The sequence below is a fragment of the Rhinolophus ferrumequinum genome, unplaced genomic scaffold (assembly GCF_004115265.2).
Source record: "Rhinolophus ferrumequinum isolate MPI-CBG mRhiFer1 unplaced genomic scaffold, mRhiFer1_v1.p scaffold_87_arrow_ctg1_1, whole genome shotgun sequence".
Taxonomy (NCBI): Eukaryota; Metazoa; Chordata; class Mammalia; order Chiroptera; family Rhinolophidae; genus Rhinolophus; species Rhinolophus ferrumequinum.
The window spans coordinates 1,060,699-1,204,877 of NW_022680445.1; the positions used below are offsets into that span (position 1 = coordinate 1,060,699).

Here is a 144,179-nt window from a genome sequence, read left to right on the forward strand (position 1 = left end):
AGGACATAGGAGTCAATTTAAAACAGCTCCTAGTGGACAAAACTAGAACAATTTGAGCTAAAAAAATGACATTGTATCATCCAATGAAAAAATAAATATCCATATAACATACATTACTTAATAAATGGAAGAGAAGAGATAGCTCTTCATTACAGAATAAATCCAATTAATACATACGGCAGGAATGAGGGGGATAGAAAATTACCATTAGAACATCACAGCATTAATTGCTGTGGGCAAGAACCACTGATGGATGTTAAAACTAGTGGGCAAAAGTTTAAAGAAGAACAGATATTTGCATAGCTTTAGAGTTTCTTATTTACAAAGGGAAATATATCTTATTCAGAATATGTTAACCATTAAAGAAGAACCTTGTCTGTTAAGCATATTGTAACCATTAATATTTATAAAATAAATATTAACAAACACATGATACAATTTTGATTTTCTTAAAGTCTCATGACTTTGCTTCTGGAATCTTAAGTAAATGAACTCAAGTCAGGCATGAAAGTGTAAAATATTGAATCTGCGTAGATCTAACAAAAAAATTTCTAGGCCCCTAGTTACAAAGATTTTCATATGCTTACTTGTTCCTAATTTGAGTATTTTCAAGTAATTCCCTCGTCTCCTACTAATAAGTGGAAGCCGGCCACTAAGTTCTGGTTAGTTCCTTGCTTCCGGACCTTGGCTCCTCGCCTTCCAACTCCTGCTGAGCCACCTGGATCTTTTGGAGACATCATCACATGTGATCACATGTGATGTGATCCTGCTACTTCAGGTTCCTCAGGCTGCAAGGGGCTCAGGTTCTCGAAGAAGACTCACAGTCGCGGGGCAGCACACACAACCAAGTCTTAAAAAGTTTTGCACTAGGTAGCCTTCCTATGGTTGCAAAATCCTCACTCATTTTACATGAAGGACGGGCTAAGACAAGGACAAGATGGAAAGCAAGCGTCTGGACCATGGGACCTGGGGACTCAAACGCCATCGCAAGTTCTTCCTCTCTGCTTTTCTCTATTTCACTCTACAGGTTGGCCTTCAAGTCCAGAAACATGAACTCCTGCATATTTATGTAATATGCTTTAATGATATATATTATTAATACATAATAAATGGCTTATTGATATTACAACATGCAACATAATAATGGTATCTATGTTTCTAGACTTTCAAACCATCCTGTGTATGCAGACTGGATAAATATGACTTACCTGTGTCACATGATAAAGGCACAAGATTAATTAAGAGGAGATAGGGACATAATTTAATAGTTGCCAATATTATCTATTACAGACCAGGCACTCCGGACAAAATGTTCTCAGGGCCATTTCCATGATTCCTAGGGGGAAATGCCAATTGACTAGCATGGCTCAGATGTTCACTACTGCTAGGACAGGTCAATTGTGGCCAGGCAGTCACTGCAGCTTCTGTAGCTGTCACCTGTGCAGGGTGGAGAGGTTGATTTGACATTCTAATAGCTATCTACTACAGCTTATAATTGGAACTATCTCTCAAATAGGACTAACTATGAGGCAGGAAATTTACATAATCTATGTCATTTGGAGTCAGGATTAGGTCCCCAAGCAGTCAGTTTACTCTCTTAGCCACTAGCTATGCGGCCCATTATTTAAAGACTTGTTTTTCTTTTTCTGATTCTAAAGTTATAGTTGTTTATTGTGGAGAAGTAGGAAAATACAGAACACTTTAGGAATAAGATATCACAATGCTAGATAAATACTATTAATACACTGGTGTATTTCCTTCTATTTTCTATTTGTGTGTTGTTTTCCCAGTTGAGTTCATGTTATTTACTCACCTCATACCTTGCTTTTTTATTTGTTTTTGTTTTTTGATTTCTATCATGAGAACTTCTTCATGTTATTAAGCAATCTTTGGAAATCTGATTTTTCAAATCCTACTGTATACTGTTTCATTTTTACAGGGTTACACTTATTTATTATTGAGTAGTTATTTTATTTCCTACATTTAATATAAATAATCCCATCGTAAATATGTTTACATAACTATTTGCCTACATCTCCAATTATTTTATAAATTTATTTTATAAATAAATAAATTTCTATGAAATTTTAATTTTATAAAATTTATTTCATGGATTTCTGTATCAAAAAAAGGTCTGAGATTTTAAAGGACTTGAAATTTGTTGCTCAATTACTTTCCCAAAAAATGTATCAATTTATGCTCACATTACACAGATATTTTGCTGAGGAAACTACCATCCTCTTGTGGGAAATCAAACTTTATAAACAGAGAAAAAATGTTCAGTCTCAGAAGACTTTGAATCTTAGAGAAAGGTGAGATTTTAGAAGTATGATATGAGAATATGTATTTGCCTTAGCTTCTTAAGTGGAAGACATGGCAGATTGGATGAACAACAGAAAAGATGGAATTTACTAATATCTCTGCAAGAGTAAAAAGTAGAGCAGTTAGGTAAATACCCTCAGGAAGAATAGATATGGGTAGCAGAGAAGGTGTTTGGACTTAGAAGATGGATCATTTCTTCCTTGAAGTTAATCAGATAAAAATATAATTTTAGAAGAAAAAATAAACTGTTTATATTAGTCTCTCTCTCTCTCTCTCTTTCTCTCTCTCTCTCAACACAAGCAAACAAACAAATACCAAAGTGATTATTTTTAATAAAGCAAAAGAGAGACAAGATCAATTATCCAGTGTCATTATATGAAAAGTGGAACATAAGGTGAGGGATATGCTTTCCTTAGATAACATGAAAAGAAAAGGATCAATTGACTTCAAGAAGACAGAAGAAGTTTGGAAAGGGAGACCTAGAAAGAGTAAATTGCTCTTTAAAAAGAAGGCAAAGGTGATGCTGAGCCCCTTCATAAGAGCAGAGCAGTTCTGTCTTCTTCCAGAATGCACATTGGTAGAGGGGACATATAAGAACAAAGCTCCGGAGAAGGTTGTTCAGAGCAGGGGCAATGCAAGGCATTTAGGGGATAACGTCTGTGCACAGAACTTACAGGTTTCCAGCAAAACATCGGCAGAAAAAATAAGGGAGAAAGAACATTAACAAGCATCAGACATTAAAGGGCAAATGATAATAGTAAGCATGAAAAGAAGTAAGGTGGTAAATGAAGAAATAACAGAAAATCAGAGCATTAGTTTCCTATGGCCGCTGTAGCAAATGACCTCACACTTGTTGGCTTAAAATCCCACAGATCTATCTTATACTTCTGGAGTCAAAAGTCTGAAATGGGTCTTACTGGGCCAAAGTCAAGGTGCCAACAGGGCTATGTTCCTTCTGAAGGCTCTGGGAGAAAATCCTTTTCTTTTCTTTTCCAGCTTCTGGAGGCTGCAGTCCTTAGCTCATGTCTGCATCAATTCAACCTCTGCTTCTGTCTCCATATATCCCCCAACTCTGACCCTCCTGCCTTCCTCTTCTAAGAACGCTTGTGATTCATTGGGCTCACTCAGATATTCCAGAATCATCTCCCCATCTCATAATCCTTAACTGAATCATGTAAAGTGACATAGTCACAGGTTTCAAGGATTAGGACATGGACATCTTCAGGGAACTACTGGTCTGCCTACCAACAACACCAGACACATCTGAGGTTGATGGACAGCAATAGTTGGGAATGATATTACAGACCATCCTGGACAAGCTTCCATCTGAACTTGGAGCCCCTCTCTTTGTCTATCGGCAAAATAAGTGATGACAGATCCAGAAATGAAGGTAAAGCACAGGAGTCTTAGTTTTAAAAAATCAAAAATAGATACATCAAAACAACAAGAAGTATTGAAATTTAGAGAGAATTAAGCTAAGATGAACAGAAAGCAAAAAAAGTTAAGGATCTTCCCCCCGCACCCCAATATGTAGTAGGTGCTATTTAAAACCTTTTTAAAAAAAGAAAACAGTTCCTGATGGAGAAATTGTAAAACAAAGCAATGAGAGAGAAAACTGCCCCTGACTTTAATGTGCATTCTCTGACCGGGTGAAATAACGTGTGAGAGAATTACCGATGCCGTTCTGGAGAAAGAGAATTCATTAAAGGTCTTTTACCCATTTTAACAACTCTTTATTATCTTGGGCTAACGGAGAAGATTGCATGTGTGGATATTAAAGAGGGAACCACAAACTCTTTGGCACAATTCTGGCATGGGGTGAGGGTTGGGGGAATCCTGTTGGGAATGTGGAATTAAGGGAGCCACAGGCCCTAGGGTTTGCCGAGATGGCCACCAAAGAACCCAAGGACACACAAGGAGCAGGGCCTGCATAGGATAGGCTTCCATTTGCAACAACTGTCACAGGACTGGGGATAAGGCATTATGGGACAGACACAAATGTGGATTTTAAGGTGACATAAACGTGATCACATGATTGTTAAATAGGACTGATAATAGACTAAGATTAGGAGGAAACCAAGTAAAAGGAAGAACTTAAGAAAATAGGAAAAAGTTGAGGAAAAGTAAATTTACTTCCTGATGTTTTTCCATATGTGTTATTGAAAAAATGAGTATAAATGAACTGATCTTCATAGAAAAAAAGATAATTAAATTAATATCATGCATATAAGATGTCTCTATAGTATGTTTAATATATTCAAAAATCAAATCTATAAATCAGGGAAACATATAGTCCTCACACAACAAACAAACAAACAAACAAAAACAGATGAGATAAATAATGGGAAACTTTTTGAATAACTCAAAGAATTTTATAATTAGAAATAAAATGCCTTTATTTCGGAATTATTCTATTCTCATTATCTGTGCAAAATAATACTTATTCTTTTTTGGAAATAAAAATTACATTCTTGAAATTGTCCCTACCTCTACTGGTAAAATTCAAAAAAGTAATTCTCCACAAAAGATACATTCTTACTAAATCTTTAGTGTCAAAGTGGCACGTACACCTTTTAGCTGAACCAAGGACATCAGTAAGTGCTGAACTTAGCATTCCCTGCTAACTGAGGAGAAAGAAAGTGCTGGAGGACTGCCATTTTAATTGAAGAAAAGGAAAACTTTTTCTAAGGTCTAAAAGGCCTTAGGTCTGGCACCAGGATTGTCAGAACCAAGGTCAGTCTCCTGGTGTATGAAATCTCAGTGTAGGGCAAGAAAAGAACAGATTTTATTTATGAAAAACTCTGAGCTCTTGCGTTTTTGTTAAGTAAAACCTTAGGGTATGGGGAAAATCACTGTTGTAAAAGAAAGTTTGCAACTTTTCAACTCAGTTCCAAATTGAGTCCCTGTTGGATTGGAAATGGAACATTTTGTCATCCATTCTTCTCTGAAGCATCTTGCCAAGGACTTGGTCAGAACGCTTCAGTGGATTTGGTGTGTTGTATGATCCTTGATTTCCTCGTGCCCTTTCACTCTCGTTTGTACATGAAGTTGAGGTGGTGGTAGCTGAGGAGAGAGAACATGGCAGTCTGTCTGTGTGAGAGTTCAGAAGGGACGGAGGCCAGAGTATCTATGTGTATGCATACATACTTATCTAATAACGGGCAAAGAGTATGAATGGACAAATGGTCACCTTGTTGGCATGTTCTTCTGGAAAAGTCCAAGAATTTGACATATGGCCTTCTGTAGTCACCTGTCTTAGATGTAATTCTTCAATTCCTCCTAACTTACATAAAGGAAAAATAACAATATTGCAGTCATCACATCATTCTCTCTGCACAAAGAAAGAAGCTTTTCAGTAAGTGGGTTATCATTTATCTAGAAATAGATTCCCTTTTCGGAGCTCAGGTGATTTTTAAAATTTGTTAGGGTTACTAAACTCCCACAGTTCATTCTTGGGGCCCTTTTCCCAACCCAGATGGCATTCTGGGAGAAGGGCGGGCTCTGGTGTCAGAGAAGGATAGAGTCACTCCTCAGACCTGCCACTGGCCAGCCACACAACCTTGTCTAAGTTACTTAACGATTCTGGGCTTGCTTCCTTCTCTGGAAACTGAGCAGATCACAGCTGACCCTTGGCATTAATGTGAGAATCCAGTGAGCATATAGTAGACAACAAGGAACCAAGAAGTGCAACTTCCCTTTCTAAGCAAAGGCTCGCACCACATGTCCCTTTGGGGGAGGCAGGTGGAGCTCATGCTAAGATTCCTGCGGTGCTGTGAAGGTACCAATGGTCTTGGACAAGGGATCAAAACTTGATCCCTTGTCAAGTTTTCTTGACAAGGGATTTCTTTACTCCATCCTAGCCTTCAGTGCTTGCACTTTTTAAAAACTCTCTTTGCCACCTCCTGTCAGCCTCACTGTCCAACTTTTTGAAAAGAAATCTAAAGCCATAGCGGCATATGTAACTACCCATGAAACAGCTTGATGTGAAGTCCCACAGGAATTTAAATACATTTGTTCATAACAACTTCAAACCCGAACACCAGCCTGTATATTTCATTATCTTCTTTTGTTTAAGTTTATTGCAAACTAGTGAAGCTCTGTCAGAAACTGGCTATGATGTAACACCTTCCCCAACCTCGTTCTACTCTCCTGCTCTTTGTTCTGGTTTTCATTTTTAAAAACTATCTTGCACCTTTCTTAGAAAAGCTTTTTCTGAATATAATATTAACATAATAAATTGAGCATCTCTCATATTCTATCAAAGTCATGTTCCTTGAAAAGGCGTTGCTGTCTAAAACGCCCCTTTGTTACGTGAGTTACCTACCACTTTTCTGCTGTGGATTTGAAGTTCTTGATCAGTGGAAACATGATGACCCTTCAGAGCCGGAAAAGAAATTAAATGGTAATACACAATGTGATTTTTTTCAATCCAATTTTCTGAAAATCATTTTCTGTTTGTTTGTTTCCACATGCAATTAATTTCAATGTTAAAGTTCACAAACTGGTATTTCACACATTTCCCATTCTCTCAGCATCTCACAGTTTCAAGAATGTTTATCAGCGTCAACCCTGACATTATAAAGCTGCTAACATAATTTGAGTGACCCAGTAGGCCTTATAATCGTAAGATGGTCAACATGTATTACCCTGACTGAACCTCAGAATTCTTTGAGGGAAACCTTCTAAGATGTCAGTGGCAGACGTTGTCTGAGCTGCTAATTATATATCCAGGAACGTGGGTTAAAATTTTGATTGTGAAGAATTCTAAAGCAGTGTGTTCATGAACATTAACTCTACCCCGACTTAAGTCGCTGAACACAATTATAAATGAATCAGACACGACAGCTTCCATCCTCTGTAAACGCCACAGTCATAAAAGACCACATACAATAAATTCACAACAGAACAGAAACAGGTTGACTTTGATTTTAAAATAAAATTTTGCTGTTTGTTTTGCTTGGCTACTGCCAAACTTGAAGAAGTATATTCCTTCCTGAGGTCATAGATGGCTTTTTTGTAGAGAAAGCTGAAAAATCCTCTATTCCAATGCCTAGAAGAACTTTAATAACCAAGAAGTGGCATAAAAATCTCCCTTTACAACTTTTCAATCTGATACAGACTGATGGGCAAATCTGCCCTGACATACGACATATCCCTTTATTGATGAATAATCTTCAAATACAGGTGTAAAAAATATGCAGCATGGCCGATTGGGTTGCATCTTCCTTAACTGAGTTTGGTTCATTTGCCTCAGGGTTTTAAAATGTATTTATCTGTATGTCAGTGACAGGCTTTTGATTTTGGAGTTTAAGGTCAAGAACACTTAGTAGTTAAATTTTCTCAATGTATTCCCTCAAATCAATGGAACGTACAATTCATTTTCTTTTTTTTCCTTCCTATATAGAGCTTACCTAGGGTAGTAAGAGTTAACCCTTACTGAATGTTTTCTAAGCACCAGGTACCATACCTCCTGTTTACTCTTTTTTTTTTTTTAATTTAAATTTATTGGGGTGACAATTGTTATTAAAATTACATAGATTTCAGGTGTGCAATTCTATATCACATCATCTATAAATTACATTGTGTGTTCACCACCTAGAGTCAGTTCTCCTTCCATCACCGTATATTTGATCCCCCTTATCCTCATCTCCCACCCCCAACCCCTTTACCCTCTGGTTACCACTAAATTACTCTTTTACTCTCAAGCACCCTATGAGTTAGGTACACCAAAATATGAAAGGAAGTGGGCACTTTAAAAATCTATCCCTCAGAAACCAGCTCACATATGAAAATCGTCAAAAACCACTGTGTATGTCCCTCGCATGGTATATCACTTCCCTGCCCCGTTTTGGGATGATGAGGAACCAAACTGTGGCTGCTATGTCAACCATTAACTACCACCTGCCACAGAAGGTGCAGGGAATCAGAGCAGAGCATCTCAAACTTTAATATCCACCCACTCACCTATGACGTTGTTAAAATGCAGATGATTCAGTGGGTCTGAGGTGGGGCCTGAGGGTTTGCAAGTGAAGCTGCCATTGCGCCTCCCAGGACACGGGGACCAGCAGGGAACCAGGGAACAGGCTTAACATGAGCTCTGTGACACGAGAGTCATCCACTGAAATGGAAAGAGGCCTCAGTCCCAGGTCCACAGACATTTGCATGGCACTCGGAGTGAGCGCCTCCTGCAACTGTGTGCTGGTCGCCTCGCTTACTTCCCACTAGTCCCTACTCTGATTCACTTGTCAAATCAGCTTCACCCAAATCAGAGATCTTACCCTGTCCCAAGCTTTACTAGTAATTTCTGGGCTACAGCCAATCCAGAGTCTCAGACAAGGCTGAAAGAAGTCTGGCGCATCCTGTGTACCCCCCAGGGGATTTGTTCCTGCATTAGACCCGCACTCTCTGCACAGAAAAATAGATGGGCTCCAAGTGAAGTTCTGTGGGGATCCCCAAAGCAGGGAGGACTTAAATGAAAAAAAATACCGCAATGTTATATATACCCAGGAGAGTTGTTCGGCTTATGTGACATTCTCTCCTAAAAGTCTTGCTTCATAGACTATGGGATTATTTACTAAACATTATTTATTAGGCAGGCCATCCTGTTGATGGTATTCCATAAATAAAGTCTTTTCCTCCTAGCAGATGCCATTAGTCTTTTCATCCATTAGTTCAGTTGACAAGAAGCTTAAATCAAGGGCATCTGCTGGCAACTTCACCTCCTTCCTCTTACCTAGTTGCTGAGGAACAATTTTTGAAAATGCTCAGTTATTTTTGGCTCCCTCTATAGTATTATTATTGGCGATTTACAGAAAGTTTGCCGAACTCACACTCTTACAAGTGGAGGAGCCAGGATTACTCCTAAGCAATCCAACTCCAAGATTTGTGTCTAACCACACAAGGGACCCGTCTTTGTAGTAGGTGCTGACTCTGGAAGCCACCTCCCTGCCCGGCCTCTTTTGCCCCAGGAGGCTGGCCGGTATGCATGGCGTCTGGGTGTCGTTGTCTTCTGCCTCCTGTTGACTTGGACCAGTGGGGATCAGTAGTAGGAGACGGGAGAGGTGAAGGAGGTGGGGGCATTTTTCTCCCTGTTCCTCTCTCCGAGGTCCCCTCTGGCTGGACTATGGCCCTGGACCAGGGCACAATTTCTCTCCTGCAGTCCCCTCTATTAGCTTCTTTGTTCTTTCGGTTCCAGAGTAACCCAGGTACTGTGCTGTTCTCAACTCCATGCCCACATACTTACAAATGATTATTTTATTAAACTTCTTCAATGATACAATTTGAGTGTGACATTCATTTTCTCCTAGCATCTGATTGACACAAAGTCCACACACCTGTGGACCCCAAGCTCTTGTTCATATGTGTTTTCCATGAACTTCATCCAGACCAAATCTCATGGCTGAGTGTGATGTTCAGGGAACGCCATATTGCTCTAAAATCCTCTACATGCTATGCTAGCCTTCCAGACTTTAAAAGTTCTCCTTTCCACCCCCTTTTTAAAAAAAAATTATTCATGCCCTATATATCACATGGACCTCACTGCCTGGGGTGTCATAGACAGTGACTTTCAGGATATTTTGAGCTTTTCCTCCTCTCAGCTCTCCGGGGACATAGATTAAAACTGTCATTTTCAATTAACAGAGAAGCCAGAGACTGCAGAAAGAGCAACTTTCTCAAGGTCATTACAAGTTGTTGATAAGGGCAATAGTCACGCTCTGACTTCCTGCATTTCCCATGTATTTCTTAGGCTTCTGCAGAAACCATGTAGTTTATCCATTTTCTGTCTGGTTTGATTACACTCTGGGATGAGCTCTATGGAAAAGAAAAACAAGTACAATTCAATTTCCATCACTCTTGATTGAGGAATTGAAAACAGATTGAAGGAGACCTAACTCTGAGCTTACTATATGTGCAAATGTTGAAAATCAGTGGGAGCACTGAACAGCCTGCTGAGACATTTCAGGCAGCTCCTCCTCGGAGCCTCTATTCTCACCATAATTTAAAATTTTTCATAGTCCTGAAATGGCAGCATGGGATGCTGCAGTGTATCATCTCATAAGTGCCAAATTTACTACTTGTAAATTGCTCTAGATGCTAATTGGATCCTAACCGTGTCCTTTCGATTTTGCTAAAAGTGTGTTTATTCCTACTCCTTGGGATTTGTTTCTATTTTTTCACATTTGATATAGAGCAGAAACCCACTCTACTCTAATCCTTAAGAGGTTCCTGCTCCTTCCATACCCCTCATACACCTGGTGGGTGGTACAGTAGCATTTCCATCACTTATTTGCACACTCCCTCAAGACTTCCCATATGCAGCCTTCTTCCTGTCCTGGACTATTGTCAGATGTTGTTGGAGGTTCGAGAGTGAGCTGTGTCTTATTGAAGAGTTTTCACTTGGCCTAAGAAGTAAATTGACATGAGACAGATTAACTGGAGAAAATAACCAAATTTAATCACACATGTACATATGGGGGTTCCATAAGACTATGGGACCCCAGAACAAGTGAGGCCCTTGAGGCTTATATGTGATCTTGAGCTAAGAAGAAAGTAGAAGGTTGGGTTTGAACTTCAAAAGGAACGAAGGCAATATACATGGAGATGGAAAAGCTAATGTTTTGTAAACAAATGTTTTCTGGGTCCTCTTTAACAATGGGACACAGAAAGGACTTTGATGGAAGGAAACTTGCTAGGTTCCTCCCTGTTTATTACACCTAGTTCATATTAAAATATAGTTATCTGTGAGAATAGCTCCCTTCCTGGAACGAGTCCTCTATCTAAATTCTTTTAGGCAGTTGTAGGAGAGGTCAGTGGTTCTTCCTGAGTCTTTTTTCCCCCCTAAAATACTAAGCTTAAAATGATGAAAGGAGAACTGACTCTGGGTGATGAATATACAATGCAATATATAGATGATGTGTTATAGAAATGTACACTTTAAACCTATATAATTTTACTAACCAATGTCCCCCCAATTTAATAAAACAAGTAATCAACATCCCCAAGAAAACATATTTTGGGGTGGCAAACTCTGCTTTCCCTCAGTCTCTAATGCGAATGTGAATAAATATGGATGAATAGTAACATATGTATATATTGAAATATTCCTTCTTAGAAATCTATTACGATTTTTTTTCATTCTAGAAGTTTCATCAAAAATTAGAATACAGTAGATTTTAAGGATTTGCATTTTTACAAGAAGTATCAAAGACTTTATTAAATGTCAGCCCTTTACTTGAAGAAATAATGTTGTCAGAAAAAAATCTTGTGAGTTGTCTCCTGGGAAGTTTGTAAATGATTTGTTTCTTTTTCTTTTGTGTCCTTATATAAAGTAGCCAAGCTTTATTCCTATAGCTATAAATTCTAACAGAAAGCAAATCACACATCTTTATTAACTTTCCTGAATTCTCAATATCACTTGTTAATCCCGTAAAAACTGTTCCTTGTTGCTATGAAGGTAATGGCAGCAATACAAACACACATTGTAACTTCATTAGGATTGTACATTCATCTCAAGTCTCTCCTGAAATTTCTCCGCAGAATTAGGTGATAATGATAACACTCAAAAACATATAGCATGGAGGCAGGGGACAAAAGACTGCCAGGCAATAAGCAGCAGCAGATTTCTATTGGGATTTAAAATTAAATGGTGGGATCGAAGGGCCAGCAAACAGACAGGGGATGCTCCCTGTCAGCCCGCAGTTTGCAGCAGCAGCAGATGTAAAAATTCAGAGTGTGGAGGTCGAAGCTGGGGGTCTATGCCAGTGCAGGGGTTACAGGCTGAGGCAGCAGTATGCAGCAGCCTTCATATCCTGTGAAGTGGGTGTTGGCCACTGCACGGCACCACCTTCTTTTGAGGAAGTGAACCCACTCATCATTTAAGGAAGGAATATGGTTAGTAAACGCAGTAGTTGGGCTCTGCAGAATTTAAGTGAAAAGCATGGTGTGATTTGTTATTGTTGAGCATCCTATATCAAAGGTCAGGAAAGAAAACTTCTAGGATGTAGCACAAGTATACCAAAGCCACATGAAATACATGTTGGCTGCTCAATTATGAGACATTTCCAACATTCTTTATTCAATAAGCAGACGTGGATTGACTGTTCATCCTGTGCCAGGTTTAGAACAATTTTATTGTTCAAGTTGTTAAACAGAAGGGAAGCAAGAGAGAAAGCAGGAAGATCAGTTAGAAATCTCCTGAAATAGTCCACAGGAGAGAGGCGGGGGGCTTAGACTAGTGATGATGATCAGGATCTAACAAGGCTAGAAGACCACCCACACTGCTAATGGATTGGATATGGGCTGTGAGAGAAAGAAAAGAGTCCGGGACGTCTTTGTGGTTCTTATGCTGGGCAAATAGGAAAAAAAGTAGACTGCATTTATTGAGATGGTGGTCTGTGGGAGGCTTCTGGGGAAAAGATCGAGAGCTCAGTTTGGACATATTAACTTTGAGAACTCGATTAGACATCCAAATAGAGGTGTCAAGAAAGCATTTGAACGCACAAATCTAGGTCCAAGTGCTGAAGAATCCGTTTGGGAATTGTTGGTATTTAGATTCTATTTCAAGCTATGAGACTGGATATGATTCCCTAAAAAGTTTTTCGACTTAGTGTTTGAAATATCTGTTAAGTAGATCCAAGAAAAATGAAAGGACATATTAACCTAAAAAAATGTCATTACCCAAGGAATAATAAAGATAGAAGTTCTAAGTGGGCTTCTGAGAGAGGTGAACAGATTTGTAAAAGACTGGAGCTGGGAAACACCTAACCCCAAAGAAACACAGTCAAATTTATGCCTGTAGCCCCAAAGTGTGCAGAGTGCTTAAAATATAGTTGATGTCGTTCAATATCTGACAAGTGAATGCATGAATGCATGGATGAATGAATGAAAGCTTGGTGGAAAGGCAGGCAGGTTTCCCAGAGACAGTGTTGAATTGCTTGGGCGCGCTATCATTGTAGCAATTGGGTCTTCCTCACACTTCTTTGCTGGCTGTTTTCTTGACTATTTATGACCAGTTCGTAGGATATAGGCTCCTGGCTTTTCTTGTTCATGGTATGAAAATTAACCCTCTTGTTTTCTTTTTTCTCTTACGATAAGAATCCATGGATGATGGTCAGGAATCACTAGACTGAGAAAGAGAAGGGTGAATAAACCAGATAACCCCTAGGAAAGCTCAAGGGAAGGCAGTATGATAATCACACTTCTGTAGTCACCTCCTTTTATTTTGCAGCTGAATTTCTCAGTACGGGGTACCAATGAGCTGTGGAACACTGCTAATTTGCCAGATCAACATAACCTCTACAGAGAAAAGCAAATAAGCATTCCAATTAACTTCAGCATTGGGTAATTTGAATCTTTCTTCTAAGATGTCTCTTCTCTTTTTTGGTTAATTACTGTGGCAAACCTATTTTCTATTTCAATTAAGTCCTGAGATGCCTTTCATTCAACTGGGCTGCTACTGCAGAGTGGTTTTCATGGGAAGACATTAGGAGTCTTTCATTTCAGAAGAAATAGACCATCCTGGGGGCTGTAGCTTTGTCACCAATCTCAGAGAAGATAGCCTAATGATGGCCAGCCTGCACCTGTGGAGGAACAACCCCCTCCCCCACCCCTGACAGCCCAATAAAAAGGGGAGGATACCTTCCATGTACAGTCACAGTCTGTCACTCTTCCTCTTGAAAACCACCATCTTTCCTCAACAATATGAAGTGAGCACTCACTGTTCAGGAAACTTTTTTCTTAGAGTGTCGAGTGGAGCAGATTTCTCTGCGGGCTCTGGTCAACCGAGAAATGTGCAGAATGGCTCACTTGTTGGGCATGCGCTGTGTGCTGGTCACTGTCCCCACGTTCATTCGTAACACAACAGCCCAAAAGCTCAGTACTATTAGTACAGCCTGACTTTACAGAAAAAGAAACCAAGGGAGCTTAAGCAGTTGTCCAGCTGACACGCTGCTAGTGTTGGAGTGGGAGTAGACTAGGCTGCCAGGATCCAGACAATAAACTCAGAATCACTGCAGTTTGGCCCTTATGTGGTCTCTAATTGGACATTTTCTTTGTTTTGTTATTCAATTGGACTGTAAGCTTCTAAAGGTCAGGCATCCTGTCAGGGCACTCATCCTAGGGCTGAGGGAAGCCACCTCTGATGAAGCGAAGTCAGACAGCTGGCTGCTGAACAATCATGGCTCAGCTTTCCACCTTGTGCCCATTTGCATTGTGACGCGCATGGACGGCTTTCCTATGGATTTAAAAACCTACGGTGCTGCAACTCCCCTCTCCTCCAGAGAGGGAGCTCCCTAAGAGCAGGGACCAGAGCTTTCTATCTACCAGCTTGCCTCTTCACTTAATCGACCTGTGGTTTGTTAGCAGAGCGTGTCACTCTTCAGAGTGCTGTTATGTACTGTGTCCTCTCACTTTTCCTGGATCCACAGTATTTGTTTACACATATTTATATATCTCCCGTAAGATTCCCCCCAAAGTAGAGACTTTGTGTTTCTCTGAATGCCCCAGCTAGAATAGTGCCTGGTATATAGTACATCTGAATGCTGAATACCATTTTTTTTTTTTGGTATGAATATTTCACACAATAAACCACTTAATTTTTTTTTGGTTTATTCAATGCTAAAATTATTTCTCTTTTCTTTTCTGATATGTTCCCTCTCCATTTTGAGTGATGAAAACCCGTATTTTACTCAAAATTTTTAAGAGTATAGGAAGAGAAAAATGATCAAAAATGAAGTTAAGGTCAATAGTCTTAATTGGGACATACCTCGTTAACAACAGTAAATAATGCCTTCTACAATTTTAACAGTTTATCACCTATTATCATAAATTGTGGCATTTTTTAATAGACACACATATATGCAGTTAGTGCTTTTATGAATGCAAAGCTTGGCCTTATAATTACATATTACTGAGTCGTAGTGATTAAAGAAACGCATGGAAAAAACACCAAGAACAATGCTATTTCATTACAGAGAATAAAGCTGCTGAACTATTCTGGTAGAACTTCTGATAAATGATGTGAATAGAATTTTACCAATAAATTAAGCCAAGATTCTAGTTTGAGTCTTATTTTAAAACTCAACACACTACAATAAGCATTCATTGTGGAACCTTTTGTGTGCTGGGTGCTGAAGACACAAAGTCAATAAAACACACACACACACACACACACACGTGAATAAGACCCTCAGGCTGCTAAGACCTTAGATTTCCCAAGATTATTTACAGATTGAGGCTACATTAAAGAAAAGAGATAACTGTTTGAACATAGATCATTTGGAAACAAAATCAGGGCAGAAGAATTTATATGCAAACAAAGGATTCAGTTTTAATTTCTTTCTGACATACAGTTTTGTAGGAGCTGGGAGATAATTCTCCAGGTGCAAGCATTTTTTAAGTGGCTTTTAGAAGCATGGAGAAAGAAAATCGACACTTATTGAGCATCTCCTATTGGACAGACAAATAGCTAACAAATGGTAGTCATAAGGATCACATGGAGATTTTAAATAATACTGATTCCTGAGCTCGACCTCCAGAGATTGTGATTCAGGAGGTCTAGAAAGGTGGCCTAGGAAACTGCATCATGATATGGGTGGCCTGAGAGCTACGTTATGAAAAACTTGAACTGTCCCCCACACACCCATTAATTGAATCTACTTTGGTCTTGTCCCAAGAGATTAGCTCCTGATTCTCTAGGTTCTTTCAGCTTAGTTTTTACTTTTCTAACTGGCTTTCCCTGTCTTACTCCTTTAAGATTCTGTCTATTTCAAAACCTTGATTCCTTAGCTCCAGGTAATTGCTTTATGTGAAGATAAGCTGTCAGGAGTGACCACTGCCTCACACCCGGTCTGGTCTGCAATGTCCTGACACAGTGCTTTTCACTTGTGGTGTTCCCAGGACCCCTTCCTTGGGAGTTGCAGGCTCCTGGAGGCCTACTCCTTTACCCAAACCTCTCCCTTCCCAATCTATCGGCTATATTGTCACTCCATTCAGGCATAGAGGATTACACCTCTTTTTACCCCTTGAAGATATTTACCTCCTCCCAATTCAGACTAAGGGGATTTTCACATGAACATATGACTCTTTAATATAAAAATAGCAACAATAATATGAACATTTACTGAATACCTACATGGTGTCAGGCACTGTGATAAAGTTGGGCTCGATGTTATCTCACTCATTGCTCACAGGCTGTCTATGTGAGGTAGTTTGGTGACTATCCCCACATTACAACTGAGGGCTTTGAGACCCAGAGATGTTAACTGCTTTGTCCAACATCAAAGAGAGAGTAATGTGAAGAAAATGTCTCCAACAGAAGAATTTTAGGCACTAGAACACAAGCGAGCTATTTGGAGGCAGAGGGAGGCCTTCCAAGAATCAGTAAAATTGTAATTGACCGCATACTCAAGTTTAACTTTGATTAGTGGCCCAGGGAAACATAAAGAGTCAATCAATATGTTATTCAGAATAATGCTACTTGGTATAAAAAACAATCGCTCCCCACTGCACACACTAAATCCATAATGTCTCAAAACAACCTACGTGTATTTCTTCATCATGCTTCTTGCTCATGTTCCGGTTCTGAGTAGTTCAGGTCACTGGGGAGCTTGGTTTCATGTAGCCATTGAGGGACCCAGGCTGAGTGAGGCTCTGCCATCAACTTTCAAACTTGACATTGTCATCTCTATCCAGTCGGGGAAGAGGAAAGAGTCTGGAACGTCACACGTGAGAAGCGTTTATGGGCCAGGTCAGGCAGTGGTACCCATCACTTCTGGTCACATTCCATGGCTGGGACTCAGTCATGTTGCCCCACCTAATTTAGGAAACTGGACTTTCTAGCTGAATATCCAAAAGCCAAGATAGAACAAATTTGGTGTGAAGCTAGCAGTCTCTGTCCAGTCCACTCCCCCAATATCCATTCATACCATTATTCCTCAATAAAACACATCTGCTACGTTCCTCCCCAATAAAGACAATTGAAGTCCTATCCAGCTACCGCATTAAGCTTAAAGTCCAAGTTCTCTATGTTATATGCAGCCTACTTCACCAGGAATGAATGTAGATCCATATGGTTTGACAAATTAAGAGGCAGTTATCTTCTTCCTACTGCTCCTAACTCCCCCTGCCCCACCCACCACACCCTCACTCCTAATGCTGACGTAGTGACAAGACAAATACAGCAAAAATATCCCATGTGAAAAAGGAAAGAATTTGACACATGCAGCAGTCACTGCAATGATGATGTCCTTTCAGGCAGGCATTGCAAGGCTCCTCTGCCCTGGCATGGCACAGTTCCTTGATTGGATCCCTTTAGTCTAGAAAGAACTGCCCTGTCCGTTGATTTCTGTGATTCTGTCCTCTGGGAGTATTTTTCTTGTTCATTTTTTCATGTGTTTACAATGGAAAGGAACTTTAGAATATTAGACAGAGAGGGAAGGGGAAAAATACCCTATTTTCTCTATTCTCTTACTTTCAGTGAATGAGGCCCTACAAATGAAACTGGCAAAAAAGGGGTTAACAGGAGAAAAGGTTTATTATGTACGCATACAGAAGAATTCATAGGGAAGAAGTAAAGGCTCAAGATCTACAGGCTTATATAACATTTTAACAAAGAGTGACAAATTCTGGAAAAGTGACAAGCCAAAGGAAAGAGATTTGGGTTTTTAGGGGTGGCAAATTATGGGAAGGTGAATATATGGGGAAAACTAAGGGAAGATGAGGATTAATTAGTAAAGTTGGTTGTGCAACCCTAACTTGGTGCTGACTTTCTGTCTCCATCTGTGATGGTTATTCTCCTCCTGGTACAGGAAAGGGGAGGGGAAACACCTTCACAAATAGAAATTTAATATCGGCTTTTAGACAAATAGGGAAAAGATAGAGAACTTTTTCTGTATTTGGTGATTCTTAATTGCCTTCAGCTCAGATAATACTTATGCCAAAGTGGCATATATTGAGGTGGAATGTTCTGACCCCCTGTCAACAGGACTGTCAACTTTCATGGCCAATTTTCTGTTTGTGCAAGTTGGGAGGCCAAGATTGCAGTAAGGTTCACTGGATTTTGTGGCGTGTGTGAGTGTGTGTGTGTGTGTGTGTGTGTGTGTGTGTGGCCTCTTTGGCAGGGTAATTCTCTCACACCTTAGTAGCATCCCCTCCAATCAATGTAAGTTGACTCTATTCCATGTGTCAGAAGCCCAGGAACATTTTCTAGATGCAATTTTTGAGCCTGCATGTTTTTCTTCCTGGCCACCACACCTCCTTCAATGGAATGGCAGCTATTCTCAAGCTGTTTGAAACAATTGCTTGGAGCAAAGACCACGTTCTTGATGTGATACTTGCCACAGGGATGTCACTTTATGTAACTGAGAAGACTTAGTGAATCAATATTGCTCAAAGCCTATTATAGTCTTTTATTCCCCTACACATTTGGAGTCCAGATGTTGTCAGCTGTTTTTAACCCTATGAGGACCTAAATTTACGCATATTTTCTGCTCTCTTTGATTTTGCAAAACTGGCCAAACTTGCCTAAATTTGTCTCTTTCTTGCAACACATTACTATATACAGTGAGGAGCAAACAGCCCACACCAGTGTTCTAGCTCCTTCCCACCATTTTCCACAGGGTCACAAGATTTACTTTCCAACTCGTGGTAGGCAACAATTTTACGAGATATTTTGTCTTGACCTAACACTATCATTGTGGAGCTCAGGCTGCCGAAAGCTCTGCTGTTTTCAACATGTGGCTTCTGGAGATCACAGGCCTTCTCCATTCAGATGTAGAAGCGGGAGGAAGATAGAGCAGTGCTTGTGGAGGTTTGTGATGGCGAGGCTGGGATGCTGTGGGCTGTGCTTGCTTACATCCCATTGGCTAGACTCAGTCCTGTGACCGCATGCAATTGCAAGGGAGACTGGGAAATGAAGTCCAGCCGTGTTCTCTGGGTCAAGGCCCCCGGAAAATTACTCCTGCACAGTACCTTCACATACACTCAACTAAAATCTGAGTATGACTGCCTTTTAGCTCCAGGAGCACGTCCTTCTACTGTCGCACATTCTCCCTGTGCTTGCCCTCCTCAATCCAGACATCTGTTCCTGTCCTAGTTGTTAGACCGAACATGTGAAACTGCATGTTGGCTCTCGCTTCCCACAAGCCTGAGAACCCATGAATTCTCCTCCATACAGCAGAGCGTGGTTCCTTCCTCTAGGGTATTTCATCTGGCAAATAAAGACCGAAACACATGTTTTAGTCTCAGAGTAATTTCCTTTTTTGGAGTGCATCTAACCAAAACATGAAGCGTGTTGTCACTACTTTGGATAGGTTTCAGAGTATCAAAGGAGGACATTTTGGTCTCCCTAGAACTATGGAGTTTCATTTTTGTTGTTTTCTTTTTGGGATAAGGACTCAGAAGAGGTTTTTTTCCCTGCTAAGCCTCCTCACATGTATTCAGGTATTCCTCTACACCCAAACTTTGTTGTACTGCCCACAAACAAAGCTGAGGGGACTTAGTAAACTGTTAGCCTGCTCCTCTGGAAAAGAAATGCTTAACTTGGCATTTGGCTTCAAGAATTAATGCTGTCAGTCGGCATGGCCACTGTCCTATTAGCTCCTCTGAGAGCTCTGGCTGCACACTGAACCGTCCATCTTCCTAGAGGTCCTCTCTGCTGCCTCGGGCCAGCAAGTTATAAATCCAAATGTCAAGGCTTGATCCTGTATGCACGTCCCATTAGCACCGCTAACATTTCTGACAAACATTTAATTGACCACAATAAATGTTTCAGCACTGAATCTTGGCAGATTATACACTTAGGGGCTCCCCTAGGGTGTCTGGGGAGGGAAGGAGCACAGACAAGGCACTGGTTGTTGTCACCACTGTTGAAGGATTTGCAGTCATTTTCCAGGGATGTGCCAGGACCTCTCCCAGGACTCTAACCTAAGGAGGGAACATCAAAGCCAAAGGCAGATTTGGGAAAATCATGTAGTCTTCTTTTAGATATAAGAATAACTTTTTAGTAACCAGTACTTAAAGTTTGGTCTGTCCTTTAAAAGCAGAATGGCTTTAATCACCAAAGAAATGAGGTTGGAAAAAATGCCTATCTTGGGCATGTGCACACCTATTCATGTTCCACTGGCCTAAGGGAATCATATGACTAAGCCTGAGGTCAATGAGATGAAAAGGGGGAGCCAGTATTTTGCTAATGGTGTATGAATGGTTCCTCATTCTACGTACTGTAGCATTGGTCAAAATGACGACATACATGGGTTGCTGGTCAGAACGTACGCCACATTGCTGTTACCTTGCTGATGCTGTAAGTATAGTGATAGAGTATGTGGCAAAACCAGTGGATTCTGTGAGTGTAAGCTCATTGGCACACTTGCTGCAGTATAAAGTGAGTTACCTGGTCAGAAGCCTGTGTAATGTTATGACAGTGGATGAGGTCTTTAAAAATTCATGGGTAGAAGCACTGGGAAAAGAATTGCAGGCAAGGAATGCAAATCCACGTTTAGTGTAAGTGAAGGTTCCAGTGAAGTATCATACATCCCTTCCCACTCCGCGATAGGGGGTCCAATTCATTTAAGCAGGTGGTTCAATGGCCACCAAGAAAGATGTTGCTAAATCAGAGAGGCAGGTGCTTCCCTCTGCTGTTAACAGGTTCAGCACTCAGCAGAGGTTGTTGTCTTGGTGTGGTGACCCTTGTTGTTGAGCCGACACATGACCACCAAACCTGCCCGTATGGTCACTGGCTCACAAGCTTATTGGGCCGGTTTTATGAAGGTGGCAGAGACAGTGACTGACATCCCAGATAGGCTATCTAATCCTGTTGTTTTCTGAGATCCACCTCCGGGGTAGTTGCTGTGTGGAGACCATTTCCAAGGGACCAATATCCTTGCGTTATGTGTTTTCAGAAAGCCCATTCAAGTGCTTTTTTCCTCAGAGCAACTTGTCACTGATTTTTCATTTTCATTCGTTTCATGACATCCTGGGGGACCGTTAGCCATGACCTCTGCATCAGTGGAGTTCCATACCTCGGCATCTCTGCTTGCAGGCATAGTGAACAAGCCTGGGAGGATCTCCTTTCCCGTTGCCCTTGTGGTCACTCCCAGGTGGGGCTGTAGTGCCACAGCTGCCCACTTTTCAGTGTGCCAGCATAACACGTGGAACCATCTGAACACATGATCCACATTTTTTGGTCCTGTTAACTGGTCCCTGGGTCCCCCTTTTGGGCTGTCAGTGTGGGTTGAGGAAATGGGTCAGTGTAGGAGAAGGTGCACCAGAGTTTGAGCTGCTTGTTCAAGCAACATACTTGTGCCTTTCGAACTTGCAGGAACCCAATTTGCCACGTACCGGTTCCACCTGATAATGGATATCAGCTGCCTGTGCCCAGCTCTGTAACTCAGTAACTTAGAGAACACCCAGCTCCTAATGTGTGTCTTGTGTCTCATAGGAGCTGCCAGGGCCCAGTAGTAAGACAGGAGCTATATTTGTTTTAAAGGAGAGGAGTTATCAGAAGAAGAGATCATGATCTCGTTCCAAAATTCAAAAGGATCATGACATGTAAGCTCCTATCAAGGCCGGCCAGAGACCCAGTGAATCCACTGGGATACATGGCCCCTGTGCCGAGCATCTAGACCTGCAGCCTGGATCTGCTGTAGAGCCTTCTCTCACTAGGGGAGCCACTCACATCTGGCAGCCTTATGGACAACTGGAGAAACAATTTGAAACAGCGTAGTCAAATACCTTGCCCTCCGAATCTATTTTCATACATGTTTCTCAGGTTTCACTCAATATAAACGAGCAAAGTTTTTTGCAATTATTTTAATACATATAGAACCTCCTTTGCACTCAGACTTTGTGTTTATCCTGCACTAAATCCATAACTGATGCAGACTGTAAATCCCCACGTGGAAGCATTGAGAGGTGGGCGGGGTTGTGTGCCTGTGGAAGGATGAGCATCTCCCCGCAAGGTAACCAACTACCTCGGGTGAGGTTATCGTATGGTCTTCAGGTAAGGGGGACTGAGCTACCCAGGCTAGGGAGGGAGGTTTGCTGGGATACGGCATTCCTCAGACTCATAGGATTCTTCCCTACTGATCCTATTCTAATCTCAGAGACTCCTTCTTTCTTGCTCTAAACCCTAACTACGTAACAGACATGGCAAGGCTGCGATTTCGATTTGTATTGTAATTCAGCCACATTCAGTATTCAACTTTTGGTTCGTTTTTCTAAGTTTTGGCTACTTGGCTGTGAGAAACGAGGGATTTCTGTAGCACTCTAATAGAAGATCTCCTTGCCTATGCATGCCTGGAGATGAGAATTTAAAGGTCTGAGCTTATCTTCTTCCCCCAAATCTCCAGTGCAGTGAGAAATACTATTAAATTCCTCAGTCCTTGAACTCATTTCCATCATAACATTCTATGAAGCAGCCACTCCAGCTCCCCCAAATTGGCCATCTTTAGCACTGGATTCCAGGAAACTATAACTGAAGACTAAAGAATTTGTCACGATTTGTCTTGGACTGTGAACAGCTGCTTTTCCACGAGTGACATATCATCACTACCATCAAAATAGTTCATATTTGAGAAACAATCTTCTGACATCAAAAGCGGTATCTGTCAGGCTTCAGTTGGGAAAACAAAAGCCACTCTGTATATTCAAGTGTTTAGTTAGAGGTTTTAAGGTAGGGAAATCATGGATTACACAAACTGTTGCAACAATTATGTGAGTGACCTTCAGGGAATCTGCCACCAGTGACCTCAGCCTGACACACCAGAGTGCGATTCTTAAGAGCTCTCCAAGTAGCCACTTTAATTCTCAGGATCTTCTGGGAAGATGCTGTCAACTAAATAGTTGTGAAGCAGTGAAGCAGGTAGATTTCAAGAGCTTACTTGGAGTTGCCATGAATCACATACCTGCTTACAGCTCGGTCCCCAGGTGCCTTTAGAAACCAATGACCTTTCATTCTCTTTCACCTTTGATATCTCCCTTGAGCTACTCTGAGTTTTACTCAGAACCATATGGGGAAACGGAGTGCATGGCATCTCTTCACTGGTGCAGAGGAAACCTTGGAATGTGGTGTCGGTGATAGCAAGTCGAAGGCGGACACTAGTGTGCAACAATACCTCTTTGGTTTTCCCATGGGAGGATAACTTTGGGTTCATTTTGGAGGGGTTTGTGGGAAAATAAAAACAGTGATTTCAGCAAAGAGTTGTAAAAATACAATGGAGGGACCATACTCAAGTATGGTAAGTTGTTTAACAGCCACAACATTTTCCCTTCCAGATACATATCCCTTTGCAAGTGTTACTTTGCCACCCCTATAATCCAGAGGTGGAGCCCATCTTTCCACCATCTTGTTTTTTTTTAAAACTTTTTTCTTAGACCAGTCTTAGATTTACACCAAAATTGAGAGGAAGGCAGAATGATTTCCCATTACCCCCTTACCCTCACATGCATAGCCTCCCCCATTATTAACACCCCCCACCACAGTGGTACTTTGTTATAATCAATGAACCTACATTGACATGTCATTATCACCAAAGTCCATAGTTTACATAAGGTTTCACTCATGGATTTCTTCATTCTATGAGTTTGGAGAAATGTATATCATGCATCCATCATTATGGTATCATACAGACTATCTTCACTGCCCTAAAACTTCTCTGTGTTCTGTCTACTCATCCCTCTCCCTGCCCCAATTACAGGCAACCACTGATCTTTTTGCTGTCCCCACACTTTGCCTTTTCCAGAATGTCAAATAGTTGGAATCATATAGTACATAACCTTCTCAGATTGTCTTCTTTCACTTAGTGATATTCATTTAAGGTAACTCCAGGGCCTTGTATGGCTCGATGGCTCATTTCTTTTTAGCACTGAACGATGTTCCATTTTCTTAATGTACCACAGTTCATTTATCCATTGACCCATTGAAGGATAGCTTGGTTGCTTCCAAATTTTGGCAATGATGAATAAAGCTTCTGTAAACATGTGTGTGCAGGTTTCTGTGTGGACTAAATTTTCATTTCCTTAGGGGTAAATACCAAGGAGTGCAATTGCTGGATCGTATGATAAGATTGTGCTTAGTTTTGTAAGAAACCACTAAACTATCCTTCAAAATGGCTGCACGATGTTGCATTCCCACCAGCAAAGAATGAGAGTTCCTGTTGCTCCACATGTTTGCCAGCATTTGGTGTTGTCAGCATTCCAGAGTCTGATCATTCTAATAGGTATGTAGTGGTAACTCATTGTTGTTTTGATTTCCATTTCCCTAATGAAATATGATGTGAAGCATCTTTTCATTTGCTTGTTTTCCATCTGTATATCTTTGTTAGTGAGGTGTCTGTTACGGTTTTTAGCCCATTTTTAAAAATTGGGTTGTTTGTTTTCTTATTGGTGATTTTTAGGAGTTCTTGGTTATATTTTTTCTAAAAGTCCTTTATTAGATGTGTTTTGCAAATATTTCCTCCTAACTTATGGTTTGCCTTTTCATTCTCTTGACACTGTCTTTCACAGAGCAGGTGCTTTCAATTTGAATGAATTCCAACTTTTCAATTATGTTTTTTCATGGATTGTGTCTTTGGTGTTATATCTAAAAAACCATTACTATACCTAAGGTCATCTAGGTTTGCTCCTATGTTATTTTTCAGGAGTTTTATAGTTTTGTATTGTACAGTTAAATCTATATTCCAATTTGAGTTATTTTTTGTCAATTTCTGTGTCTAGATTTGTTTTTATTTTTTGCACATGGATTTCCAATTGTTCCTACACCATTTGTTGAAAAGGCTATTGTATTGCCTTTGCACCTTTGTCAAAGATTAGTTGACTGTATTTATGTGTTTATGTGGATCTATTCCTGGGCTCTCTATTCTCTCTCATTGTTCTATTTGTCTATTATTTCACCAATACTACACTATCTTGATTACTGTAGATGTCTTGAAGTAATCAAGATGTAGGTCTTGAAGTTCGGTAGCGTCAGTTCTCCCACTTTGTTCTTATCCTTCAATATTGTGTTGGCTAGTCTGTGTCTTTTGCCTCTCCATATTAGCTCTAATGTCAGTTTGTTAATAGCCAATAAAAAACTTGCTGAGATTTTGATTGGGTTTGCATTGAATCAAGTTGGAAAGAGCTGACATCTTGATAATATTGAGTCTTTCTATCCATGAACATGGAATATCTGTCCATTTATAGAGTTCTTCTTTGAATTAATTCATCACAGTTTTGTAGTTTTCCTCATCTAAATCTTGTACATATGTTATTAGATTTATACCTAGGTATTTCATTTTGGGAGTATTAATATAAATAGTATTGTATTTTAGTTTCACATGCCACTTGTTCATTGCTGGTATATAGGAAAGTGATTGACTTTGGTCTATTAACCTCATATGCAGCAATCTTGCTGTAATTTCTTTCAGAAATTTGTATTTGTTTCAGAAGTTTTTTTTGTTTTTTTTTCCTTTGGTTCTTGATCATTTTGGATTTCCCACAAGGCAATCATGTCATCTGTGAACAGTTTTATTTCTTCTTTCCTAATCTGTATACGTTTTGTTTCTTTTTTAAAATTTTATTGCAATAACAAGGACTTCCAGTACAACGCTAAAAAAAAGAGTGGTGAGCAAAGACATCCTTGCCTTGTTCCTGATCTTAGTGGGAGATGTTCTACTTTCTCACCATTAACCATTATGTTAGCTGTCATTTTTTATAGATATTCTTTATCAAGTTGAAAAAGTTCCCCTCACTCCCAGTGTACCACCACCCCCTTGTTTTGACAAATAGAATGTGGCAGATATTGTGCTAGCTCTGTAGCCTAGGCCTCAAAGAACCGTCATCTCCCTCCTTCAACCTCTTAGACCTCTGCCTCAAGTTCACATCTAAGGAGCCTCTCTGTCTCACTGAAGCATGAGTAGCCCTGGGGAGGAGGAATGAGGAGACTCAGTGACAGCTAGCACCATTCGTCAGATGTGTGAATGACATCAGCTCTGGTGATTCTCCAGCTGAATGTAGCCCTCGGAATGCACCTAGGAGAAACTAACGGAGGAATTGCCCAACCAGTCCTCAGAACAATGAGGAATAGTAAGTACATGGCTCTTGTCTTGAACCACTGCAGTTTGTTATGCAGCAATGCAGCTTGTTTTGAGCCACTGCAGTTTGTTATGCAGCAATTGATAACTGATATGCCAATGGTGGAAGAACTAAAATGGAGTGAAAAGCTGTGGAGAGGAGAAAACAAACAGTAACTGTGCTATTTACAACATTCTCTCTATTTACTCACTTTATTTTGTTTTGTGAGTGTTTCTGCAGATTCTGACAAGAATCATTTAGAGATGTTTAACCCCTTCCTTGGGGCAATAAACTATAGATATCTTGATCCTCTATATGGGAAAGAAAGGACAGAAACAAGGGAAAAAGTCCAAGAACATATTTACCTGTGTTTTCTCATTTCATGAAAGAGTATTCCTTCAGAGTTTTGTTTATAGGGCCTTGAAAACAAATTATCTCCAAAGAAAATTTTATTTTACTTTTAAAATTTAAACAGATGAAACTTTTCTGAAAAAGCAAACATCTGTAATATTTACCATCCATCAATGTTCTCTTCTATTAATTATTTAGATATATTAGACTGAGGAGATGAAAATACAATAATAATAATAATAATAATAATAATAATAATAATAATATTAGGTTGGTGCAAAAGTAATTGCAGTAAAAACCGCAATTACTTTTGCACTAACTGAATAATAATACCACCAACAATTCATATTCACCAGGTGCTAGGCTCTGTGCTAAATAATTTACATGCACTGTCTAAATGAATAATTGCAATAATTTAATGAGTAGATACTGTTATTATCTCTATTTTACACATGAGGAAACTGAACTTCAGAGAGAGTAGGCTTACCCAAGGTCACAAAGCTGACTTAGGAGGCAGGGATTGAACCTTGCTTTTCTAATCAATAATGTGACCCCAGGTTCTTGCTACAGGGCTTGGTTGTTGGTGGTGAGGACATGCTGGTGGGCTGGGTGCTGTGCTAGCCTCTATTGCTGTGGCCATTTGGGAACTCGGATCCTCATCACACGTGGATCAAATAAATGAATAAATCGAAAGCAGAAGCTGGATTTTCTTCTCTGATCAACCACTCCATTAAAGTCCATACTCTTTCTACTAGATCAGAAGACCTCCCAAATATTTTGCTTTTTGTATTATATTTATAGATGTTTTTAAAATGTGTGAAATAAAGTAATAGGGTTACATAGAAACCACCCACTTCACTACCATCTGGAGATAATCACTACTGTTGTAATTATTTTGGCATTTTAAAAAGATTTTAACACACACACACACACACACACACACACACACACACACACACACACACACAAACCAGGTCCTCAAATACGTCATTTAATTCAACATTGTTTTATCATAACATTGATGAGATACCATAGGAACTTAACTCTTGTTTATATCATTAACTTATGGTGAAATTGGTTTCCTTGTAAGTCATTCTGCTTAAAAGTGCAGAACCTCTCGATGATGTTAAGTGAGAACTTTCTGTATATGGATGACTCATATGCATACACATATGTACAAACGTGTGAGTAATATACATATGTATGTATAAATATGAAAGATTATAATGTTGTTACAGTTTTCTATCCTATTTGTTTCCCTTAACATTATATCATGAACTTTCTCCCATGTCACTAATATTCTTTATAGCCATGGTTTTCATGGCTGCATGACATTCCCTTAAGGGTTTGTTTCCACCACTCTATGATGTTCACCAAGCTTAGGACATAGAAGAGTTTAGGACAATTTCCTTGGAAATACTACTAATTTATGGTGTTTTTGACATAGGGCAAGACCCAGTGTTTATTCTTGCATTCATTTTGTTCCCTAGACAGAAAGTTTGGGTGAAAAAAATCACAGGCTTTGGGTAAAGAAGACCTGAGCTCAAATCCTGCTCTGTCACGATGACCTTAGTCAAGTAAAAGCCTCTTGGAGCCTCAGTTTCCTTGTATATCAGATGGGGGTGATGATATCTACCTCCCAAGGATGTTTTGTGAGGATTAATCAGATAATGTTGGTGTAGCATCTGCTACATACTGAGTGTTCAGTGTCGGTTTCAGTGTTAACATTTTGTTAATTTCTTTATCTAGATTACTTTGCTTGGGGAAAGGGGAAGGTGGCTGATTCTTTGTCTCATAATGTTCATTATAGATGGTTACCTAGTGTGTCTGGCCACTCATATGATGTTGTAGTGGACTCCTTTTAACAGTCGATAATACAGAAATAGCACAACAGAGTAAATAAAGTGTATGAAGAGATCTGCCGGGATTAGATCCTAATTCTCCCCCTTGCCAGCTTTCTAATTTTTATCAAGTTATTTTGCCTTGGTTTTCTCATCTGTCTAATGAAAAAACAATGATACCACATTTAGGAGACTAAATAAGTAAATAGGTGTGATGTGGTTACCACAGGACATCAGAATGAAGTGCTTCATAAAATAGCTCTTCCTGTTAAACATCTTGGTCTCCACAAGGGCTGTCACTCCCCTGGGAACAGCTTCTTCAGCACTTCATTCTCTTAGCAACTCCCCCAAATGTGATGGTCCATAAAAACAGACACTGGGGCGCTTCAGGATCACTGAAGACCGGCCACATCATCAATTGTTGGATCCATATGTTTGCTGTTCAGCCTCCCAGAGGAAGAGTCCATGTTATTTATAAGAAGATAGGCGAGAAGGAGGGAGAAGAGAAGTGCAGATTGGGAGGCCTCTGACAGAAAGGAGCTGCAATGACCTACTGAGCTGTATTCTGTACAACTCAGCATCTTCTGGCTTTGTGTTCATTTAAAAAGCATATTTTTGGATTTGGATGTCATAGGAATGGCGGCAGCAGGGCGCACTTTCTGAGTTCTCCTCCGGATCTTGTTGCAAACAGGAACTATAACCCATCAAAGAAATTTTCGCTCACCACACAATATAGTGGGGAGATTCGTGGATTACTTGAAGCTAAGAAATTCTTGAAGGTACGGTAACTGGACGGAGCAAGGAAAGGAAAAAGAGGAGCGGCGTGAGAGCGCCCGGCCGGCAGCGGCAGGAGAGCCCAGCCCCCAACGGAGCCTCAGCTGGCGGGGGTGAAAACCGAGAACCGCTGTGCCGGGCAAGCACGGGATCCCAGGCGGAGCGGAGAGCGCAGAGACCGGGGGTGGGCTCTTTCCCTGCGTCCCACGGCTGATTTCTCCCGCCGGGAAGGCGGCGCGCCCTGCGGCGGACGGGGGGCGCAGTCTCCATACCTGGGCCCCCCCCCCGCCCCGCTCTTCCAATCCTACCCCGCCCTTCCAGAGACTTAAACCGGCCCCTGAACCGAGGAGTGGTATCTAACGCTCACGCTTTGGGAAGCCTGACGGGCAGCCCTGACCCAGGCAGACTGGGCAGTGTGCGTGATTTTGGCTGCGCTAGGAGAGAAGAGACGTCTCCACCCCCAGCCACCACCTTTTCTGGCCTGCGGGAAGAGGGCGACGCACGGCTGGGCTGGGAGAGTGAAGACCCCTCCATCTCCAGCCCCCACCCTTCCTGGCTTGCCTAGGGTGGGGTGGGTGCAGCTGCCGAGACACACCCGGAGATCAGCAGTGAGGCAGGCGCAGCTCTGGGCTTTCAGCAGATCAGAAATCTCCCGCCCGCACTCACACACACACACTGAAGAGGTGCCTTAAGACTCAAGAGTTTTGGTCACGTATCTGGTGGTGCCACTCTCAGTGTGCATTTGTGCAGGCAAGGGCAGAAACTGCACTGACATTGTAAAAACTATCACCCAGACCCCTCAGGCCCACGCTTTTAAGTCTGCAGTCCCAAAGTCTCTCTGGGCACCAGGTGACCGGCTCTGCCTGCGCAATAAGCAGGGGGCTCCTTGGTACAGCAGAGAACAACCTGGACATTGCTTGGTGGGCTTAGGCCGAGACTGTCGCTGCTTTTTGTATTGCTTTGTTTTGTCTTGTTTTGCTTTGTCTTTATATCTTTGATAGCTTTGCCTCTGTCGAGTGGGGTTATCAGGTGGTTTTGCATGTGAACGTATTTGATATTTTTCTTTGTTGTTGTTGTTGCTGTTGTGCTTGGTGATTTGCTTTGTTCTGAAACTGCCCTGCCGGGGCCCAGCTTGTGAGGCACGGTCAGCAGATCAGAAATCTCCCGCCAGCACCCATACACACACACTGAAGGAGTGCCCTAGGACTCTGGAGCTCTGGACAAAGGACTGGTGGTGCTCCTCTCGGTGTGCATACGTGCGGACAAGGGCAGAAGCTGCACTGACTTTGTGGAGACTATCATCCAGACCCCTCAGGCCCACGCTTTTAAGTCTGCAGTCCCAAAGTCTCTCTGAGCACCAGGTGACCGGCTCTGCCTGCGCAATAAGCAGGGGGCTCTTTGGTACAGCAGAGGACAACCTGGTCATTGCTTGGTGGGCTCAGGCTGAGACGGTCGCTGCTTTTTGTTTTGCTTTGTTTTGCTTTGCTTGGTTTTGTTTTGCTTTGTCTTGTATCTTTGATATCTTTGCCTGTGTCGAGCGGGGGTTATCGGCTGTTGTTTTTTTTTTTTTTTTTTTTTCTCTTTGCTGTTGTCGTTGCTGCTGTGCTTGGTGATTTGCCTTGTTCTGGGACTTCCCTGCCGGGGCCCAGCTTGGGTGGCACGGGACTCGGCATATCCGGGGGCCAACTCCAGACCAAATCGGAGTGCAGCCGGGTTTGACCTACAGGTCACACACCTAGAGGGGGTTCTCGGCAGGCTCTGGAGCCCATAGAGGCCAAATCACATTGGGGTGGTCAACCCTCACGCAGCAGAGTGCCCTGCGGGGGGCAGAGCCAAGTCTCACGGCAGGTCAGCCCAGGAGTTGACCCCACCTGCTCATTAGCGGGAAGCAATTAAAGATCTTCTTGAACGGGACAGTGTACACAACACAAGACTCACCTTTGGAGCACACGCAGAGGAGGACGATGTGGTGCGAGTCAAATATAAAGGACACATACTACATAAGATAACCTAGCAAGAACTAAGAACTCTAGGGGATCTACCTAATATATCAAAATAAACACAGTCAGCCAGAATGGGGAAACAAAGATACACGTCCCAAATAAAAGAACAGAAGAAGCTTCCACAACTGGAACCAAATGAAGCAGACGTAACCAACCTCTCAGAGACAGAGTTCAGAACACTGGTGATAAGAATGTTTAAGGAGCTTAGAGAAGACATAAAGAAGGATGTAGAAATCATAACAAACGAGCTTAGAGAAAACATAAAGAAGGATGTAGAAATCATAACGAAAAACCAGTTGGAACTAAAGAACACAATTACCGAAATTAAGAACTCACTTGAAGGAATTACCAGCAGGCTAGATGAAGCAGAGGATCGAATCAGCGACTTAGAAGACAAGGTAGCAGAGATCACCCAAACGGAACAACAGAAAGAAAAAAGAATAAAAAACAATGAAGATGGCCTAAGAGACCTCTGGGATAACATCAAGCGCAACAACATGCGCATCATAGGAATACCAGAAGGTGAAGAGAGCAAGCAAGGGATTGAGAACATATTTGAAGTAATAATGTCTGAAAACTTCCCCAACCTGATGAAGGAAACCAACATACAAGTCCAGGAAGTGCAGAGAGTTCCAACCAGGATTAACCCAAACAGGTCCACACCAAGACACATTATAGTTACAATGGCAAAGCTTACAGACAAAGAGAGAATCCTAAAAGCAGCAAGAGAAAGACGGAGGGTTACATACAAGGGAACTCCCATAAGACTATCAAATGATTTTTCTACAGAAACATTGAAGGCCAGGAGGGAGTGGCAGGAGATACTTAAAGTGATGGAAAACAAAGGCCTACAACCTAGATTGCTTTATCCAGCAAGGCTATCATTTAAAGTTGATGGAGAGATAAAGAGCTTTCCAGAAAAAAATAAGCTAAAGGAATTTATTACCACCAAGCCAGCATTGCAAGAAATACTAAAAGGACTTCTGTAAATAGAAGAAAGATCAAAACAAACTAACTACAAATTTAAAAATGGCAATATCTATGTACCTATCAATAATCACTTTAAATGTAAATGGATTAAATGCTCCAATCAAAAGACATAGGGTGGCTGACTGGATAAGACAGCAAGACCCTTGTATATGCTGTATACAAGAGACTCACCTCAGAACAAAAGACACACACAGGCTGAAAGTGAAGGGTTGGAGTAAGATATTTCATGCAAATGGAAACGAGAAAAAAGCTGGAGTTGCAATACTTATTTCTGACAAAATAGACTTTAAAATGAAGAACATACTAAAAGATAAAGATGGGCACTATATAATAATAAAGGGATCGATCCGACAAGAGGACATAACCCTAGTAAACATCTATGCACCCAACATAGGAGCACCTAAATATATAAAACAGCTACTGACTGACATAAAGGCAGAGATCAACAGTAACACTATTATAGTCGGGGACTTCAACACACCTCTGACCACAAGGGACAGGTCTTCCAGACAGAAAATCAATATGGAAACAACAGCCTTAAATGATACATTGGACCACTTGGATTTAATCGATATTTTCAGAACATTTCACCCCAATGCTGCAAAATACACCTTCTTCTCAAGCGCACATGGAACATTTTCCAAGATAGATCATATGTTAGGCCACAAAACAAGTCTTGATAAATTTAAGAAAATTGAAATCATACCAATTGTCTTCTCTGATCACAATGCTATGAAATTAGAAATGAACTACAGGAAAAAAAACGGGAAGACACACCAATTCATGGAGGATGAATAACTTATTACTAAATAATGAATGGGTCAAGCAGGAGATCAAGGAAGAAATCAGAAGATATATCGAGATAAATGAAAATGAAAACACGACGACCCAAAATCTATGGGATGCCGCGAAAGCAGTCCTAAGAGGGAAATTCATAGCTTTGCAGGCCTACCTAAAGAAACAAGAAACATCACTAATCAACAGTTTATCTTCACATTTAAGGGATTTGGAAAAAGAACAGCAAAATAAGCCCAAAGGGAACACAAGGAAGGAGATAATAAAGATCAGAGCAGAAATAAATGAAATAGAAACCAGAAAAACAATACAAAAGATCAATGAATCCAAGAGTTGGTTCTTAGAGAAGATAAGCACAATCGACAAACCATTAGCCAGACTCATTAAAAAAAAGAGAGAGAGGACCCAAATTAATAAAATCAGAAACGAAAGAGGAGAAGTGACAACGGACACTGCAGAAATACAAAGAGTTTTAAGAAGTTACTATGAGCAACTATATGCCAACAAATTTGACAATTTGGAAGAAATGGACAATTTTCTAGAGGCGTACAACCTTCCAAGGCTAACTCAAGAAGAAACAGAAAACCTGAATAGACTGATTACCACCACGGAAATTGAATCAGTAATCAACAGTCTCCCAACAAACAAAAGCCCTGGACCAGATGGCTTTACAGGTGAATTTTACAAAGCGTTCAAAAAAGAATTATCACCAATTCTCCTCAAGCTCTTCCAAAAAATCCAGAAGGAGGGAAGACTCCCAAACACTTTTTACGAAGCCACTATCACCCTGATCCCAAAATCAGACAAAGACACCACAAAAAAAGAAAACTACAGGCCGATATCTTTAATGAACATAGATGCAAAAATCCTCAACAAAATATTAGCAAACAGAATTCAGCAATACATTAAAAAGATCATTCACCACGATCAAGTGGGATTCATCCCTGGTATGCAGGGGTGGTTCAACATCCGCAAATCTATTAATGTGATACACCACATTAACAAAATGAAAAATAAAAATCACATGATCATATCAATAGATGCAGAAAAAGCATTTGATAAAATCCAACAGCCATTTATGATAAAAACCCTTAAGAAAGTGGGAATAGAGGGATCTTATCTCAACATAATAAAGGCCATATATGACAAACCCACAGCTAACATCATACTCAATGGGGAAAAGCTAAAACCATTCCCCCTAAGATCAGGAACAAGGCAAGGATGCCCACTATCTCCGCTTCTATTCAACATAGTGCTGGAAGTTCTTGCCACAGCAATCAGACAAGAAAAAGAAATAAAAGGCATCCAGATTGGTAAGGAGGAAGTAAAGTTATCATTGTATGCAGATGATATGATACTATATATAGAGAACCCTAAAGACTCCACCAAGAAGCTATTAGAGCTGATAGATGAATTTAGTAAAGTGGCAGGATACAAAATTAATATTCAGAAATCAGTTGCATTTGTATATACCAATAATAAAACATCAGAAGGAGAAATTAAAAAAACAATCCCATTTACAATCGCTCCAAAGACTATAAAATACCTGGGAATAAATTTAACCAAAGAAGTAAAAGATCTATACTCAGAAAATTATAAGACACTGATGAAAGGAATGAAGGAAGATATAAATAGATGGAAACACATATCATGTTCATGGATAGGAAGAATTAATATAGTTAAAATGTCCATACTGCCTAAGGCAATATACATATTCAATGCAATTCCTATCAAACTGCCAACGTCGTTTTTCACAGAAATAGAACATATAATCCTAAAATTTATATGGGACCATAAAAGACCCCGAATAGCAAAGGCAATCTTGAGAAATAAGAACAAAGTGGGAGGTATAACAATACCTGACTTCAAATTATACTACAAGGCTACAGTAATCAAAACAGCATGGTACTGGCATAAAAACAGACACATAGATCAATGGAACAGAATAGAGAGTCCAGAAATAAATCCACGCCTATATGGCCATTTAATCTACGACAATGGAAGCAAGAATGTACGATGGAGTAATGACAGTCTATTCAATAAATGGTGCTGGGAAACCTGGACAGACACATGCAAAAAAATGAAGTTGGACCACCTCCTTACACCATATACAAAAATAAATTCAAAATGGCTTAAAGACTTAAATGTAAGGTCTGAAACCATAAAATACCTAGAAGAAAATATAGGAAGAAACTTCTCAGACATTACCCGGAGTAAGATTTTTACTGATATACACCCTCGCGCGAGGGAACTAAGAGAAAAAATAAACATGTGGGATTATATCAAACTAAAAAGTTTTTTCACAGCAAAGGAAACCATCAATAAAACAAGAAGGGATCCTACTGAATGGGAAAAGATATTTGCCAATGATATATCTGATAAGGGATTAATATCACAAATCTATGGAAAACTTACTCAACCCAACTCCAAAAAAACAAACGATCCAATTAAAAAATGGGCAGAGGACTTGAAGAGACATTTTTCTGAAAAGGACATACAGATGGCAAACAGACATATGAAGAAATGCTCAACCTCACTAACCATCAGAGAAATGCAAATAAAAACCACAATGAGATACCACCTCACCCCAGTCAGAATGGCTATCATCAATAAATCAACAAACAACAAGTGCTGTTGCGGATGTGGAGAAAAGGGAACGCTTGTGCACTGTTGGTGGGATTGCAGACTGGTGCAGCCGCTATGGAAAACAGTATGGAGGTATCTCAAAATTCTGAAAATGGAACTACCTTATGATCCAGTAATTCCACTCCTAGGTATCTATCCGGAGAAATCCAGAACTTCAATTCAAAAATCTCTATGCACTCCTATGTTTATTGCAGCACTATACACAATAGCTAAGACATGGAAACAACCAAAATGCCCATCGGTAGATGACTGGATTAAGAAACTGTGGTACATTTATACAATGGAGTATTATGCAGCCATAAAGAAGAAAGAAATCTTACCATTTGCAACAACATGGATGGATCTAGAGAACATTATGTTAAGTGAAATAAGTCAGACAGAGAAAGATAAGTACCATATGATCTCACTTATTTGCGGATTCTAAAGAAAAGAATAAGTGAATGAACTAATCAGAAACAGTTTGGGAGACAATGAGGAAAAACTGAGGGTGGCTAGATGGGCGGGGGGGGTGGGGGGTGAGGGGGAGGGTGAGGGGATTGGAGGGCAGTCGGTGACCACAGGATGGCCACGGGGTTTGAAAATTAATCTGGGGAACGTAATTTGGTGGTTACCAGAGCGTAAGGGTGTTGGGGGGTGGGGGATGAGGGTGAAGGGGATCAAATGTATGGTGATGGAAGGGGAGCTGACTCTGGGTGGTGAACACACAGTGTGATTTATGGATGATGTGATACAGAATTGCACAACTGAAATCTATGTAATTCTACTAACAATTGTCACCCCAATAAATTAAAAAAAAATAAAAAAAAATAAAAAAAAAATAAAAAGCATATTTTTGGGAAAAAAAAAAAAAAAACAGACACTGGGTCAGATGGTTGACTCCCCTGGGGTCCACAGCTCCATTTACTCACTTATTAAGAAAATAAGACTTCACTTAACTAGAGGAACAGAATATATTATTTCATTGTTTTTCCTGATTTGCTGATGGTTAAGAAATATTATCATTTAGTATATCCATATGGCAATTGGGATTACCAGTTTGTATTTCCATTCTTTAAACCTTAGCTCGAGCAATAGGAGTTTATTGTTATCTCCAAAGAAAAGACCCATAAGTATTCCAAGGAATCTTTATTTTCTCTGGCTCACTATTTTACTTTGATTCAAATATGTGTGTGTGTGTGTGTGTGTGTGTGTGTGTGTGTGTGTGTGTGTGCATATTTACATACAGACCTTCTGAATTGAAACTTGAAGTAATGGCTTAGATCCCTTCGGCCACATTTTCCTGTCTCTTGTCTGCAATCTTTCTGTTCAATATTTCTCAAACTATGATTCACAGACTCATCAGCCTGCTCAGATTTAATGATATTCAGGGGGTTGTGAGTTCGTTTTATGGGTATTTTAAGTTGTATGCCTTCATTTCACTGATAGTCAAGAAGTAGGTGTGATCAATTGAAGGTGGCTGCAAATCCTTTGCTATTCCTCCCAGTGAGAGGTGGGGTCTCGTTTTCCTCCCCTTGAATCTAGGCTGCCTTTACTGACCTGCTCGACCAATAGAATATGGCAGAAGTGAGACTCTGAGACTTCTGAGAACACAGCGTCAGAAACGTTCCAACCCTGTCCTCTTGGTATACTCTCTCTGAAAAGTTGCCTTTTATGAAGGCTGACAACCCTGAGACTGCCATGCTGGGGAGCGCACATGTAGACCCTCCAGTTGACAACCCAGCTGACCCCAGCCTTCCAATCATCCTTGAAAGTGCCAGCCATGTGAATGAAGCCATCTTGGAGCCAGACCATCCATGAGCTGAGTACAGAGAGCAGCAGGATCACTCATCTAAGTGCTGCATGAATATATGAACAACAAATTTATGAGATTTCATAAAATGGTCATTATTTAACATTTGGAAAGTTTTAGGCAGCAACAGATTACTAGCCCAAACGTGTACATTTATTAACACAAACCATCTGAATCTGGATCTACAACCATCTTCTGTAAGCAGCCAGATAGTAAATATTTTAGGCTTTGAGAGACTTCTAGTCTCTGATATAATTAGCCAACTCTATTGTTGTACCCTTCAAAGCAGCCATAGATAACATATAAATGAACGAGCCTGGCCATGTACCAATAAAACTTTACTTACAAAAACAGACAGCAAGCTGAATTTAGCTGCAGACTATGGTTTGCTGACCAAGTACTGTCCTATATATGTGTGTATATATATATATATATATATATATGTACATATATATGTATATATGTATATGTATATACACATATACTAATTATATATTATAATTAATATAATTATTAATTAATATAATATAATTAATAATATAATATAATAATATAATATAATTAATGATATATATTAATTACGTATACATTACGTATATATATTAATATTCAAGTTCGCACTGTATGGTACAACTTTAAATGTGGATTATCAAGACAAGAACACAAATTTAATGCCAAATTATGTCAAAACATACTATATAAATAAATTTTATCTAGAAGAAAATGTCAGGAGAATGGTTCACGATAGGATAGACTCAAGAATTTAAAAGGATTGCTTCTATGTCTCGGCTATTGTAAATAATGCTGCAGTGAACATAGGGGTGCATGTGTCTTTTTGAGTTAGTGTTTTGGATTTCTTTGGATGAATACACAGAAATGGAATTTCTGAGTCATAAGGTAGTTCTATTTTTAACTTTTTGAAGACACTCCATACTGTTTTCCATAGTGGCTGCACCAATTTGCAATCCCTCCAAATTGTGCAGGAGGGTTCCCTTTTCTCCACATCCTCACCAACACTTGTTGTTTGTTGATTTATTGATGATGTCATTGTGACAGGTATTGCTATTGGTAGATAAATGGATAAAGAAGATGTGGTTCATTAAAACAATGAAATATTACTCAACCATAAAAACGAATTAAATTCTGCCATCTGAAACAACATGGATGGATCTAAAGAGTATTAGGCTAAGTGAAATAAGTCAGACAGAGAAAGACATACACTGTATAATTTCACTTATATGTGGGATCTAAAAAACAAAGTAGGGGCGGCTGGATGGCTCAGTTGGTTGGAGCGTGAGCTGTGAGCAGAGGGGTTGCCGGTTCGATTCCCACATGGTCCAGTGAGCTGTTCGCTCCACAACTAGATTGAAGGACAATGACTTGGAGCTGATGGGCCCTGGAGAAACACACTGTTCCCCAATATTCCCCAATAAAATAAAATAAATATAAATTAAATAAAATTCAATACCATTTTTAAAAAAAATTAAAAAAAGACCAAAGTAAATGAACAAAGAAAATAAAAAGACACTCACAGATACAGAGAACAAATAGATGGTTGTTAGGTGGGAGGGGGTTGGGGGATAGGTGAAAAACTTGAAGGGATTAAAAAGTACAAATCGGCAGTTACAAAAACAATCAAGGGGGATGTAAAGTATAGTATAGGGAACATAGTCAATAATATTATAATAACACTATATTTAGTGCCAGGTGGGTACTAGACTTATTGTGGTCATCACTTCGTAAGTTATATAAATGTCTAACCACTATACTGTACACCTGAAACTACTATAAATTGTTAGTCAACTTTTTTGAAAAATAAAAAAAATACATATTTAAAAAACACAAATTTTTAAAAGGAATTTGCCCCATGGCAGTCTGTACCCTATTCATGTGATTCAGCTTCAGCTCATGTGATTCAGACAGACAAAACAACATTGTCTGTCTCATTAATATTTTTAATAGAAATTTAATTCATTTAATAGCTTATTTCTATTGAATTAAAAGATGTTTTTGTTGCTTAGTTGTATGAAAACTATAAGCACATAGAGAGCTTTTACCTAGTTTTATATTGGAACACATTACAATATCTTTATGCGAAGGATAATCTGGGTTGGCAGTGAGAGTCCAGGAGAGTTGTGTTCTTTAGAAGTGCTCTGTGCCTTTCTCCATGCAAAAAAATAACAAGAACTCCTGCTCTTAGGACCTCATGTCCAACGTGTTAGTCAGCACCGCAATCAATCACTGATCTCTGGCTGGCACACGCTTGCTGAGTTTTCCATGCCAGTACATAGTATCTCTCCCTAAGGTATTCCCAGAGCCCTCCTTTTGATTCAGAACTTCCTATTTGGTGGTCATTTTGCCTGGCTCCTATAGAGACGACGAGTCTTTATAGTTTCTTTTCTGTCTGGTCTGCTTAGCACTTTGGGTGCAAATGGTGTTTCTCAAACAACAGTCCCTAAAATGCTGCTAGTCAGTGAACTGGTCATCCAATTTAAATAGTTGTTGAGGCAGAGACAGTACAATGCTTCTCTTTTCCTGCTGACACACAGCTAGGCTACAATTCCCAAAACGGCCCCTGTGATTAGGCCATGGTTTGTGATTTATTTCAGGGCAGGGGACTGCGGGCAGAAGTAAAACGCCCCATGTGGTCCTACAGGCTCTCTCCTCTCATCCCGTGGGCACATGTAGAGATGTGTGGAGGGCTCTGAAGCCCTCAGGGGATGGAAGGGCCTCAAGTCAGAGGAACTGGTGTCCCTTTTCCCCATGTGAAAGAATGTTGGCTAAACATCCTAGTGAGCTGTCATGTAAGCAAAATCCAAGTCTGATATTTGGGAGTTGTTTTAGCAACAAACTGCGTTAGTAATATAGCAGTCATTCCCTAATTTGCAGGGGGAAAAACTGTGTTTATTGATAGACTCCTCAACGTAAAATGTGTCATCTGTGTTTTTCTCTTAAACCTTTGGCATCAACTAGTGCTTGTCTGCTAATGATGCTAGCAAATGACAAAACCAATAAGCAAGTAGCACAGGAAGATAAATCGCAAAACTAAGAAATAAAATTTTATTCTTAGCTCAGCAATTTGTTTTACCGCTCTTCAGGTATGCCCAGGGTTATAATTTTATATTGAACACATATGAGAGACAAATTTTCCTCAGAAAGAAAATTTTTCCTAGTGCATGAGATGAATTTAGCATATCATCATTTTGAAGTTTTACAAAAACCTTCAGGCATTGAGGGATCATTAAGTTAAAGCACGGTGTGGATAGAGAACCATGAACTGTTTTGGATCTGAATCTCACCCAGAACTTGTCCATCTTACAAATTTGGTATGTGGGAATAGTATCATGAAAAAGTGATTTAAGCTTCTCCTCCCACGACCTCTAATACACATGGCGCTTTCCTCAGTTCAGGGAGTTAAGACATGTTACCATCCTTCCTTACAGAAGGAATGGAACTATAAAATACAGAGGGATAAAGAGTTAGATTTGGGGCAATTTTCATTACCCACAGTTTGGTTTTAAGGCAAAAGATTTGGAAGTCTCTGCCATCATAGTTTTTATTTATGCCCAGATTGGCTAAAGAGTCTCCAAACTGTGGGTGAAACAAAAGCTGGAGAGGAACCAAGAGAGTTAGACACTGATGGGCCCAGAACGAGGAACCGCTCCCTGTCCTCCCCAGCCCAGACTACATCCACCGTCAGTGCGGTGAAAGAACTCAAAGGTGTGTTTGAAGATCCCCAAACAGAGAGCAGGACCGGCTTGTCCTGGGGAGCTGCAGGAGGCAGCAAGATGCGCAGGCCTGCCCCACAACCAGGGTCGCCTCGAGTAGCAAATGTGACTCCCAGACACTCTTGGGCGTCTCAGTGCTCCAGCAGACACAGCTGGGAATCAGGAGTCCCAAAGAAGTGAAGACATAGTTCATGTGGGAGAGTAGCACCCTTCAGAGGCCTTGAGACTGCAGAGAGCAGGGAGGCAGCAGGCTGCGTGGAGCAGCCCGTAGCTGGACACTAGATACCAAAGAGTCCATTTCTGCACAACCAGACGATGGCTAAGACTAGAAATTTCCTCCTGCTGCCTCACACGCCCTGAGCGGCTGCTCCCACACATCACTGAAGATTTTATTATAATAAAACTTTGGTTTTATTTGTATCAATACATTTGAGTATAATATTTATAAATAAAATTGGATATATTTATTTATACTTTGCTGAGATATAATTCATATACTACACAATTCACCCTTTAAAGTGTACAATTCAGTGGTGTTCAATATATTCACAGGCTTGTGCCACCACCGCCAGAACATTTCTATCACCCCAAAGAGAAATCCCACACTTATTTGCAGTCATCCCCTGTTTGCCCTCTCCCCAGCCTCTGGGAACCACTAATCTATTTTCTGTCTCTATTTGCCCAATTCTGGATATTTCATGTAAATGAAAACATACAATATTTATCCTTTTGTGACTCACTTCTTTTACTTAACATATTGTTTTTAAGGTTCATCTGTATTGTAGCACATATCACTACTTTATTCTTTTATATGGCAAAATAAATAACTCTATTGTATGGATACGCTTTTTTTATCCATTCATCAGTGTGGATGTTAGGATTATTTCTACTTTTTGGCTATTGTGAATAAAGCTGCTATGGATATTCACACACACATTTTCATGTGGATATATTTATAATTATTTTCAATATTAGTTTTAAAATAATTATAAAATTATAAATTTTAATTCTAAATTATAAATTATAAAATAATTGTGAAATTATAAAAATAATTTATAATTATTTTTAACATTAGTTTTCTGTGGCTACTATAACACATGACTACAAACAATGACTTAAAAAACATTTATTATCTTACAGTGCAGTAGTTTAGAAGTCTGAAATGGGTCTCCCTGGACCAAAGTCAAGGTGTCAGCACAGCTCCATTCCTTGCTGGTGGCTCTCCTGTCCTGTCCTTGCTTTTTCCAGCTTCTAGAGGCCACCCAGTCTTTGGCTCACGGCTTTCTGCTTTCATCATCCAAGACTGACACTTTGGACAGAGGTCTTTGCACGTGGCCATCTCACTGGTTTTCCTTATTCGTATCCCCGTCTAGTTCTTGTAATACCTTCATGACAGCATTGGCCCAGCCCCATCATGTAGGACCATCTCCCTATTTTAAGGTCAGCTGGTTAGTGACCTTAATTTCATCTGTTTGCCATGTAACCTACATAGACACAGGTTCCAGAGATTAAGATCTTTAGGCGGGACCTATTCTCCCTACTACAGGTAGATCCATAAGATGGAATTGCTGAGTCTCTTGGGCACTGTATCTTTACTTTTTTGAGGAATTGTCAAACTGTTTTTCTAAGCAGATAGGAAATGTTGCCTACCCACCAGCAAAGTATGAGGGTTCCAATTTCTCTACATTTTACCAATACTGGTTATGTCTATTTTTTGATTACTGCCATTGTAGGATGTGTGAAATGGTATCACATTGTGGTTTTGATTTACATTTCCCTAATGATTATTGACATTGAGCATTTTTTCATAGGCTTAATGCCCATTTGTATATCTTCTTTCTAGAAATATCTATTCGAACCCTTTTTGTGACTTGTCTTTTCACTTTGAAGCACAACACTTTTTAATTTGATGAAGTCCAGTTCATATATTTTCAGAAATTCATTAATTATTTCTTCTGCCAATTAAAAATCTGCTTTTGAGAGCCTTTAGCAAATTTTTTATTTCAAGTCATATACTTTTCACTCCAAAATTTCTGTTTGGTTCTTTATATAATATCTATGCTTATTGATATTCTCTATTTTGTGAACAATTGTTCTCACACTTTATTTAGACATGGTTATCTTTAGTTCTTTGAATATATACTAGCTGACTTAAAGAATTTCTCTACTAAGTTCAAAATCTCCCATTTTAATCGATTTTTTATAGTTGCTGTTTTATGTCTCATAATTTTTTGTTGAAAACTGGACATTTAAAATAATATGGCAATTCTGGAAGTCAGAGTCTCCCCCCTTGTGGAGACAGAGTACCAGAGAGCAGCTTCCAGGTTCTCGGCCTCCCGTGGAAAAATGCTGGATCGGGTGTAGATGGCCATCAGCTATGACTAGGTGGCCATCAGCTGTAACCAGTTAGCCATTAGCCACTAATATAACTGCTGTGGCTGAGCTAGGGGGTTAGTTGGTTGGCAGAGAAGTGGATGGCAGGTTGTGGATCATGCGACTCCTGCTTCCTGTATCTCCTGCTTCCTGTATCTCCTGCTTCCAGTGTCTCCAACCCAGCTGCCAGCGAGAATATAGTGGTATGACTCCCCTATCCATGGCTCCATTGGTGTTCCTTTTTGGCCTCACCATATCCTGGGGTCTTATGTGGGGAGCGGGACCAGAGACCCTGCATGACACCCCTTTTCCATGGTTATTTATTTTTGCTCTTTGTGTGTTTAGTGACTTTCCTGGACTAATTATAATGTAAATTCTGTATTCCTTGTTGTATGCAGACATTGACGTCTTTGCTCAGTGCTCAGCTAACAATTGAACGGTGATTTCCTTAAATGCCTGAACTAGTAAGTCACTTAGCCTTCATGAGGGGTCTTTGCATGTGTTGAAGCATGTCTTCAACACTTGAACCTCAGGTGGGCCAGAGGTGAGAGATTATGGCCTTCTCAGGTCTTTTCTGGGCACGCACACATCCTGCATGTGTGCATGGCCTTCCAGATTCATAGGAATATTGCAGAGCTTTTCAAAGCCTGCTATAGACATCTTATTCTCAGTTTTTCCTTATAAGGTTTTTGGTCAGGCTCTCATTTGCTCCAGTCTGTGTTACTGTCTCAAAGAGCTCCGATGTTAAAACAGTTGTTGTTGGTTGTTTTCAACAAATATCCTAGGGATATGGCTGTTAGCCCAAAATGTGTCTGAGTGAGATAAAATAACCACAATCTCTGAGAATGGAGCTTTTCAGTGCCCTGCAGGAAAGGTCAAATAGGGACAGTTCTCTGAGGTTTTCAGGAAGCACAAGAGCTGCTCGGACCCTGCAGTGGCTGCTAGCATTCTGGTTTTCCAGCCACCATATTTGTGAAGTTATTGTTCAAGCCTCTCATGGAGCTGGGGAAAAGATGAGAACAGGCGTGTTAAACTGCTACAGAGCTCGCTGTTCTTTCTGAGATTTAGCCGTTATTCTTGACTAAACACTCCTTGGATTATGGCAAGCCCTTGATTAATTTCCTAATGTTTGAAAATTTTGATTTGAACTATTTCTGCCAATGTTGCTGTTGCTTTTATGGAGGGAATGGCTTTCTGGAAGGCCTCACTCTGCCATATCAGAAGTGCTTTTCTGCAGTTCAGAATTTAAAAACGACTCTGAGGAAACAATGGGGTTAAACCCAAGCTAGATTAGAAATGCTGTTTTTCATTAATGCTAAGATATATTTTTTTTCCCCTCACATTTTAAACTCTCTGAAATTGAAACACATGTTGCAATCACTATTTGCCAGTCAGCAGCCGTGAGGAATTTGTCGTTGTCTATCTGTGGACATCAAAATTGCAGAACGTGTCAGTAGCTTACGAGAAAATCCTGGAGACAGTAGTAAAGCCCTCTTTAAAAAGTGGTGTATCCTCATTGCTTCTGATAGTGGAGAGGGCAATTTGAGGTGGGAAAAAAACCAAACCATAGAAATTAATGCCTCATTAAAACAGTGATTCAGAAGAGAAAACCTCTGAATAAGAATGTTTTAAGAATACCTTAAATGATTTCACTTATATTTGGCTTTTATATATACCAGGGGTGCCAAAAAATGTATACATTTCAAGAGATGTTATCTACATATTACTTTTTGAAGTTCAATTGAATTACAGTCGCAATATGCAGTATGAAGTTCGCTCAAAAGATGGTGTTAATCAAATGAATGTTAGTGTCATTTATTGTATTACAATTTTAAGTTTTTCCTTTCTTAAAAGAAAACGTGTATACTTTTTTTGGCACTGTGTGTGTGAGTGTGTGTGTGTGTGTGTGTGTGTGTGTATGACATGTAGTCAAAAATTTGTGTCTAAATAAGTCTAAAAGCTTTTTCAACAAATATGAAAGTTTGAAGTTACTATTGCATTACTGGAAATATAATGTGAGCCCAGACATCATTTTGAATCTTCTAGTAAGCATGTTAAAAAATGTAAAAAGGAACAGGTGAAGTTAATTTTAATAATACATTTTAATTTAAACCAATCTGTCTAAAACATCATTTCAACTTGTCATCAATCTAAGAAAATTATGGAGCTATATTACATTCATCTTTCATACTAGGTTTTAGAAATCCAGGGTGTATTTTACACTTCATGTCTCAATTCTGAGGAGCCACATTTTAAGTGTTCAATATCCACATGTGGCTTGTGGCTACTGTCTTGGACAGTGCACACCTAAGCGAGACGTAAGACTCACGATGCGGTGTAATTACAGCATTGTTCTTTGTAATGGTACAGAAAAAGAATGGTGCATATTACACTTAATGGTATCTTCAAGTAGATGAACTATGATCATTTTTACCTTGTGCTGGGAAAGGAATTCAAGATAGAAATTAAGTTCAGTTATGGAAAAACTTGTCGCATTTCTCACACATACCTGCTATGTAGTTTAGATGAGAGTCCACCAGAACACCCCTGCTGGCCGAGTCTTCCTAAATAAGCTTTGAGTCAGCCTCTCTGACGCCCTACAGGCAGGAAGCAGCAGCCCCATTGCTACTGGCTCTTCATTTCCTGGGACCCAATGGGAGGCCAAGGCCTCCGCGTGTCTTCCTCTAGGTCGTCCAGTGCCCTTCTGGGTTCCCTCAAACAGCTTTCATAGATGAGAATAAGCAGTTCAAAGAACCCGCCTGAATCTCTTTGTGGCAGCATTGGTTTTAGAATAACCAAGGGGCATGCTGCTGTTCTAACTCCACCCTGTATCAGGAAGTTAGCGATGACAGGAGACTTTTCCAAAGTCAGTGATTTTTCTTTGACTGACTGTTGTGACCCGTTTCTCAGCTGGTGTCTCATTTTTCAGTTCAGTGCTGTTTGTTTCTCCAGCATCCGATTTAGTGAGGACAGAAACTGGGAAAAGAGCTTACGGAATGTCCAACCTCCACATCTGCTTTCTCTGTGTTGCATCAGAGGCACTGCTTTCATTGGGTTGTGACAAATAGACTGGCTTCTAATAACAAAAACTTGTACTTGACTGATGCATGCAGTTCAGATACATTTTAATGTTCTGGGAACTTAAGAGAACTTGAAAAGCCTGGGTTCTCTTTTAATTTCCATAAATTTCAAAGCACAATTTTTCAAAGTATTAAAAGTACAATTTATCTTCCAAAAATGAGCCCTTGGACTATGTTAGGATATGGGGTGTGTGAGTATTAGAGCAGTATCTCGTGGCGGGGCTGCTTCACAAAGCCTAACTTACTGGTTCCAAGCATGGGCTTTGAAGTCAGGCCAGGACTGCCAGCCAGGCTCTATCATTTCCTGGCTGTATGCTTGCAGGGTGATGAATAACCTCTCTGACTCCATCATTCCTGGGCCTAATATAAATCTACCTTAGAAGGTGGTTTTGTGAGGACTCCATGCACACCATCTACCATAAGGCTTGACTAAATGGTTCTTGGTAAATTATATTTATAATCAGGGGTCCGCACACCTTTTCTGTAACGGGCCAGATAATATTTCAGGCTCGGCGGGCTATAAGGTCTGTGTCACAACCTCTCAACTCTGCTTTTGTATGTAGCAGTCATGGACAACATGTAAACAAATGAGCGTGCCAATAAACCTTTATTTACAAAAACAGTCTCTGGGTCATGGTTTGCCAACCTCTGCTCCAGGCAACGAGGGCCCAGCAGAGATTCTGTGTCTCAGTGTTCCTTGAATGCGGCACTTCAGTGTATCGAGCTGGGTAAACCAGATGAGCCTTTAGTCTAGAGGCACTTTTGCTTCTGAATTAATGACTTTCATATGCAAATGGCCGTGAAGATGCCTGGTACTTACTTTTCTTTTTTTCCCAAGTTTACTGGGGTGACAATGCTTAGCAAAATTACATAGATTTGAAGTGTCCAGGTCTATAATATATCTAGATATCGCATTGTGTGGTACCGTTTTTCCCTAAAAATGACCTAGCCGGACAATCAGCTCTAATGTGTCTTTTGGAGCAAAAATTAATATAAGACACGGTATTATATTACATTATATTATATTTTATATCATAAGACCCGGTCTTATATTATAGTAAAATAAGACCCAGTATTATATTATATTTATTATATTATTATATTATATTATATTACATTATACTATACTATATTATATTATATAAGACCTGGTCTTACATTATAGTAAAATAAGACCGGGTCTTATATTAATTTTTGCTTCAAAAGATGCCTCAGAGCTGATTGTCCGGTTAGGTCTTATTTTGGGGGAAACACAGTACTTACTTTTCACTCCACCTCACTTTAGCCTTCCCTTCCCCTACTGTGTTCTCCACCCCCACCTCCTTCCCTTTGTCCCACTTCATCTCTTTGCGTGCTACTTAAAGCAATTCCGTTTGATTTCAGAGGCTGCCAAGTCTGTGTGTGCCCCTCCGCGTCTGGGGTGGGGGAGCCCACCCCAGGTTGCTCTCTGAGTGAGGAGTAACTGCCTTGGAGAGCTCCACCTCTGTTCCCTCCTAATCAGGCCCCACAGAGCCCGGCCTGCGTTTTAATGATCCGGAAGGAAGCAAGTAGTCATTTGCAGAGAAAGAAATTCGACTACAACGCAAAGGTGGGGCAGTCCTCTCTGATTCAGCACAACTGTCAGAGGTGATTTATGTCGCCCCAATTCCCCAGCTGCTCACATCAGTCCTCACATCAAACACCCTAACGTTCCCTTTCAAGGATTCCTTCACAGTCTAACCAGAAAGTACACATGCCCAGGAATTACTTTGTAGGAGCCTAATTAACTGATTTGCACTTCTTGTGGCAAGTATGAAAATAGCAAGGCTAGTTTGACATTGCAGTGGGTTAAGGTGATTTCACTGTCTCTAGGCTTTCCTCTAATAACTAATTTATATTTTCTGACTTCAAGTCGTGTCGAGCTAAGGAAGTTTCCCAAGGCAATAAATTAATGAGAATGCTGGGCTAATTCAATGTCAGGATGTTAGCCTACATGTGCCTTTTCTGCTTGATTTTGCCATTGCCATTCTCCTGCATGTGGCGATTAATCCCTGGACAAAGAGAAGCAACCCCACCTTTGGTTTCAGGCCCAGGCACATCCACACTCAGAGCTGGAGGCATGCTGCTGTTACGGCTTTTACGAACTTCTAATTATAATAGATTTCAACTTTGTGCCTTTTTTTCCTAGGGACGGCTCATTATTTTGCCACTCACTCATTTGTTTGTACAACTTCTACAAATTAAAACAGAGAAATGTCTAGACAAATGAAAACATGTTTTATTTACAAGAAAAAGTCTGTACACTGTGTATACATAAAAATATACAAAACCAAAATAGAAAATATCAAAATGCTAAAATGTGTACAAACACTTTTAAAATGTGATTCCTGGAAAACCTCAGGCCTTAATTAGTTTGAAGAGTACACATTTCATTTTAAAAATTATCATACAAAAAAATTCCCAAAGCTGTTAAAAAAGTTGACTGGTTTCCACCAGGAAAATTTCGTTAAGTATGTTTATCTAGGGTAAAATAGAATGTGTGGTATCAGAAATGTTACGTGTTAATGCTACCAAGGCAGTTAATCTGCTTGAAACCTACCAAGTAAGAAGACTATTTTCCATAGAACCAATAAATGTTTGTTCCCCTAATCTTGTAAAAGCCATGAGCTGTAAACTTCTCAGCGAAGTTCGGAGTGAAAGGCTTCTGACTAGGATATCATCTTCAGGCAATGGTTCTACCATAGAAGCGCCTTTGAAATATTTCTGCCATGCTTTTTAATGTAGGCAAGATGTGTAAAGTATGAGTGTGTGGGAAGACTTTTTTTTTTAACAGAAGAACATATGACATCACCTTTCTTTTCTTAAAAAACTGGTGTTTGCATAATTAAAATTTATTATAAAGGTTTCAGAAATAAAGTGTGAAGAATAAAGACAATACAAAACCAACCACGTGTGCAGATATGTATATATGCAAATTATATAACTATATCTACATGCACACTTTTTATAACAAGAGTAAGAGCTATATCAATGTCTTTAGTTCTTTACATTCCACTAGCCCAAGCTTGTAGAGGAATATGCCGGGTTAATTTTTCTTATTAAAAGGCTTCATTAATTAAATAAAACAAGAATCAGCACTTACATTTTATCCTGGAATTGACAGAGAAATACCTTTCATTTACCAATTGTGTAAATGATGCCCCGGTGACAGAAACATGCAGAATATTTTTCACAATGGAAATATCCAGAGTATAAAAAACAAAGTTGAACTCAGGCATAGTTTACCTAAGCAATTCACTTCTAAATATAGCTGCCTTTATCAGTTGTGTAACCACTGGGTAGAGTTCTGAACTATCAGAGAAAAAGTGAGTGGTCGAAACAGACAGTATAATAAAATATATGCAGAGACTATGTGGCCTATATATTCACTCATATATTTCTTGATAATTCTCCTACCTCCTTTCTGTTTCTTCCCATAGCTAAGCAGAAATGGGACCAAGTCACTTTGACCACCAGCCTCAAACATGCACCATGAGTTGCTCTCTAAGAAAGGCTGGAGAAAGAATTTTAATCATGTCATTTGTGCATACAAAATTCTTCCATCACATACCATTACTCATGTGAGACTCATCCCACTGAATGCAGCAAAACAGGACCTAATTAATCCAGTGTATGGAAGTGTTCCCGCCTTAAAGGGTCAGCCAACAGCATAAGGTATTAATCTGTTCCACCAGAGTGAACTGGTCATAAACATGTAACAGAGAGACCCCGCGGTAGCTTTAAACAGTTACTTTTACTTCCCAGTTTTGAAAATGCTAATGATTATGTCAGCATTGCTTTGTCCAGATGCTGTGGCTACAAAGACAGGTGATTACCGGAAAGTCCCGGATTGACTGGCTGAACCCAGGGCACGAGACACCTGGGAGGCTCTGGTGCTGAAGCTGGGTTCCTTGGGTTCTGTGTCCAGGTGGACAAGGAAGGACCCAGTAACTGAAAGATGTGCAAAAGCCCCTCACTTGGCACATTTTAATGAACACCGATGAGGTTGCATGAAGCTGACATACAACTTATAATTGACCACCTCCTGGCCATGCGCAAAGTTCTTGACAAAAGCAGCTCTGTAAGGACTTAGTGAGGAAAGTCGGGTACACAGGGCCAGCACTGTATTCCGTGGGGACAGTGAGAATGCTGCAACTGCTAAGCCTTACCTCGTACCTGGTGGAGGGACTGGTGAAAGGAGTTAGGAAGAATCTACATGAAGGTGAGTTGTCATTCTTGGTCAATATTTGTTTCTTTGTGATAACAAAAACAAAAAAAGGTCAAGTGAAACTATCTTGAAATATAAAGCAATATGCCCTTGTTAGCCCTGAGAGTGAAAACAGGGACACTTAATGGCTTCAGTTTGCACCAGAAAGATTTTCTTAGCGACCCTTCACAGAAAAGGATGGAGGGTTTTGGAAGGAACAAAGCCTGGAGGAAATGCAGTGGGACACCATTTACTGTTCACTCTGCCACAAAAGGCCTGCGTGTTTATTGCAGTCCAGTAAATTAGCATATAAGGACTTAATCAATGCCTGGCCAAGTATTGCCACTTAGGGCCAATTCAGCTAATACTAGAAGCAGCCATCATGTTAACTCTACCTGCCTAATATTTTGAGAGACTAATCAATTTAAACTTTTAAGTAGAAGAATGCCCAGCCCACACTGTATTAATATGTATACCACATTTTTGGGATGTTTAACAGACCCAGATTCCCAAGGCCTTAATAAATTCAAAAATTTTAATTAAGTCTCCTTTATGCTCTTCAGTCTTTCTTAAAACCTCAGTGAGACTGAAAGTACTTTTTAAAAGTGCATGCGTTACAGCATAATGCTATTTTAAAGCCTTTGAAGTGTATTCTGGGGCTTCTGAACTTGAATATTTATATTGACCCCAATAAATTTTCCTCTAACCAATTTCTCAAGTCATCAAACAGGGTTGTCCTGGTAATAAGGATGCCAGTAAGGAAATCCACTAGGACAAATATCAAAGAAACTTTAAATGCCCTGGGCATTTGAAGGCAGAGCCTGGAAGTTCCAGGGAGAAACAAAGGCTGCAGGAGGACCTCCCACCCCGCATCAGAGCTACTCAGCCAGCATCCACAGTCCTTGCTCACTAAACATGGGGACAAGACCAAGCTCTTTCAGGAAATCAGGGAGAAGAGTGGCTTAACCATGTCTGCTGAGATATAGGCTAACGTGTAGGACAAAATTATCCACCCTTCCTATAGATCTAGAAACAAAGCTCTCAGAATGGGCTTTTAGTGGACATTGCTGTGATTGAAACACTTCAATGACTCCCACTCCACTATTATAATAAATCATAGGAGATGTCTGTTATCCAACGGGATTTCTGCTGGGTAGACTAACCAAACAGCTGTTAGTTTCTGTAAATCATTCTTGCTCAAGGAAGCAGTCCTGAGAGGGCTCAGGAGAAAAACAACCCTGGAACAACAACAAAAAACTTTCCATAAACTCCTGACATTCACATACTTGTAAAGGAGAACATATTTAATTAAGCTGCTGTGGTCATTGCCAAGAAATCTTAATCATACCACTGAGATATGTTTTGGTTATATATTGAAATAATAGCATGTTTAATTAAGGTCTTCCAAAATGTTTCTGTTTCACTATGTTCATATCAAAATTTTTTTTCAAAGTATCAGTGACAAAAATTGACATTAAAAAAGCCAGAAACTGAATATAGCTAATGCACTGGGATGCCAATTTTCCCACTAGCTGCCTTTCCCTCTGAAGCATATACATATTTTCCTTGTTGTTAAAGAGCCATGCTTTCAGACAATTTTATTTAATTATATGGCTTTGTTATGTTGCTGACATAAAACCTATCTGTGAAAACAAGGATGGAATTCCTAAATGTCCATCTGTAGGAAGAACTAGTGACTGTTAAATCACTTTCGGGTTGCAGTAGCTGATATTTACTTACAAGAAACCCATAAAACCCATATAAAAGAGATAGGTCTGTGTCCCCAGAAGCACCGGGTTACTGCTCCAAAATCCTGCCTTCTGGATTGGAAGGCGCCCTGTCCCATGGAGTGTTGTAATCATCAGTGCCTGAAACTGTGAAAGGCTGTAGGGAAGACTGCAGGCGAGAAGGTGCCAGGCAGAAAAGCAGGGCCATCCTGCAGGCTCGTGATTCTGTATTCCTTGCCAGTGATACTCCTTTTGGTCGGGGTAATACTCCTAGTCAAGTAAGGAAATGCTTCAGGAAAACAAAGTGTCTCTGTGGTGCTATTCAGGGGTTGGCTTTTTCTTGAACTGCTCAACATGGGTGCTCTGTGGTTTTAGAAATGTGTCCTGATCCACAAAGGACAAAGCATTCAGGGGGCAACGAAAAACAGGAATGATGAATCAATGGTTTGGAAACATGAGCACCATGTAATATACTAGGGATTTTGCTGTTAAAATAAACGCATCTGAGTGATAATTCAGACGTTCGTCATAAATTCTAGGATCTTTAATGATGAATGCATGTACAAGTGACACACTGGATGCTACAGATACTGCACCTCAATGTCGGTGTTTCAAGGTATACGCCATTTCATAGTATCAGGTGTATCACTGAAACCAACACTGTTAAGTGGTGCCCAGGGCAGAGAGAAGCTTACCAATTTTGGCAGTATAGTACCCTTATGTTATACATTTGCTTTTATCCCCCCGCTATTCCTTTTTTGTTTCTTTGTTTGCATCTTTCTTGATTCCCCGCGCCCGCCATTTCAATTCCATTATTATATTCAAAGCAGTAATAAATACTCAATGGCTTAAAAAGAGAAGGATTCTCGTGGCCACCACTAAATTACAGTTTAAAGACTCTAGACGACATTGCCTAAAACACATCTTCAAGTATTCTTTTGTGACTCAGAGTACAAAGTACCTTATTGCACATGGATTCCCAGGAGTCCCTTTTCAAGAGCGGGGCGCAGGGCAGCGCACGGCCCGGAGCCCGGGCAGCACCACCTTCCCCTTGCGGTGCAGGTCCCCCTGGGCGCCCGTGTTCAGGCGCTGCACCAGCAGCTTCTCGTAGAGCAGCGGGTGGTAGGCCCCCAGCGTGCACGCGGCGTCGTAGTACAGCTCGTGGTAGTGGCACAGCTCCGTCTGCCGGACCGACGGGATGTACTCATACACGTGCACCTCACGGCACAGGGACATCATGAGGAGGATTCCTGACACGGAAAGAAAATGAGAACCTGATGAATAACTCCCAGTGGGAGGAGGAGGACGCTTGGAGCGGCGGGGCCGCGTGGGGTATGATGGTGGCAAGAGACTTGCTCCACAACTCGTTGTCTTTAAAGTTGCAGTGTTACAAATTCCGGTGGGTGGCGTGTAGGGTGCACAGGGTGCGGGGACAAACTGAGATATAATATGCATGCGTTTGGTTGATCACTGTGGCTCTGGAATGAGAGATGCAAAGACAGTTACTGAACCTAAGTAGACCACAGTCTAGTGAGTGACAGATTTGCATCCCCCCAGGTTAGAAAATCATATGTCACATTCTGCACACAGGTCCCATCTAATTTGCAATAGTAGGACTTCTGTGCTCGAAAGAAACAAGTTATAAAAAATGCTTATAAATTAATTGCTTGATTATAAATTGAACATAAAATAGTCATTTGAATGGAAAGAAATGGAGTTGTGGACACAGTTTCAGATTCATGTTAACAAAATGATTTTTCTCACAGGAACTGTCAGCATTAAAGTTGCTTTAATTTCTTTTCTTTCCATGTTTCACATAGACAGCTATAAAACCGAATCATCATTGAACAAGTCTAGTTCTTGATCTAGGTTAAAGGGCTTTCTTTTCCTAGCACCACCAATGCCTTGTTAACATCCTTTAAACTTAAAAAAAAAAAAAAGTGCATGTCTCTTTAACTAAAGGGATATCCACTGTTATGAAAAAACAGTCACAAAGTTAGGTCCTATTATAGGCAATATTTGTCTGCAGAGGACAATCATATTTCTAACCAATCAATTAAATCCCCACAACCAGAGAAAGTCCTGCATAAGGGACACCAGGAGAGAAGAAAGAGGGGATCTGATTGTTCCTAGGAGATCCAGAAAGCTTGACTGGGACTTGGAGTGGGGGGTGTGGGGGGTGAGGACTGAACCTAAAAGAACGGCCTGGCAGACAAGAGGTGAAGGGAAATAGCAGAAGGGGTGCTGCTCCAGAGAGGACAATGGTATCCTGTTTAGAAGACTTTAAACATGTGACTTGGGAGCCACGAGTCAGTATTGTGGCTGAGAGTAAAACACATCCCTCACAAAGAGATTATTCTGTTCAGATTCTAGGAAGTGAAGTTGTTGTTAAGAGCTATGCCCAAACTTGCAGCTAAGGGTCAGTTCTCTCCTTTTCCTCCGCTCTTCCTCGGTTGACCTACTGCCTGGTTGTGGCCCCTTCCTCAAGCTGACCAAAAGTGATGGTGGAGCCCAGAGAGAAGCAGCGAGGACCAGCGCCTTCTTCCTAAAGTCACGGAGAGGAGTGGGCACGAGCATCTGAACATGCGCCACAGGCGATAATGAAGCCCTTCCCTCTGAGAAGCAGCCCCTGCTTTGTGAACACTTTTTTCTACCCCTCACGAAATCATCTACAAAGAACTGACACGGTGAATGAGAAAGCCATGTGCCCAGGGAGAATTTAATTCTCCTTTTATTTCCAGTTTCTTTAAACCTGCAACAAACAGGATCCCCTCTAATGTATATGTTCTCTCGATGAGTGCCGCAGGATGCATGTCTGTGGAGGGAGGACGGCTTCAGGGTTTTCAAGTCAGGACTCCGGAAGTCCTCGTACACTGCCCAGCGCGGGTGCTCTCCCTCCCGTGGGTCTGGCGTGTGGCTGTACAGGCCAGCTCTCCACAAGATCAAGGGTGCCAGACACACGTCACATCCCAGACATCACCCACTCGCATATTTATTACAACAGTTTGTCTGCAGATGGCAGTGACGAGGCTCCGAGGGTGCCTTTGGCACAAAGGCATCTTACAAACTGGCGGTGGAATTGTATAGAAGCCACGGGTCTCTGTACCCGGGCATAACTGGGAGCCAAAGCACAACCTCATCCATGGGGACTCTAGTCAATTGTGTAGGAATTGTTATCTCTGCAACTGGTTCTTAAAGTACGTAGCTTTCAAAAGGTAATGTTATACTTAAGAAATATGTTAGTCATTTTGTCGTTTGTTCTTCTAAAGCAGTTCTCAAACTTCAGCTTGAAAAATGACCTTGGCAGGTTAAATTGCAGATTCCTGGAAACTGTCCCCATTCCCAGGGATCTGGGTCCCATTGGTTTATGCTGGAGTCCAGGAAACTGAATTTTTAACAAGCATTCTTAAACGACCTGTGGTGAAAGGCCATTGAAAAAAAAATCCAATCTATCACAGACCAATACTTTTGTGAAACACAACAATGAATTATTAAAGAAACAATCACATATTTGGATGCCATTCATTGTCAACTTTCTGTAAAAGTTTCTCAACACTTTCCATTTCTACAATGACCTAGTTGTAGACCAATAACAAGTGTTCTGGCCCCATGCTGGCCCACTGGCCATGCTGGGAGGACCATGCTGCTCTAACACACGTATTTGAAAACCTCTGCTGTAAGCGATCCCCAAGCTGTCCCAAGGTAGCTAGACACTGTGCACTTAGGCAGCTAGCCTGGAGCTGAGGTGCTCCCACGCCCAGGACGGAGAACCACGGATGGTGTCTATAGATGCCTTGCATCATCTCGGTCTCAACAGGCTACTAGATGCTTGAATCTGATTTTTTTCTTTTTGAAAGTTTTCCAGAGAAAATTTTCACTCTTGCTGCTAGTTAATTATTACATTTTAAATGTATTTGCTAAGAATATAATATAGATTTTTGTCGTAAGACTAGGCAAAAAGTTATGGTTTCACTATAAGCAAATAGGTACATGTTAGCATTTCCATAAATATTTTATACTTTAAAATAACTTCCAGAGCTTCAGAAAACAGGAATTTGTCAGTCAGTGTCAGTCAGACAGTCCAACCGAAAGGCCAACAGAGTTTTAAGAAAGGTGGGTTCTTACATTGAGTTAGCTGTATGGTGCCTCCTGATTTTTGCCTATCTGACACAGATTTAGCAACAATGGTTTTCCCATCTCATTTTGTACACTTATATGAATTTGTGGCTCCCTTTAACTCTGAGCCTTGGCTAAGCACCCTAAAATTTAAATAATAGCAGAATCCACTCTAAGTGTTTCAAAGGCAGCTAGCTGTAGTACTGATATTGGAACTGGTATGGCAGCACCTTCAAAGGGAAGGGGAAAATTAGTTTATAACTCATTGGGTACATGTGAAATGTGGATAAGATTTATGGCACCAAAGGTAAACAGTATTTTTTATTATTTTAAACTGTGTTATAGATAGCATGATCACTTCATTTGGCAGATGCATAGTCCGCTCTTTCATTTATTAAGGTCATCATTACACATACATCTGAGTGTAGATTCAGACTCTGTCATATAACAAATACTGAAAACCATTATTAAATGTGATTACATCTACACATCAGTTTTCGTAAGAGTTGTTAATAGTACTTAGCAACACACAAAATCCTGAAGATGAAATTCCTCCATATTTTGCAAAAAAAAAGGAACTAGGCAGACATCGGTGCTTGGAGGTGCATAATAGCTGTGGCACAATTCAGAATCCACGTGTTAGGGAACAGGAGGTACGGGGAGTAAATACTGTAGGGAGGCGTGTTAGGGCAGGACTGGGAAAGATCCGAGCCTTCAACTACTGGTGGAGGCCTCTTCAATTACAGTGAACATTTACTAAACAGGGCACAGTGCTCATCACTGGAGGTTTCCAAAAAGTTTCTTTAAGGGAAAAAATAAGTAAATTAAAGAACTAACCTTAAAATTTCAAAACAGGGGCCAAGCCCATAACCTAAAATATGGAGGATGACTTGAAGAAAGTGTCTTAAATACTGTACTGAGTAAAACGTTTGTGCACCACCACCAGCAGCTCTTCTGAAGTGCTGCCATGCTGAGCCCTGACATCCACAAGTGACGTAAACACCGACAACGCGTGTTCTCAGATGGTCTCCGAATTACCACCAATGAGGTTCCATGTCAGGAGTCCCCGACCACCCTCCGGGCTCGACGATCTGCTGAGCATACAGTCTTACTCAGCTATGATTTATTACTGCAAAGCGATACAAGGCAAAACCAGCAGAAGGAAAGGCACGTGGGGTGAAGTCCAGGGGAACCAGGGGCAGGCTTCTAGAGTCCCCTCCCAGGAGAGTCACATAGGATTTGCTAAATTCCCTCCCTCCCCCCCAGCTACACACACATGTGAAATGGTGCCAATCAGTGAAGCTTTCTACTGGGAGCTGGTCACATAGGCAATCTACCTGGCACCTACCCAGATCCCAGACTGAAGGAAAGCAGGTGTCCCGCATAAGCCCCGTACTTGCATACACTAGGCACAGTGAACTACTCTGATCAGTTATGGGGGTGGGACCCCTCCCCAAATCCAAGTTCCCAGATACCAAGGTCCTTGTAAGCAGGCCCTCCTTAGTGTCAGTGGGCAGGCCTCCCATGTCAGGTCTGTTCTGCACAGATACCATATTTGTATAAATTCCAAGTATCAGGTTACTTTGTAATCATTTCCCCATGCCAGACTGACATGGGGAATTCACATCTGGTTATGCTAAAAATGTTATTTTTTTTTTTCCATTTCCTCTCTTATGACTTTTCAGGATTACCTAAAAATCAAGAAGAATACAAATCACCCAATCCTATGCTACTCAGTAAAGAATTTCTTTAAAATGACTTGAGGAACTTTTATGGTAAGTCATTTTGTTTATGGGCTACCAAAAAGAAACTGCTTTCATCACTAATAAAATTTTACTTCTTTCATCGTGGAACTGCCCTTTTTGATAGGCAGACCAATGTTTAGACAATTTTTAATGTATTTTTGCAAGCCAATCAAATGGGCATGTGGCCAGCTTTGTAAAATCTTTAAACATAATTCAATTAATGTTAAGTTTCTTTGGCCAGATTTATGACTCAAGAGGCACTTATGTGCCAGGCTGCATGTTTTAAAATATCATATAATGCAATATAATTATCAAACCAACTAAAAAGCATTTCAACTAGTCTTAAAAAAATGTCACACCATATGACTCAGTATAAGAAGCAGTATACACACTTATTTATTTGCTCCAAAATCTGGATAAAAAGCAAACTTCAACCCATGTTCAGATTATCACGGATTCTGAATGGACGAGGTTCCCCCTATAAAACTCTAACATGCGTATGTAGGTGCATTTGATGTGTTTTCAGAGTCTAGTACAGTTTAATCACTTATAGCCTTTATCCTAATTGTGATTATATTAAAAGTACCTTGCTTTTCACATGGCAATATTTAAATACCCAAAATCATTAAGAATAATAGCATTTTCTCCTTGATGAACATATCCTCTCAACATGTGGCAAAATAAGCTACGTATAAACAGAACACAATGCGAGTGACAGGGACAACACTGGCTTACATCAATTCCAGTTCACACCTGAACATAATTTTTATGTCGGATAATTTAGGAATTTCTGAGAATGATCAATAGAATACTGCAAAACCTATTTCTGAATGACTGGGAAAGGGGAAAGGCTAAGTGTTTTGAATATTCTGGTTTAATGAAAATATAGCAGCTGTTTTGTGGTTTCCCCATAAATTAATCATAAAATGGAAAATTATGAGAACTATACTTAAGATTATTTAAGGAGTGAAAGTGACTTTTTAAGTGAGACTTCTGGAAAATATTTGTAATTAAAAGGTGGTTTGGAAATTTTAACTTCAGGTACTAAAATAAAAATTTAAGAAGCACCTACCGTATTAAATAAAATTGTATAATGCAAGAATAATACTTGACGGCCAATCTTTAGCTCATTTATATTGTATTATTTGATGGTAAGACACATTCAATGTTCATTATTTACAGGGGAATATGAGAAGTTGTTCCTAATCAACCCAATTGTGACACATTTTACACAATCATAAATGTGGATATTAAGTGGCTTATTATTTTGTGTTAATGTGTTATTGTTTTGTGTTAATCATGAGTTTGGATGATATATTGGAAAATTGGAACCTGAAAAGCAGTATAAAACAGAAAAGAAAGTTATGAGTTGTTTTTAAGGTTCATATTCTTGTGTATATATTAAATAGTGTGAAATTATAATGTTTGTATCTATGAATTCCGGAAATGTTACTTACAATATACCATGTTTCCCCGAAAATAAGACCTAGCCGGACCATCAGCTCTAATGCGTCTTTTGGAGCAAAAATTAAATAAGTAAAAAATTATAGTAAAATAAGACCGGGTCTTATATGATATGATATGATATGATATGATATGATATGATATGATATGATATGATATGATATAATAGCGGGTTTTATATTAATTATTGCTCCAGAAGATGCATTAGAGCTGATGGTCTGGCTAGGTCTTATTTTCAGGGAAACAGGGCAATTAGTAGTGGTTGCCTTTTAAAAAGGTGGGAGGAGGTGTTAGTGCTTTCTACAATAAAATATTGTCACCTGTGGATTTTAAGTGAGCCCATCTCTGTGCTGCTGGTTGGGATCTGTGCCAGGCCCGTCTGTCTGACGGTACACAAACTATGAGCCAAGAGTGGGGAAGCTGGTGCCTCCTGGCTTGGCTAAATGTCCTACTGCATGTAGGTGGCAAACCAATCCAGTCATGCTTTGTGACCTCAGGTGAGCTAAAAACATCTGTCTGTATGAAAGCAAAATGGAAGCCGTGGCGTTCCAAGTAAATTATTCTTTATCCTCAGTCAGGCTCCATACAGTACAGACAAAATGACTTCATGGTACCAAATAACAAGGTGAATCTCTAATACCCAACTAGGGATGAAAGTGAGAAACACTACTCATGTGAGCAACTAGCTCCCCAGTGGGCTAAGGGTAAAGGACCCAGTAAGATGAAAAAGTGGTTCCAAAGAAACAAGTCCTTATAGCTCATCTAAATTACTGTGATCTGTGTTACTTCCTTATAATTTGGAAAACACATATGCAGTCCAAGAGGTGTAAGGCCCCCTTTTACATGTTTCTCTGGAGAAGAGGATGGTGCATAGTAATATATTTCCAATGTATGTACTAGTGCGCCTTTTCCTGTGAAGTGCAGGACAAATATGGACTCTGATCAGAAATTCAAAGAAAAAGCAGTATGTTAGCACTAACCAACAATTATCAAAATGTCATGCCCTTTGCTCAGCGCTAATACTCCTGTGAATTTCTCTTAAGGAAATAGTTTAAATGAAAGAAGTCTATGTATTCACATATAAAATAAACTATAACATATATTAGTACACAGATCTAGTAATGGCTCATCAGTATAACTGTTTGATAATATCAAATAATTTGAAACAACCTAAATACTCAACAACTAAAGAAAGGCAAAATTATTATATACCTATTTGATGTAATGACACGGCCTCTGTAATATCAAAGAAAACAAAAATCTATTTTCATCTTAATTATATATCTTAATGAAAGAATGATCTTTACATATTTGGGAATCAAGTCTTATTTGACCTAGCAAGAAATTTTAGCTGTTGTGCTAGGCACATGATGATTCAAAGAGAAAGAAAGATACTATTACTTCGTTCATTTTCTGGTTGAAAGAACTGAAGTTTGGAGACATTAAGTAACTTGCTTAAGGTCACATATTTAGTTGGCCGTTGTGGCCAAGATTGGTCTCTGTGGAGCCCATGGTCTTAACCCCACATAAAGTGATAGAGAAGGAGGGGGGCACCCTTCTATATGTGAGATCAGGTGAAGCAAAGGTGAGAGTATATAAGGTGACATAAATCACAACTTCCCATTCTTTTGCTTGTTCTTTCATTAAGTAAACACTTATTGTGTGCCTGTTCTGTGGTGCCATAAATTGAGGCTAATTTATTACAATGATGTTTAGAATAAGTAAGTCTAGATGAGGTCAAAATTTGGAAGGGTACAGACTAAAATAAAATCAGGATGGCAGTACTGACGGTGGAGGGTTATTTGGTATTTTAAAAAATGTTTAAATATTTGGTTATAAGATATATCCCCCTTTTTGTAAGTTCTGCAAAGGAGAATCTTCAAAAAAAGTTGCAAAGAAAATCTTATAAAGCAAGACAGAGTCACTCTCTTCTGTAAGGTTTAGTGAAAGCTTTGGGCCAGTATCTACGTGATGATAAACAATATCACTAAATCTCTTTTGACTTACATAAGAAAATGAGATTTACTTGAAAAGTTAGTCAAGTTTTCACTAATTTCTACATAATGACCTTGTTACCAAAAGTCAAAATATATTTGCACAGTTATATTAAAGTGTTTTGAAAAATAATTATCAGTAATCAATGTGTAACTTTGAGTTAGTTTTCTTGTTTAATTGTGGTAAATATTCATCTCTTTAATAACAGTTCTTCAAAATATTTTGTTTGGCAAAGTTGTTTGGTAATAATATGAGTTTTGATGTTAAAAAAGTAGAAAACATGGTTTTAAAATATTCATTTAGAAATTCAAGATAACTAATTTCAGTATATATCACAGGTATTAAAACTTTAATAAGTATTTTTAAGTAACTTATTAATATTAAATAGGCTTGTAATGAAAGTATAGTTTAATTCATTTAATATTAAAATGTATTTATATTGTGTCAATATAATTGTTCACCTATATTCTCTAAGTTTCATTATAAAGAAAGCATAATAAATTATTAGCTTTGATAAATTCTCTATGTAAGTGAATTGCAAACTTCTGAAATGTTTTTCCAACAATAAAATAAGTTTCAGGGAAGAGGTTCTTACAGTTTGTTTTCCTCGATACTAGGTCAAAATGTTCCTCAAATCCTACAACTTAGCGCTCTTTCTCTGGAAGTAGGAAAAGCAGACCTTGTATTTATAGATAAAACAAGAAGAATTTACTTAGTTGCAAAGTAAGTGTTTGTGCCCAAATCTGATTTTACTAGGATATCTTGCCCAAAAGCAAACTTCTCCATAGGAACTGATAATACAAAGACCACACGGAACCCCGGAAAAGCACAGCCCTGTGACTCCAGGTTTGGGATCAAAGACAGTGCTGACACAAAAGTACCTCCAGGCCCACTCTAACTAAGGAACACTCAGAAGGGTGCATTAAACAGAAGCTGCTCCTCGATTCTTCCCTTCAATATTTATGGCTTCCCCTTCCAGCAGCAGCTCCCCTCCCCCATCACAACTCCTATCCAACAAGGCAAGCCCACAAGACTTGTGTGCCATCAACGAGGCTGCTGGGGCTGGGCTAGGGGTTGCTAATGGAGGTACAAAAAGGATGCTGTACTTTTTCCGTGGAAGATGCTGTTGGCTGAACCATGTGCCTCAATATTACTGAGAGGTTGGTTTCTTGAAATCAATGAGAGTTGGGACCTTGTTTGCTGGTTCCCAAACTTATACTGTACTAACCAGTATATCCAACAATCTTGTCTCCAAGATGATAGAATCAAGCAAACAAACGAAAATCTACTTTTAAGAAGGACATTTACAGTCAGCTGTTACATATGTCATTTTACACTAAGTTTTTAGGACATAAAATGAGTCCATGATGGAAACAAATTTTATACCTATGTCTTCAAAGAAACAAAAACGATAATGTATTTGTAGAATTTCGTGTTCTCTTGAGCCAAATCCTATCACCTTGATGGTATGCTCATCAATGCAGAACCTGTGGACCAGACTTCTCAAGTTTCCTCCAACTTTAAGATTTTAAAAAGCTAGAAGAGTGGTTCTCCAAGTGCAGCCCCAGGACCAGCTGTTGCACTTGAGAATCTGTTAGAAATGCAAATTCTTTTCACTTCCACCCACTCAAAATCTCTAGGGTGGGCCTCCAGCGCGACAGCCACTGATCCCTGCCTGGTATTCACATTGTTATGAAGCTCCATCTCACAACAATGGGGCTGACTCTATAGTGAACAGAAAGTCACCAATGTGATCATTTATGTCACCATAAAACGTGCTGTGGCCTCCTCTGTCTGTTTTCTGTCTCGGATCCCCTGCTCTAGGGAAGCCAGCTGCCACGTTAGGAGGACGCTCAAGCAGCCCTATGGACGGTTCCACATGCTGGGGAACTGAGGCTTCTGGCCAACAGCCACCTTACAAGTGAGCCATCTTGAATGCAGACTGGCCAGCCCAAGTCCAAACAGCTTGGCTGCGACCTCATGAGACACTGAGCCGAGGCATGCAGCCCATCTGCTCCCAGATGACTGACCCACAGAAATTGTGCGAGATAAGAAATGCTTATTGTTCTTTTCAGTATCTAAGTTTTAGGGTAATTTGCTTTGGAGCATTGCTCTTTTTCATCCTTTTGTGACTAGCAAAACTCAATCACCTCTGGGTAATTCTGATGCATGCTAAAATCTTTGAGAACCACTGAGCTAGAACATTCATTCATTCTCCAAATAATTGTTGTTTGTACCTACTGTGTGCCAGTCAAAGAGCAGAAACCCAGTGATGGGCAAAACAGACGCTTCCAGACCTCGATGTGTCCTGTTTTTTTCCTTCATTGCACTTACCACAGTTTATATCATTTCTCTACGTGCACGTACCTATGTTATGTCTGTTACTGCTGCACTGGCAGTTCCAGGGGGACCTTTGCTTGGTTTCCTCACTAACCTACCCCTGGGGCCGGCCCTGTGCATGGCACACAGGAGGTGCTCAGTTAATATGCACTCAGTGGGTAACTTTTCCTTCCATCTTTACTGCCTTCCTCCTATGCAATGAATTCAGGTCCCAGGAACAGGCCTCTAAACAGTACCAGAAACATTAAAGGAGGTCAGGTGTGTTCCCCTGGGAATCTAACTACCACTGGCTAAATTTCCATAGAGAGAAATATCTTTTGTGTTCGAAACAGTCAACTTTTAGAGTCCCTCTATTTTACACATGCAGATTCATAAATACTTATAGGGAACGCGTATGCTGTGGGTTTAGAGATGTAAGGCATTAAAAGGGAGACTATATTTTACGGACGGGTCAGCAGCCCATCAGTAAAGAAAAGGAGTTCATCCTGCATCCCCTCCAGGGTGAGTTCTGTGCTAATCATGAGAGCAGAAAGGGTGCGAGACAGTCACGTGTGCTTCTTGGATGGAGACATCCTGCTGGCTCCATGCCGGGCGGAACCCCATCTGTGCACTTTGAAACGTATCTCTGAACAGCTCTACAATGTGTTCTTCTGTTTAGTAACTGAGGTCGGAGTGTTTGGAAATGATGAGGTGGTGAGACAACAAGTCAATAGCTTTTCAACGTGACCTTAGAACAAGATGGGGCATTTTGAGAACACTTTTTGATAACAGACACAAAACACTCATTGATTTTTAAAAATTCTTCTGGCAGATAGATTGAGATGTGGGTGACATCATTTTTGCACATATATGAGAATGTCTGATAAATTATAAAACAGACTCTGGCTTTCAGCATATTTCTGAGCAAGATCAAAGAAGAAGTATAAAGATTGCCACATTAGCAGGGCGTTCAGAGGGTGATGGATGCTCTGCTGGGCATAGATTGCCCAGGCTGCACCTCCTGCTCATCCTCAGAGAGGGGCTCACACTGAAATAAGACAGGGAAGAGAGCGGTGGATGAATTCAATGTCAGGCCATGCCTGCCATCTGTCACACCCATGTCCCCACCCACACAGCCCAGCCCACCTGGTGGGAATTTAATGGTGCCTTATCCACTTGCTCTTTTTCATTCTTTTGTTACTAGTGAAATTCAAAGTGCTGTTCCACAGAACTTTCTGTGATGTTCTCTCTATCTGCTCTGCCCTATACACACTAGGCACCAGGAGCAGGAAGGCTACTGAACTTGACACAGGGCTAGTGAGACAGGAACTGAAGTTTTCCTCCTATTTAATCCTAATTGATTTCAATTTAAATAGCCATTTGTGGCTAGCGGCTGCCATACTGGACAGGACACTGCTAGAAAATAGTAACAGCTGCAAACTGGCCTGGTAACTCATCTTTAGAAAGGTTTTCTGATTCTCATTTTTCATATGCGCACACGGAGACTCACAAGATTAAGTGACTTACCGGACCAGAAAGCTAGTAAATGGCAGAGGAGAATTCACACTCAATTTGCCTAACCCAGTAACACTCTTGCAATGACATCAAACTGCAATCCCACTTCTTCAGGTAAAAGAAGCCTTAAAGGCAAGCATTAGCCTCTGAAAACTCCAAATTCTCTTTAAATAGCTATGACAGGAAGCTGGCCATAGGGGGCATGATTTCTTTCAACAAAAACATTGGAGAAAAGCTTTCTACAGCTATGGCTATCTAACTTGAATATCTCAAACTACATGTCATTACTAAGTACATCTGACAGCCCGGCACTGCGCCCTAAAACTTTTGTTCTAATCAAGTGCGGCCCACATGAATTCATGAGAAGGCAACGATATGAAAAAGACTTTGGTAAACTTCTGCTACATGGTGTTATGCTGTCTAAGCATTACTCTAACCCGTTACCCTTTTCTGACAAACTAGATGATACTTTCTTTCCTAAATTAACAGGATCCAATGAAACTTCACAGAAGATAAACAGCTTAGGATTCCAAAGAGTTATTTGGAAATAAAGTGTCAAAGGCATGACTTTAAAGGGGAGGGGGCATGCTTAAGGAAAATAATATGCAGAGTCATATCATAAATTTTGTCTTGAATTCTACATAAAATATGTCACATTATTAAAATACCAAAAACCCATTCCAGAATCTGAAATTGTCAATTCAGATACTTGTATGCCCTGTATCCATAATCAGGTGAGTTGTGATCTCCTAAGTCTCTCTTTTATTCACAAGGACCCAAGTTAAGGTGCAGGGTTGTAAACTCATTGAAATTACGGTGGAGATATTACTGTAATTTATGGACAAAACTAATACTCTTTGGCTCCATTACAGCTTTCATATTGCCAAGGAGATCTAAGAAATTTCTTACTATTACCATTCTCAGGTGAAATCAAAGATATAATAGGGTGATAAGCTGAAACACAGGTAGAGAAATGGGGTAAGACCACACACATGGAGGACCAAAGCCTGGATGAAAAGAGTACATAATAAGCAAAAGTGATAATCTTGTTATATAAAATCCAGTTTTGGGATTGGCACTAGTGGACTCTGGTGGTGAGAGCTGTACAAGGTGCTAGAATCAGTCTCATCAAAGCCTGGACCTCCCTGGCACTATCCTGTGGTCCCAAATTCAGCTCCCCACCTGGCCCCGTCAGCCGTGTGTATGGGAGGGAGTCTAGATCAAAGATGGCTGAGGTGGTGTCTGTGTGTCCTACCCTTGAACCTGGTAGTCCCTTGACTGCTCTGAGCCACAGGGATGCTCTGCCTCGGCCTTAAGAAACTGGCAGCTTCCATTTCCTGTCTTTTGGAACACTTGCCAGGAGCCCTGAGCTTCCATCTAAGAAGTCCAGTTACACGTGGACCATCATGCAAGAGACCCCAGGCAGGCACGTGGTCAATGAATGATCCCAGCTGAGTCTGGCCTTCCAGTCATCCCTGCCAAGGGGCCAGACATGGGAGTGAAGCCATCACATGAAGCAGCTGAATACAACCAAGTGACCCCGCCTGTCAGTGCTGTAGAACAGTATACCCAGCCAAGCCCGGCCTGACACACAAACCACGAGAAAAATAAAGTAGTTCTTATTTGGCCCAATTTCTTACCTGCAAGTTTCGGGGTAATGTGTTATGCAGCAATAGAAACGGAAACAGAATGTTTCTCTTTTCTTCAGCTAACCTTGTTTCCCTCCATAACCACCTTTAAAGTGCTATTCTATAACATGAATGTGTGTTTATTAAATATCAGGCCTAACCCTGCCTGCTCACCCGATCATTCCAATTTTTTTAACACCTACCAATGAAGCCAGAAGATGGTGGGTTGGGCTGAATCTTCTCCTTAGTGTTCTCCTGGATAATGTCCCAAAGCTGCCATATAAATTTTGGATGAAGAATGTAAAATGGCTGATTTGGGTTTCTCTGACGATGCTGAACATATGGAGTGAACAGGTTGTAATCTGGCTTCTTGTACCACTAAGAGAAAAAAAAATCAACACAATCAAGTACTGAGGACCACACTATGAAAAAGGAAACAGGGCAGCACCCAGGGAGGGGGACCTCAGAGGTGAATGAGTGCAAAGAGAGACCGGGGTTCTAGCCCTGACGGACGGGTGCTTTATTCTTTAATAAAGTGAAGGAGACGGCTAGGGCAACGGTCAACAGACTTCTCTGTAAAGGGCCTGATAAGGAATGTGTTAGGTTTTGAGGGCCATGCAGTCTCTGCATCATCTGCTCAACCCTGCCTTTGTACTGTGAAAGCAGCTACAGAAGATACATAATGAGTGGGCGTGGCTTTGTTCCAATAAAACTTTATTTACAAAACAGGGCCAGATTTGGCCCTTGGCTACAGTTTGGTCACTCCTGGGTTCTATCAGTGTATTTCAAAAATATGTTTCCCAAATCTAATCTATCGTGATAGAAAGCATGGTGCAGGTCTGGGGTTGCGGCGGGGAAGAATGACGGGCGGGGCACAAGGGAAGTCTCTGGAGAGATGGAAACGTTCTATTTTTAAATTGTGGTTGGTGGATACACGACTCTATGTGTTTGCTAATACTCATCAAAATATACACTTACACTGACTGTATAAATTATTTAATGAAAAAAATGAACTATAAGGTAGATTAAAAAAAAAAATGTCTTCAGAAATGTCTCAAATGCTACCCTGAAATGCGATCTGGAGAAACTATGTGGGGGAGAGGTTTAGCTCATAGGGCTCTGGGGCCCCGTTCTCCCAGCACATGGACACCCTGTGTACATAGAAGGACCCCAAGGAATAGTCCACGGTTGAGTGTGTTCTGTGGCTTTCACATTTTTGAGAATAACTGGGTCAGGCCATCTTTAGTAAACTATGGCCTCAACCGACAAGGCAGTGGGAAGGAGGCGAGAGGAATATGGGGCTCGCTCCTTCACCCCTCGTCCCACGGCTCCCACAGCTGTCTCAGCGCACCGGGCCTGCAGACTGGCCCTGGCGCTTGGATTTCCGCAGTGTGGCAGTCCTCACCCACTGGGGTGGACAGCTCTGTGCCCAGGGCTTGGATACTTCCAACAGAGGAAGAAACAAGGTCGGACAGCTAGATATTCTCAGACTGTCCACAAACAGCAAGAGAGCTGTCAGAACTTAAAGCCAGAGAACCTCAGGCTGGAAAGGAAACTGAAAAGTTGAAATACCCATTTGATGCTTGATTCTCAGTAGAGGGTACATATGAGAATCGACTGGGGCTTTCTCAAAAACACATGTCAAGGCTACATGTTACATTTCTGGAAATGAGGCTCTGACAGATATAGCTGAAAAGTACTCTCAGGTGATTCTGATTTGCATTCCTGGTTAAAAGCTGGTTAGCAATCAAGCTAGATAAAAGTCCAGCTTCAGAACACCCCTTCCAAAAAGATCCATTAAACCTTAGGAAGTTCTCTTAGAAAGTTATCTCTCGGTGGAGCCGAGAAACAAGATCTGTTTCCCCTCATTCATCTTAAGAAGACTGCAGAACAAGTGAAAGGACACTCACAGGCACAGCTAATGGCATCTTTCACAAGGCTAAATTGTCATCCATCTTTCCCAGGCCTCTTTCAAAAACACGTACAGTCTTTTCCTCGAAGGTTTCACCAAAAGCAACTAGCTGCTTGTTTAGATAGGCAATGACTTGCCACAAAGTCAGGGACATAACTTGCTTATATTGTGAAGGCTGGTAATAATCTGGTTAGGCTATGTCAATAAGACTAAAAAGGTTCAGAGGTCAAAGCCAAAGGTTTAGGAAAAACCCTTAACAGAGTCCATTTAAATAATAATAAGCTGTTGATACACAAATTTAGATTCTCTTGCAAAGCACTTCCAATTTATTTCAAAAGGTCTTGTAAATACTTGGAAGATAACATAACCCTATCTCAACGGAAACATTCTGAGCTTAATCAGCCCAACTGATTGCATAACTAGGAATCTGTGAACATTTGGACATTGTACATTTAAAAAAAAAATCCTCCAGAGCAATAGCCCTTTTCTCACTAGATGGACAATGTTCACCAAGTATGTTACTGGACGAGGGTATCAAAGTGGTAGGAACGCAGGAGTATTTAAGTACCACCCCAATCGGTTTCATTCTATCAAAGCTTAATCGTTGACTTGCTCCCATGAATACGTAGCCAAAGGTACTTTTGACCATTGGGTCCAGGTAGGGGCACCAAAGAAACACTTACCAGGTTAAGATTTGCAGAATAAGGAGCAGGGTCCCACGCCACCAAAATGACGTCTTTATACAATGAACTGTCAATGAAGTGATGGTTGGGGTTGGTCAGAATCTGCAAATACATAGAAAGATCATTTCAAAGCAAGTGTTTGTTTCTTCAAAATCATATTTCAAAGAGATGGATGTTTTTTTTTCTTGCTCTGATTCGGCTTTAAAAAGTTCCTCAGACTTTATGTTTTCCTCTCGGGGAGGGAGACAGGCTAGTATTGCATGCTAAATAAAGTACTTAAAATAATTTTGGGGGGAAATGAGGATTTGGCTTATTTGTTTTTTAAGTCCACCAGTTCTTATGTTTTCATCAGCACTGTACTCGGACCTGTGGTGGTAATGACCGGCTCCGGAAAGATGTCATTCCCTAGCTAACTCAGCCCCCCAAGCTCTTACTCCATCCCCTTCATAGGTAATTTGGAAAAAAAATTACAGGCATGGATGAAGTGAGTTACAAAGGTGGCTCCAGAGTGCCATCCTCGGGACAAAAGGGACACAGAGAACCTGGCCAGCTGAGTCAGCCCTGGGATGACCATCCTCCCTCTGTGGTCCTATCTGGTCCTGGATGAGTTCTTCAATCTCACCTGCCAATCACTTTTTCTTTTTTTAACTACAGTTTTTTTTTTTGTGAAAAAGAAGTATTGATGTTCCTCAGTTTTAAGGTGCAATTTTTCAGTTAAAATCCAACTTTTTTCTTCATATTTTAATGTAACTGAAGTTAAAATGTATCTTACAGGTGACATTGTTTTAATTTGGTGGGGTTTATCTCCTCCACTCTGAAAAGCTGTTATTAAACGAATGGTGAATCTTATAATCAATGGAATCTATAAATTAAGGACATACAATAATTGTTTCGCACCTCGCTGCAGGCTGTCTGGCTCAGGGTACTACGCAGAAAGCTAATCTTTTGTTCTGTGGGCAACTTACCATAAGTCACTCATCACGTCCTATTTTTCTATATAGTTTCAAACTCTAGAAACTGTGGTTTGTGCTGAGAATAATTCTACTATAAATTTGGAAAGCATTCTTATTAAGAACACAAAGAACAAAGATGTTTTCATTTTCACCAATTCATTTTCATTTAGAGAAATTTCAAGTAACGGACTAAAGTTTTCAAGCTACCCTACAAACCCTTGAATTTTGAAACTTTGCTTTTCTCTCCATCCTCTGCCTTCTCATGGGCATGATTTCTTCTACACTTAAGTGTCTTTTTCCAAGTTCACAAAATGCAGCATGCTAAGTCTGATATGTACACATATATATGTAGCATATATGTACTGATTTTTCCTTTTGATCTTATTTACTTATTTTTTCCTAGTCATGTCACACATAAATTCCCATTTCTCTGAATTTTTCCTTATTATTATTATTATATAATTACAAAACCCATAGAAATAAGCAAGATCGTGATCATGAGTAACTGGGTAATTTCTCTTCACTTATCCAGTTAATCTATTCACCTATAAAGTGTACATTCATGAAAACACTGCATCCATCTTACCTGGGAATTAATGATGCGTACAGTGGTTTTATTGCCAACATCTTTCTCATAGCCACGTGTAGGAGCAGCGTTAAATCTCAAAACTGCATCATGAGAATCTAAGGACACATAAGTGACAAACTCACTTTTTTTTCCTCTGTAGAATCAACATAATTTAGGAAAATAGGTTAAAGTAAATCTTTCAGTACCTGAAGTTAATTAGACACCAACAATGGAGACCCGTACGCATATTTTTCAGTATACTGTCTGTTTGGAATGAGATTCTGGCTAGGGCCAAATCATCATGGAAACATACAAATCCATTCAATTACAAGTGGTCCTATATCATCAAAGTTATGTTTAGATACTTGTTACGTGTTTACATTCTTTAAAAGTGATATGCTTTATGCAGCCATTGTCCTAAAGATTCCAAAACATTTTGAAGATGGTGTCCTCTATGGGGACAGGTAAGGATGCCATAAACAGTCTTCTCACCTGCAGCTTCTCACTGCTCGTAGAGCACAGAGGCTGCTCCTATACCTCCAATGCTGCTGTCTGCACCAAGATCAAGTGCGTCTCTCACACAGGAAGAGCCACAGCCTTCAATGCAACTTTATCACTTTTGGGTGCTGGTTTGTCTGTGCTTAAAAACAAAACCAGCGCTGATTTGTGTGCATCTTTACATACTGCTGACGATGCCAAGGAGACCCATGTGAGAGCATCTCTATTTCCCAGTAAAGGCCTGACTTGCTGCCTCAGCCCTGGAGGAAGGGAGAGCCCACCAAGGGTACCAGCTCCCAAGGCTATTTACATTCCATAAGGGCACCTTGGTCCACCAAGCTTCCACAATAGAAGTCTATGTCTCTCATAGATCACAATATAAGTCTATGTCTCTCTTCATTTGACTTGACAGTCAGACTTTCCCAAGTTCTCCGAGGTCCTGAGTGAAAACAAGGCTCCCATATCATGGAAGCTGACAAGGGAGACAAGACTGAGAGGCTCACACGACTAAGGGATGAAAAAGAGGACAATGCCCCCTTTGCACAAAGCAGTCTACATGCATTCGTATGTCTTGAAATTTCCTGCGCCAGCTAATGCATTTCCCAGAGACCAGACTGAAACCAGAGTTAATCAGCAATAAGGGAGTGTCTATGGGCTATGTTTAGCTTCAAAAATTCCATGTGCATTTCAAGTTTAACTTGGAGCAATGACAATGCCTATTTGTGAGAGTGAGAGATTATGTATTTCTGATGTGCCAAAGAGCCTAGTGGATATATGCCGTATTTCCGACGACCGTACCCCACTCGAATCCCAAAAGCAGCTCAGTTTCTTTACTCGAGTCCTGCTCTGCCCTCCTGAGCAGTCTCCGTGGGAAAGATCTCTCCACTCCCTGAGCAGCAGACCCTCTGTGCATGCCACCATTAAAATCACATTACAAAAGGTGCCTCTCTTGACAAGCACCAAACTCAGAAGAAGTCAGACTCCAGTTTTGAGCACCAAAATTAATAAACATTTGGAACACAAAGAATGAATAAAGTTATGCCTATGTCATCAAAAAAAAATCCTACAACAATCTTTTAGGGAAAATTCTGCCATAGGAGGCAAGCTATGACCTGCCACGTGTTTTAGTAAATAAAGTTGTCCTGTAACAGACACACTCATTTGTTCACCTGTTGTCTGTAATGGCTGAGTTGAGTGATGAGAGACCCTACGGCTCACAAAGCATAAAACATTTACTACCTGGCTCCTCAAAAAAAGAAGTTTGTCATCTCTAGATTCTTACTTTTTGGGCTCAAAACCCCTTGAAAATACACTCTTCAAAATGTATGACCACCCAAAGACACCCAAAGACATTTTGTTTATTTGGACTATATGTATCAATATATACCACATTAGAAAGTAAAAATAGAACAAATTAAATAGTTAGTAACTTAAAATAACTTTTTTTTTTTTACAAAAAAACTATATTTTCAATGACAAAAATAGTGAGAAGACTGGCACTGTTTTAAATGTTTGCAAATCTCATTAACGTCTGACTTTTAAGAAGACAATTGGTTTCTCCTTGCTGTTTCTGAATTCACTCTGCTGCAATGTATTGCTTCTGTTGAAGTGTATAAAGACTCAAATGTGTCACTGAAAATGGAAGGATATTTGAAGTCTTTCCAGATTACTGGAAAAAGTCTTCTGTGATTCTTCATCAAAGCTTGACAAGTGCTAGTTTCTTAAAAGTTAGTTGTAATGAGGAATGTGACACAGTATCAATGAACTTTTCATGCTCTGTCACATTGAAACATGTTAGTTTATCTTTCTCTTAAAATTGTTGATTCAGCCATGCATAATTTTGTAATATTGTGCAATGATAAAAAAAAAAAAAGAGCACATTAGTTAATATCACCATGGTTCGCATTAGTTTTCAAGTAGGGGAAGCTTGAATTTTATCACTAGCAAGAAATACTGTCAGTTATGTTCCTAAAAGTGACAGGCTCAGTTAATTCCTTTTTTAGAGAGAATACCTGCCACATACGCAAGTCTGAAAAACGTATGTCTGTCAGTCATTTGTTTCAAGTAAAATTTGTGTTTCATGATGAGTTATACTCTGCTCACAATTCAATCACACAAGTTCTTTTCCACTGTATGTTAGTATGCTCACGTGCTTTTCAGGTCATTTCTCACTTTGTCTTAAACACGTGATTACTCAGGATTGAGATTTAATAAAACCAACAATTTTTATGCTTCATCGGGGACATCTATGAGTGCAACTGGCACCTTTTCCTATTACTGCTATGCTTGGTGATGAAAATTATCATGATTAGGAGAGTTGGGTCCCCACTGCCTTGAATTTGTGCTAAGAAACAGTTTTATCAATCAATGCTTTTGCATCATTAGTGCAAATGCCAACAATTAAAAAACAACAAAATATACCTCTGAGTATTATTATAAAAAGTTTTCACCTCATGAGTCCCTGAAAGGGTCTTGAACTCCCCAAGCGTAAGCAGACCACACTGTATTAACCCCTGACCTAAGGTGACCCTCTGACAAGGCTGAGGGAGGAGACTCCAGGCAGTGAGGTGAACTCCAGGCAGTCAGAGGTAGTCAGGACAACACCAGGACCAGAAGCAGGGGGCTAGCACGCGTAACGACCATCTCCCCTAAACCACACAATCCCAGACACAGCCCCGTCTAAAGGTAAGGTGAACAACTCAAGGATCCCAAGCATTTCAAATTAATTAGGCAGCAATTCCAAATTCATCATTATAGCTCCTGAAAATGTCCCAACTTTTTATTTTTTATGAAATTTATTGGGGTGACACTAGTTAGTAAAATTGCATAGGTTTCAAGTGTACAATTCTGTAACACATCATCTATGTATCACATTGTGTGTGCACCACCCAGAGTCAGTTCTTCCATCACCATATATTGGATCCCCGTTACCCTCATCTACCACCCACCTTCCCCCTTACCCTCTGGGAACCACTGAACAATTGTCTGGGTCTAGGAGTTTTTGTTTCTTTGTTGTGGGCCCCAGCTTTTAAATGCCAGGGTTCGACACTGAGGGGTGTTTGAAGCTTTCAAACAATCTCCTGAGGCCCAGGGCACAGGAATGTAACCTAGCTTAACTCCTGAGGAAGCCGTATGAGTCTGAAGAGTTAAAAGGCCTGTTTCCTGCAGGAGGCGGGGAGGCAGAGCCTGAAGCTGCCCAGGCTGCAGGGGGAGGGGGGGATGGGAGCAGAGAATGAAGCATGTGGGGGAGGACAAGCTCGGAGTGTCCATCACTCAGACAAGTTTTGTAAATGTGTGTCTGGCTGTGTATGCATCTTCTTGATAACAAACACGCCTTAAAAACTAAGCTGTCCATCCCTATTTAGAAAAGAAATGGATCAGACAGCAAGCACCAGGGGAATAAAGTAAAGCATCATTTCTGGAGAAGGCATTTGCAGGCTAGAGCCAGTTCACTTTGACCTTGAGAACAGAGCCAGGCTAAGTGCCTTCACTGAAGAAAGATTAAAACCCTTCAAGGAGCAGCCAGCCAGGAGGTGCACAAGCCTAAAGTCACTGCCCTGCCCTGGGCACTGCATTCCACATTCTCCTTTCCACGCTTATGCAGAAAACAAGATCTGTAAGTCTGGGAGAAAAGGCCTCCAGTCCTTAGGGAATTCATCTTTCCTGACCACTGCCTGGGTCTGTCTCACCTCTCACAAGACTCCTGCAATGAGATTTACTTCCCTCATGCCCTCAAATCTAGGCTCTAGAGCAATCTCTCTAAAATAAAAAGCTGACCCACCACTCCTGTGCTTTAAAGACTGCAATGCCTCTCACCGTGGGCCAGGGGTTGGAGCTGCAGTTTCTGGACTCAGACTGGGGTTTGATGGAATCCAGGCTCTGCCCACTGGGCCCCTAGGTGCCTCCATCTCCTTATCCATAAAACTGGAATAATCATATCACTTAGGATTGCAAGGCTTGTAGCAGTTACCACATAAAAGCATTTTAGAACTGGACTTTGTCTGCTGTAAATGTCCTCTTAAGTGGTACCTGTGATATAATTATTAAGTGAGTCTAATTTCTGAAGAATGATGCACAAGAACATCTGGGAGCTGACCCCTGCCTGCCTGTCCAACTTTCTATCCTCTCCCCTCCAGGCGACAGGTGTTCCCAGTAGCACGCATCTCCTGCACACACACACCATGCTGTTTTGCATCTCTCTGCTATCTATGCTGGCCTTTGGCCTGGAGTCCCCTCTTCTGAGCAGTCTTTGCTAACCTCCTCTCTGCCATGGCACCAGTCCTCACCGTGGGTTAGGATTCAGTTGTCTTGTCTGTCAGTTTACATCTCTTTGTACGTCTAATAACAAGATAATCATCGCCCGTTCTCTTTATGTCACTGGTAGCTAGCATAGCCTCAGGCCTCGGTGAAGTAAGTATCAATAAACAGCCAATGTTTGTTGACTGACTGTCTGATCTACTTTCTCACTTTTTTTAGGTACCATATCCCAAGCTCTCACCAGCAAGTACTATATGCCCCGCTCCCTACATACCCCCCTCCATTTCCCACACACTTCCCAGAATTTGAATTTCAAGTACACAGATTCTGATCTCCCATATCAAAGCCACTGTTGTTAGCTCAGTGTAGACATTGTAGTGTTTCCACAGGACTGCTGGCGGTGATCTTGCTACCAAATTACTATCGTTTACACGTATAGGTGGAAAAAAACATCTCACTGATGCTAGGCCAGAATGTTCCACGCTTCCAAAACAGTTCAGTTTGCTTTTCAATAGCATTCATAGTGGAGGTGCTTACAACTGCTACAATGTTCTTACAAACAATTACACGGTATGACTCAGTCTAACAGAACTGGGAAACAGGGCTGTACTGCCAAGGGAACCAGCAGGAGGAGCTAGAGGGCAGCCAAAAAGCAAACCACCCAGAGGCCAGCTGGGGCTTCCTCTCAGAGGATGGGGAGTTGCCCAGCATTCAGGGACAGTGCAGCCCCAAGGACCTCCTGGCAGGGCTGACATGCAGCTAGCCCAGGTATTTTTCTAGCTCTGCCCTCAGTTTTTCGAAAGACCATGACCTTTTATGAGTCTTCTGATATTCATGTAGTCAACTCACAAGCAGTTAGGTATGTAGAGGCTAAGATAAATGTAGCTAAATAGTACAGCATGCCCTATATTCCAAGTTGCCGGAGGAATCTGCTACATGAATTTGTTTTTATTAAGAGAGCTATTAACAGCCATGTGTCAATAAGCATTATACAGTCAGATGATTAGGGAAGACAAACATCGGCACCTCAACTGCCACAAGTGCTGATGCTATGAGAGACCAGCTTATAAACATGAAAGACTTTTTTGTTTTCACAAATTGTGTTATGCTATGATGACATGTTCTTATAACTGGATTCAAAGGAACATATGCAAAACAGTAAAGATAATTATTTAAAAAACACAGTATTTTTTACTTACGATTCTACAATTCTAATCACGAAGCTTCATATAAGTGCATATAAATTTAGATACTGAAAATTAACAAAGATATAACTGATATTTCGGGTTCCCTAAAAACATGCAATTCCCAGTGTCTTTCACGCTCTAATCCAAATTCTGAATAGAGTCGAGTTTATGAGACTCTGCTCAGGGACACCATGCCAGAATAAAGAGTGAGGGATATTACGAGACCAACCCAAACACGCAATTGTGATGCAGAGGTGTTTAAAACAAAGCAAAACAAAACCAGAAGCAAGTTCCTGCCTGCTTTAGAGCATAATACTAAAATTCCTTCTTCCATTGTTAATAATGGTCCTTGGAAACAAGAAAGAACTGTGGCATTACCTCCCTCCAGGGACCTCTACACCACCGCTCTTGCCTAATCAATCGCAGGCTGCTCTGCTCTGGCTTTGGCTACACATTTATGTGACACATGGACAATGTTATTATGAGCCTGTTGTAATGTCAGCACGGGGACACTGGGACCCAAGACCTCAAGCCCAGATTTGTGTCTTGTTTTCTTAACTTTTCAAAACTCTCACATTGAGCCTCATGCTCAACATCTGAGATCAGGTCAGGGCTGTGGAGCCTGATCACAATGGCACCACCCGCAGTTCTGGATGGCTCTCCTCAAGGACCTAGAATGACCAACGGATCCAGGAAACAAGGGTTACTCCTTTCTAACAAGTGGGTGGTGGCCCCTGAACGTCACTTCCAGATTAGTGATGGGTAACACTGTCTCTTGTAAGAATGCATTAGACCTGGTAGCTTTACATCTGGACTTGAGGCCAAGGCTGCATCTAATTCACATCCATTCCCATGGCACCTAGTACAGAAGCTGGCACACAGTAGGTCCTAAATACCTATTTGTTAAATGAATTAGTGTGCCTAAAGGGCCAAGCTGCTTGCTCACTGGTGCAGCGATAGAATTAGCCTGGGCATAGAAGGAAGTCTGAGGCCTTAAAGGAAAGACTGACATGTCCTGAGGAAGAAGGGATTCTGTACCTAGACTGCAACACAGAAACCCTGCCTGAGTTTTCCACCTGCCACCCTGCCCTGCAGATTTCAGGCTCCGGAGAGCAACTCTTACCTGAATTTCCAGCCTACATGGTTGCCCTACAAATTTCAGAATTGCCAGTCTTCACAGTCACAGGAGCAAGTCCTTAAAATAAATCTCTTTCTCTCCACATATACCGTGTTTCCCCGAAAATAAGACCTAACCAGAAAATAAGCCCTAGCATGATTTTTCAGGAGGACGTCCCCTGAACATAAAAAGCCCTAAGGTGTCTTTTGGAGCAAAACTTAATATAAGACCTGGTCTTATGTTCGGGGAAACACAGTTACATCCCATCTGTCTGTTTCTCTGGAGAGGCCTAATACAGGAACCATGAAACAGATGGGCCCCAGGGCTCTTGGCAGAGTTGGGAAGGGAAGATGGGAGCCCTGGGTGTGGCTGTGCTATTCACCGTCTTAAAGAATAGTCCCTGCCAGGTCACTGGTCATGACCCAGAGGTTGGATCTGTGCCAACGGGAGGAGGTCAGCACTCACAGTTGCGACAGGAATACTATTTTCTACAGCAGTCGGGCTCTCCGCAAGGCCGTCGATTTAGCCCCTGAACTGTCTATATTCATTATCATGCACACTTCTCTTAGGAGCTAACACCCCTGTCTTTGCTCCGGTTGTGCGTTCTGCTTTCCTTTCTTATCCTCCGGTTTTCTCTCCCATAATTCTACCACATTATGGGTTTATCCCAGCCTGGCTTTTGTGGGCCAGGCTGGGAGCCCACCGAGTCAGAACACAGTTTCTAAGGGAGATGAAGCCTGAGACAGCAGCAGTGAGAGATCAGTGAGGCAACAAAAGGCGGGGCGCGGGCCTTGGACTCCCCCTGGGACCCAGCTATGCGGAGAACGCCTGGGGTCTAAAATTGCATCGCAGAATTCCTCTGTCGGGGTCCCAAACAGGCTCCTTCTGTCCCAGCCAGGGAAAAGCACTCTCCAGCTAATGTCCGAAACATCCAGTGCTGGGCCCGATCAGCCCTGCCAGTGGGATCCAAAGGCAGGTGGAAAAGGAGCCAGCCCGCAACTAGCACCGAGGCCGGGACTGGGACCAGAGACCCCAAGATGACACCCACCTATCTCCTCCCCCAAGGAGGAGTTGAGGATGGCGCCCGCAGACATGACGACAGCGCAGCTGCGCAGGCCACGCGGGTGCAGCTGGCTGAGGGGCACCGCTGGGACCAGCGCCCGCCAGCCGAGCGCCGAGAAGGGCGGCTCGGTGCCGTCGAGTGTGCGCACGCGCACCCGGCGCCGCAGCGCACACAGTAGGGCCGCCCGGCTCCGGCCCGCCGCGCGCTTCCCTCGGAAGCGCACGCCGTGCTTGTTGGCGCTCAGATAGTCCTTCATCGCTTTCTGCAGGCGTGGGTTGAGCATCTTGGAGGAGACGTTTCCCTTCCAGAGCCGGTGCAGGAAGGCCCTGGACATGGAGGAATACAGCCTGTCCCCTTCGTAGTCCTCCTCCAACACGTGGCTCCTTCCCTGGGGCCGGTGCCTTTTCTTCCCCGGTCTTCTCTGGGCCTGGTGAGCTGGTGACACTCCCTCCCACCGGCCTGGGTCCCCGCGGGAAAGAGACCCCAACGTGCCCTGAGTGTGGCTGTGAGAACCTGGCTGACCAGCAGCAAAAAAGTAGTCGTCGTCCTCCGGGTAGAAAGCGCTCTGAGATTTTCTCCCGATCTGGGATGAAAAGAACTCTTCTTCATTTTCAAACCCATCTTGTACCTGGGCCCATTTCTGCAGGTCGCCCGGCCCTGTGAGGAAGGGACCAGACAGGTGTCCATCGAGCAGTCCTTTATTTGCGTTCACGCTTTCGGGCAAGGAGGGCTCCTGCATGGCGCCCATGATAGCCCTCTGCTTCCCCTGCATGGGCAAGAGCCTCCTAGTCTCCAGGAAGGAGAAGGAGCTGGGCGCAGGCTCAGCAGGGTTGCTGTCGGTGAAGTAAACGAAAATCACCACGAAGAGGAGCCCCCAAGCAAATATCCCGCAAAGCATTCGTTGTCTCCATTGCTTCAAGTGTGGTTTCATGGCAGGTCTCAGTGGTCCGCAAGCACCCTGTGTCCTGAAGCAGTGGAGGGCGGAATGAACCTGAAAAACATCCAGGTCTACAGTTAGCCAACGTGGAATACCTGCTCACACATCTCTGGGGACAGTTTATCTGCAGTGTTTCTGTAAGAAAGGGTTAGGAGGGTCATCAGAAACCAGGATCAGTTGGGAGCTTTGGCTAAATGCAGGTGTCATAGCTCCCCTGACCCTCGACTTCTGAAAGGGGGCTCCACCATCGCAGCTGAGAGTCTTGGGAGAGAGGAGGTGAAGTGGGAGTATATTTGTAAACCCTCTCCAGGTCACTCAGTGACAAGTCTGCTTCCCCACCTTGACAGTTGCTTAATTGGGGCCATCCCAACAACCTCTCCCTGAAATTGGGTTTATAGAATTCCAGTGTGGTAAAGCAAAGCAGGAAAATCAAGCAGAGTTTGCCATCTCTTAGTTGAGTATGAGGCAACCAAAATGCACTGCTGTGTATTTCTAAGGGGTGACAATCATATCGGATTCTTTTGGTTTCCCCTAGGCCTGGGAGGCTGCCTGGAACACACCAGAAGCCCACCTATGGTGGTCCTGAATAAGCAATACTTCGGTGTCTGTAGCTGCAGGGGGATGTTATGCCAGTGAGTCGGTGGACTTCCGCAGTGCCCCAAATTACTTCACCCTCCCCAGGAATCTCTGAGGGAATGAGAGGAAAGTGTGTTAACATTTTAAATAAGGGAGGAGACAAGGAGAGAGCTTGCTGATTCTCGATGAACCTCCAACAGAGAAAGGGTGGCAAAGGCAGCAGACATGAGCAGTACCACCATACAGTATTTCAACCCATGTTTAGTGCTATATCGATACTTGGGTAGCACAGTGCTTAGTACTAAGGGAAAGAATAAAACATCAATAAGCAATGCACCTAAACCGGAGGTATGTAAGCCAAACCCCAGAAAGGCAAAAACATAAAGCACCTTTGTGGAATAATAATTGAGCTTGGTGGGACTTTAGTAAAGCTGAGCAAAGCACCCAGCACAGGCACTCGGAACAAATATGAATTGAAAGAATGAGGTGAGCCTGTGTGTGTGCATGTTGGGGTCTGCAGGCATGTGTGGATGTGTGTTCGAGTGATGCTGTTGGAAGAAGCAGGGAGACCATTTGGGGAAAACAACCGGAAAGCTATGCCCTTTCAGAGTGGGGGCCCTCCAGGGCCTACGTGGATGTCTGGGCTGTATGAGAAATGGGAGGGAGGAAGTTCTCTGAGCACAGGCACGATGTGCTGCTTGCGTGGGCTTTCAGGAGACAATTTTGTAGCAGGTAAGGCAGGGGCAAGGATGAGCAGCAGGAGGAGCTCATGGGGAAATTAGGACTCATCTAATCCTTCTCGAGCGTAGGATACCGGCTGCTCCACCACCGAGGCACAGGAGGCATGGCCATAATGCAACACAGCGTTGGGGTTTCAAACTCGGATGAGAACTGAAATCAAAGTGAGCGACACCTGTGTCAATGCAGCCACGCCAAAATAAGAAAACCACGTGTGCCTTGTGGCTCTGTAGACAGTTAAAGATGGACACAGATTCTTTGACCCTCTTCGTATGGAGAGATGGGGTCTCTGTAGCCTCCCCTTGAGTAAGTGGAGTGGGGGACACGTGACTACTTTGGTCAGTTATCAGGTCCAGCCATTTCCACTTCCTGTCTCTTAGAAAGCTCACTCTGGGGGAAGCCAGCCACCAAGAAAGACTTCCCTGTAACCTGAATCCACTATGCAGTGAGGAAGCCCAAACCTGCCATGCACAAAGGCCACATGGACTGAGATGCCCAGTCGGCCCTGAGCTGTTCCAGCCATCTCCGTCCCAGCACCAAACATGAAGAGTGACAGCCAGCCCAGGTGAGCTTTCCGATGATTCCAGCCCCGGCCAACCTCTGACTACACCCAATGGAAGACCCCACGTTAAGAACCGAGCCAAGCCAGTCAGCCCACAGAACCATGAGTGACAATGATAGACTGTTGTTCTAAGTCACTGACTTTCGAGGTGATTTGGTAAATATTGAGAATACATCCTTGGAACAGGCTCTAACAGTGATCCCAAATGAGAAGTGTCCAAAATGCTTCCAACAATTGCGGCATCCTTGAGATAAAGGATCCCTCTCACAGGGATTATATGAAAAGCAACTTTCATTTAAATACATAGAGTGTGCCTTTTCCAAAACTGCTTGCTTTACCTTGTGTTCACATGAAAGCAAGGCTGTAGATGTCATAATCAGTCATAAATCACACACATATATCGCACATGCTTTCACCAAACTAGAGACACCGATGCCAAGAAATGAACACGGAAGAAATACCAGCAGTTAACTTTCCATGTGCAACACCCCGTGCTTAGCACTTTTTTTCCTGGATTATCTTATTTGCTCTTCCCCGAACCTACTAAAGTAGGAAATACTGCTATGTCCATTTTTTAGATGAGGAAACTGAAGCCCAGAGAAGTTAAGTAACTTGCCCAAAGCCACAGAGACAGCAAGTAGCAGCTATTGTGTACAGACCCATCTGCTTGACTCTGGGGTTCATACTTTTAACACTAATTTCTGATTCCATCTGATCATCCCAACTGAAGCTGTATTTTGTAAATAAACCTTGTTGAACCATCTGTGGTGAAGGATCACTTTTTTTTTTCACAAATTGTCACAATCTGATACTTTTATATTTCCATTCCTGAATGTCTTGGCAATATCTAATGGCTGTAAACGTTTCTAAATATTTACCGTCAATTCTGAAACATATCTCAGTCAGGAACCGGTAACGCAGTTTGCAGGCCTGCACCATCTGGGGTCACACTTTGAGTAGCATCTGCTAAGTAGTCTTTCTAAAGCTATCCACTAGGGAGACAGTGCTTCAAACTGTAATGTCCAACCTGAAGATCTAGAACTCTTTCCAGTATTTTGACATTTCTATGAGAAATCAGAGAAGTGACCTTCATACTAGTTATTCTGCTTCCACCCCAATTGAGCCCACTGCAGTACAATTCTGACCCTCGTCGTCACTGGAATCAGCGCAGTCCCACAAGACTGCCCCACTCCCAACGCCAGCCTTAATTGGTATCCCCAGGCCACCTGCATTTCTCACCATTTGGGAGGTTCTCACGCTACTCCTCAGGTTTGGTAAGTTGCTCGACTAACAGAACCCAGGAAAGCACTTTACTGATGATTGGTTTCTTTGTAAGAGATACATGAGGTTGGAGGTGTGTGTGGGGGGGGTGGGGGGTGGGAAGGGTCCCAAATGCAGAGTTCATATCCATGCCCTGAGGTTTCAGGCCATTGACGTGTTTACCCACCAGGAAGCTCCACAGAATCTTGGCATCCAGTTTTCATCAGAGTTCCGTTACACAGGCACGACGGACTGAATCACTGGCCATGTGACTGAATTAATCTCCAGTACCCCGCCTCTCCCCAGAGGTCCGGCTGGCCCAAAGTCCCCCACATCTGATCATTCCGGTGACTAGCCTCCATTCTGAAGCTACCTAGGGACCCACTAGGACTCACTTCATTAACATAACGAAGACACTCCTATCACTCAGGAAATCCCCAGGGGTTTAGAAACTCCATGCAAGGAACCCAGGACAAAGACCAAAAAATCGTTATGCCACCACAAGACTGTAGTAGTTAATTTAAAAGGCAGTAATGTCTAATCTTTCTGATTCTGGTGGAAATCATCTTTTCCTGGTTGCCATGCAACAGCTCTGGGGGCTTATTCTGGGGGATTACTAAAGAATGGAAAATGGAGGTTTCTTACTTCAGCATTTGCTTCAGAGGCCATTTTCGAAGCACAAAGTCAAAAGGTGATGTGTGTGTAGAGTTGCACTAAGTGAAACAAGGAACAGGAAGCATTGGTTGTTGGGGAGGAACTCTGGCCTCAAGGACCGGCGTTGAGGACCAGTACCTTTCACACCAGATGACCCTCAGTTGCCTTGGTGCAGCAGAGTCGAGGAGCCATGGAACTGGGGCTCAAAGGAAACTCATGAACTTCATGTCAGGACTCAGAGGATCAGATGTAAAGATTTTATTATACAGAAATGCCTAATTCCCAGCTGAAGACATGCAGTCATTTTTCCCCCTGTGAGGAGATGACAGACATGAAAGGGAGGGAGAAGGATAAAAGAAAGTCTGTGGACACAAAGAAAGTAAAGGGAAAGCCTATTTGCATAGAAGGGGCTGCCGCTATGCCAGGACCCTGGGACACATTTTGTCCTCTCTGCCTAGTAGGCTGAGGGGTAGAAAGAGCAGGGTTTGTGAAGCTCTCTGAGCATCGTAGAAGGAATAAGTAACAGGACGCAAAGAATGAGGAGTTCTCATTAGGTAAGACTATGTGGCCCCTCGTGCACAGTAATCACAGAAAGGAGTGGGACCCGCCTCAACTTATGACTAGGCTTCAACATTTAATAATCCCAAAGCCTTCTCTGCAACTTCTGTCACTGCAAACCTGCTGCTGCCAATTAAGGGAACATTGTGCAAGGATTAAATCTCAAAGCAACAGTAAATCCTCTGCCAGCAAAATGCTACAGAAATCGTTGTATGTGTACTGGGCCCCCATTAGCAACATATTAGTTAAAAATCCAGGTTAGAGAGAGATGGAGGACATCCTCAATGTCACAGCCCTGGATCATTCTTTCTTTAAAATGACTATAGAGTCTAATAGGAAGAAATGTTTGGCTAAGCAATGGGACATGAAAAAAAATGAAAAACACACATTTTTTTCTCTACATCTGAAATATTATAATGACATAGCTTAAACAACATGGTGTCTGCTATATCACATCATTAGCTGCATGATATAAATCACATTGGAGACTCGTAAGTGGCACATCAGAGAAATCACCTGTCCCCAGGCACCGATGAAAAAGCACTCCCTAATCATACGTCCACGTGTGCTTTGTCGGGGCTGGTGTAAGTGACTGCTATGGCTGAGCTCTTCCCAGTTCTCCCCCGGAAAGGGAACTGGCAATATTATACGCACAGTTTGTGTGGTGTGGCTTTGTCTTCTGTGCCATGGTGAATCGAACATTATCACCTGGCCATACTAAGGTTTAAATTCCAAGTGGACATTGTCTGCCCATCTGAACTACATTTCTCCGTCCCCACCCTTCTGCCGCTGTGCCTTGCCTCTCTAGCCCAGCCTCTAGGAAATTTGCATGGCAACACTAAGGCTGTGATTACCGGCAGAATTTTAAAAATGACCTACTACTAGAAACTAATTTGATTGTTCTACCTGCTTAGGACCTTTGGTACCCATATCTTGGAAACTAATTCTCAAAGAAATGAATCGCATTTCCACGTGCATATTCAAAATAGTACAAAGGAGTGTTTAAATTCTCCTTCAGATCGTTCAGAAAGTCACATTTTCCATAATTTATTAAAAGTTGTCAGATGAAATTTTGAATTGTAAGCACTACCACAGATGAACATTATAACACACCTTAGGGCAAATACAGCTACAATCTTATTTTATTCAAGGATAAAGAGAAGTTCATTCTGGGCTTTGCCACTTTAATGATGTCCCCTCATAAGCCCTAAGGTTGACACGCTTTGATCACCAGTTTTCTTGAATGGAGAGTAACTTTTTTTAACACACTTTGATTGATGTGTCTGCTACAATGACCATTTGGCCAGGTTTTCTGTTGGTGTGAGAAACACACATGTTCTTTTTCTATAGAAGTTGTCTGAACTGATCTTAAATCTACGTCTTTATTTTACCATTGAGATAATAAAGAAGATTTAGTGTGTGAGTGATAGTGAGACACTCTTGTATCTTAATAGCCTTCAGGAGTTATTTTCTTTCAAGAACCATTTTTCTAAAATTAGCTCTTGTCGTATATCCAAGAAAACACTCGTCTGCAGAAAAGAGGAAGGTACCACCCCCAGCTGGAATTCTTCTCTCTCTCCACAACCTCATAGGTTCCTTTTAAAAATGACCCCTTCTTTTCTTTTTTCATTTTTTATAAAAGAAAGAAAGCCTCCAGACTGCTACATGCATGACACTAAGGGTCCACTCCCTAATTCATTCCTTCTCTAGTCCCAGCCCCTTTTTAAGCTAATTGCAGTAGGACAGAAAGAAAAAGATCAGCCCGGGTCTAGTGGAGTTTGGTGGTAGGACAGCCTCACTGCCCGTGGTGCGAGCCCTGAGTATGCATAGCTCCTACAGGCTCGGGGCAGGTCTCTGTGACCGGGAACCACTTGACCCCAGAATGGATGCAGCAACCTCATGTGCAAGGAAGGACATTGCTCGGGCTGGCAGACTTGAGTAAGCTCCCTTAGCAAAGGCGTAAGTTTAAAAAACGTGTGCCAGGGCTTCCGGTTCATTTAAAATTTGGATGTTGGAGCTCTGTCAGTTGGAAGCGTGTGAGTTATTGGAAGGCGGAACCACATCTTACTCAGATTCCCAGAAAACAAAGTCGGTTGTGACATGGGAGGCTCCCATTAGTGTTTCTGAAGTAAATGAAACGAATGAGTGGAATTAATGCAGTAAAATAAGTGGGACAGGGCTGGACGGGGCTCTTGGCTGGGTTCAGGGGGAGGGAATATAATGCTTGCTGTGCTTCCCGGGCCATTGGGGTGGCTCCCAGCAAATGCAGCCAGTTGTCATATGGTGAGGCTAGTATCATGTCATAGCAGTAGTCAGGGAGGAGCTAGCAGCAGGCCTATCAGATGCTGCCACTTATCAGATACCTACTATGTGCGAGGCACTATAGCAAGCACCTCATATAGAGTCTCATTCGCCATTCTCAGTTAAACCTTTACAACAAATCCCTTAGTAAACAGTATGATTCTTATTCAGCATATGAAGAAACTGAAGCTCTAAGTGGTCCACTTCCTATACATTGTTCTCCAAACCCCATCTTTTTGCAAGACTATATCACAAAGCCAAGAAGACGTTGCACCACACTCAAAATTTTATTGAGATTTTTCTTTTCTCTCTGTCACAAAGCACGATGTTGAATTTCAGGCTCGCTCTCTAAGTTGACTGGACCAAGTGACACCCCTAACACCCCAGTTTCCCTATTATCCGTGTTTTTGTTCACTGGAGAAACTGATCTTCCTAGTTAGGCCTCAGGATCTAGAAACCATACCTCCCTGTGCTCAGCATTCTGTCAGACAGAATGAGCTGCCAGTTCTCTGACACTAAGGCTCTCGGTGAAGGCCCATGATTTCAAGGAGGTAGGAAGATAAAATGATTCTGAATGCTTTGATTCTGTGTCCCAAGACAGAGGGTGAACGTGCAGAGGAGCCATAGGGATTCAAGTAATCCTGGAGTGCGTCAGAGAAGAGGGAGGCTGGAGTTGGACATGGAAGGACTCATTGGTATGGAAGGGAGTCAGTCACTTCCAGCCAGTGGAATACCTGAGCCAAGTGTGCCTGGGATGAGAATATGGAGAATATGGCGCTGGCTGGCGACCACGAGTGATGGGCTGAGGCTGGACAAGGGTGGGCCGCACTTATTAAGATGATGGATTAATTTCTGGGCAAATGATTTCAGCAATACAAGGTTTTTGCTTGAGCGGCAAGGCAGATGGAAAATAGTTGAAAAGACAGACTTACATATGTGAGCCACTCTGGGTAGCTTTTAGCTTTCAAACCTTTGTACAATGAGGTGGCAGGTGCTGTTGGGGCAGTGGGGGCGGGAGCGATTCCAGACATCTATCATTGGTTGTGCAGAGACAACACAGCTGCCCTCGAGCTAGGATCTGCCGGCTTCCGGAAACAGCACCCGTCTGCTTTGGACACAGTGGCCTGTTTGTTGTACGATAATTAGCATTCAAATATTTACACTCTATACCAATAATGTGCCAAGGCTCGTGATTGAAGCTGTAAATTAGCTTCCACGTTGATAGCCGGTAGTCAAAAAGATGGAAGGCTTTATACCTGCCATTGAGATTTGAAAGTTTTCCTCTGATTACTCACATGTAAGTGGGCGTCGTGGTAGCTGGCAGGGGCCTCTGATTCGGAGGCGTCTGTATCAGCAGAAGCCACCCTTTCTGAGAAAAAGCACGGCTGTGCGTCATAGCCCCAGGGGCAGCGAGCATCAGCGTGGGCTGGCAGTGGGTGGCCATGATGGGGACGGAGTACTGGCACCACTGAGGTGCCAAGTGAGGGTCACCAGCCCTGGCCTACACATGGGGACTACAGAGTGAGACAGATGCCTACGCATTAGGAGGACTAACGGCGAGGTACAGTTGACCAGAAAGCCCTACGGTCAGACAGCCTATTCAGACCCTTGCCGGCTGTGTGATTTTGGACAAATCCTTTGAGCCTCAGTTTCTCCATCCAATGTGAGTCATAACACTGCCCAGATCATCACTGCTTGTGATGTGACTGGCCTGGTGCCAGGCCCAAACTTAGAGCTCAATAAATATGACTTTTCCGTCCAGCTTTTGAAATTCTGTAAAAGTGAAAAAGTGGTATAATCAGCATGGATCTCAGCACATGGGTATATACACTTGACAGGGTTCCAGTAGGCATCCCTCTCTTTCAATGACCCCGAATTGACATGCCCTGATTTAGACAGACATCCCCACCTGACTTAAGCTAGTAAGTACTAGGTAAATCCTATCTGAATAAAGACCTCTCTGGTGTTTCAATCATAAAAATCATGGACCAAATTCCTGATAAGTATCTTCTAATGTCTTCATTGTGTTTATCAGCTTACTATAATTTATGCTTCTATAATTCAACAAATATTTATTAAGCCTGGTATAAAGTTGAATACACATATATTACATGATGCTTTGCCCTAGAGGAACGGAATTAAGTTCTTGGGGAAATTAAAATTTCAATTCTGAATAACAAAAGAGTGAACTGAAAGTACAATGTAGATTCAAATTGCAAAATCTCTCTTTAGTCTAGACAGAAAGGCCTTTGAGAAGAACCCAGGGAAGAAAGGGTGCTTAGGAGAACTGCTTTCCTGCTTTCAGAACACTTGAGGCTCCATGCAGCACTGGTTTCCCTGTCAGAAAGAAAGAGTTTTATGTGAGGAGGAGGAGGAGGGAAAGGGGGAGGAAGAAAGAAGGAGGAGAAGCCTAATGCTTTAGCTCCATATCCATCGATCGGGGTAAATCTCAAGTGTGATGCTCGGGGAAAGAGAACCTGCAGCAGCAAACCCACAGAACCATACCATGTGTGTAAAAATTCAGAACACCAGTATGCACTTCAGCCAGTAAGCCACCGTTGAGGAGGGAGGAAAGAGATTTGGATGAGTGGAAGGAAGGGCGGATGCCTGCATCATTGCTAAAACATTTCTCTTCTTATAAAGAAAAGATCCGAATCAATGTGGCAAAATACTAACTGGTATGAAATATGGTATAGAAACTCACTTAATATATTACTTTCTCTATTTTACACAGATTTAAAGTAGTGTTACAAAATGTATAACAAAAGTTGTAAAAATAAGAAAGAGAAACCATTAATTGTGTTAATATTTACATTCCTGTTTCCGAATCTCTTCAGGTAATACTTCCTGCTAACACACTAGCAGAAAATATAAATCTAACATTTTACACTGAATCCCGGCTTTGGTTGAAACATTCATGTGACAACATTCTCAGAGCTACAATGACTTATGAAAGCAGAGAGCATCGAGCTTACAGTAGAAGAGGGTTCTGGCCCTGACTCTTACTACCCATGTGAATCTGGAAAAGTTACTTTACCTGTTGGAGCCTCAACTTCAACTTCCATAAAATGAAGGTAATCCTGATCTTAAAGGGTCTTCACAGAACAACATATTTTAAATGAGAAAAGTCAAAGTATTTACTGTTACAACCATCAATAATAAGTACCTAAAAATATCATCTACGCTGGGTGGTTGTATTCTCTTTGCTAAGCACTTATATGGTGCCATCTTGTTTACCCCTAACTGGCTGGGAAGACAGAATCTCTCCTAGTGTTTCCATACTGAGGGATGTCTCCAGAGGAACACACCTGGCCTCCACTCCACCTCCTAATCCTTTTCACAGAAAAGGAGTCCCCAGTCTACGGGGAGACAACCATCATGGCATGCATCTCTGTTGATCCAACTGCGTTGGCCGGAAGGCTGGATTTGGGTGTCTGGGGAAGAAAAGGGGAGATCGGCAATCTACTTTGTTCTCACAGCGAGGCCGCACGTTATGCATGACTTTATCAGGAATACACCTAATATTTTAATCTCCATCTGCTTGACATTCATAGCACCAACTACGGTGCTGAGCAGTTACCTCGGTGTTCCACAAATTCTATGATCAGGGAACTAAGGGGAAGCCGTTTTATGGATAAGAAACATGAGTCAGAGTGAGGTTATTTAAAAGTGCTGGAGCTTGGATAGTACCTGGTACAATTGTAGGCAGTCAAAATGAGTGGGCAGTGGGAGTGTTTGCTCTTCTTATCTCCCAGGGTTGTTAAAAATAGCCAAGGACAAGAAATGTATTAGTAAGAATATTTTAAATTTAGATGGCCTACAAATTCATTCAGGTTTTATGACATGAGAAATTGTCAATATTTAGGTTGAATTATTATGTCAAAATAATCTGAGTTGATTTTTTTGTTTCATAAAATAAGTGTAAATAAAAAGGTGATCCTGGTACACATGAAAATCACCTGGGCAGATGTACAGGTACCAGGGAAAGTCATAGACAGGTGAACATTCTTCTGAGAAAGTAAAGATGGTAGCAGTGATTGTAGTCATGCAGCCTTTACACTCCTGAGGTTTGGTTTTAAGGATGGAACTTTCAAGACCTTATTAAAATAAAATACCAATTTGTTAAATGACTTAACACTATGCTCCTTACATTTGCCACGGAAGTAAGAGGATAAGCCAACCATGTCTTCCTGGGGTGGTAACTGTAATAGAAGACTTGGGATGGGAAAAGCACATTAATTTTTATATTAAAACACACATACACATATGTGCCAAAAAAAAAAAATACACACACACACACACACACACACATTTTAAGAGATGTTATTTATGTACTACTTTTCAAAGTTGAATTGAATTACAGTAGCAATATGTAGTATGGCGTTCGTTCAAAACATGGCAGTTAATCAGATGGATGCTAGGCTAGCGTCACCATGCAACAGGCAGGACAGTCAAAAAAAACGTCGGAAGCACGGTTGTCGTTCGAGCGCAAGGCCATTTTGAAGTGGTGTTTGAAATTCGAGAACGTTGTGGAAGTTTGATGACAAGGGAGGGATGAGTATGCAACAGAACCTCCAACACGCCTAACAAGTGCACGCCTTCGTGGTAAGTCTGAGATGCACGGTGCTGTGTGTGATGTGCACAAGGGAAGATCCCGGAGGACTCGCTCAGCAACAGGTCCTGCTCTGCTGCTGTGGTGTTGGAACAGTTTACACGCTCACCACAGAAGTCTACCAAACAGTGTTCGCCGTAATCAGAAGTGTCTGGATGCTGATGGTAACCACTTTGAGCACCTCTTGTAATTGCAGGAGTCAAAAGTGACTTGTATTCATCTTTTATTATCAGTATATATTGAGTATTACAGTTTTAACACAGTTTTTTCCTTTCTTAAAATATGCATCCATTTTTTTTGCACCCTCTGTATTATGGAGACAAACATAAAATCAACTTGAAGATTTCATATAAACCATGAGACTTCAAAGAAATTTCTCAGTGTGGAGCTTCCCACTCTGCCATCTGATATTTCAAAGCTGATTGTCCTTCTCTATCCACAGAGTTCCCCTTGTGGAAAAATCTGAGCAGTTGGGGTGAGACTCAAGAATCAGACTCCCCAGCGGGCTTTAGAATGACCCAGACATAGTTCAGATGTTTTCTCACTAGTATGCGAGACGCATACAGTTTTCATTTTTGAAAGCCAGTAAAAAAGTTGCCAGATTACGAAATAATTTTTGAAGTTTCTAACTCTGAGGATTAGCTCCCCCTTATAATATCTTCTGATTGCCAACAAACCCTAGGCATGGCCAGTCACCGAGGCACAGCTCGTACGTGAACAGCAACACAAAAAGTTTTCTGTATCTGTGTGCTTGTGTGCTGAGCACAGTGCTGACCCGCTGTGACACACTCACCCATTACTATATTCATTCATCAATTCTAGATACTTGGGTTCTAGGTACATGATGCTGAGCAAATCAAATGTAACTTCGCCCCTCTGTGAGCTTACAGTGACGTGGAAAAGACAGAAATTAAGTATATAAATCTTGCGGCATATTGTGCAGTCTTAATTGATTTTTTTTTCACCACATTCCTTTACCCCACGACCTCTCTTCACTCACAGGGATAAACATAAGACCTTTCGTGCCCAAAGGATAATTGTCACAAAGGAACCAGAAATCAGTTATGTCAATTCTTGGCTTTTAAATCCTAAAGGTGTGTACAAGGAGTGAGGAAGAGAGCACAAAAGTTGGGAAGAATACTTCTTGTTAAGCCAGTTTTCTCTTGCCTAAGGGAAGGTAAAAACTATCTCTGGGCTGATGGAAAGGAGAGTTGAAACAGAAAAAATAAATATTGGTAAGGGCCTCTGAAGAGGGTGTAACGTCCTACAACATCCAAACCCATGGGGTTAACACCAGCAGGAAGAGCACACAGCACCCTAGGTAAATGTAGGGACTGAACTTAGAGGGGATCTTGCAGCACTCTGCACCTTGAACCTTGGGCGGTGAAGGTCTTGCAGGAGTTCTCCACCTGTGTGGCAATGGTAGCACAGTGATGACTGTGTGAGCCCGTTTTCTGTGCCCAGAATAGCACGGAATTGAAACACAATGTGTCCCCCCAAACAGAGAGAATCCACATACCTAAAGAAGATTTGCAGGCAGGGCATTGGGGTAGGGAGGCAGGGGAGGGCAGCACGTGTGCACCACCACAAGGCGGGAAAACAGGCAGGTAACCCAGCAGCAGGACAGCAGTACAACACGCATGTACACGGATGCTAAGGACTGGACAATGCCCCCGATGTCACGAGGCTATCTAAGCTCCAGGAGCTAGAGGGGAACAAAGAACCGAAGTGTTTGTGTCAACTTCGTTTAATTTAATCAACCTAAAAATGTTGGTTGAATTGGCAGTTAAATTTTCCAGTACTTAGTAGAATGGGGGTCTCAAAAATACAGACTAAGTTGAATTTAGATAAAATCGCATTCATTGAACAATTGGGATGTGGACTGAAAATATACACCTGTTACATAAATGTCTGGCTATAATTGTGCTGTTTTCTGTCTACTGATGCCTTCCACGTTTATAGCCACAGCCTTGGTTTCTCCCCTGAACTGCAGATCCATATAACCAACTGCTTGTGTGATGTCTCCACTTCAAGGTTTTCTGGGAATCTTGAACTTCACATGTCCACACAAAACACTTGTTATTCTCTGTTTCTCATTAGACTGCCCTATCTAGTAAACAGCATGAATGTTCACTCAGCTGCCCAGGTCGAATACTTTGTTGTCATTTTGATTCTTCTTTCCAATTAAACCTGTATCTAATCTCAACCACCAGCCCCCTAACTTGACCTTGAGAGCCCTACCTCTAAAATATATTTAAACTCGCACAACTGGTTGCCTTCCCCAGTGCCCCAGTGTGGCCCTAGCCCCTTCTAACCTGCACTAGTGTGAGAACCTCAGAACAGGTCTCCCTGCTTCCACCCTGCCTGTCCTCTTCAGATGCTCCAGGCCGCAGAGTGAATGAAACATTTAAAATGAGGATTTAATGCAGCCAGTCCCCTGCTCTCTCCTTCCTTGTCCCCTCACACAAGACACGTACGGTCTTGGTCTCCCAAGACTCTGCCCATCTCTCTGACCTCATTTCCCAGTACTGCCCCTCACCCTCACTCCCTCCGCCCAGCCCCTGCGGCCTCTGCAGGCTGTACGCACAGGCGCTTCCTTCTGTCTGGAGCACCCCTCTTCTAGAAACTGGCCTGGCTTCTTCTTGCTTTGTTGAAGTTGCAGCCCCATTCAGAAAGGCTTTCAGTGCAGCACTCTCTCTCTCTCAGTTGGCTTTGTTCTCATTTCTGATACTGATCACCACCTGGTACACTCCTTCCTTACTGCCTTTCTCCTCCAATGGCAGCCTAAGATCCGGGGGTGACCTGTCTTTCCTCAGTGCCTAGAACAGTGCCTGGCAGAGCAAGGGCTTATCCCAAGAAGGATGTCGGGAAGGAAAGGAATGAGGCAACTTCAGGGCATAATTTAGATTGGGGAACCTGGGATAGCCAGTGGAGATAATAAAATGTAAGCTGAGAACCAGTGGGTGGTGAGGAGCTAGGTACTTGGGGGTCGGCACCATACAAGTGAGAGAAGAAGAGCCGTGAGGTCAGGCAGGTAGGACTCTACCCTGGAACCGTAACTGGGGTGAGTGAACGGGTGTATAACAGATCCACTTTCCAAAGATCGAGCCACTGGTTACTGATGCTACCAACACACAGTGATATGGACACACTGGCTTCTGTGAAATATCATAACAAAACTTGTGAGAAGCACTGTAACTGTAACGTCTTTATGACTTCTAATGACATAAATGAAACGCAAGGGGTATCTGCCTGTCCATCAGAGCTCAGTAAAACCTCTCCCTCACAAATTTAGCTACTGAGCTATGGGAACTTAGAAGTACGACTTCTGGACGTGTATTTTTGGAACTACGAAGAAGAGAGAAAAGTGAAAATAATAGTAACATCCAATCCACCCAGCCTTGATGGACTGCAGACTTGTGCAGGGCATCAGCAGAACCAAACATTTACAGGAGGTAGCAACGTCAAACGTCAAACGCTGGAAACCCAGACCTGCTATGCAGGGGGGCCAGCCCAACTCCTGAAGTGTCAGGGACAGAAATGAAAGGAGAGGTAAAAGGGTGAGACCATGGTCATGTCTAAGTAATCGGAATTTGAACTTGAAGCTAACCAGTATGACACAGGAAAAGAGCACATCAAAGGGGGAAGAAGGTGCTGTCTGAAAACTGTGTGTCTCTGAGATGACGCCATGAATCATAAATCATTCCGACGAATTCTGGTTACTATCTACGCTAAACAAGTACTCTGGTTATCTCCCCACCCCAGCCGACCCCAGCCCCGTTTCCTTTCTGCTCTAAATTCTCTCTGGCCTGCAAAAAGCTCTTTTGTCTAATTGTCAATAAGCTGTGGCATATAAGATGCCCACCGACCTTTGGTGGTGACACACACACACACACACACACACACACACACACACAAAAACACAAAAAAACAGATACATATTAAGCATTAACTAAATGTCCAGGCACTGGGCCAGATGGTGCCAGTTAAAAGGACAACACGACACAGTCTTATCTTTCATGATTCTATAATTTAGTAAAAATAACTACTAAACTTGTCTTCATGGTACCTGCGCTAGCCAAGAATACTTCATAATTAAATGAAATTGACGCTCATTTATTCATATGTCTTACTCTTATGTAAATATACAAATAGTGTTACAATTAGGGTATCTGTATATAATTTCCATGCTGAGTAAATGAAAGTTCTGTAGTAGAAAAAAAACATCACTGATCCAACATTTATTCACTCAACAAACATATCTTACAAGGCACATACTCAGACATGAAATTATTAGTGATTATATCACATTACATGCAGTTTAAATGAGATACTAACACCACTACACCACAGTAATAAAACAGTACTAATCTTTATGTAGCCTCTCACGCCAGTGTGCCTTTGCTCATTTTATTTCTGCTCCTGGCAAGATTTAAATAAAAGCTTTTTTTCTTCGCTCTACAAATGTTTGCAGCAGCTATATTACACTGACTTAACACAGCATTAACTACAGTACAAATATACACTCTCCAGATTGCATTTTGAAAAAGGAAAATGTTTATGATCTCTATCACAGAAACACTGAATTCATCAGTCTAAAATTTATTTAAAGTGTCAGATGTGTTTGATAAAAATCTATATCTGGAATTCATTTCTGAACAGCACAGAGCTATGACTTTGAAGTCAAAGGAAGAGAATATACCCTAAAAACTGTTCTAGTTCTCTTAGGACGTAAAGTTCAAGTTAAGCCACGTATGGCTACTGGGCGTCTACACTGCATTGTGTGCTAAACAAGCATTTCTCACTTGGTTGCCCTTCTCATTTTAGTAAAAAAATTTAGTCCCAATTCTACAATAAACCAAAACATCAGTTCTAAGGGCAAACAACTGAGAAGCATAGACCAAGATGAATGGAATTTTATTCTACTTCACTTTTTGACCAAAGCACACAACAGAGGGAGATCATATAAGAAAACCCCCAATCTAGATGGAGGCAGAGCAGGGAAGTTGGGAAAAGTGATTTAACACTAGAGAAAACAAATACTTGAACTATTTTAAATCTAATTAATTTGATGGGTAAAATATATTTCTATTTTTCCCAAACCTCAAATAAATGAATACAGTAATAGAATCCTGAGTTCATTGCTCACAATGTAAACATGTTATTTGTTTTGGAAAAGCCAAAGAACATGTAATCAGTGGTTACATTTTCATCCCTAACCCTGGAGCTTTAACAAAAGCTGGCCGGACTTAGCTGGAGTCCACCTTTCCTCTTTACTAGCAAGGAGCCCACCGGGGAAGGAAAGCCCACCTGTGCTCACAAAACTAGTTCGAGGCTGACACGAATAAGAATACAGGGATCCTGGCGGAAGCTCACTCTCTCGTTCTGTCTTGTTCTTTTCATTAAGTGGTGGACAGAGACTACTTAAAACCTATAGAAATCTAGTCTACTGGCCATTAACATTTTGCCTAATGATACTAAATAGATCGGATCATGGATTTTATATTTTAAAGTTCTGTGGCTGAACAGGAGCCTGCAGAAATTGAGAACAAGGAAACTTAAGATTAAAATTACTACATAAAATATGTAGCACCATTCCAATGGATATCCAAATATTTCCAGGAGTATTAGTGGTCCTCTGTTTAAGGCACAATGCTTCTGAGGTTGGCCCCAGAGCAGGTCACCACGTGGTGGCATCCTGGCCAGTGGGCAGTACTCCCTATGGGTACTATGCACCGGCGAATGCCAAGAAGTCTGGGTCCACCATTTGCTAACGCTGGGGCCCGGTGCTACTTAATTAACCTCTGCCATCCTCAGTTCTCTCAACTGTAAAATAAGAAAAGTAATTAAGTGCTCTGAATATCTCACAGGGTAATCGTGGGGCTAGATCGACTGGACATAAAATGGTGTAAAACCAGGAAGAGCTATTATTCTTACCACATACGTGTCCTTTCTTCTCATCGGTGAAGACCGCACAGAACTACAGAATAATAGTTTTCAATGAGGGGTGACTCAGAATCTCTAAGGATGGATGATAAAGGAAACTGCCTGGGGTCTACCCCAGACTTGCAGAATGACACCTGAGGGGCAGGGCCCAGGAGCCTGCATTGTCGACGCTTCAGTTTGATGGCACGCCCTTGAAAGGGCTGAGGCTGGATGAGTGAAAGCCAGAGAGGCTGGTAAGAACGGCAAGTGCGTGCCATGGGTCCCTCAAGAGGGAGCTTGGCAGGAACCCCCAAACTAGCCACAGAATGTCTGACCACATTCTCTTAATTCCTGTCACTTCTACCAAACCAACCTCCATCAAAACACATTAAGCTCCGGAGACCACACGCGATACCAGGCAGGCACCTACAAGCCTTTGCACGGGCTGTTTCCTCCACACGAAATGTGGAGCTGTCACCTTTTAGGAACCAGCTGCAGCATCCTTCTCTGACATTCCCTGTTCATTTCCTGGGTTACCCCAGCACTGCATACATACCTATTTCTCCCTCAGGTAGAACCTTTAAGTGACCAGTGGCTGGGACACATTTGACTTTAAATGTCTGATGAACAAATAAACGAACGAATGAAAAAATGTAAATATATTATTTATACTTATAAAAATCTTACCATAATCTTTTAGCACTATTTCCTTTACAAAATGTATTTAAATTTCCATTCTATAGGGAAAAGATAGTAAGGAGTTGAGTCACAAACACCTACATTCAAATACTTAAGAAACAAAAGTTTCTTCACTTATTAGCTATAGTCAAATAGGCAAGGTATTAAAGCACAGATCACTTTCTTTCACTGCAAGACTGAGGTGATACTGCATGGCTTAGCCAGGCTTTGAAACAATTTTAATTGACCTCTACATGAAAATCAGTTGTGTTGCCAGGCACAGATGTTGAAGAATGTTCATTTCCTTCTTTTCTTTTTCCCTTTTTTTACTTTCTAAGTGGGTTCTGTAACGGTCTACAATAGCCACAGCTTAACAAGTCTGCCAAAAGGAACTTTTACACTAAATTTCATTCCTACTCAGTAATGTGCTGATAAATGTTTTTCAATTGGTTCTGTGGGAAGGGGGAACGGGGAGAGAAAACCTGATTTTTAGCATCTGCCCATTTCCATGATATAAATGCTTTCACCACGACCAAGTACAACTTCCAGTGTGGTGTCACTGAACATAGGGTTAGGAAGAGACGAGCAGAATATCCTCACCATATAGTATTTGCACCATACAGATACAGCACATGTAAACGACCTCAAGACAGCAGGTAATAGTAAAAAGTAACGGAACAATTCGGAAGTGGTGAGCTTTGAGAATGTCCTACCTTTACTTTCAATATAATTTGATAACTGGCTCACAAAACTCCTGAAAATTTACAAGCCAGCTCCAGCACACCACGTATGTCACCCCTCCAAGAGAACGCTGACTACACAAGGGCATTAATTGCAGGGCCTCAGAGTTTTTTCAGCCCAGTTAGAGGGCTTTATTTTCGTAGCACCCTTGGAATGGATGCAGGAAGCAGATGCTTAGACTTTCGACAAGGGTGAAACGTGGATACAGAACCAGCACGTGTCTTCATGGCACACAGTGCATGTGTGCTTGTCTCCTGGGGAGCAACAGCCTTCGCTGTGCAGAGAGAAAGGTCTGCAGTGCTTAGTAGACTGCCAACACCCAGTCAACATCAATGGCGATAATAAAACCAACTTACTGTAGCTCTTCTCTCCATCATGTATGTCCCCATTGCACATAGTTATATGTCTGTTTTTATCTTAGGTCCATTCTAGTTGCAAGACACAATGCCATGATGTGACAAATTCTAGTATCCATGTCAGACATCTGACACCCCTACTTTCCACATGAGAAAACTGAGGTACAGACGACAGTAAGGTGGCCATAAGTAAAGAGATATGGAACTGGAAGCCATGTCTTAAATCTTTATGAGACCACCTTGCTCTTCAAAACCCTTAAGGCCCTACATTTTATTTGCTTATTCATTTGTACAGACACTGACTCATTTCAAGAGAGATAATAAAATATATTGGTGACTTATAAAATTTGTTTGGCATCCAGCTCAATTCTAGAAGTGACACTTAACGGCTCTGGCTTGCATCTGCATTAGGTTTGCTTTCCAACAATAGAGCCATCTTGTTGGAACACTGGCTCGGTAGAAGTGTAAGAATGAAGATTCAGTGAAGACTGACCATGTACCAAGTGTGGTATCACGTAAATGATAAACAGAGCTTCATTTAAACATAAGAACAAGTTGTGAGTCAGGTAATAGGACTGCCTCAACTTGATGATGAGGAAACAGAGGCTCCGTGAAGTCAAGAACCCATTAGACATCACTAGGACCTCGACATACGGGGTCTGACAATTAAGTTCATGAACTCATCCTAGAAAAAGTGCTACACACCTCACTGCTGAATATCACTATGGTCACCTTCGAAGTACTCCCCTCGAGAAGCTATGCACTGATACCAGTGCCTAGCCCACCCTTCAAAGCAATTTTGGAACTCTTTCCAGAATGGCCATCAGAGCTGTCATCGATATTATCCTTGATGTCCTGAACGTCATCAAAATGTCTTCCTTTCAATATTTCCTTTATCTTTGAGTAAAGAAAGAAGTCACTGGAGGCCAGATCAGGTGAGTAGGGAGGGTGTTCCAATACAGTTATTTGTTTACTGGCTAAAAACTCCCTCACAGGTGGTGCCGTGTGAGCTGGTGCATTGTCGTGATGCAAGAGCCATGAATTGTTGGCGAAAAGTTCAGGTCGTCTAACTTTTTCACGCAGCCTTTTCAGCACTTCCAAATAGTAGACTTGGTTAACTGTTTGTCCAGTTGGTACAAATTCATAATGAATAATCCCTCTGATATCAAAAACGGTTAGGAACGTCATTGCAACAAGTTTGCCAACTTAATTATCAGAACCTGGTAGGCTCGTGCCAGTTACAATGTACACATTGTGTAATTTCGGGGATTCTGCATAGGAGTTAAATGCTCTTTTATTTGCATTTAAAACTGACATAGCACAATATACAGATGAATAGTAAAATGCACGCTCATAATTTTAATTTTTCTTAGAACAACATTAAGAACACCTTGACAAGAGAGAAGAAAGGGAAGAGAAAGAAAATGTGTTTGGTTTTAGTGTCATGAAGGGTATTTTTTCCCCTGGCTTTTCAATAAGGGGCCCACATTTTAATCTGGCCTGAGGTTCTTCAGCCAGTCCTGGATGTCACACAGCCTGTAAGTGGCAGAATCAGTATCTGAACCTAGGCTGACTGCACAGTGTCTTTGCTTTGATACTGTCTGATTCAAGCTTTCATTAAAAGCAACAGGGCTCCCAAAGTTTCAGAACAATTTTGTCATTATTCTACTGTTAGTGATCTAGACACTTGACAATTAATTGTCTATTCCCTTTAGCATTTCTTGGTTTTTCTTTTTTCTTGTTTTTTCTCAATCATTTAAGCTGTGTGTTCTCCATTCTCTGAGGAAATCTTCACTCTGTTCCTCAACAGTGTATCAGGAAAGCCTACAATTTTAGAGACAAAGATGGCTCAGTCATTTGTAGGAAGCCTACTAAAAGGAAATAAAGGATGAGTTTTATGTAAGTCCGATGTCTTTCAGCTTCTTGCCCCCCGATACTTAATTACCTCTATAACCAGAGGTTGTATTTCATGGCAGGTATAATCTTTTAGAGGATGGGCTGGCCAGGAAGGAAGCCAGACTGAAATGAGCCTTTGGCTCACTGCGTTTCAAAGAGGGCTTGTTCAGCTGAACCCCGAACATGGACTAGAAGCAGCCGATTAAAATTCTGTGTGCTTGATTCCGAAGAGGACTCGAGGTCAGGGAATTTTCACCCCACAACCTTTGTGCGCTCTCAGGATCTCCTGGGTTGTAAATATACCAACCACAAGTCACTTCAAAGAATACGGTGTTATAGAAGAAGGTAAGTACCAGCAAACAAACACTAAAATATTGACGAGGACTGCTCAAAGGAAGAGTCAAAAAAAATTTGCTAGACATGCAGCCAATTTCATGTTCTCTGATTCTTGTATTGTGTTCTAATAATAATAGCTACAAAAGCCACCCTGAGCCCAGTACAGATGAGGAGTTGGCATTTAAAAATACTGTTTGTCAAAAAAGAACCAGATCATTTACTCTCTCTTTACAGAGGAGGAAACTAAAGGCTTGAATATGGTTAGTTTTCCCCATTTTGTCAGGACAAAAAGTAGAAAAAATCACAGACCTAAATGTAAAACAGAAAATTATAAGATTCCTAGAAGATGACAAGAAAAATCTCTGAGGTGTTCTAAATTAAACGACACCCACTGGAATGAGAAAAAGCCATAGAACAGTTAACCTGTTAATAGCTGTGACCAGCTAACAAAAGACAATTCACATTCCTGTATGTCTGTTGGAATTTGGGATTAACACCCAGGTGACTATTTCCACCATTATCTAAAGAGAGGAGCCAGGCACCAGTGCACCCTGGGCACCTCCACTTCTTGCTTACACATGAACTTTCCACACTGTTGCCAACAACCAATCCAAAAAAGCAAACACTTCTTCCTTACAGACTGCACTTACCCACAACTAGCCCCGTCCACTTCACCTTCTCCCACCCTTTTATCTATAGATGATGTTAATTCTTTCCAAACAACTTACATCTGTCTCCCCTCTACTTGATGTATAAAACTTCTCTCCAACTCCAGGATGGCGGACGTGCTGGTCTTTTCCACATACCCATGCTGCCTGGGGTTTGACACTTCTTGCCCCAGGATCTGGTCTTTTTCTTGCTAGTAACGGCCTAATAAACCCTTTCTTTCAAAAAGACATTCAGCCTGGAAGTTAAAATGTATGTTTAACAAAGATACCATAGGAGAAAACCTAGATGACTTTGCGTCTGGCGAAGACTTTTTAGATATAGTTCGTGAAAGAAATAACTGATAAGCTGGGCTTCATTAAAATTACAAATTTTTCTCTGAAAGACAATGTCAAGAGAATGAGAAAACAAGCTACAGACTGAAGAAAACAATTACATAAGACACACCTTGTAAAGGACTGTTTTTGAAAATGTACAAACTCTTAAAACTCAACAATAAGGACCTGATTAAAAAAATGGGCTAAGGAGCTTAACAGTCGCCTTGTCAAAGCAGATATACAGATGGTACAAACATGCATATGAAATGGTGCTCCACATCATACATCATCAGGAAGATGGAAACTAAAATAACCATGAGATATCACCACACACCTCTTAGAAGGCCCAAAATTCGGAACACGGATACCACCAAAGACTGGCCAAGATGTAGAGTAACAAGAACTCTCGTTTCAGTGCTGGTGAGAATGCAAAATGGGGCAGCCACTTTGGAAGACAGTTTGTCGGTTTTTTACAAAACTAAACACGGTCTTACCATTATGACCCAGCAATCATGCTCTTTGATATTTATCCAAAGGAGTTGAAAACTCATGTCCTCACAAAAGCTTGCACACGGGTATCTATAGCAGCTTTATTCACAACTGCCAAAATTTGGAAGCAACTGAGATGTCCTTCAGTAGACGAATGCATAAATGAACTACGGGGCATCAAGAGATCAAGTTAGGAGAATGAAATACTCCTCCGCGCTAAAAGGAAATGAGCTATGAAGCCATGAAGAGACATGGAGGAAACTGAAACACATGTCACCAAGTGAAACAAGCCAGTCTGAAAAGGTTACATACTGTATGATTCCAGCCATATGACCTTCTGGAAAAGGCTGAACTATTGGGACAGTAAAAGACCAGTGGCTGCAGGAGGGGTTGGGGGAAGAATGAATAGGTGGATTTTTAGGGCAGTGAAAATAGTCTGTGTGATACTTCAGTGATGGATACACAGAACTACACATTTGTGCAACCCCGTACAACATACACCACCAAGAGTCAATCTCAACGTAAACTATAGACTTTGGGTGATGATGTGTCAATGTAGGCGCGTGGATCGTACCAAATGTACCCCCGGGTGGGGGATGTTTTTAGTGGGGAGCCTGTGCACATGGGGTGGGGGCAGGGGGCTGTGGGGAATCAATGTACGTTCTGCTCAATTGTGCTGTGAACCTAAAACCACTCTAAAAGTCTTAATTTTTAGAAAAGTGGGGGAAAAGGGAAAGAATAACTCACACAAATCCCTCTAACGTGGAGGCCCTGGAATTCGCGACTTAATCTGTTGACTCCAGACTGCATGTTCCTTCTCAGGCCACCCTCTATAGTTTACAAAGAGCTTTCACATACCGTGCACCTCAGGGACATACGGATTTCAGCTTTAAGGTCCAATTCTGATCCCAGTTACACTGAAAATAAACTTTTCATAGGTCATACATTTTTAGAGCCTGACCTAATAAACTAAATATCCGTATACAAGGCCCAAAGCAAAGACAACTGTCGGGAAAACCTCCAGTTAATCTTGAAGGGTCCTTGCCATGAGTGCTCACGTACTGACATGTGTCGGAGAAAGAGATGAGAGACTAGAAGCTGAAGAAAGGCGAGGAGAGAATCCAATAGAATAAACCAAATGTCATCAATCCAGCATCAATGTAGAGTTTGGAGGCTTAAGCAGCAATTGTAATAATCTATTTTGTCTCTCTTCATAGGAAGGAAATTTCTAATCTCAGAATGTACACCTTTCTTCTATAAGTTTCTTCTTCTACTTATGTTAATTATGGCTGAAACACATGAATAAGAGAGTGCAATAAAAACGAAAACAAAAAACCTCCCTATTAAACACATTATTTGTTGAGGGAATGCTATTACATTTTGCGATAAGTTAGTAGCAAAATAAAAAGTAGATGGGTGGCCATCCATTGCTCAGCTGCCACAAATGACGAAAGAAGTTTCTTTCATTCAACACATATCTATGGAAGGAATTTGCCAGCCCCTGGGGACACAGAGGTAAACTAGATAAGCTCCCAGACCTAAGAATTTTGGGGGGAGTGGTTGGGGAGGATTTGGGGGTGGTAACCAGAACATTCATAAGCACAAGACAAGTACTCCAGGAGATACAAGCAGTGCTGCAGGCTCCGGACATACTAGAATGTGCCATTTGGGAGGGCACCTTTCAGGCAGGTGCAGCCAGTGAGCAAGGGGAATGGCCCTGGGACCTCTGGCACCCTCTTTTGGACACAGAGCTATACCTCTTCCACTTGGCCATTCCGGGGAAAAAGCAAACTCGGGCTCCTTTGCTCGTTTCCTCCAGCACAGAGAAAACATAATTCATTTAATCCTTTCATCTTTCCCTTCAGAAGCCCCCAAACAATGAGAACTGTTCCTGTCCTAGGATGCCTGCTGAGATGAGGGGAAGAGGGACCCCCACTCTGTTTTCTAGGTCAGGGAGGGGAGAAACTGACAGGTTACAACGTGCAGAAGCCCCCACCTTCTGCCTGGGCTCTCTGGACAGAAGTGGGGCCTTGAAAGCTGTCAGTCAGAACCTTCCAGAATATTGAAGAACCCTGGGGGAGTAAGAAAGGATTTGTTTGCTTTTAAGCCCTTCTCATTAACTTGACTGATAGCTGAGGGGTACACTCAGCAATGCAGGGATCAGAGGCTGAGAGTGAAGCTCCAAGACCCCTGAAGGGATCCCTGCTCCCCCCACCCCAGCGCCCCACCCCTTTCTGACATGTGGCAGCACTGAGCAGAGGGCTCAGCCAGGAGGCCCCTGACCTTTGAGCCTGGGAGACAGCTTTCCTGACATTTATGTATTTGTGAAGACTATATTCAGGCATACCTCTGTCCTGAGCCATGCTGCACTTTTCCTGGTGGGCCCAGCAATACAGGGAGCTTGCCTGGGGAGACTGCTCAGACACCTGTCTGCAAAATGGCCCATGAGAGAAGGGCAGGGAGAGCCAGCTCTGCACAATCACCTGGTATCACTGCACTCAGCCACGGTTTGGACAAGAAATGTTTCCAATCACCGCACAGCGAGATCTTCCCCACATTTCATTTGCACATGAGAGAGCTGAAGACATTATGTATATGACTCAGGTAGGATGCTAGGCTTCCCTCCCAGGGGCACCGAGAGAAGGCTTGTCTTTCTAAAAAGAAGAATAAAGACAATTATTTTGGTGTTCAAACTGAATGTTTAATAGTAATTCACTAAGAGGGCCTGCAAAGTTAAAATCTCCAAGTATTTCAGATATTTATGAACTGTAAACAAGGTAAATGCAGGACTTCTTGTTAGATCCATACAATTTATGACCAGTTTCTAGGAAGCCACAGAATTCTGTTTACTTTGAGGCTCACAGCCTGAGAGTAAGCCTTCAAGGAGTTTAATGCAGGCAAAGAAAAGAAAACCAAAGAAATAAACGAGCAAAACATTATTGCCAAGGCCCAGGCCAAGTTTCCCACCCTCCTGAAAACTTGGGATCCATCGGAATATCCATGCCCATATCTAGTGGTTATGAGTTTCCTGAACTCATAACATAAGTTGGTGGGTTGGTTTTATCACAGGGTTAGGCCTTCCTGGCTGGCACCAGAATTCCAAAAACAGTAAGAGAATTTTCAAACCACGTCCAGTTATCGAAAACCTTGTCTGGGACAGAATAATTAAAAAGTGCAGAAAAACCAACCGACAATGCAAACCTTATTAAGCTGGCATAGCAGGACTCATAACGAAAATTAAAAGGGCTTGGGGACATGCAGAGATGTAAGGTCATTAAGAAAAATGAAATAATTTTTGCAGATTATCAAAATGTAATATATTACTTTAAGTATTAGCAACACCGATGCCCTGGGACCCAAGACAGACTTCTCACAGAGGACCGAATCTTCTTACTTAAAGAGTTTCCTTTGCCTGGTGTGTGAATCCAGGGGCAGATCTGAGTCTGTGCTGAGTGGAGATTACCCGTAACTGGGGGAGGGGATGGGTGACCAGACAGAAGACCTGTCCGAGTGCCAGACAACTGCTAATAGCCAACACACATGAAGTCATTAAAATCCACTTACGTTGGTTATGAAGGGATTTCAATTTCTTTCCACAGGTGAGAAGAAATCCCCACTTAGGTACTCTCTTGACTCCAAAGCTGTCCCTGGTATCTTATGCATATGTAAATGGAGCAATGATATCTGTTTTTTAAATGCTCCATGTATATATATCTGAACTCTGCATGCTTTCATTAAATTCCTGCAATGTTCCACTTACCACTGAGAATCACTAAAGGTTCCTAAGGTCAATCACTGGTAACATTTTCTTTAATTTTAATTCTACCATCGGTTCAGAGGAAGGGAAAATGTCCCTTTAACTAACTGACACATGCTAGGCATGCCCCATCTCTAATTTGACCCTTTGGGAAAGTGCAAAATTTAAAACAACCCTCTCTCAGATCCTGGGGAGAGAAATACCAAGTGCTCAGCCCTCAAGAGGATGGGAGTCCAGGAAGATACTTTGAAAATACACAAAGTTCCTCATAAATTCTAATGACCCCAAGGACACGCTGACCCTCTGTCCTTGGAAGGCGTACCTCAGCCCTGGCGGCTGTCTCCTGCAGGGTGCATTGGCAGAATGAGGTCACCGCCACACATCAGACACACTGCGGGCACAGCACAGCTTCTTCCCCAGGTTTTCCACTAAATGTGTATGTTAGTTTCCCCACCTACACCTGGCTGGATTGAACTCAGGGTCAAGACCTTGCCATATATACCTTCCCTGGTCTAGAAGGACCTTTCCAAATTTTAATATCTATGGTATTCACAGATGACTCTTGGGCAGGTAGGAAAACGTATAGCACAACGAAATGCTGCTGGGCCCCTTTGCTGTGGAGCGGCCTTTGTGATCACACCGGGCACTGAAAATGTATGTAGCTCTGTAAGAATTTGATACATTTACAAATCCCAGATGATGTGCTTTTATAAAATCTCCCTAGACAGGTCCTACCTAATTTATTTACTAATTACTTAACCAAATACCTGTGTCCCTCACTTCTGAATGCTTTGTTCAAAATAGGAACAAAGATTCCCGACCACATCTGTAATAATTATTGAAAGAAATGTGAATTTCAGGTTTCCTCTGTGAGAATTACAAGTAACATAAAAATGAAAAGGCTGAATGGTTTAATTTTGTTTTGATAGGTTCTGTGACTTCAAGCGCTTAAAGTCACGGAACCTATCGACGATATTAAGTGAGGACTTTCTGTACTAGCAGTGTTAGTAAGCCAAACTTAAACCATTCAGCCAATTTTACCACAGGCAAATTGATACATAAACAAGTTCAGACGGCATCTCCTCAACATTATAGCAAATCCATGTTGAACGACATGAGGGTTTTTGAGGACCTGTTGTAAATGTGTCTCTCCCAAGTGATTAACTACAATTCTAAAGATAATGTAGGTACAGAATGGTTCTCCTGGTCCACAGTCCCTGGTCTTCAGAACGCCCTGTTTATAAGTGGATAGCTAGAATTGGGGAGCTGCACACGTGGAAATTCAACCTGACAAAAAAGGTGGAAAAGATCCTCCCTCTCCCGTTTAGTAGTAGAAATCATGTTGGGGAGTGGACGTAGTCATTTAATCTAATAGGACTCTTATCTTCATTCATTCAGCAAACACTCATCAAGTATCTAGTAAGCACAGTACTTCTAGATAAGATCAGCAGCTGAGACGCAGGGTGTTCGGGCTGCATGCAAGGACCCTCGCTGAGCAGGGATGAGAGCAAAGTAAACAGTTATAATACAGAATAGTAAATGCAACAACGGAGACATGATGCTTAGCACAGGAGACCATTAACTCATTTTGTGTGTGTGTGCACGTGTGCACGTGTGTGATGGAAGGCTTGCTGACCGAGGGAGAAAGAACCAGACTTATTCTTCCATTCAGCCTAATATGGTAAGTGGAGAGCCTGCAAGTGGGAAAGTGGAGACAATAAACTGGGGCCCACTGAGGAAGCTCATGAAATTCTAAAAATTCCAGGCTGTGTCTTGTACGCAATGGAGGGCAACCGGAGCATCCAAGGAGGAGACTGTCAGATGATCAAGGTTAGAGTTTGGGAAGATGATCCTCTGCCAATATGGAGAATGGAAGGGGGTGCAGGAGGTGAGCAAGAGTGGATGGAGACGTCTTACAAAATGAATTTCTAATATAAAATGCCCTTTTGGCTAGTAATAGTGCAGGGCTTCCCTCCTTTCTTTTCTGTAAATAAGATGATAAACCTTAGCAGCTGAAGTCCAAGAAACACTTTGCCCTCCAGAAACTGTAAATGTCACTGTCTCCATCAGGAAAGAGACTCTGGACAGGCACTGAAGCATGATCACACATTTCCAAGCTACTTAAATAGCACACACCAAGGGCATTTGTAGAAAAGCCAGCATTTCCACAAGCAGGTAAGAGATGCAGCTTCCTTGTCAGCAGACAGGGACTGAATCATGAAACTCTTAACGCTGTGTGTGAACTTTGGCTGCCAAGTACGCAGCTCCATACCAACTGCTGCCATTGGCATCTGGCTTTGAGTTTAAGCCAATTTCCCAGGCGTTGGCAAAACCCTGAATTTATACGATGTAATCTGCGTACATCGGATCTTTATTAAGCAATCTCTCTGTTCTCCTTTTTAAAATCACATTTTCATTTCTTATTCTCTTCCTTTCTATTAGATTTTAAATATCATTCTAGCTTTTCTTCATTTCCTTTTGAACTTTAGTTTTTGGTATAGTGAAAACCTCTCTCAAAGTCGGTGCGTGTACTCCACGTACAGGCCAGGCAACTGCCAGCCTGGAATGAGTTTTTAGATTTTTCATTTTTAGATTTTTATTATTTCCAAATTGCGATATAGAATTTCTCTACGAGGATAAAAACTCCAAAGAACTTAAGACTTTAATCTTTAATGTCCTGCTGAATTTTTTTTATGAGCTAGTGTCTTAAAAACATCTTCTAAGACAGTCTAACTATATGTGTATTATATAAAATATCTCATAGAATTATCCATCTATCAGTGTCCACTTGCAATAAAAAACTATTCTGAATTCATAGTGCAGAGGCTACAAGTGGCCAAATTAAAATAAATTCCATTAGTTAAATTTCATTTTTACAGTGTTTTTTCCATATAAATGTTGTATATTCAGCTTTTAAAATATGTCTTCAAGATTTAGAGCATAATGTATACTTCACATAACATGGTAATTTCAATGATGAATGAATACAAAACTTCTCTACTTTAATAGCATAACCTATATTTTATACCTGGTTAACTTTGCCTTAACTCTAGAAAAAGATACTAAATTGTTGAAAGGTTATTTTATTTAAACTTGAATGCAAGCAGATGACACAAAACTGTGCTGTTAGAAATCATAGATGTCTTTGGGGAACAGGGACCAAAAGAGGCTTCTGAGATGCTGGTATATTTGTTTCTTGATCTACCAGGTTACACAGGTATATTCAGTTCATGAAAATTTATCTTTACATTTATGACCTGTGCACAGTTGTCATGAGCAAAGGATTTACTAATAAACTTTTCTGGTCTAGGAATATATGAGGTCTGACAATTAAGTTCGCAAACTCACCCTAGAAAAAGTGCTACATACCTCATTGCTGAATATCACTATGGTCACCTTTGAAGCACTCCCCTTAGGAAGCTATGCACTGAGGCCAGTGCCTAGTCCTCCTTTCAAAGCAATTTTGGAACTCTTTTTCTGGAATGACCATCAGAGCTGTCTTCGTATTACCCTCGATGTCCTGAATGTCATCAAAATGTCTTCCTTTCAATATTTCCTTTATCTTCGGGTAAAGAAAGAAGTCACTGAGGCCAGATCGGTGAGTAGATAGGGTGTTCCAATAGTTATTTGTTTACTGGCTAAAAACTCCCTCACAGACAGTGCCGTGTGAGCTGGTGCATTGTCCTGATGCAAGAGTCATGAATTGTTGGCGAAAAGTTTAGGTCACCTGATTTTTTCATGCAGCCTTTTCAGCACTTCCAAATAGTAAACTTGGTTAATTGTTTGCCTAGTTGATGCAAATTCATAATGAATAATCCCTCTGATATAAAAAAAAAGTTAGCAACATCATTGGAACAAGTTCACAAACTTAACTGTCAAGCCTCATAGTTGAAGAAAACAAGACAGCTAAACTTGTTGCCCAAAACCACAGTAAAACTCAAGTTTGGAAAGAGTGACAATGCTTCTTCCCTACGTACATGGACACAAGAAGCACGTGGCTGATAACAGACATATTTAGAGCGAACGGAGAAGAAAATAAAAATTCTGAGCTCTCTGGAGGAAAACAAACAAGGGATGGCTAGGGGGTGGGGAGGTAAGGATGGCATGTTTCCATGCACCTTTTTTCTCCTCCCAAATTCCCTTGGTCATCATCCATTTCTGGTTTGAGCACTAGCAGGAAAAGAGGCAGGCCAGTTCTTCCTGACTAGTGCACCAAGTCTTTATGGTTTAGTAAATCCTCTGATGGCCTATTTGATTTGCAAGCTAGGCATAGCTAAGCTTGTTTCTTTGCATCCTTCTGAGGTCCCAGAACATGGTTTCGGGGCATTGTTCCACCTCTGTCTTTTGTATTTGTGGTTGATGAAATCCAATACGTGAGCATACATGTAGCTGACAAGAATAATGTCACATGAAAGTAACTATAGTCCTGTGAATTAAAAAAAAAAAAAGCTGAAAACAAAAACATGCTCCAGGTCTATTTTACTCCATGATGTCCCGCTTCCAAGTACCCAGAGTTCAGCAAATGCTGTGGTGTGAGATTCTTTGGGGAACTTTAACATTTATCTCCCACTCGACCAACAGAAGCAGCGGAGTCCATGACTCAGTCAGTGTTTTTCCTCTACCCTTTGAACTGTCAGTGCCAAATGAAGGAAATGCCATTTTGGAGCACACACGTGAACTGACATTCCAGGGGATTTTACCTTATCTCTGAAAAAAAGATGTGCTAAGCGACTACACAGGATAAAAAAGGGAATGCTTAAATACCGAATGACATCATCATTCCATTTTCTACCCGCAATGTCAAAAACAATATGAAGCAAACAAACAAAAACACATGACCTCCCTCCTGTAACCCCGTTCCATGGCCACCTTTCCCACATACATGGCTTGAATTTTCACTTCAGAGAAAAGAGTAGGTGGGGTTCACAAAAAACATGTACCCTGGAAAGCTAATTAGCCAACCTAAGTATGCATTTTAGTTCAGCAAGGAATGAATTCTAAGGAATGGTCGTCCTCTCAAGCTGCTAGGGTCTGGTGGTGTACGGACCTGGCGACAGCACCTCCTGCCCCTTGCTACAGGATCACAGGGAGCATTTAGTGTGACCCAGTAATTCCCGAACCAAATGTGCTGCCATTATGCAGATGACTTTATGTATTTCTACACTATAAACTCACCTCTTATCTTCCACACGGTGTGATAAGTTTAAGATAGATTTAATTTGGGCAATGAACTGGCAGGGTCCCCCCTGGGGAGGAGATATGGGGTAAGGTGAGTTCAGTTTTGCCAGTCAGACATGCATAGATAGCATGCTTTGATTATACTCACAGAGTTCCATATTATAACTGGGTTATACATACCCAGGAACAACAAAGTTTTCTTGGTCTAAGATTCTGCTGACTACCCCTAACGCGGCATATTATTTAAGACAATCTAAAGCTTTTCTTTACCCACTTCTCGTTTTTACATCTAATACTATGTTTACCAGTTATGAAAATATTGAAAAAAAAACACAAACCAAAAAATTCATTCTGTTCTTTCTGGGTATGTATCAAACAGTGGTATGTGGGGTATTACTGGGGTGTGACTATAATACAGTAATGATATGCTTTAATTATGTGGTGGAAAGTGCAGAGTGAAGCAAATATAAAAATGTTCGGGCTTACCTTATGAAAGCAATCATATTGTATTAAAGCCACACATTATAGACATTTTCCTATTACTAGCGAGTCAATTTCGAAAACTCTCCCACCTCAAATAGTTAATGATGTAATCTATTTAATGGCATCTCTGAATGTTATTATAAAATACCAAGTATTGAGTCAGGCCAATTACTTAATTAGTTCAATTCTCCCAGCTACTAATTTTGAACATAAGGAGGAATATAGTTTATCACTACACTGTGACTCAAAGGGGGAAAACTGCCCTTTGAAACATGGAAACTATATACCTACATAAACATTATATACACATTATATACACATATACACATATATAAATATCATTAATAAAGTAAACCACGTTGCACATGTCAGCTTCCCATTTATTCATAAATTGCTCAAAAAATTACCTTGGAAATTAGAAGGTACAGTGCTTTTAAAAAAAATAAAACTCTGGAGCTTATTGTCTTGATTCTTTTATCTAAAGTCTAAAGTGATTAGAGGACACAATTCAAGGCAACTTCAAATACTAATCTGTTCTCCATCACAGAGGCTGTCACCTGCAATATTTGTCCAACTTCAGGTTGACCTGAAACAGGTAAGAAGACTCAATCTCTTTTAATTCCAGCGACTAACTAATACAGGACTCAGTCATTCTGCAAACCACCAAAGATATCCTGAAGATGCTATTGTCATATAGGACATTTATAAATACACACACTTACATACACACAAATAAAAGTGCTTTTTCACGTATATGCTATTTATATTACATTAAGAGTAGAGTTTAAACCTGAAACATTTTTGATATCTTCCAACAAGCCACATGTAATTTGAAACATGCAATTCTCTCAATCATAGTACAGGAAAAAGAATGTTCTTCTCTCAGTCAGGTCAGTCCTGATTTTATTACAAAATAGCTGGGATTCCCAATTAATGCTTAAGTATCCTAATTCAACGTCTTACTCCTAATCGCTAATGTAAAAACATATTAATGCAGGGACATATTCCTGTATTTTTGAGTGTGTGTGTGTGTGAGAGAGAGAGAGACAGAGAGAGAGAGAGACAGAGAGAGAGAGAGAGAGAGAGAGAGAGAACACATGTTCTTTTTAAAAACAGTCCTCTTTTTCATATTGGGATTTCTTATGAGATATAGTTTCCCCAATTTAAAAATATAATTTACACACAAGATCCTTCTTCAAACCATAAAAACAAATTCATTCATTTAATCATGCATCTATAGTTCCATATAGTAATTGGGTTAACTATCATTTAGAAAACAAATCCCGATATTAATTGTATTTTTTTCTATCCGTTTGTGGTCAGAGGTTTTCAGCATATAATAGTATACTTATATTTCAGAAAGGTCATAACTACACTTTCAAGGAAGCTACTTTTCAAATTTATTTCTGAATAAGGAAAGTTATTGGATTATCTAAGATATTTACCCTTTCCAAATTTAATTTAAAGCTAAGTAATTTTAGAAACCACAATAATCACCAACATGCAAGTACCTTTACTTGAAAAATTTGTATAATTTGAACATGGAAAACCAATTGTTTTAAATTTAATAAAGTATTTTCCTCTCAGGCTCAAACACCAGAAGCAGCCCAGAGTGGAACTTAATGTGTGAATTATAAACTTCTGAAAACAAAAGCTATCATGAAGATATTGCAGGATTTTTCTTTACAGTGTATTCTCTGGTAATTTAGCCAATGTATTTCTAAATGTCCCAAGAGACTACTTTCTAAGCTTGCTCTCCTCACCAACCCAGTACCTCAAAGCATAAGGATAATTTTCTCAAATCTCAGCTTAAAATTTTCCATGGAAATTTCACTTGCTCTGACACCCTGCATATGAGTGTGAATTTCATTCTAATACTGAATGTCCAATTCCAAATTTCAAGGGTCATTTGTAGGTTGCAGCTCAAACCTCTTCCTGCTTCCAGTAAATGCATGGGTTTTATGTCCACCTGGATCCTCTGCCACCCTCTTCCATCCAGTACAATTATCCTGGTCCAGCAAGCTGGGCTGTGGTTTGAACACGTGAAAGCTCACCGTCACAGCTGTTCTCTGGCCCTGACACAGCGACCACGTAAGGAGTCATTCCCCTTCCTCTGCACACTCGGATCTCAGTCTAACAGCATGGACTTTGGAGACACACAAACCCAGGTTCAAATCCCGGCTCTGCCACTTTCTCGCTGTAGGACTCTGAGGAAGGTGCTTCACCTTTCTGAGACTGAGTCTCCTCACTTATAAAATGAAGATGCTAATAATATGTTCCAGGGTTGTGGCTAAGATGTACTTTGATGAACTGCGCGGAGCAATCAGTCACTGTTATTAGTCTTTGAATTACTACTCCTCCCTGCGCTATATGGTATTTGAAGGATGTCCAGCATAGTAGGTAGAGGTTAATTCTCTTTCGTGCATTGGAATTAGCTTTTCAGTATGCCAGAATATATAATTATCAACTTCGTGGAATGCCAGCACCAGACACTGCGGAGGGGATTAAATCTAAGAGTCTACATTTTACAGCCCTAAAAACTGAGCTCTGGGGAGGCCCGGACTTCCTCCAGCACTGGTCCCTGCAAGGGTAGCACTCTCTGGGGCTCAGGTCTGAGGCGCCACCAAGAGCCTTCCTTGACACTCTGCTGTCTGAGAAAGTCCAGTGCAAAATTGCAAACCCAGCCCTCACACCCATCTAGCTTGATAGAGCCACTGTCTGCCTTGAATTCAGAATTCTTTCCTAGAGGAGACCATAGAGGGCAGCAGAAACCAGGAGGGGGCATGGGACAGTCTGTGCAGACAAAACTCCCCAGGAGCAGTATTTCACTGGTGTCATTTCTGTCCACACAGCAGGAGGTACTCGGTGCTGTGGGACAGCCCGAAACCTGCAGGGGGCCAAGTGAAGACAGCAGCTGGGCAACTGCTGAGCCCTGGCTTTCGCCCAGTGGCAGGTCCAGGACTGAAGATACTAGGACTAACCCACCAGCTTCTGCAGAGTTTACGACTGCCCATTTCCCACCTCACACCCTTTAAAGGCATAGCCGCCATTCTGCCCACAGGCCAGGTGGCTTCCAAGCATTGTGAATGGCAACTGTTCCCTATCAGTTCTGGGGTGGAGAGGCTTGAAATTTCACATCGGAATGACATTTGGTAAGGGCCATGATAAGTCCATGTTGCTCTGATGCTTCTGCCTGGGCCCTGTGTACTTAATAATGTTTACAAACAAACCTCTCAAAAATAGGAAGGAGGGTTTTCATTAAATTGGAAGTCTGATGTTTATCCACTGAGGGGAACCGGCCATTTACAGCACACTCCTTGGCTTGGCATCAACCTGTTAAGAACACTGCAAATTTCTTTGTAAATGTACACCTGCACTTTCCTGATTCCAAAATTAGTATCTGATTCTATGTAATTATTTCTCTTACAGTCAGTTGTGAATTTCATCCCACTGCTCTTTTTTAAGGAGGAGCGTTCAGGGCTTAAAAACTCAAAACTTAACATCACACCTACTCTGAGAACACTACCTTTCACTTAGACATTTAAGCAAGTCGAATAAAGTACTTCATTTAATTTAAACAGTTAAATTGAAGATCATATAACAGAAGAGGGAAAACAAGCATACTTAAAGATAAGATGCATATTTTTTAAAAGACTACATGATCATGCATATTTTTATTCAAAAATATCAAGAATGAATCACCGTGTCTGCAAATTAATTAAAAGTTTCTCAAAGGACACAAGAGCTCCAAGATTTTGGAAAGGAACCCATCATTTATTTCCCTAAGCAGAAGCTGCAGAAGCCTAGGAATGTTTGTCATTTTAGAGAAGACTTAAGCACTTGAGAAATGCTTGGATAAATTACAGGCCTAGAGTATAAAATTTCAGGTACTGTAAGTGATAAATCAGAGACTCACACACTTAAATCATCTCAGAAAGAGGAGAACTTCAGGGAAAAAACAACAAAACAAAACAAAAACAGAGACAAGTATCTACAGGAATTTCTCAGCAACTACTTCTACATTTAACCAATCTCCCCCATGGCTGGCCACAAATCTGTCCCTAGATCCAACTTAAGTCTTCACCCCAGAGGAAAGTCTTTCCCTCTTAATTATCCTCATCAGAACCCAAGCATAGATGATTGCTTTGCTCTGCATAATAAACCATTCACATATTTTCAAATATTAAATTATCTCAGCCTTGAATCCTCCAGTCTAAATATCCTCATTCCTTTATTATTACTTCCTAGATCCTGTGCACCACATACACTCCCCAAAGGCTGGTGGTCTTCCTCTGAACTCTCCACAGTCTACACCTCCTCTCTAAACTGTGGGGCTCAGAACTCCACTAGGAGCTGAGGCACATATCACAATCTTGACAAGAGACTGAACTCAAAACTCCAGAAGCTCGACTGTACCAAGCAAAAAGGTAAAATGCTACAATTTTTATCAATCACAGAGAAAACTGAATCAAGGATTCCTACATATTTGAGTGCCATTTTTTTAACCCACCTGTAAAATTCAAAGCAATCCATCTATTATTTTAGGATTTTCTCCGCATAATATCCATGCACCATTATCAACAGTTTTTCTAATGCATTAGTAGGAAATACAAACCTTCAAGTGCTGTAAACATTTTGGTTGTTGGTTTCAGAACATAATGGGGGAAGGAGAGTTGGTTAAAACAGGTTCAAGGCCACACACCCTTTTTCTTTTAAAAGAAATGTTAACCCTAAATTTGCAACAAGACGACATACAGTATTTTAGTTTACTGAAATTCTTCATTAGTCACAAATTTTATTTCCAAATGGCAAAATTTCAAAAAATTAAAATGTCAAGTAACTCGCATGAGGCTTTTTTAAACTGCAGAAAGTACTTAAACACAAAATATGTTGCAAGTCCTCCAAGGATATCCTCACGCCAGCAGAGAGTCCGGGGCGCTGAGGATCTGCGAGCCTCTTCGCGATTAGAACGCCAACGTCACAGAAAAACAAAGATTTCGACGAAATATGGTATACCTCTCGCCCAATTTTCAGCATGACCAGTAAAAATAGGGTCACAAATATCCAGCCACGCACTACTTTTCTCCCACAGTGCTTCTGGGGTTATAAAACAGCTTTGAAAGTTGGGCCTGACCAAACTAATAGGGTACTGGGAGGAGAGACCTGGAAGGCGATCACAAAAGTCTCATTTAAATTCCTGGAAAGCAGGGCTTCTCCAAACAGAGCTATGCTGATGGCTCCAGAAGGCACCACTTGGTGTGAGCCGCGAGTGTAACTTCTCTCGGTCCCCCAGCATCGTCACAGCCGAACGCGATGGATGCTGCGTTCCGTATCCAAAGAATGCATCAAACATCCTCTCTGTACACGGTGGAAAGTCAAACAACTCAAAAGCAGTTCTCCCCGTGCAAGTGCATAAGACTTAACACCCAGTATTTAGGATCCTCAGGGTCCCTTCTGCACAGAAAACTAGAAATCAATAGAACACACTTTAAGCTTTACGAAGTGCAGTTTTGCATGGGGATGGAGTCGAGACAGACAACTAAAAACCTCGATTGCTCTCCAGAGCCAAAGTAAAATAAAATAAAAGATCATAACCAAACCACAGAGGCTCGATCCTGTCCACCTCTCCCCAAAGCGCAAGCTCTCCGGTTCGCTCACTCTCTCAAGAATTCCATTTCCCCCCACAAAATCACCCTCAACGTCTCGGCCACACAGTTCAGTCTCCTCGTCTAACTCGCTACTGAGCAGCGCACAGGCTGCGGCGGCACCAAGGAAGACGTCGCCGCACCTCGCGACCCCCGTGCCCTCCCACACCAACCTTCTCCGGACGCCGCGCCTCCAAGCGCCGGACACCGCGGTGCTCGGCGCTCCCCGGCCGCGCGGCGCTGAAGTCGGGGACGTGCGTGTCACATTTTATTCTCCGGCAGCCGCTCGTGCGCGCGCGCCACGCGCTCCCACACTCACACGGACGCCCGCTGGAGCGGAGACCCCGGGCTGGGGGCGCCCGACGCGCGCCGCGGAACTTGGGGGTTGCGGACGCCGAGCGCGCGGCTCAGATCTTCCTGCTCGCGAACGCCCGTGCCTCCAACAAGCAGCCTCCTAGTGCCACCTCGGGAGCCCGGAGCGCCCGCGCTCCCGTCCCGGGAGGCCTGCGGGATCACCTCTCCAGGGTCAAAGCTGCTGGGCGCCGGGCGCCAGCTGCAGGCGGGGCGGGTGGCGCGGCCTGGGGGCCGGCGTGGGGTTCCGGGCGGCTCCGCGCCGCGCGCCTCATTGTTCCCGGCAGCGCGCCGGCGGCGCGGACGGCGGGAGGGACGGCGGTCAGGAGCCGCGAGGCTAGGCGGAGGCGCCTGGCCCCAGCGCGGAGCCTGCGCCGCGTCCCGCCCCCGAGCTCCGCGCGCCCCCTCCGCCTATCCTGATCCCCCTCTTCCTCCGCCATTGCCTGCAACCTCCCCCGCGGGGCCTCGACTCACCTAGCGGGCGGACGCCGGGCACTGGGAAGTTGCACCGGCCGCTCTCCGTGCCCCCGGCCCGGCTGGCCAGCCCGCCGGCCAGCGCAGGCGGGGTGCACGGCGGGGCGCTCCCCGGCGGCGCGCCGAGCCCTGCCTCTGGCGGAGAGAGATTGCTGACTTGGGCTGCGTGGGGCGGTGTGGTCGGCGCAGCTGCCTGAAAAGGCATGCCTCTCCTCAGCCGCCGCCCCCAGCCAGCCCCCGTTTCCCAAGGGTTACCTACATGGGCTCCGCCTGGCACTGCGCTTGGCACACAGCGGGCACGCAGGTCGCCGAAGGCGGCAGGGATGCAGGAATATAAAGGAGCTGTGGGTGTCGGGGAGGGGAGTCTGGGTGCCTGGCCCCGCGGAAGTGAGTCTTTGTGTACCCCGTTCGAACACACCCTCCTGCAGCGCCCAAGGCCAGGCTACCTGCGGGCGAGGTAGCGCCCGCGAGCTGGCTGGGTGGGGCGCAGGGGAGCACAGCATCCTCCCCGGCCCGCAGCCTCCCTTTGTTCCTCGCGTTTGGCCGGCTCTGCGCTGCCCCCTGGCCCTCGCTCCGCAGACCTTCTCCGAGGCTCCCGAGGGTCGGGATTGGACTTGAGAGCCGGCCACCTTTCACTTGGGAAGGGCCTTCGGCTAACTCCGGTGAAATAATTCCCTAGAGGCCCCCACCTGCCCGCTCCTCGCCCCGAGAGGGACGGTAAAGTTCTTGAAACTGTGGCGCCCGAGGTGGCTCTCGGGTAGCGTGAAGAACCGGTTGTAGGCCGGGCAACTGAAGCCGGCGGGTGGGGCCACCCGGAGCAGCGGATCGGGTGTCCGTCTGCTCGTGTGCGGAATGTCCATTTGTCACTGCGGCTCTCTTGCTCTTCCGAGGCGGCCGCAGCTGGTCCCGGGACCAACCGCGCCGCCCTTTGTTTGCTGGTAAACTCGCTCCTTTGAAGTTCAACGTGGCTCCCCACGTGTGAAAAGGTGGCCCTGAGACCCGACTATCTCCCACGCGGTCCTTTCCCGACACAGAGCTGTTCGGGTGTGGAGGAGTCCCCAGGCAGAGCAGATTGAGTTCGAGGATATTACCACATAGTTCCTGCCCATCTCAGAGGGACTAGAAATTACCTACCACCCCCCCACCCACCAAATCTCATCCCAGGTCCCTGAAGAGGCTAACATTGTGGAGACACAAACCCTTCACTAAATCTACTATTTTAAAATTCGTACTTAAGTTCATTTAACTAATTGAAAATTTTTATAAGAAAACAGTTAACTAGATACCCAACTCATAAGGTATTTGAGTGCCTGTTAAGTGCTGGGGACTCTGGGTTCAACAGAAATGTGAAGGGGTTCAGAACAGGCCTCCCCAGATGTCCCACTGTTGCCTGTTTATTATTTTCAGCTGAAGGCAATTGAGACCCACAGGCCCAAGAGAAACTCTTCCCTCTCCCTTAAAGAATTTAAAGGAGGGGCCTTGCCCATAGTGAGTTATCACCAGAAATAGCTTTTTATGACCTATCCACAGGGTAGGGCAAACAGTGTAATTACTGAAACTCTGCTCTTATCCTCCTGCAGTACCTTCCTCCCCTCTGATGCCCCTTAGCTCAGGAAGCCACATATACCTCGTTTTCCCTTTTTGTTTTTGAACTGCTCCTGTAGGTGGGGTTCCCATACGTATGTATGTATGTAATTAAATGGGGTTATTTTGTCTTGTTAATCTCTCATGTAGATTTCATTCTTTGACCAGCTGAAAGATCTTTGAAGGATAGAAGAAAGTTTCATCCTTCCCCATACATGCAAAGGTAAATAAAATCACCTTCTTACCCTCAAGAAGCTTTCAGAAGTTTAAGACATCAGAGAGGTTCAACTAAAACGAACCAGGTAAAATGCATGTACTCAATCATAACTGTGAGCCAGAAACACTTACTCAGTATTTCCCCATAACTTCTTCTGACACCTAGAATTCTGTACACTGCATGAAGAGACAATGTGTCATAGGGATTAAAAACAAAAACAGAACAAAACAAAAAAACACAAAACTATATTCCATAAATGTGAAATATGTTCAGTGTGGTTAAATGTAAGTGACACGATAGAGTCCCACTCTAGTGGGGGTGAAGGAAGGAAGTTATGCAGAAAAATACATCCCCTTATTAGCTGAGGGGCCCTGAGCAGGTCACAGACTAAATCAGCTTTGGTTTTTTTCTTGTATAATGCCTATAACAGTACCTCCCTTTAAGGTTTATTGTACGATATAGAGATCATGTGTTAAAAGCATCTCCCCTAGTGCCTGGAATGTGATGCTTAATAAATTTTAGTAGTTAATAAATAATAATAGCCATTATTGACACACTTTAACTGTGAAACAGAAAAATAATTTTAGACAGTTCTTAGAGTGTATTTTTGTATTTTGTACACTTTCTGTTCCTTTTCCATAAATGCTGCAAAAGTTGATGTCTTGAATACCTTAAAGAAATTTTAATGAGAAATTAAATGAGTGGCCAAGTAACAATTAACTTTATGCTTGTAAAAGACAATATCACCTGAAGGCAAATATGCAAATCACTGCTATAAAATTTTAAGTGGATTGAGTTTATTATTTATGGCTGGGGTAGTAAATGAAGTGGGGCTAACCTGACTTAATCTCTTGCTTCCTAAAGAAATCAGAGAGCCAGTTGATATGCATAAAGCTATCAACTGATGATTGTCTCTGTCAAACTGTTATGGTAAATAAAATATTTGACATCCTTTAGTTTAATTGTTTGGAGGCACTCCAAACAGGATCAGATTATTTAAATTTTTATTAGTCTACAGATTCGTGAAAACTTTCTTGGCACTTCTCGTGCTTTCCCTAAACAAAACAAAACAACAACCACAAGAAAACTAGAATAAATTTATTCTTACAAATGAGAAGCATCAAAATGTGCTTGCTGTTATCCATTTGTTCATAACAACCTGAATTTCCTTTTCTGTTTTTAAACTCAGGGTTCTTTCCCTGTCCTATCTCATGCACTGTTGACTGATGGGCTGTATTTCACAGGGGACATTCCTTCCATTTTCAGAAATTTCTCATTGGTAACCGGTCAAATTAAGAAATTCAGTGAGTCTTCCAGCTGAGAAGTATTTGGGTTTGAGTAGGGAATGAAGAGTAAACATTTTCTAACTGTACAATAGTACAGCTGAATCTGGGGTACTTGTTTTCACTTAACTATTGTTCATAGAAAATATTTCTCTCCTGTTTATTATGCCATTCAACTCTCACAATCAACTCATAGATTATTTTAGAGATGGGGAAACTGAGGCTGATGGAAATAATTGGGACCATTTTCTCTAAGCATAATGTCTCCTGGTTCTATTTACTAGAGATTGCCATTTCATAGATGAAATTAGTACCTCATGGAGGAAAATCACTTATAGATGTGTTTTTCATACTCAATAGTGAAACAAATTTGTATATGGTTCCTGGAAAAAGTAAATTTTGGATACTCACTTGTTTGGAACCCATTATAATGCTAAGATCCAGAAGAAATGTGTGTTTGTTTCCTAGCCAACCCATAGATTTTTTTAAATTATGTCATTTTGTTTTTAGAAATATTAATGAGGAAACAAACCACTATTGGTGGCAACGACCTCAGATATTTGGATGTGTGTAGAGGCCAGGATCGTAGGCCAGGACTCCTCCCACCCCAATTCGTTTCTTCAATATTTTCAGATGCAGAGAAAGAAAATTGCTTTTAGCATCAGCTATAAGAAAGATGCCTTTTCAACATCAGATATTGAAGAGAGGCTGAGGAGATGCAATTGGTTGTCCCTAAGCTTACTGAGATCCACAGTCTGCATGTGTTCCCTGGGCTCCAGTCAAGGACAGAGATGCCTCAGGGTGGGGTCAGAGGTCACAGCCTGACCTCAGATTGTCAACCAGCACCATCCAGACATAGCAGGATAAAAACATGTCAGGGTGTGAAAGACATTTCCTTTCTTTATAGTCCACAATCTAATGTTAAAAGGGTAGGACTGAAGTCTAGGAGTTCTGGGATTTAGTTCTGACCTTGTCACCTTGTTGAAGTTATATACAGAATAAATCCATTTTATAGTTACCTCCAAGAATCTAAGCTCACATCGCAAGCTTACAAACATTCACAAGGGCACACCATTTGACAATTAATGTAAAGGCTTTCCTGTCCATTATCTCATTGGATTTTCCCCAACTCTGAATCATGAAGTGAATGTGTGAGGGGATTAAGAGTCATAGAGAAGTGGCCCTGCCACTTTTTAATTGTGTGGTGATAATAATACCTAACAGAAATATTGAAAGGCCTACGTTTTAAGTCCTTTGTAAGTATTTAATCCTCATAACAAAGTTTTTTATGCTTTTTGTTTTGAAATAATTTCAGATTTACAGAAAAATTGCATCACTAATACCTCCCCCCAGAGTCTCCAAACATTGACACTGTACTGTGTTTGCTTTAGCATTCGTTCACCTTCTGTTTATGATTTTTCCTGAACTGTTGGAGAGTGAGTTGCATATGTCATACCCTTTTCACCTGAAATCCTTCATTTCATTTTCCTATGAACAGGGACATTCTCTTATATAAACAGAATACAGCTATGATAATTAGGAAAATAACATTGGTTATACTATTATCTAAAATCTCAGACTTTATTCAAATTCACCAATTGTCCCACTAAGGTTCTTTATAGTAAAAAATAATCATAAATAATAGGTCCCAGGATCTAATCCTAGCACATCTGTTATATCTAATGGTCATTTTTCTTTGATCTCTTTAATCTGGAATGGCTCCTCAGTTTCTTTAACCTTAACATTTTGGCTGAGTTCAGACTATTTATTTTGTTAAATACCTGCAATTTGGGCTTATCTGTTATTTCCTCACAATTAAATTCAGATTAGATTCAGGTTATGTTTTTGTTTTTCCTTTTGTCTTTTTGACCAGGAGTCCAACAGCATTATGTTCTTCTCAGAACATCATTTCAAAATAATGCATTATGTTTATTGTTCCTATATTGATGAACTTAACTTTTATTTCTTGGTTAAGGTGGGGTCTGCCAGTTTCTCCACAGTGAAGTTACTATTCCTTCCTTTATAATTAAAAAGTAACGTGTGTGGAAATACTTTGAAGCCGTGTAAATATTCTGTTTCTCCTTAAACTTTTACTCACCAGTTTTAACCTCCATTCATGATGCTCGCCTGCAATGGTGGTGATTTTCTATTATAGTTCCATTATTCCTTGACACTTGTGGTTGGCATTGTACCATAAGAAAGAGCTTTTTCTTTCCCCTTATTTATTGATTTCACAACAAGCTTTTGATGCAAGTTTTTTTGTCACCCTTTTTCTAAGGAAGAGGAAACTGTAAGGTCACAGAAAAAGGAAGCAAATTGTCCTGGATCACATAGCTAGTAATTGTAAGTAACTTGGGCAAGACAATAACTTGGAATATTTTTCCTCATCTGTAAAATGACAGTAATAATCCATGTCATAAGGTTGTCCCGCAGATTAAATGAGATAGAAATTTCAAGGTGCCTACCCCAATTGAACATACATGTGCCATGTGCCAAATAATGACGTTCAGACAGCATATATGACAGTGGTCCCATAAGATTATAGTGGAGCTGAAAATTTCCTATCACTTATGTTTTACTCATCGTAACGTTGCAGTCCAATACATCTCTCAGGTGTCTGTCGTTATGCTGGTGTAACCAATAAACCCTACTGCACTGCCAGTCATATGAACATATCGCACATACAACTATGTACAGTACATACCACTTGATGACGATAATAAACAACTATGTTACTGGTTTGCATATTTACTACATGATATTTTTTATTGTTATTTTAGAATGTACTCTTTCTATTTAACAAAAATTTTTTTTTGCTGTAAAACAGTATGCTGTGTTACACCGTAGCCTCATACATCTCACATTTACCATATCTCTTGATTGCATTGGTTTTTTTTCTTGTGCTTGATTTAATTTCATGTTGTTTAGTACAGTAACATGCTATACAGCGTTGCAGCTTAGGAGCAATAGGCTATCCCATAGAGCCAGATGTGTAGTAGGCTGTCCATCCAGGTTTGTGTAAGTGCACTCTATGATGTTCGCACAACGACAAAATTGCCTAATGACACATTTCTCAAAAAGTTTCCCCATTGTTAAGTGGTACACTACTATAGTAATTATTTAATAAACAATAGCTGTTGTGAAAAGGATGGGAGTATGCCCATTTTTTAGATAAGAAAATCTGGTTATACAGGCTATGAGCGAGGAATAACATTGTTCGTTTATTGAAGAGCATTCTGGCCCTGAATTCATTCCTTCAGCAACTATTTGTTGAGTGCCAGCTATCTGCCAGGTTCAATTCTAGCATCTAAAGATATAGAAGTCAAGGACTTCTGTTGTTTAAACCACCCACTCTGATGAGACATTTTGTTGTGGCAGCCCTAGCAAACAAATACACCCACCTATAGCTTCCCCATGCCAACAATCTAATCAGGACATACCTGAAACCTTCCTTTTTCTCCACCTTAAAGGTTTCCTATTCCCCTGTCTGCCTTTGAATCCCTGCCAAGTGCAAGTGATGGTGGCTGACTCCCTTGCTATATACAGCTGTGAATTCATAGCCTTTGCTCATTCTCATTTGGGTGGTCTGCATTCATTTCCACACAGGGAGAGGAAAGACTGATTAGAAAGTTACCAGAAGGACATCTAATTCCACTACCCCCCCCACAGTCCTTGGGAGAATTTGGACATGGATTGAGGACTAGTCAAGACATTTCCTTTTTAAATATATTTCTACAAGAACAGACAGCACATATGTGATGCCGCTTTGCTTACTGTTTCAAAGACTTGTCTCTAACAAGCTGAAATAAAACCAATTAAAACCTATCTCAACTGCTGGGTAGGTTTCCCATTGATTAGCCCTGCAATTTTTATACAGCTCTCACAAAACCAAAATCATTTTGAGGTGAAGCAGCTTGTGCCTGCACATAACTATAACAGAGTTGCATAAGGAAGTATGTACTTCTAAAGTATAATGATATACTTTCTCAGTCATCTCTTTCCCCCACTTGAATTAGTAAAAGCAAGGATGTCCTCTGCTGTGTTCGATGCTCTGTAAATATTTGTTAAGTAAACTCTGAATGAACACGCTAACGCTCTGTCCTCCTCACCTCTCATTCATGCTTCAGCCAGGCACAATGTGGCTTCGACCTATCTATGCTGTCCTCTTTCTTCTAAAATCTGAGTCCCTGCTCTTGACCATCCTGTCATGGAGGCTTTCCTCAGGACTTTCCTAGCATTCACCCTGAAAGCACCAGCAGCACTTGTAATATGATGTCCCCCAGCATGAGGCACCCACTGACCTCTGCCCCAGACCAGCCCCAGGCATGTGTCTGCCTGCTGGGCATCTAGAACTCCTCAGACCTACAGTTAAACTCATTGTACTCGCCTTCATCAGCTCGGACCGCCATAACACAAATACCATAGACTGGGTGGCTTAAACAACAGAAATTTATTTCTTGCAGTAATGGAAGCTAGAAGTCCATTAAATGGAAGCTAGAAGTCCAATGGAAGCTAAGATCAGGGTGCTGGAGAATTTTGTTCCTGGTGAGGACTCTCTTCCTGGCTTGCAGACAATGGCCTTCCTGCTGTGTCCTTACATAGTGGAGAGAGGAAGCCTGGTATCCCTTCCTCTTCTTATAAGGGCACTAGTTCCCCTCATGGGGGCTCCACCTCAAGACTTCATCTAAACCTCATGACCTGCCAAAGACCCCACTTCCAAACATCATCTCATTGAAGATGGGGGCTTCCGCATATGGATTTGAAGGGGACACGCACATTCAGAGCAGAGCAATCGTTCCCCCCCCATAGGCCTATTTCTTCCCCAAGAAGCCCCATCTTTGTTTTTAATGTGCAGTATTTATCATCCTGAGGGAAGATGGGTAATAACTGTTACCTTTGTGTGTTAATCTTAGAACAGTTGCCTGCGTGCATTTACCAAGGGGCATTAATTTGATTTAGTAAGGCTTCACTTAAAAACAAAATCTGAAAACAGCCTGGAATGCACAGGTTTAGGCCTCTCAAACTCTAGAAATAGTAATATTTCAGACCATCATTATTAAATATGGTTTAGCATTGACAGAAAACTGAAACAGTGATGGATACCAGCAGCCATGCTAAAGATTAACTGGCACATGGACTAAAATTGAGCTTTAATTTATTCTTCTCACCTGACACTAGTGAGAATTCTAAACTCAATTCTGAATATAGCTTGGTTGAAGAAATCACCTTCCACCTGTTTACCCAAGCTGGGAAGCTGCAAGTCAAACAAAACACACACCCCTTGATCCCTATTAACTAATTACTTTTTTAAACTCCTATAGTTGCACCATCTCTTAAAAATATTCCTTTGCACTTCTATTGCTTTGGGTCAGATTTTTCTCATCTTTCAGTGAAACTATTGCACAGTTTGGTCTTCCTACCTCTAATTTCCCCCCGATTCAAGTCATCATTCATGGCCACTATATTGTGTTCCTAAAACAAATAAATACAGATGCGTACATGTGTATCTATATATGCATTTATATAGGTATATTTATTTACAATGACCTATATTAATCATATATATATATATATATATATATATATATATATATATGAGTTTATCTCTATTAGTATACACAGCTACATATCATATAAACATATCTACATACAGATTTGCCAGTCTGTCTTCCCCTCTTTAAAACCTTCTTTGGCTTTCTAATGCCTTCAGAGCAAAAGCTAAACACTCTTTTTTATTCAATTTTTTTTATTAGTTTCAGATGTATAAAGCAACATTATAGTTAGACATTTACAACCCTCACAAATTGATAACCCCCTCCTCCCAAAAAGCCAAATACTTTTGAAGTGGTGTTTAAAGTCTTCATCTACTAGTTCAAACCTCATTTTCCAGCCTTATTTTCTGCAAAAAAAATTACATTTTTTCCATATTGGAAACATTACCAAATTGGTTCTTCATTAAAAAAAAAAAAATTCAGAACGTAGAGCAAAGGGCTAAAGGTTTTCACCATTAATTATGATATTAGCTAAGGATTTGTCATATGTGGCCTTTATTAAGTTAAGGTATTTTCCTCTATACCTATTTTATTAAGTGTTTTAATCATAAATGGATGTTGTATCTTGTCAAATGCTTTTTCTGCATCTATTTATATAATTTTTGTTCTTTATTTTGTTTATGCGGTATATCGCATTGATTGATTTGCATATGTTGAACCATCCTTGAGTTCCTGGTATGAACCGCACTTAGTCGTGATGAATAATCTTTTTAATGCATTGTTGCATTCAATTTGCTAGAATTTTGTTTAGGACTTTTCCATCTGTATTCATCAGAGATATTGGTCTGTAATTTTCTTTTTTTGTGTTATCCTTACCAGGTTTTGTATCAGGGTAATGTTGGCCTCATAAAATGAGTTAGGGAGTATTGTCTCTTCTTCAATTTTTTGTAAGAGTTTGAGTAGGACAGGTATTAGATCCTCTTTGAATGTTTGGTAGAATTCACTAGAGAAGCCATCTAGTCCTGGACTTTTGCTTTTGGGAAGGTTTCAGATGACTGATTCATTTTCCATACTGGTGATCGGTCTATTTAGATTTTCCAATTCTTCATGATTCAGCTTAGGAAGGCTATATGTTTCTAAGAACTTGTCCATTTCTAGGATATTGAATTTGGTGGCATGTAGTCCTTCATAGTATTCTTGGATGGTCCTTTGTATTTCTGTGGCATCCGTGATGACTTCCTCTCTTTCATTTCTGATTTTGTTTATTAGTGTCTTTTCTCTTTTTATCTTAGTGAGTCTAGCCAAAGGTTTGTCAATTTTATTAACCTTTTCAAAGAACCAGCTCTTTGTTGCATTAATTTTTTCTATTGTCATTTTTGTTCTCTGTTTCATTTAATTCTGCCCTGATTTTTATTATTTTCTTCCTTCTGCTGACTTTGGGCTTCCTTTGTTCTACTTTTTCTAGTTCTTTAAGGTTATTTATTAACATGAGGTTATTTATCTGGGATTTTTCTTGTTTCTTGAGATAGGCCTGTAATGATATAAATTTCCCTCTTAAAACTGCTTTTTCCCTTTGTTTCTTCTTTTATTATGTTATATATTTCAGTTCTGGATTTTTTTTTTTGAGTGGTTACCATTGTTTATGTAAAAGAAAGTTTCATATTTAGAGTATTCCGTTTTCTTCAGCATGTTTACTTTCTCCATTCCCTTATACTGGTTCAGACCTTTACTCTCCCCCTTTTATGTTTCTTTTTTGTCACAAATTATCCCTATCTGTGCTGGTTGAATAGCCTCCTTCAGCATTTCTTGTAGTGCAGGTTGTGTGTTATAAAATTTCCTCAGCCTTTGCTTTTCAACATAGCATTGGAAGTCCTAGCCAGAGCAATCAGGCAAGAGAAAGAAATAAAGGCATCCAAATTGGGAATGAAGAAGTTAAATTGTCCCTTTTTGCAGATGACATGATGTGATATATAGAACACCCTAAAGACTCCATCAAAAAGCTATTAGAAACAGTAAACAAATACAGTAAAGTTGCTGACTACAAAATCAACGTACAAAAGTCCATTGCATTTCTATATACTAACAATGAAATCTCAGAAGAAGAAATAAAAGAAAACACAATTCTTTTTGCAATTGCAACAAAAAGAATAAAATACCTAGGAATAAACTTAACCAAGGATGTGAAAGACCTATATACTGAAAACTATAAGACATTTTTAAAAGAAATTTAAGAAAACACAAAGAAATAGAAAGACATTCCATGTTCATGGATTGGAAGAATCAACATAGTTAAAATGGCCATATCACTCAAAGCAATATACAGATTTAATGCAATCCCCATCAAAATCCCAATGGCATTTTTAAAAGAAATAGAACAAAAAATCATCAGATTTGTATAGAACCACAAATGACCCCAAATAGCCAAAGCAATCCTAAGAAAAAAGAACAATGCTGGAGGTATCACACTTCCTGACTTTAGCTTGTACTACAGGGCAACAATAATCAAAACAGTATGGTATTGGCAGAAAAACAGACACAGACCAATGGAATAGAATTAAGAACCCAGAAATAAACCCACACAAATATGGACACAGATAATTTTTGACAAAGAAGCCAAAAACATACAATGGAGAAAAGACAGTCTGTTCAATAAATGGTGCTGGGAGAATTGGAAAGCCACATGCAAAAGAATGAAACTAGACTGCTATCTGTCACCATGTACCAAAATTAACTCAAAGTGGATCAAAGACCTAAACATAGACCTGAAACAATAAACAGTCTGGAAGAAAACATAGGTCCTAAACTTATGGACCTTGGGTTCAAAGAGCATTTTATGAATTTGACTCCAAAGACAAGGGAAGTAAAAGCTAAAATAAATGAAGGGGACTATATCAAACTAAAAAGCGTCTGCACAGCAAACCATGGACAAAATAAAGAGGCAACCAACCAAATGGGAGAAGGTTTTTGCAAACGACTCCTCTGATAAGGGGCTAATATCCAAAATACATAAGGAACTTACACAACTCAACAACAACAACCAAAAAAGCAAACAATCCAATTAAAAAATGGGCAGAGGACCCGAAGAGACATTTCTGCAAAGAGGACATACAAATGGCCAATAGACATATGAAAAAAATGCTCAACATAACTAATCATCAGAGAAATGCAAATAAAAACCACAATGAGATATCACCTCACCCCAGTCAGAATGGCTATCATCAACAAGACAAAGAGTAACAAGTGTTGGAGAGGCAGTGGGGAAAAAGGAACACTCATACACTGTTGGTGGGAATGCAGACTGGTACAGCCACTATGGAAGGCAGTGTGGAGGTTCCTCAAAAAATTTAGAATAGAATTACCATATGACCAAGCAACCTCTCTCCTGGGTATCTACCCAAAAAAAAATCTGAAAACATTTATCTATAAAGACATATGTGCTCCAGTGTTCATTGCAGCTTTATTTACAGTGGCCAAGGTGTGGAAACAGCCAAAGTGTCCTTCGATAGATGAATGGATAAAGAAGTTGTGGTACATATACACAATGGAATACTATTCTGCCATAAGAAAAGATGAAATAGTACTATTTGCGACACCATGGATGGATCTTGAGATTATAATGCTAAGCGAAATAAGTGAAACATAAAAAGTCTAGAACCATATGATTTCACTGATACGTGGTATATAAAATTGAAAACAACAAAAGAACAAGACAAACAAATGAAGGAACAAAACTCATAGACACAGATAATAATTTAGTGGTTACCAGAGGGTAAGGGGGGAGGGGATTGTAAATGAGAGTAATGGGGATCAACTATGTGGTGATGGAAAGAAAACCGACTCTGGGTGGTGAACACACAATGTCATATATATATATATATATATATATGTGTGTATATATATATATATATATATATATATATATATACACATATATATATACATATATAATATATTACAGAATTGTACACCTGAAATCTATGTAACTTTACTAACAATTGTCACCCAATAAACTTTAATTAAAAAAAAAATTAAAAAAAGAAAAAAAAATTCAGTTTGACTGTGCCTTTGTTTAATTAGACCCATGGTTTTCCCACTGTGTGTGGAGGTGCCCGGGATGCCACAGCAAACTCATGGAGATGATACAGGATATTTTAAATTTTCAAGGGAAACAGGGCTTCTTGATACCTGTGGAATAACGTTATTTGAGAGTCTCAACATGAGAGTGTGTTACATTGTTATTGATGGTATCATATCTCTTTGAAATTATGTTGCTGACAGTTGTTGTGATTAAAAGTTAACTATCATAAGAAAATCAAAGTGGAACCAGAAATAAAGCCAGCAGTGTCCAGTCTGAGTTCAAGTTTGAGAAGTCGTGCAGTCCTCATCAGGCACACACATTATTAAGTAATTTGGGGTATTTAAGGACAAAGTAGAAGTATATTTTCCTTCAGTTTATATGTTTGTTGTTTTTGAAATGGCTACAGTCAGTTCTTGTTATTTGAAGTAGTTATGTTCTAGAATGTTCCCGCAAACAGTGAATTAGGAAATACTGAATCATTGCTCCTAGGGGAAATACTGAATTGGATCCTGCAAGCTCCTGGCCACAACATTTTCATCAACTGATCAATTTGCAACCTTGTTTTATTGGTGTTTGTGTTTAAAGACATCTTACTTAATATATACTGTTGACTCATTAACACTGAACTAAAAGTTGGCAGTGTTGTAACGTATTCCCAAAGGAAGCTGATCTGATATATGTAGTTTCTCCGTGAGGCACCTCACAACTTCCCTGTGCTCAGAAACACAGACATTATTTTAATGATGTGCTTGTGTGTGTTCTAAACAGTGAAATCACCAGCAAAAAGCACAAAAATGTGAGAAAGACGGCACTAGTCTAAGAAAAGAACACGTGTTTAGCATATGCGAGCTGAAGCAAGAAGGCAGAGGGTCCTTTGTTTGATGTCAGCTAGAAACGTATTTGTCACATAACTCAACATTTTCAATTCTTGGTGTATGTCTGCAAATGACCATGAAAGTGCCATTAATTTGGGGGTTACAGATATATTTAACAAGTAGGAGAATTCCCAATAGAGAACCCAATGGATGATGAGGATTGGCTATACTAAGGTAATAAAATGTACACATTTTTAGAAGTTATTTGGACCCAACTAATTAGTAAAAGGAACTAAACTATTAGATATTTCTCTTAGCCTACAGGTCCTTGAAAAATTTCAGAGACACTGAGAACACTGTAAATAGAAGTTTGAGAACCTTTGGTTTCTACTTTTCTACTCTTCACCCCAAGTTATTGATATCTTAGTCTTTTCTAACCCAATGTGGTGGTCCCTTCTTGTTTGATACCATCTCTGTGTCTTTGGTTATCATTAGCCACTTCCTCTTTTGGCTCCTACATCCTAAGTGGTAAGTGACCCCATAATGACACTGATCATAGTACAAAGGAATCCACCTCTATCATGAGACTGGTAATTCCAAAACCCAGGGAAGTATTCATTCTTTGTCCACCTTCCTTTCTCAGGCCACAGTATCCTAGTTTCACCAACAGTGGCAACTAGAATCTGGCCAGCTCTTTTTCTAGTTCTCCATTGCTAGACATACTAAATTGTACCACAGTCTTTCACATTTTATTTCGAGAATCCCTACATTTGGAGGACTGGAGGAAGAGTTAAGATCTCATTTGTGTTCCAAAATAAATCTTTTTCGTGCTTCAGTCTTGTTGAGTATAGTGCTATCTGTGAAGTGTTGAAGTTTCCAATAACAGTTGTGGATTTGTCTGTTTTTCCTTTTAGTTAAGCTCACATATTTTGTAGCTCTGTTGCTTGGTTCACACACATTTACGAGTGTTATGTCTTCTTGATGGGTTGACCTTTTTTATTATTATGTGATGTCCCTCTCTGTCTCTGATCATTTTCTTTGCTCTGAAAGCCCCTTTATCTGACAATATAGCTACTCTTGCTTTCTTTCAATTAATGTTTGCAGCGTATATAATATTTCATTCTTTTACTTTCAAATTATGTATGTCATTAAATTTGAAATGAGTTTCTTGTAGATAACAAATTCTTGGGTCACATTTTAATCCACTCTGCCAATCTCTGACTTTTAATTAGTGTATTTAGGCTATTGATATTTAATGAGAAAATATAAAGAAGAACCAATTAAAGTTTGGAACTCCATACTAGACATTGGTACAATTTTTCTTTGCACTAGCAAATATCATTAAGACAATTTAAGAAAAGAAATTCTATTGTATTTACCCTTATTTTTGCTCTTACATTTTCTTTTGTCCATAGGTTCCAAGAGTGTTTTTTTCAAATAATTTCCCTTCTGTTTAGAGAATTTCTGTTAGCCATTTTTTTCAAGGTAGATCTGTTGGTGATAAATTCTCTTAACCTTCCTTCGTCTGAGAATGTCTGTATTTCCCCTTCATTCCTGAAGGACATTTTCACTAGATATGGAATCATGGGTTGACAGTTTTTTTTCTTTAATCACTGGAAAAATGTTGTCTCACTTCCTTCTTCCCTCCATGGTTTCTGGACAGAGCTTTTGTCATTTGAATTGTTTTCCCCTGTTGGTAATGTGTCATTTCTCTCTGGCTGCTTTTAAGGTTTTTCTTTGTTTTTAGTTTTCAAAAGTTTGCCTATAATGTGTCTTAGCCTGGATTTCTTTGGTTTAATTCCATTGGAAGATTACTTACTTCTTGATCTGTAGGTTTATGCTTTTTGCCAAGTTTAGGAAGTGTTCAGTTATTATTTCTTGGAATATTTTTTCATTCCCACTCTCTTTCTGATCTCCTTCTGAGATTCTTATGACATATATGTTAGATCTTTTGTTATAATTCCACATGTCCCTGGGACTCAGTTCAATTTTTTTTTTTTAGCCTATTTTCTCTTTTTATGGTTCAGATTTGGTAATTTTTAATGTTTTTCTTCCAGTTCACTGATTTCTTCTTTCCTCTCCATTTTGTGGTTGATCCCATTACTGAGACTTTTATCTTGGCCGTTGTGTTTTTCAGTTCTAAATTTTTAATTTGGTTCTTTATATTTTCTATATCTCTTCTGAGATTTTCTATTTTTAAAATTTGTTTCTTTTCATATTTGGTCATTAAATTATTTTTATGATGTTGCTTTAAATCCTAGTCAGATACTTCTAACGTCTGTGTCACCTTGGTGTTGATGTCTATTGATTGTCTTTTCTCATTTAGTTTGAAATCTTCCTGACATTTTGTATGACAAGTGATTTTTTTTTTTATTGAAACCTGAATATTTTGGTAATCACAAGATTCAGGATATTAACTTAAATACTGTGTTTTTGTAGGGCTCCTATGACACCACTTCAGTGGAGCAAAAGGGATGTCACCTTGTGACTCCCAGGTGGTAGTGAAAGTCTAGGTCTCCACTTGGCCTCTTTTAGGACAGGATGGGACTCCTTGGCATTGCTGGGCAGGGGTGGGAATTAGGTCCCCATCTAGGCCTCTGCTGGTATCGTCTTGGTACCTTGGCATACTTTGTGTATTAAAAATGATAGATCTAGAGGTATTTCTCTGTCAACAATCAAATCACAAGCCAAGAAGGAAATTATGTATTTAGACCAGATAACAATTTTGGCTGATCCTTTCTTGAGAGGATAATATAGCACTACTGACAGAAAAGCCCTTTGTGAATGTAAGGTTGGCAGTCATTTAGGCATAGGAAAGGTTCTGGTTACAGATAACTTTGCCAATTGTTTTAGTTTGGTTTCCTCAGAAGCAGACCTTGAGACAAGTGCAAGTTTGTTTGGAGGTGATCCCAGGAAACAGCAGTAGGAGGGAGAGTGGCGATGGAAGGCCTATAAAGAGAGGCAGCCAAGAAAGAGTGCATTGTGAAGCAAATAACCAGTCCTGCTGGGGTACTGTGGGCACCAGCGTAGTATACAGAGCTGCGTGTGTTGGAGCCAGGAGTTTTATGTATTAGTTCCTGTCAATCTCTGTTCAAGGGCTGCCTGGGGGATGTGGGCAGTGGGAGAGGGCGTTAGTTCTTTGATGCTAAGAGGACTCCGGTTGCCAAAGAAAGTCCCCAGGCGTAGAGATGAAATGATGGCAGTTGGAAGTCAGACTGGCGCACTACTCTGGCCAGACCTGATGGAGTATGAGCACAGTACCAACAGCATCCGTAACACCAACCAAACAGGTGGTTAGAGGGTACCTGTAATGATCTGCTGGTGCATTTCAGTACACAATCTAAAAATACCTGGACGGAAAAAAAAATGCTCCTTTATCTGGAGCCTTCCCTCCATGCTATTTGCTTCTCTGTATGTTGTAGGAATACTGTTCAGGAGGGGTGCTTATCTTCTCTGGGTCTTGTTTCAGCATCTTCACTGTTCTTTTTGAGAATTTTCCTATTCCAATCTTCTTTAAGAGCAGTCCTCGGTGCTTTCAAACATCCCCACATCTCATCTCGCTACTATAGCAATGAGCAAATCCACAGTGAGATGTTAGCAATTGTCTTTCCACTCCAGGCTAAGTTACATTCTAAGAGGGGAACGAATGAGTGTCTAATGGGTGATTTCAGGCATCTGAGCCTCTGAGTATCCGCCTGTTGTAGGATTAGAAGGAAAGGCCAGCTTTGCTTTTCTTTGGCCTTGGTAACACACAACTGCAAATGAATGGCCACCTACAGCTGTTCTGGAGCCAGCCCACATATGGCTTTGGCTTAAGTAAATGCAGCAACCCTCCGAAGATTTGATTTGGCAAGTGAGCCATGTGGATGGATAAATTAAGCCCTGGTGTTTTAATGCAGACGCCTGGGGGCAGAGGTCTGTCATTTCCTGAGCCATAATGCCTGGGGGAAACTAATTTAACACCTTGCTTCTTCATATGTCAAGAGATTGGAAAGAATATTCATACCATACTGAGGCATTGTAAGAATCAATTGAAGATATAATAGTTTAATTTTCCTGCAATCACATTAGATGCTTCCTTGCTGGGGACCCGATGATGCTTTATAAGAAGGAAGTGCCATTTCTGCTCCTTAGTTGATGCAAGCCTTAGAAAAATGTAAAAATATGAAGAAACAAATTTAAATGTATTTAGGAGACTGTGTCCTCTATTTCCTGAAGGATAATATGTTTCTTTATGTTTTATCTTAGCCCGAAATGTGAGCCAAAAATATGGAACCAAACAATAAAAACCTTTTCAAATGCCTTAAGTGTGCCTGTCAAAATACTCACATGGTTGGAAACATCCTACATAAGAATTCTGAAATTCATTTGAAGATAAAGATTCCCTTTTCAATTATCTTTCTCTGCCACCTCCAGTAGCAGTCAAAACTGACATTGCTTTTGACTTAAGAAATAGAATTCAAAGCCAGTTTGAAACCAGGACAGATCTTTCCCACAATCTAGCTTGGCTTAAAACAAACAAACAAGCAAACAGACATACAAAGAAACAAAACAAAAAATACAACCACTTTTGGATATATACCAAGCATTTTCTTTAACATTCTTTTAATGTCAGACCAAGAATTATTACAAACAAAAAATTGGTTTTAGTCATATACCTCCTATAATCAGAGTATTGAATGATTCAGCAAACTATGTTTTTATTTAGCATTTGTACTAGATTCCTAGGGCCAACATAACAAATTGCCACAAATATGGTGGCTTACAACAAGAGGAATTTATTCTTTCCCAGTTCTGGAGGCCAGAAGTCTGAAATCAAGGTTTTGGTCAGGCCAAAGTATGACCCCCTTCCTCACCTCTTTCAGCTTCTAGTGGCACCGAGTTTCCTTGGTTTGTGGCTGCATCAGTCCAACCACTAACTTGTCTTCACGCGACACGGCCTGCTTCTCTGTGTCTCTCCTTTGTGACTCTGGTCACTGGATTTAGGCTCACCCCGATAATCCAGGACGATCTCATCTTGAGAGCCCTAACTTAATTACATCTGCCTTTTTCCAAATAAGTCCTGAGGGTTAGGACTTGAAAATATCTTTTTAGGGACCACAATTCAATCTACTATAGCATCTCTTTTTTAAAAAGATGTATTTCACAGGACTGAAATGGTAGTAAAATAAAGGCTACGTCAGAAAAGCAAGCACATTTTCATTCTTTCTTCATATTTTCTCTTTCCAGCATTTCCATTCTTTGAGAAGACAATATTACTTAAATGTTTACAAACCCACCTAAACGTTTACAAATCCTTCTAAAGGTTTCCTGCCATTCTCTGCTAATGCAAAAAAACCCCAAACAAACAAACAAACATTCTCCATGAGGCAGGAACCAGGGCTTCAAGGACTGAATCATTTCATATTCGGGTAGCTACGTGACCACAAAGGCTAGAGGCCTCTGGTCACCTCCCTCAGATCAGTCAGGAGGAAGGACTCTGACTGACAAGGTCAAGGTCACGTGACACCTCCTCTCTATCTGAAAAGAAGTGTGGGTGGCCGAGTGAGCAAGCGTGCCTCACAGGCAAAGGCAGGAGCTGCTTCAGTTTCTGAAAATGGTTTTCAGTTAGGAATTCTAGTGGAAAGGAGTGAATGGGTCAGTCACCACGGAAAGAGTGAAGGAGAATATTTCCTTCGTTGATCTAAAACCAAACTTTTGAAGATCTGCTCCCTTTTGTCCAGGTGTTGAGGCTCCATTTCATTGGCATGTCTAGACCATCTGACAAGTAATTCCTTTATGTGACCACAGACTCCCCAGGCCACACTGGGGTTGCTACCACTTCATGCTCCAATAGAATAACTCTGAGACCATGCACACAAATGAATTTCTGATGACTGGGCTTCCCGTGTAGCTTGCCCACTGGGAGAGAATTCAGAACTGGAGCTGAAATAATTTTCTGATCTGCTTGACCGTGAAGGTAAGAGTTGCATTCTGGCTGCATACTTCTACATCTTGTGTGCTTTCCAAGAGAGAACCAACATCCCCAGTTCTGGTCAAATTTCAGCAGTCATGCTTCTCACTTCTATTTATAATTCTTGAGGATCAGTTTAATTTGAGTTTTTCCTGGTTGTGTTAATAACGACCAGATGTTTGGGTTCTGGATCGATTCCTGTACCCGGTACAGTGGTAGAGGACTAATTTTTTGTGCGGTAGACAAATACCTTAAAAACATGTCTCTTTTATGACACTACTCCTTGTAACCTGTGCTTATAAACAGTCTTTTTTTTTTTCAAGAATATGGAAGTTATTGTTTTAATACCAAAAGGGAAAAATTGGCCTGAAATGTTTGAAAACTGAACTGTTAAAAAAAAATGGTGGATTCTGATATGACTTCTGAAATGTTTGTGTAATGAATGTGTTATGATTGTTAATATCACATTTTATTATATAATATCACATACTGTTTCTTCAGCTGCAAAGAAGTGTTGTGAGGGCAGGATTGTGTCTTAGTAGTCTCTGTCTTCAGTTTCTGGCACAAAAGCAAACTGAACTCTGCTGAGTTGGTGATGCTAGATCAGTGCTGCCCCAAAAGCTTTCTGCAAAGATGGAAATGTCCTGTATCCACTGCCTGACACAGTAGACATCAGCCGTAGATGGAATTGTGTAGTTGGAAAGTGGCTAGAGTGATTAAAAAACTAAATATTTTATTTTATTTATTCTTAATCAATATAAATTTAAATTTAAATGGCCACATGTAAAACAAGGACAATAGAAGGTATGAATGAATAAACAAACAATTAGAAAAAAGTTCATTTTTAAACTTTGTGCCAGAGATGATAGGTTCTTAATCCCAAACTAGTTGCCATGGTACTTCTACCTGATTCTTTCTTGCTCACTCCAATTTTGTTCAGGCATCAGGAGGTCCTGTGCTTCCAGGGCTCTCCTCCCTCCACAAGGATGCAAATCTTAATTGATCTAATCCAGAGGATATTAACTTTGGCAGCACAATAAAATCATGTGGGAGACCTTTAAACATCTAGAAGCTCAGAACTCATGCTAGACCAATGAAATTAAAACCATTGAGGGTAAGACTCAAGCATCAGCATTTTGTAAAGCTCCCTAGATGTGATGGCTAATTTTATGTGTCAACGTGGAGAGTGATTTTTGGATGAGATTAACATTTAAATTGGTGAAGTTTGAATAAGCAGATTGTCCCCCGTGCTGTGGGTGGACATCATCCAATCAATTGAAGATCTGAATAGAACAAGAAGACTGGCCTCCTCAAGCCAGAGGGGATCCCCCAGAGACTGCCTCCAGACTGGAGCTGCAACAGAGGCTTTCCTGGGTCTCCACTTGCTAGCCCACACTGCAGGTTTTGGACTCGCCAGCCTCCATAACTGTGTGAGCCAACTCCTTATAGTAAATCTCCATACACCCTAGGGATATAAAAATTGCAAACATCCTACTGGTTCTGTTTCTTTGGAGAACACTGACTAATACAGATTTTGGTACTGGGGATTGTTCTGGAGGAACAGAATCTTAAGGATGAAATCTTCAGAATTTACTCTGGGGTTTCTGGCACTAGTGCTCTAATGAAATTAGACTTAAAGACTAAATTTCTGGTAGTAAAGCTAGCACAGATAGTCCATGGCATGATTTGGCCATAGAGATACTCAAAATATCACCACTGGCTATTCCTAATCAAACACTATAAAGTTAAGGTCTGCCAATTAAGTTCGTGAACTCATCCTAGAAAAAATACTACCTACTTCATTGTTGAATATCACTATGGGCACCTTCAAAGTACTCCACTTGGGAAGCTATGCATTGATGCCAGTGCCTAGTCAACCCTTCAAAGCAATTTTGGAACTCTTCCTGGAGTGGCCATCAGAGCTGTCATCATATTAACCTTGATGTCCTGAATGTCATCAAAATGTCTTCCTTTCAATATTTCCTTTCTCTTTACATAAAGAAAGAAGCCATTGGGAGCCAGATAAGGTGAGTAGGGAGGGTGTTCCAATACAATTATTTGTTTACTGTCTAAAACCTCCCTCACAGACATGTGAGCTGGTGCATTGTTGTGATGCAAGAGCCATGACTTGTTGGTGAAAAGTTCAGGTCTTCTAACTTTTTCAGACAGCCTTTGCAGCACTTCCAAATAGTAAATTTGATTAACCGTTTGTCCAGTTGGTACATATTCATAATGAATAATCCCTCTGATATCAAAAAGGGTTAGCAACATCGTTTTGACTCTTGATTTGGACTGATGGAAATTTTTGGTCATGGAGAATTGGCTGACTTCCATTGTGCACTTTGATGCTTTGTTTCAGGGTCGTATTGGTACACCCATATTCCATCATAAGTGATAACATGGTCTAAAACATCGTCTTGCCTCTCCAAAAGGTCTTGGCAAACTTCTACTCTCCTTTGTTTTTGTTTATCGGTGAGCTCCTTTGGGACCATTTTTTGCACACACTTTTCTCATGCCAAGATTTTCAGTTAAGATTTTTCTAACTGTTTCTCTATCAATGTTTACTTGTCTGGTATGCTTCTCACAGTCAGCTGATGATTTTGACACAGATTTCAATGAATTTTTGCAATGTTTTCGTCAGTTCTGCTAGTTACTGGCTGCCCTGACCTCTCTTCATCAGTGACACATTCTTTCCCCTCAGAAAAACATTTAATCTGTTTGTATACCGCCATTTTCTTCCTGGCATTATCCCCATAAACTTGGACTAACATGTCCCTGATTTTACTTCCACTTTTGCCAAGTTTAACAAGAAATTTAATGTTTGTTCATTGCTCTAATTTAAGCTCAGGCATTCTCACAATGGCACACAAAAACATGCAACAGCAATAATGAACACCACTCAGCAAGACACCGCCACACGTTGAAATGAACACAGCTGTGAGACACTGATACACCAAGGTTATGAAACTTTACTGAGCTGTTTCTACAGTGCTGCCAATGTAAGTGCACAGTCGCAAGTTCACGAACATAGTTGTCAGACCTCGTATGGATGCACATGTCCCCTCGAAGTAGCATTTTGGGTTTCTTCAGATTGAAGTGGGATTGTTGGGTCCTTCTTTGTCTCTTGTGATAGCTTTTCTTTTAAAGTCTATTTGTCTGGTATATGTATTGCTATCCCAGTTTTTTCTTTGTTTGTTTCCACTTTCATGAAGTAACTTTATCCATCCTATTACTTTCAGTCTGTGTGTGTCTTTCAGAAGTGAGTCTTTTGTACCCAGCATATTTAAGGGTTTTTTTTTTTTTTTTTTAGCCATTCAGCCCTCCTATGTCTTTTGATTGGAATATTTAACCCATTTACATTGAAAGTAATTGTTGATAGATATGTAGCTATTGCCATTTTATTATTCATAATTTTGATTTTTTTCCATCTAACAGAAGTCCCTCTAAGACTCCTTGTATTAGTTGCAGTTTAAAAGGTTAACAATAATTGCAAAAACCGCAATTACTTTTGCACCGACCTAATACTGGTTTGGTGGTGAACAGAGATAATTTTACTACATCTTTTTTTATTTGAGTGCCTTTTACTTATTTTTCTTGACTGATTGCTCTGGCTAGGACATCTAGTATTATGTTGAATATAAGTAGTGAGACTCGGCGACCTTGCTTTGTTCCTGATCTTAGCAAAAAGATTTTTAATCATTCATCACTAAGTATATTCGCTATGCAATTTTCATACATGACCTTTATTGTTTTAGGGTAGTGTCCTTCTGTTCCTAGTTTGTTGAGTATTTTTATCATGAAAGGGTGTTGGATTTTGTCAAATGAGTTTTCTGAATTAATTGAGATGTTCACATGATTTTGTCTTTCATTCTATTAATGTGATGTATTACATTGATTGATTTTTTTTTTTTATGTTGAACCATTTTACATTGCAGGAATAACTAACACTTAGTCATGATGTATAATCCCTTTAATGTTCTGTTGAATTCAGTCTGCCAGTGTTTTATTGAGAATTTTTGCATCAGTATTCAAGAAGACATTTGTCATTTTTTTCTTGTAGTGTCTTTGTCAGACTTTGTGGTATTATGATATATGATTTAAGTTATTTTGAGTCTTCTAATTTTTTTCTTAGTTAATTTAGCTAAGAGTTTGTCAATTTTGTTGATATTTAAAACAAATTCTTAGTTTCATTGATGTGTACTGTTATTTTTCTTTTGTGTATTTCATTAATTTCTGCTCAAATCTTTTTAATTTCCTTCCTTCTTTAGTCTTGTTTTAGTTTTTGTCTAGTTTATTGAGATGTGAAGCTATGTTGTTGATTTCAGATCTTACTTTTTAATGTATGCTTTTATATCTATAAACTTTTCTCTCAGCATTCTCTATTTAGTTAATCTATAACTTTAATTCATTTACTTGAAAAGTTTTTCCTATATATTTCTATTACAGTGCCTTTGATTTCCTTTTGATTCTTTCTAAAGTTTCTGTCTCTTTGTTCATATTACTTATGTGTTATCACATGTCTATTTTTTTCCATTTGATTCTTAGCACATCAGTCTTAGTTACTTTAAATTCCCAGAATGATAATTCCAAAATCTCTGTCATACTTGAGTGTGATTGTGATGCCTCCTCTGTCTCTGCAAACTGTGCTTTTTGCCTGTTAGTATGCTTTGTAATTTTTTTGTTGAATGTGAGAAATGATATATTGGATAAAAGAAACTGAGATAAATAGGCCTTTAGTGTGAGGAGTTATGTTATCTGGCTAGGAATTTGTTGTGTTCACTGTTTGCACTGGCTATGGTGTCAGTGGCTAAAATTTTCTTTAATGTTTTTGTCTCTCCTGTTGTGTTTTGGTTCTCCTGGAGACTCTTTCTTAAATAGAGTCTGAGTTTTGCACTTCTTTTAACTGTAACCCCCTGTTATTACACATGAGCTCCACTGTTTTGATTTTATTAAATTAATATTTGCTAATTGGAGCACAGGTTGCTGGATGGTGAATTGTGATTCAACAACAGACCACAGAGAAATAGAAATAGAGAAGTTTATTACTCACAGTTCCTGGAAGAAGTAAAGGGCATACTTGAGGGGGCTACACAAGGGGTTCAAGGTGGAATATAGACAAAGAAAGAAAGAGACCTCACCTGAGATACATGCTTCTATTGGGGTCCATGGGTGGTTATTTGGGGTTCCTAAGCCAGGGCTGGATTGGTAAATGTAAAACAAAAGAGTGGGGTTTTGGGGGCAGCCAGATGGCTCAGTTGGTTAAAGCATGAGCTCTAAGCAACAGGGTTGCCAGTTCGATTCCCACATGGGCACGTGAGCTGCACCATCTGCAATTAGATTGAAGACAACAACTTGAGCTGAGCTGCAGTTGAGCTGCCGCTGAGCTGCCGATGGAGTAGCCGGATGGCTCAGTTGGTTAGAGCGTGTGTGCTTAACAACAAGGTTGCTGGTTCGATTCCCACTTGGGATGGTGGGCTGAAACCCCTGCAATTAGAATGAAAACAGCGATTGCACTTGGAGCTGAGCTGCACCCTCCACAACTAAGATCGAAGAACAAC

General features: G+C 41.0%; 1 protein-coding gene across 5 annotated transcripts; it reads right to left on the minus strand.

Annotated features, from left to right (window-relative positions):
* Nucleotides 1–49,107: 49,107 nt before the first annotated feature.
* ST6GAL2 (ST6 beta-galactoside alpha-2,6-sialyltransferase 2) lies at nt 49,108–119,666 on the minus strand. Of its 5 annotated transcripts, none has more exons than XM_033102381.1 (6): nt 119,646–119,666; nt 79,695–80,700; nt 71,606–71,703; nt 70,067–70,168; nt 67,675–67,849; nt 49,108–53,939 (listed from the first exon to the last, which is right to left on the minus strand). In XM_033102381.1, exons 2-6 carry the CDS (start codon nt 80,638–80,640, stop codon nt 53,683–53,685), a joined length of 1,578 nt encoding a protein of 525 aa, XP_032958272.1. In that variant the 5' UTR covers nt 80,641–80,700; nt 119,646–119,666; the 3' UTR covers nt 49,108–53,682. The 5 variants fall into 5 exon arrangements, with proteins under 5 accessions (XP_032958272.1, XP_032958269.1, XP_032958271.1 ...); XM_033102378.1 differs by lacking the exon at nt 119,646–119,666 and adding an exon at nt 119,459–119,561; XM_033102380.1 differs by lacking the exon at nt 119,646–119,666 and adding an exon at nt 119,200–119,317.
* Between the last annotated feature and the right edge of the window lie 24,513 nt (nt 119,667–144,179).

Coding starts and splice junctions, on each gene's coding strand:
- ST6GAL2 (XM_033102381.1), bottom strand. CDS start 80,640: ATGAAACCACACTTGAAGCAATGGAGACAACGAATGCTTTGCGGGATA. Junction 71,704..79,694: donor CTCCTTGGGGGAGGAGATAG/GTGGGTGTCATC, acceptor ATGTGTCCTTAG/ATTCTCATGATGCAGTTTTG. Junction 70,169..71,605: donor TACGCATCATTAATTCCCAG/GTAAGATGGATG, acceptor ATGTATTTGCAG/ATTCTGACCAACCCCAACCA.